The sequence below is a fragment of the Pleurodeles waltl genome, chromosome 4_1 (genome assembly GCF_031143425.1).
Source record: "Pleurodeles waltl isolate 20211129_DDA chromosome 4_1, aPleWal1.hap1.20221129, whole genome shotgun sequence".
NCBI classification, from domain to species: Eukaryota; Metazoa; Chordata; class Amphibia; order Caudata; family Salamandridae; genus Pleurodeles; species Pleurodeles waltl.
The window spans coordinates 96,547,182-96,691,360 of NC_090442.1; the positions used below are offsets into that span (position 1 = coordinate 96,547,182).

The following is a 144,179-nucleotide window of genomic DNA, read 5'->3' on the forward strand; positions in this document are numbered from 1 at the left end:
AGCGATTGACCAGGCACCACATATGTGCTAGGAATGTAAAATATCATGATAACTGTTCAACTGTTAGACTGTGAGGTGTATGATGTTTTCTGAGCGACAACAATGTAATAAAAACATATTTAAAAATAAAAACAAATAGATTAGAATGCCTTCAAGTGTTCAGGATTCCTGTAAAAACCAGAGTAGGGAGAGCAAATCTCTTAAAGGATATGATGGTAACCCTATCGCATTGGTCCACAAGTGATATTTTGGGGGTTTTCTTAGGGATATGCGCCACTCACATCATGATGACACACCATGTTCTATATATTAAATAGAGACATGATGGTGTACCGTGAGATGATGGCAAAGTGGGACATCCCTAAGAAATGTCTGGCTTATCCCGAAGTATTAATGACACATTCTTGTCGTTCCTGGGGTCTTGCTGGCTACTCATGACATAGGGATGGCTCATTATTTACATATGTCTGGATATTCGTGCCATCTGGCAGGCTCCCTGTGAACTACGCACTTGTCAGTGTAATATGGGTTCCCATTATTGGATACATTCTGGCTGTCCTTGCCAATAAGGTGGCCCGTTCCTGCCAAATTGTGGAACCTCCTGAGATGATTTTGCCTGTCACAGGCCCATAGTGGTTACTGTTTCAATATTGTAGCCATTTTTGTATGAGTCTCGCTATATCCCGTTTTGATCATAAACTAACATGAAATTCAGACTCTGTCCACATCTGACAGTATTGTATATGTGAACATTACAACCTTATGTTTGGCGGTCAAATATTGAAAATAGGGTACTTTGGGACAAAAAAAGAATGTTCATGGAAATGGCAAGTTTCTCTCATTTGAACTAATTTATTCAGAATTGCACTGAGCTGTTTAACAGTGAATGTAACTGTGGTATTGTCAGATCTCGCAACCTGATGTTTCCAACAAAAAATCTGTCCTACTGAAATATAATTAAAGGTGATATTTGAGAGAAGTCGGGAGACATATTTTGATTTTCATCGTCCTTAGAGCTAAAGGGCACTTCCCCTCACTGTTGTTAATTCGTGGTGCAGTAAAATTCAGTCAGCGTACGAAATAACATGATGCTGAGTTTTCCATTAGTCTTGCAACCCTATCATGAGGCACCTGGGGAGCCCACCTTGTGTTGCACTCTTACCCACCAAGATTTGAGATATTTAGTTTTCTACTAAATAGTTTGTCCGTTTGTCCTTTTATTAAACAGATGACAACATTCTCTAGTATTCCTACCTTTTAAATCAAGCATCGTTGCCTCATGCCTGCTCACTGGACCAGGACAGAGGGAAGTCAGATACCTCTTTGTACAGGTACAATCTGCAACAACCTCGTCTGGGAAATATATAGACAAACATGAGCCTAGCTCCTTTTGATTGAGATTTAAGCAGCCATAACTCTAAAGCAATCGTCATAAATACGTAACATTGGAGAGATGGATTAACAAACCTGACTGTGCCGAGCCCGAGCAATGATGTCTATAACTAGCAAAATCAAGGATGATTGGCCATTTCAGCCAGGGAATGAGAATACCTGTAGTGCTGACAAACGCATCCAGTGATGTCACCTGCTGGCCAGTTTCCCTCATGCTGGTGATGCTCAATGTACCTGGGATTCCACAATGTTGCCCAGGTCTCTCATTCTTATGCTGCTTCTCTCTCTCCCCTTTTTTAACTGATTGGCCTGGGGTTCATCAGCACAAACTAATTAGAAAGAGGCATAACCGTTTTATTTATTTATGTTCTAATTTTTCGCAAAGTGTTCAACTCATAGGTCACTGACACCAGCTGATTTACTCTCTTTATTTCTTAAATACAAGGTGAAGATAGAATGTCAGAGTGTTGCTCCTGAGGTGCTGGTTTCATATCAATGAGGTTTTGTGTTGACCCAGATACATTGATATCTTCTAGATAAAGGAGATCTTTATAAACGTATCCCAGGAGGTCAGAGCAGTATGTAAGAGACAGTGTCCCCTCCATAAATCCATAAATTGACTTAAGGTATGGAAAACTGCATACGCTGTGATAAAACTTTGATGAAGGCATCTGGGTTTAGGGCCTGCGCTTTCAAAGTTGTATTTTTTACTCAAATTCATCTCGTTTTATGTATAAAATGTGAAGCAGTAGAAAATGTAGTTATCAGAAGAAAAGCAGCGTTCAAATACAAGTTTTGTGAAGCAGAATTTCCATGTGGAATTGGAATTTTGTTCCAAACAATTATAAATGCGCTAGTGGTACGGCAGTCACGTTCTCCACTCATAGAAACTAAGGAGCTGATACTTACCACTACCGTCCAGAAAAACAGGCAGGTAAAATTGCTTTGGGAAAGGGCTGCATGCAACCCAGTTCCATTCACTAACCGGTTGCACACTCCTAGGTCAAGGTGCCGGGAAAAACCTTGTGTTCCCGGTTCAAGGCTCATCTCATCTTCCCTCCCTAGCCCCACCCCCTTATTCCCAGTGCTTAATTTGTGCTTTTTGTTTCCGGTGCGGAGCACCGGCACTTGTTTCTGAGGGCCGGCGCTTAGCTTTCTGGCTCAAGCATTTCCTGCGAGCAAAAGGCACATATAGGAAAGACGGAAGAAGGGAAAAACAGAAAAGCGTCAGAAAGGGGAAAAGCAGGAAGCTGCAAGAGTTAGCTGAAGGGGAGGGGTGTGGCTGTAAATGGATTAAAGTGACCCGAGGTGGCTTCAGGATTACGCTGCCTCAGTACTATGTGCTCGCACTTTTAATTGCAACAGCCGCTTGTTTAAGTGGGGAGCTTTAAGCACCAGCACCTTTTTATTTACAAATTAAGCACTGCCTATTCCCCAGTACTGCATTCTGCATAGATTTGTTCTCTGCTCAGAGAAGGACAACCGGTATCTCCACCCAGAATTACTCATATACAGTAATTGGAGCCTTTGTTGTTCTAGCCTATATTTTACAATGGCTTTTTGCAGTGTAGAACTGACAAAAATGTAAACTTTCGTCCATTTTCCAGGGTGAAATATTTATAAAAATGAAAATTGCATGTATCATACTCCAAAGATGCGTTTTTATTGGCTAAGCGCCAATAGTATCAAACATATCTTGGAATGCAAAGGAAAATTATTTCCAAGGTCAGAGCGGAAAGAAATGTTGAAACTTTATGAACTACGAATATGTTGAATATCGAGACCTTAGCATAACTATGGAGGCGGCAAAAAAAATACCACCATCGTCATGCTTGATGAAGCAGAAAATGAAGGTTTTGATTTATTAACGCATAAACGTAGTGCTGACATAATCGTGTGTGACATTAACCGAATTAATAAAGATTGTACGGGGACAAAATGTGCCCTCAGAGTAGTTGGCCATCATTTATATGCGTGCTTTATATAACGTGGTGTATTAGAATTGCACTAATCCGACATAATCATAAACGTGTGCTACGATTTGCTTATTTGAAATGCCTTAGCTTGGCATTACTTTAGCGGAGGCTTTGGCCTAGTTGCCTGGTCTCACGGTTTAAATGTTCATATTTTTTCCACTGTGCTATTAAACGTGTATTTCTGCTTGAAGCTGTACTTTTCCACAGAGACTGCTCACATGCTTATCTTAAAGTTGGTGCCAGCATGGCATATTTTCTCTTAAATTCAAGGTCGGCTTGCAGGTGCGGACAATGGAGGCTCTGAGAGTAAGCTAATGGAGAAACAATGTTGCAACTTGCGTACCCATCTCCAAGGATAATGTATGCTCAAGTAAAAGCTTGAGAACTGACGTTTTTGATTGGTCAATTTGAAGCTAACCTATGAACCCACCAATGGAGACCCTACAGGACTTGAACTGTTGTCTATAAAAATCAGGTGCACGAGAGAGAAGCTCTCTATCTTCGAACATCCGACCATTTTGACTTCGTAGCTAGTATGACCCATTTTGCTGCGACGCCATTTTGAGAGACTTTGATACTTTCTCTACTCGAGAGAAAGAGACTTTAATGATTCTTGCCCTAGAGACTTTAACTTTGATTTGCCCCTTTGCATGAAGTAGTAGCCTTACTTTGCCGCCGTGAGGCAATTGCCCCGTTCACCTTTGCCCCTTTTGTCCCGGTCCTATGCTGATCGAGAAACGATACCTGTGAGACGAAGACTTCATTGATTGCTGGTTGGAAATTGGTAATTATGAAAGGAAATTGTAAAATTGCATTGTGTTTCTTTTAGGTAACTAACTGCTGATTTTGATAAGGACCCTAGCTAGGAGTTTTCTAAATTGATGTTGCCAAATTGTTTTTGCATGAAGTCCCACATGCCGATGCTAATTTGAGGTTAGGTGAGGATTCCATATGTCGCACGATGTAGTTTGAGATCTTGTTATGCTGACTAAATGTACTCAATTAGCCCATTACAGATTATCGTATTAGTGCTTTGCATTGCCACTATCGAATGCCTTGTGATTCAAATGCTACATAGATTACACCTGTTCCGACGATATGGACAGCTATTAATGTTCATTTATGTTTATCATTTGGTGTTGAGACACATCTATATCGTGCTAGCTTTGTTAATATAGGGAAATAAACTCATTAATTTTGCAATAAACTGGTGTGGTCATTCCTGGCTGAAAGGTCAGGGTTCGCCGAAATGTATTCTGGATTAATTGTTAAGTGTTATGTTGTTCAAGGTGTTGCTTATGTACGTTATTGATTAACGATATAAGGTGAGTGATCGATTAAGAGTACAGAGAGTTCCCACTTAGTCAAAAGATTCATCGACCTAAAGAGCGTCCGAACGCAGGTAAATCGTTACCACGTTCCGCTCTATCAGTAGATGGTAGCAGAGGACGGTTACGTCTTTTGGGACCCTGTACCATTAGAGTACATGGTGTTGGATTAACGGTTACGCATTTGAGGCCTCATTCGGAAAGTTTAATTAGATTTTCTTGGATGAAAATAATTGACAAGATGATGATGGGCTAGGTCCACCGCGACTTTCCCGGGATCTCGGAGCTTGCGAATGGAGAGAGAGGAGATGTGGAAAAAGCGTTGGCGGTACTAGTGATGGTATGAGTGAAGTTAGGGTTTTGCGCTTGCACAGCTTATTGCCGCAGGGTGTGTGAAAAGGTTGCGAGGATTTTCATTTAAGGATAGCGGAGGTGCGACTCCGAGTGTAGAAGTAGAGAAGTCGTCGAACTTCATAGAGACATCGGAGGTGCGGCTCCGAGTATGAGAGTAGGGAAGTCGTCGAACTTCATGTGCGTCTGGCGCTTTGTGCATAAAAAGGTCCACGTGGTTGTTGTTGTTGAGACGGGCCCTGCGAGGTCAAGAGACTCCAGAGTATGTTGATCCATGTTGTGGTCTGGGCGGTTTAGTAGGTTGATCGGGCGTGGTCAACGAGTGGGTACGTGTGTTAGGGAGTGAAAGAAACTTCGACTTCGGGCTTTGACAAGATTCTAAGTGCACTAGAACAGATCATTGACAAGTTGAGAGTAGGTCTGCGGGTCAGATTTGCTTGCGAATGTGGGGACTGAGAAAGACCGAATAGCGGCCGAGGCTGGTGAAAGAGATCGAATAGTGGCCGAGGTTAGTGAAAAGTCCCTAAGGTCCTGAAGCGATTACGTTACCCTTCCTGTAGTAAACCGACAGATCTGTTTTAGTTTTGGTAGCTCGCGATACATGCAAAAAGTTGTTACGAGAGGAGCTGAGTGAAGGGGGACTAGCCGTGAGGCTTTGTCAGCCACAGTGTGTGAGTGTGACGTCACTAAGAGCCGCGCTGGGATAGGTTGGTTGGAGAGAAGGGTCGCGCACGGATTGGACGCAGTCCGTGGGACTCGATTGGAAGGGGAAAGGCAGGTGAAGAGTATTCCGGGAATTAAAGTCATCTATTGATTACAAATTTTGTGGAATAACAGTGACCTATTGATTATAAACTTGGTGAATTAAAAGACGAGAAAATGAAATTCCTTAAAGCATTCAGGAGCGCGATGAAGGGAGAGTCATACATTAAAGCGAGCGTAGGAGAGGAAACGCCGCCCGAGGGTACACCAGCTTACATTGTAATGGAGGAAAAAGGGGTAGCTCCATGCCTTTGGCTAAAGCAATGGCACAAGTGGACAGAGAAACATGGGAGCGTAGCATTCCCGATACATGGGACATTCAATATAAGGGTCCTAGAGAATTTGAGATTCACGATGTATGACATGAAGGTACCTCCAAGGCCAGCACAGTTTGAGGCTCTAGCAATATGGGAACTCATGGCTAGACAGCAACAGAAGAACAAGTTTGAAACAAGGATGAGGAAGGTAGAAAAGACACTAGCGGATGCTAGGTGGGATAATGCGCAGAAGGTGTGGAGGTCAGATGTATTGCAGGGAATAAAATTGTTCCCCGCAATTACTAAAGATGAAGAGGAGACAGGTAAGAAAGCTACCTGTAAGACAGACAGGAAATGTTCCAAGGATAGAGAGAACGAGGAAAAGTTGAGAAGAGAAGAGGAGTTAGAGGACGAGGAGTTGATAATGCAATTGCTGAACGACCGTCCACCGCCTTATGCAGAGAATGGACAAGGTCCAAGTACCAGTTCTGCCCCTCCAGCATCGGTACAGAACAGTGAAACGCAGAATCCAGAAGCACCATCGGGATCTAAGGATCCGAGTTTACTGCTCACCCCGCAGATACCGCAGGTTAGGAGAATGTATCCAGATGTGCCCGTGTTGAAACCAGCAGAACATTATCAGCCGCAGATGTCAGGGTACTACAGCAGTGATTATAGTGGAGGAATGATTCTAGATCCAACCGTAAGGGGCGTACAGAATGGTTACAACCCAACAATGGCACAAGCTGAATCAACTCAGTTTATGATGCCTCAAAAGCAGATACAGGGAGGAAATGTTCATGCTCAAATGACGGGGAGTCAGATGGGCATGCCGGCAATGATGACCCATAATATGGGGATGAACATGCCTCAGAATATGGGAAATGGACAGAATCCCGATGCAATATCACTGCCCATTACTGTAGGTCCAGTGGTACCTTTGTATAGTCAGCCTAACTTAGGTATGAGCAGTCAGGGACAAATGCTGCAGAATGGGACAGAAAGAAGGTGCATAGAAAACACTCCAGGGATAACCCCGATAGTGGCTCAGCCAACTGGGTCTGGGTCCTTGATGGAGTTTAGTCCCGTATGCGCTCAATCAACACTGGTGAGGTCGAGCCCCCCACTAATAATACCATTAACATCAAACACTGAAAAGTTGCCGCAACCATCGATGGCCGTCGATGTGAATGCTACACTGATGGGGGTAAATGCGCAACAGCTGACACAGTGGTTCAACAGTTTAAATTCCACACAAAGTTCAGACAGTGGGAAAGGAGACGATTACTTGAGCAGGATGAGGCTGAACATGGAAGCACAAGAATTGGTGGAAGGGAATATGGGTGTGAACAGGTTAGAATCCTACACGGAAGAGGAATTGAGGTATCTATGTCCAAAGATCACGAAAGAGGTAAACAAGGTACATAAAAGTTTGCAGGAAGTAGCAGACAGGAACGGGATTGACATAGGCAAGACGAAACACTTGAGCAGGAGCTATAGGTTGGATTTTGGGACCACAGATTTTGAACACATGAGATCAGCAGGCATGAAGGCACACCTTAGAGAATTGTTGCAAAGTGCCCAAGTGTGGAGGTGCTTAGACAAGTGGGAAAGCAGATGGGTAAAGAGGAAGGATAAGAGGAGGGACAGTGCCACAGAGCACAATGAGAAAGGACCGCAGAGTAGTGATACAGTAACTATGTTACCAATGAGGGAGACAGCAGGGGGAAAATTAGTACATGTACCATGGCACAGGAGTGATATTCAGTCTTTTACGAATGATTTTCCCAAACTGAGGGAAAAGCCGATCGAATGGTATCAACAGACTGATAGGTTTGTGAAGCTTGCAAAATGTCTCTGGGAAGACCTGAACACTTTATTCGAGATTGTGGTTCCGGCAGATTTGTGGGAGGATTGCAAAAGAGCTGTAGGTTGGCCGACAAGCGAACCAGAGAGAGACAGAGAGACGGGTGCACCATCACCTATGGTGATGTGTCTGTACTATAAGGTGGTTGAGCATTTGAAGACAAAGGTTGCCGCGAAAAATGTGGATTGGCAGAAAATTGATCGAACTGCCCAAGAGGCTAAAGAATCGATTCATAGTTACTATGAGAGGTTGTTGAAGGCGTTCAAGAATTACAGTGGCACGGAAGCAATCGAGGCGAAAGATATGCTTCATTTTGTGTTCAGATTTGTGGAAGGGCTGAAACCAGAGATAAGTCAGATGATAAAATCGCATTTGATCTGCTGGCAGTCGAAACCGATTGATGAAGTCTTGACTTATGCGAAATACTGTAGCGACGAAATTGAGGTGAAACAGAAATGGCTGAAAGAGAAGGTGATGATGATGCAGCTTAAGGCGGCTCAGACAGGCTTGCAAGGTCTGCAGGGACTGCAAGGGTTGCCAGGGATGCAAGGGTTCCAACAGCAGGTACCTCAACAGCAGCCGCAGTTGCAGGGAAACATGGTGTTTCAGCAACAGCAGCCGCAGTTGCAAGGAAACATGGCGTTTCAGCCACAGGGCAGAGGCAGAGGTAGAGGAGGTTTTGTGAATAATGGTCCGGATTTGAACACTGTTGTGACGGGTGTTCAGGCAATGAAGAAGGTGATGCCGTGTCATGCGTGCGGAAACGTAGGTCATTGGAAACGCGAGTGCCCGATGGTGGTGCAGGAAGGTGCAGGTGCAGGTGTAGGTGTTGGTCAGCAAAACAATGATGTCAATGCATTTCAGACAATGAGAGGACCGAAAATGAGAGGTCTAAACCCAAATTTTCAGACCATAAATCAATTGCAGGGATTACAACCTATGCAGCCGCAGCAGATGCAGATGCCCCGTGTGCAGATGACGCAAATGCAGCCGATGCAACAGCAGTTACCGTTGGTACCTAATCAGCAAATGCAAATACCTTTGGCACCAATGAGTCAGCAGCAAATGATGGTTCCTCCACAGGTAACGGGTCAGGTAATGAGCACAAACGGCACAGTACAACAGTTCCCATTACACAGTGAGAGTGGAATAAACAATGTATGGGAGAGTGAAAGCTCAGAAGAGGAAGGAGATTGTGTGCTTGCGGCATCCCTAGAAGTTGATCAAAAGGGTCCGTACGTAGAAGGAAGAGTAATGGGTCATCGTGTTTCATTCTTGGTTGACACGGGAGCCACACGTTCAACTGTTAAGAGCAGTGAAGTACCAAATTTGCCACTCTCAGGGAGGACAGTTCAAGTGGTGGGAGTAGCAAACAGGCATCTGACGAACCCAATAACAGATCCGATACCAGTCAGCATCGGTAACTATCAAGGGGTGCATCAGTTTGTGGTATGTGACTCAAGCCCGATAGCACTGTTAGGAAGAGACCTATTGTGCAAATTGGGTTGTTCGATAATGTGTTCGAACGAGGGAATAACAATACAGACGAGCAGTGATGGGGAAGAAGAGGACAGTGTAGAGAGTGATGAGATAGAAACAGTTGACGAAGAGTATCCTCTGATTTGTCTTTTACCAATGATAACTGAAGAAGATATCCCAGCAGAACTACGGGAAACAGTCGGAAAGAAAGCGTGGGACATGACAGGGAAAGAGGTGGGATTGATGAAAGGAGTAGAACCAGTAAAAGTGATGGTAAAGCCCAATGCGATCTTTCCCCAGACTCCACAATACCTCATGCCACAAGATACCCTCATGAAAGTTGCCCAACTTATTGACGAATTCGTGAAGCAGGGAGTACTGAAAGAAGTATTAAGCAGCCCATGTAATTCACCGATAATGGGACTAATAAAGCCAAGTGGGAAAGTCCGACTTGTACAGGATTTGAGGAAAATAAATGACATCATAATCAAGTGCTGCCCTGTCGTACCGAATCCGGCTGTGATAATGTTTCAGATCCCTTGCGAAGCTGAGTGGTTCTCAGTCATCGATTTGTCACAAGCATTCTTTTCTGTGCCTCTTCATGAGGACAGCCAATTCCTCTTTTGTTTCAAATTCCTAGACAGAGTATACAGTTGGTGTCGAATTCCTCAAGGGTTCTCTGAGTCACCGTCCATATTCAATCAGGTTCTAAAGAAAGACTTGGAAGAGTTAGAATTGCCATTCGAGTCAACCCTAGTACAGTACATTGATGACTTACTGGTTGCATCAAAGACAGAAAGTGGCTGCACAGCCGACACCATTGCTCTGTTGAATCATTTGGGAGAGAATGGACACAAGGTGTCTCCTTCCAAACTGCAGTTCTGTCAGAAGAAAGTGAAATACTTGGGTCACCAAATAGAAAAAGGGTCACGGAAAATAATGAAGGAAAGAATTACAAGTGTACTTCAAATGAGTCCACCAAAGACAAGGAAGGAGGTGAGGAAGTTTTTGGGAATGGTGGGATACTGTCGCCAGTGGATTCCCAACTTCTCGTCTCTAGCGAAGCCTTTGCTGAAATTGACCCAGAAGGATGCCTTGGATCAGATCGAACTGAAAGGGGATGAGATGGATGCTTTTGTTGAATTAAAGGAGTGCATGTGTAGGGCTCCAGCTTTAGGTATGCCTGATTACACGAAGCCTTTCACATTGTTTTGTCATGAACGTGATGCATGTTCTTTGTCTGTCTTGACTCAAGCCCATGGTGGCGTAAACAGACCAGTAGCGTATTTTTCAGCTACTCTGGATCCGGTTGCAGCAGCACCCCCAGGGTGTTTGCGCGCCGTAGCAGCAGTTGGCATCAGCCTCACTCAGAGTGAAGGAATAGTGATGGGACACCCAGTAACAGTCATGGTCCCTCACTCAGTTGAGATACTTTTGACCCGCTCCCGAACGCAGCACATGACTGGAGCAAGACTCACAAGATATGAAACGACTATTCTGGGCTCACCGAATGTGCAGCTGAAAAGGTGCACCACGTTGAATCCAGCTACCTTGCTTCCTGGAGAAAATGCTGAAATTGAGAACGCTGAAGACGTCGAGCATGACTGCCTTCAGGTGACTGAATTTTGCACAAAACCCCGACCGGATATCAAGGATACAAAACTTGATGAAAATGACCAAATTCTTTTTGTTGATGGTTCATGTCTAAGAGATGGGGTGGGAATTTTGAAAGCAGGATATGCTGTATGTACTGTGACAGGGGTCTTGGAAGCGGGATGGCTCCAAGGAGTCTGTTCTGCACAAGTAGCAGAACTTGTAGCCCTTACTAGAGCATGTCAATTGTCTGCATTGATGAAAGTCACCATTTACACTGATAGCCAATACGGGTTTGGGATTGTGCATGACTTTGGACAACTATGGTCACAGAGAGGTTTCCTGACTTCTTCAGGATCCCCAGTGAAAAATGGGGAGAGAATAAGGGAGTTGTTACATGCCATTCAAGTGCCAGCTGAAGTTGCAGTGGTAAAGTGCAGTGCTCACACGAAGGGTCAGGACTATGTGTCTCTGGGAAACGCCTATGCAGATCAAGTCGCAAGATTTTGTGCCTTGAACTGTATATTGTTAAGGGATGATTGGAATACAATAAGTGAACAAGAACTCGAACCAGCTGAAGCATTTGCCTTGAAGGTCGTAGATACAATAGAAGAACTAAAAGCACTACAAAGTAATGTCAGGGAGGATGAAAGAGATTCCTGGATTAAATCACAATGTATAAAGAGACAAGACGAGCTATGGGTTTCACATGAGGGAAAATTTGTTCTGCCAAATAGTCTCTTATCACAGCTTGCGCGGTTCTATCATGGGCAAGCTCACCTAGGGAGAGATGCCATGATAAGATTGTTCAAAACTGATTGGTTTAACCCCAGATTTCGTCAAGCTGCAGAAGCAGTTTGCCATCGATGTGTCACTTGCCAACAGATGAACCCAGGAAAGGGGACGGTTGTGAACGCGAGTCACATTGGTAGGGCAAGCGGTCCTTTTAGTCGTATGCAGATGGACTTCATTGAGATGCCTGTGCATGGAGGTTTAAGATATGTGTTGGTGATTGTGTGCATTTTTAGTCATTGGATTGAGGCATACCCCACACGTAGAAACGACAGCCTTACAGTTGCCAAGCTATTATTGAGGGAGTTAATACCACGTTTCGGATTCCCGATCTCTTTAGAATCAGATAGGGGAAGTCACTTCAACAACGAGGTGATGAAGTTACTTTGCGAAGCACTGAACATTGAGCAAAAGCTACACTGTAGCTATCGCCCTGAAGCATCAGGACTGGTGGAGCAGATGAATGGTACGCTGAAATCGAGAATGGCAAAAATATGTGCATCAACAAATTTGAAATGGCCTGACGCATTGCCCTTAGTGCTAATGTCAATGAGAAACACTCCGGATAGAAAAACTGGATTGTCTCCACACGAAATTCTCATGGGCAGGGCTATGAGACTTCCTGCAGTTCCCGCAAACATGCTTTTGAATATTACAGATGATATGGTGTTAGACTACTGCAAAGGTCTGGCTGACGTGGTTCGCTCTTTCTCTCACCAGGTGGAAGCGACCACCTTGCCACCGATCCAAGGTCCAGGACACGCCCTGAAAGCAGGTGACTGGGTCGTGATAAAGAAGCACGTGAGGAAGTCGTGTCTGGAACCCCGTTGGAAAGGCCCTTTCCAAGTGATCCTGACAACAACTACTGCTGTGAAGTGCGCGGGGGTTCCCAACTGGATTCACGCCAGTCATACAAAGAAGGTGTTGTGTCCCACAGATGAGGAAGTTGAGGCGCTGAAACTACCAGTGCCTGATAAAACGGTGCCGAGTGCTGAGACAGAACAAAAGCGAACTGAAAGCGGACAAGCAACAGCAGAAGAAAAGGAGATATTATTGGAGAACGAAGAGTCTGACTCACTTGGGGAAGACCAAGGAGAAAGTTCAGACAGCGACGACGAAGCTGCAGGTGACAAAGAGCCTGAAGCAGCTGAGGGTAGCAAAAAGCCTGAAGCAGCTGAAGGTGACAAGGAGCCTGAAGCAGCTGAAAGTGATACAGAGCCTGAAGAAAGTAACGGTGACGAAGGGCTCGAAGAAAGTGAGAAAGCAGGAGAGCCTGAGCAAAAGGGGGCTTTCCCAGAAATAGATGATACAGAAAAGGAAAAAGAAAACGTGACCGACTTCCCTGAAGGTGGGGACAAAGAAGAGCAGAACGAAAAAGCTCCAACCTCTACACAAAAGAACGCAGGTCCATCAAATGGACACGGTGCAAAAAGAAGATTAAGTATCTCACCGATAAAAGAAAAGGGTAAAGAAGGTTTGAACGAAGGAGGAAGGCCGAAGGTGAAAGAGAAAAGAAAGGAAGTGACTGTCGTGGAACAATCGTCGAATGAAGAAAAGGACTTGGCGAAGGAGGAGAGTGCCAGCGAAGCAGAATCAAAAAGAGAAGCAAAATTGAAAAGGAAAAGGATACCAAACAGGAGGTATTCCGGTCCTGAATGGGCATATGCAGTAAATGATGATTGGACTGATGAGTTTGTATCTCTAAGCATCGAGAACGAGGAAGAAGAAGAGATACCAATAGAAAAGAAAAGTTTCATAGACTCTGTTGATTGAAAAGGTAGTAAATGACATTGCTTGCTGCAATCTAACGTGAGACAAACAACCAGTTGAGACATTGCTAAACCGAATTGAGACAAATGCTGCTAACCGATAAGTGACTGGCCTTTTGAAGAAGACGGTGTGAACATTGTGCTCGTTCAGCTTTGTAACTGAATTGCTAAGTAGTTTCATTTATAAGTGCTTCTAGCTCTCTGATTCTATACAGATCATGCCTAGGTACGCTATGCAGAATAATAGAAAGAAATATTGTAAATACGTGTGTATAGGCTTGGTACTAACATGTGTACTAATAATAATGGCAATTGTGTTTGGAATGCATGGAAAGGGTGAGAATAAGACTATTGCTGCTTCTACTATTGTTCCTGTTACTGTCACTGAACTAACACCATTGAAAAGACTAGCAATGGATGAGAGGCTCTTGCATGATAAGAAAGAGCTTTCGTATAACGTTTTCTATCGCTTACTAACAGAGTATGTTGAGACTATGGATGCGAAAGATTGTTATGTGTGTACCCAGATACCGACATCAGTAAAGGAAGGGGTGACTTATCACCACATGCCTCTTACATATGGGATTACATGTAGTATAGTAATGTCTAGGTTTTATGGTCAATCTAATATACAGTATTTTTTCTCAAATTATGATGTTACCTTTGCTTATGTTCCTATAATAGCGCAGCTAAGCGAGACTGCAAAATATTGGGATTATAAAATTATGAGGGATTTTTCGAGCCAATGCAACCTTTTGAAACGGCTCATGCTCATAGGGAGAACCTTACTTGCTCAGTCTCCACTGTAGAAATAAGCTTTTTAGATCGCACAGATGATAGAAGGGCTCAAATGAAGGCGAAATTAGAAAAAGAACTGCATAAGAGGACTTCAGTAGATAATTATGATTTTGCTGCTATAAAGACACAAGGGAAAATTGCTTTAGATGCTTGGCATGTAGGGAAATTTTGTATATATCGAGGTGAATCTTACTATGACAATATTTTTGTAGGAGCGAGTGAATGCAAACATACGTTTATTTTTAAGGCCAAATGGACATTCATGATGGACGGACTTGACCCTGTCATTCCAGGGGTGTATTACATTTGTGGGCATAATGCCTATTATCGTCTTCCAAAGGGATGGTGGGGAAGATGTTATCTGGGTATAGTGTTTCCAAAGGTTTATCAGCTGGATGACATATCGATGATTGAAAAGACACCTGAATCCCATCGTATCCAGAAAAGAGAGACCGCAGCTACTGTGGTAGGTGATATATTTGGAGCCATGATTCCTTCATTAGGGGTTGTGCTGAATTCCATCAAAATAAGAAAGTTGTCTACTATAGTGGATAACATGTTGACAAAGTTTTCAGGTGCTATAATACTGATGGATGCTGAACTTGCAGCGGAAAGAGCTATGACTCTTCAAAATAGGCTTGCTTTAGACATTCTTTTAGCAAAGGATGGAGGCGTTTGCAAAATGATTGGTGCACGTCACTGCTGCACCTATATACCTGATAATAGTGTGAAGATTAAAACTATGCTTGCTAATCTAACAAAAGAAAGTGCAGATTTGAAAGAACTGAAAGAACCAGGAGTGTGGGAAAAGGTTGGAAAGGGACTTGCTTCAGTGGGACATTGGATTGGGGGAATTTGGAATGGAATATTATTGAAAATAATAGAAGGAATATTAATAGTAATAATTTGTATATTTGGAATTTGGGGAATAAAAAGGGGAATAATAATGATTATGGAAAGAATTAAAAGAAGAAAGGAGGAGAAAATAATGAAAAGAATGGCAGAAGAATACAAAGCGCAAACTAGGGGAACTAAAAGGAAAAGGGAGCTGACAGAATTTTAATGGGATAAAATTTGTGGGCTAAATTTGTGTGAGGACAAGTAGTCATCAGAGGAGGGATTGATGAAGCAGAAAATGAAGGTTTTGATTTATTAACGCATAAACGTAGTGCTGACATAATCGTGTGTGACATTAACCGAATTAATAAAGATTGTACGGGGACAAAATGTGCCCTCAGAGTAGTTTGCCATCATTTATATGCGTGCTTTATATAACGTGGTGTATTAGAATTGCACTAATCCGACATAATCATAAACGTGTGCTACGATTTGCTTATTTGAAATGCCTTAGCTTGGCATTACTTTAGCGGAGGCTTTGGCCTAGTTGCCTGGTCTCACGGTTTAAATGTTCGTATTTTTTCCACTGTGCTATTAAACGTGTATTTCTGCTTGAAGCTGTACTTTTCCACAGAGACTGCTCACATGCTTATCTTAAAGTTGGTGCCAGCATGGCATATTTTCTCTTAAATTCAAGGTCGGCTTGCAGGTGCGGACAATGGAGGCTCTGAGAGTAAGCTAATGGAGAAACAATGTTGCAACTTGCGTACCCATCTCCAAGGATAATGTATGCTCAAGTAAAAGCTTGAGAACTGACGTTTTTGATTGGTCAATTTGAAGCTAACCTATGAACCCACCAATGGAGACCCTACAGGACTTGAACTGTTGTCTATAAAAATCAGGTGCACGAGAGAGAAGCTCTCTATCTTCGAACATCCCGCCATTTTGACTTCGTAGCTAGTATGACCCATTTTGCTGCGACGCCATTTTGAGAGACTTTGATACTTTCTCTACTCGAGAGAAAGAGACTTTAATGATTCTTGCCCTAGAGACTTTAACTTTGATTTGCCCCTTTGCATGAAGTAGTAGCCTTACTTTGCCGCCGTGAGGCAATTGCCCCGTTCACCTTTGCCCCTTTTGTCCCGGTCCTATGCTGATCGAGAAACGATACCTGTGAGACGAAGACTTCATTGATTGCTGGTTGGAAATTGGTAATTATGAAAGGAAATTGTAAAATTGCATTGTGTTTCTTTTAGGTAACCAACTGCTGATTTTGATAAGGACCCTAGCTAGGAGTTTTCTAAATTGATGTTGCCAAATTGTTTTTGCATGAAGTCCCACATGCCGATGCTAATTTGAGGTTAGGTGAGGATTCCATATGTCGCACGATGTAGTTTGAGATCTTGTTATGCTGACTAAATGTACGCAATTAGCCCATTACAGATTATCGTATTAGTGCTTTGCATTGCCACTATCGAATGCCTTGTGATTCAAATGCTACATAGATTACACCTGTTCCGACGATATGGACAGCTATTAATGTTCATTTATGTTTATCATTTGGTGTTGAGACACATCTATATCGTGCTAGCTTTGTTAATATAGGGAAATAAACTCATTAATTTTGCAATAAACTGGTGTGGTCATTCCTGGCTGAAAGGTCAGGGTTCGCCAAAATGTATTCTGGATTAATTGTTAAGTGTTATGTTGTTCAAGGTGTTGCTTATGTACGTTATTGATTAACGATATAAGGTGAGTGATCGATTAAGAGTACAGAGAGTTCCCACTTAGTCAAAAGATTCATCGACCTAAAGAGCGTCCGAACGCAGGTAAATCGTTACCACGTTCCGCTCTATCATGCTCATTGTGTTACTAATCGCTCTCGTGATAAAATACATCACTGTGCATTTTTTCATCATCTCACAAACACAACATTATTGTATTGTGTAATTTTCATCAGGTTTGCAAAGTACATGAGGAAACTTACTGGTGCGGCACACAGAGGAAATTCCGTTTTCTCCCGCTGACTGTTAGAGCCTCTGCTCTTTGGACGTTTATACTTTGGATAAAACCCCGAGGATCAGTCCTCATAGCCACTGGAGGATTTAAAGAGCTCTGATGTACTGGGAGTTGGCGTTTGTAATGATTCCCCAGGTGATCTCTGGCTCACAATTGAACAAACATTTGCATGGATGCCAATGAGCATCCAGGAAAAGGTTGTTTGTAGGGATACGAGATTTGGATTTTTTGAAAAAGTGCATTCAGATAACTCTATCCTACCCCTGCCTTTCAGTATCCCCAAATTCTATGAGTAAAGTGTTACATTTGCCTTACAATAGTCACAGAAACGACAGGCGTGCCTTGATTGTGGTTAGATCGATTACTTGCTATGTAAGTGGCAACTTTTCTAACTGCACCCATCACCTTACAAGCTGTGATATACATTTCTCACCCACGCTTAAATTTTGACAGGTGAAACATATAAAACATATGATATGTGGATGTTACAGAGCAAAAATAATCGCACGAATATACAGCTAATAATTTATTGCAAAAAAATTCTATGAAGATTAATGTATGCAAATTACTAAAACAGCAACTGAAATACTTAGACATGTGCAGGGAAATTGTTGCTATTGTGTAATCATGAATTCTAGCTGACCAAAAAAATAAAACTGACAACGAATGTCTCTTTTCTGCTTGTGATTGTTCATTTCAGGGAAACAGATTTTAGAAGAGGTGAAAAGCTAATTCTGCCTTTCTTTGGGCAAACAAAAGTTGTAATTCTGCTCAGTGACACAGGCTTAAGACAACCATTTGGATCTAACAGCTGACTTTGTAGTCTCTGAACTCAACTTTAATAGGTTATGACAGGGGAACAGATTCACTTCTCATCCTCCATTCCTCCCCTCACATTTCTCCGTGTATACCTTGTTCTAATTAATTTTCTATACTTGCTTGGTTTAAGTGTGTATGATTACCTTGACTCTCACTGATATACTGGACTTCTGACCTCCAAGCAGGGCTTGAACAGGTCCTTTCTGAATTGTCACGATCTATATTGTCCTAAAATAAAATGTCAATAAAGGCTTTAAAAAACATGACAGGGCAGTTAGTCTGCCTTTTTCTTACTAAAACTAATGCCAGAACTCCACTGCCATAAGAAAATCAGAGACATTATTTTGCACAAATATTGCTGACTTCCACATAATACATATATAAATATGGCTGATGATGGCTGAAACAATAAACTGCAGCTTATTTGGAATTTGAACCTTGTTTGTTATTCATGGCAGCCTTATGATGGTCCCCTCCTCAAACGCATTGCCATTGGCCTCCACTTTTTGATGAACTTTGTTTTTGTTTGTTTTTAGGATACTGTGTGCTTTACCACTGCTAGCTCGTTTGTGCTCTCTCTTGTCAACATTGTAAAACTGGCTTCTACTGGCTATTCATACTTACTTTACTTAAACGTCGCTTGCAGGGTACTGTAGCACATACCCTGGGCTTGTACATAAAATGCTACTATTGGACCTGCAGGGCTTCTTGTGCAAGCTACTTACGTAGCATCTTAAAACACATCTCAGACCTGCAATTGCAGCCTGAAACTGATGTCAAGCCTTAAACTCCCCTTTCATTTCATATGTGTTACAATGAATCCTCCTCCTCGGACACCGCCTTCATCCTTATCCAGCAGAATTTTACCTTTTCAGAACATTTTCTTCAAAATATCCTTTAAGTCTGAAGTAAGTGCTGATTGGGCCCAATCTATTCTTTGTATCTGACCTGAGCGTCAACAAACGTAACCAATTTTTTTAGACTTTTTTTGTGTTGGTGGATTTGTAAAGCACGCTTATGGAGGGGGTGAGCTTGCCTGGCCTTAAGATAGCCATCTATAACACAAGCTCTTTTGGCCTTTTCAGCTATCCTTAACTGTCTTTAAAAATCCTCCTCCATCGCAACATAAAATGCATCATAGGACAGCGCCCTATCTTCCCTATGCATTAGCACATATGCTATGCCCATGATCCCCAAGAAGAGACACCCCAATGAGACTGTTGTGTCCCATTGCGGCCTTTCCTGTGTCTGCATTGTGCAGATCCTGAGGCCTACTCTGGCTGTGGCTTGACCTGCGGCGGTCTGTCGGTGTCAGAGGGAGCCCACACTGCTTTGTGGTGAGCTATGTGTGGGCGTGTCACCCCCGGCCAGCTGATGATATCCAAAGGCTGGAAGACTGGGGGTCTGGCTTTAATGACTGGGGTCAACGGACTTCAGTGGCTGTTCCAGGACTGCTGAGGCATGTGCTTTGGTCTGCGGTCTCCTTATGGAGAGTGGTGAGCTGGAGCTTGTGGGATGGGGGTGTTAGAAATGGGGTCTTTAGTTGGCAGTCAGGTTACACCCCTGTCCAAGCAAGGACCCTAACTCTAGTCAGGGCCAAGGAGAATAACACTCAATTAACCTACAAAATGACACAACACAGGTTTAAAAAAATAGTACTTATTTTATGTGAATAAACAAGAACAAATACGATAAAAATCCACAATATACAGTTAAAAATACAAATTTAGCATTTAAAAGTATAAAAACAGTTCTTTGAGGCACAAATACTGCAACTTGGTATTATTTGGCGTCATGACGGAGTAGTTTCCTACAATGCGATGCCAATGGGGCCATTTACGGAGCTATTGGACTCCCCCAGTGAAGTCGCACAGCATCGTCTGGCTTCATTAGACTGTTTTTTCTCCAGGACTTCACTTCCAGGGTCCAGGAACTGGAATGGCACCCTCTGACAAGCTAGAGTCCACAGCAAGTAGACTCCAGTCTGGTTTGTGAAGCCTTTGCTGTCCCTGAGGCTTCAAAACAGGAGGCAAACTCTACTCCAAGCCCTTGGGGTTACTTCTCAAACAGGAATGCAACAAAGTCCAGTCTCTGTCCCCTTGCACAAGCAGAAGCAGCAACTGCAGGATAGCCCAACACAGCACAGTCACAAGCCAGGGCAGCACCTCTCCTCAGCTCTTCTCCAAGCAGAGGTTCCTCTTGATTTCTTGCAGTAATCTAAATTCTGGGGTTTTGGGTCCAATACTTATATCACTTTCTGCCTTTGAAATTGGCAAACTTCAAAGTAAAGTCTCAAGTGTTTCTAAGATCCTTTCTCGTCCAGGCCAGGCCCCAGCCACACACCAGGGGATTGGGCCCTGCATTGTGTGAGGGCAGGCACAGCCCATTCCGGTGTGTGTGACCACTCTTCCCTTCCCTTCCAGCACAGATGGCTCATCAGGATATGCGGGATACACTCCAGCCCCCTTTATGTCACTGTCTAGAGAGAGGTGCAAACAGGCCAACTGTCAAACTGATCCAGACAGGGAATCCATAAACAGGCAGAGTCACAGAATGGTTTAAGCAAGAACATGCCTACCTTCTAAAAGTGGCACTTTCAAACACATAATCCAAAAAACAATTTCACTAAAAGATGTATTTTTAAATTGTGAGCTCAGAGATCCTAAACTCTATATTTCCCTCTGCTCTCAAAGGGAATCTGCACTTTAATAGCATTTAACGGTAGTCCCCATGTTAACCAATGAGAGAGATAGGCCTTGCAACAGTGAAAACCGAATTTGGCAGTATTTCCCTGTCAGGACATATAAAACACATTAGTACAAGTTCTACCTTGAACAAACACTGCATCCTGCCCATGGGGCTACCCAGGGTCTACTTTAGGGGTGCTTTACATGTCTAAAAAGGGAAGGTTTAGGCCTGGCATGTGGGCACACTTGCCAAGTCGGTTTGGCAGTTTAAAACTGCACAAACAGACACTGCAGTGGCAGGTCTCAGACATGGTTACAGGGCTACTTATGTGGGTAGAACGACCTGTGCGACAGGCCCACTAGTAGCATTGGATTTACAGGCCCTGGGCACCTCCAGTGCACTATAGTAGGGACTTACTAGTAAATCAAATATACCAATCACGGAAAAGCCAATCACCAATACAATTTTACATAGGGAACACTTACACTTTATCACTGGTCAAGAGTGGTAAAGTGTTCAGATTAAACAAAATAGCAAAGAGAGAGTCCAGCACGCAGAAACAACCTGGGAAGCAGAGCCAAACAGTCAGGAGAGCACCACGCCAAGGATGTAAAGTCTAACAGGTGGCTGCAAAAGGACTTGGCTGACGAGCAGTGATTTGAGTTGAGCTCCACCTGTACCTGGAGAGTTAAGCAGCTGAGGGCATCTCGGATTCACTGCTTGCCCTTCACCTCACTGTGGGCGTTCACTAGGGAGCGGTGCTTCAGCTGGGTGAGACTTATAAAAGGGCCTACTGATATATTTGCTGTGGAGGAGCTGGCATCACCACGCATAAAGGAAAGTGTATTTAACTATTATTTCCCTGAAGGGAGACACTGACTGTGATTTAGGCCTGAACTGGCATGTGCGGCGCCCTGCTGATGTTATTGTCTTTGGGTCCTTGCTTACCTTCACATGTCGCTGAGACTGTGCTTCTTTTGCTCCCCTGCCAAGAGGCCTACAACATAGAGTTGAAGTTACTATTTGTGGATGATGACTTTAGACTGACGCAGCACCCTAATGATTCCCCTGGAGGCATCTGAGACTGGTGTGTCTCATAGTAACCTTGCCCACCTAACCTGTTGTCATGGTCCCATCCTTTGCTTCTTTCTCAATTTTGACTATAGTTGTGGATTGTGTTGCAATATCCGTAATGGGGAAAATGGACAAGAATCAATCCAAACTGCAATTTGAACTACATAAAACACAACATCTCCTGTAACAGACCAAAAGCACTTCGGAACCTGAAATGAACTGTATCAAATCTTGACAACGGTGCAACTCAGCCTCACCAAAATCTATGGGAAGATTGATGCTCAATCCTATAGAATGGACATGATGCCAGAACACATAGAAAAAGCATGTGGAATGCCTTGATACAGTGGAGAGAGGTGTATCAGATGTCAAGGATGTCAGTGGGGACCCAGAAACAGTTGGAGAAGACAATATTGATGCTGCAGGCAAAAGGTGAGGAGTTGGAGTGCTGCACCTGGTGGAATAATCCACCAATTGTGGGCCTGGCAGAATATACAGATGTTGGCAATATGGAGTATTTTGTGGAACACCTCCTTATACAACTTTTAGGGCGTGAAAACCTCTCTGATAAATTTGTGGTAGAGCGGGCTCACCTCTGTTTGGCACTATGTCCCATACCAGAAGCCTTTGCTCAACCCATTATTGTGAGACTGCTAAATGACAGAGACCGCGACACCACATTATGCTGATACAGGGAAATGCAGTCTCTGAGATACGAAGGTATGGAACTCTCCATTTTTCCAGGTTTCACACCACCTATGCAGGAGGCAAGCAGACAGTTTCCACCAGAGAAACAAACACTGCAGGAACTCAAACTCGAGTATGAATTGCTCCAACCAGAACGTCTACGCATTACTGTTGATGCAACATCTACAATTTTTAATTTAATGGCCCCAAGAGTTTACAAGTTTACAGTTTACAGTTTACAGTTTATATGTCAGAAGCTTTCCAGTGCTGGTTGTGGGTCATCCCAACAGGCCAATGATGATCGAGCAGCCTCCCACAAACTTGATGAACACGATTAGTGGTAATGTGCCTTTTTGCTTCCACCATACCTATCTGATGATGCGTTTCTCTGTTTCAGGATATATGTTAGATAGGCCCATTTTGCAACAACTATTTTAAATTGTGTTTGCGTAGTATGGAAGTGCACTGGTTCTTCTCTCTGTGTATTGTTTGGAGTGTACGAATATATCAACTAGGGCATTCCCCGGTAGACCTAAGGGAAATCTCTATTTTTCCAGATACTATTTGGTGTAGGGGTGCTTGTCACATGCTGTGATATTTATGTCAGGCTGTGATGTCCTGCCGCATAATCTTCCTGATTTGCTGCAAGTTTGGAGCAATTTTTCTCCTGAAAAAGCCTCCTGCAACTTTATGTGTGTACCACATTGTTGTTTTCTGGGTATAATGGCATGGGATTTTGGAGGATCAGGGTGTTTTATTTGCAGCTACACCAGATTGATGAGGCTATTTTGTAGGAGACTAATTTGGCTCCCAAAACTGGATTTCTTACTTTGCGGTGTATGCCTGGGGAACGCTGTGCTCAAGGATTCATTACTCATGTGCGGGGGCCCTAATTTGGGCTTACTGTGGGTTAGGGATAACATTGCAAGAAGTGTGTTTGGACCGTGGTGGTCACTTTGTAGTAGCATGTTGTCACAAAGACAATTTTGGTGTACTCCTGGTGGGGGTTTACGGACCCAACTTGGATGATCCACAGTTCTATTATTCACTGAATGCTAAAGTAGCTACCTATCGTAACATACCACAGATATGCTGTGTAGATTTTAACTGTGTTCATACCCCTGAACTGGACCCCTCTCTGGGGCCCCCACCATGGCCCTCTGCTGCAGCTCGTGCTACAGAAATAAATGGTGTCTGAGAATAGTGGCCTTAGTAGAAGTATGATGTTATTGCTCACCACAGGGCAGGGAATATACTCACTACTCTACTGTTCATGAAATACATACACGCATAGACTATTGGCTTGTTTCACATAGTCTGTTATCCAGGGTGCATCAATGTGAGTATCTACCTTGCACATATTCAGATCATTCTCCAGTACCAGTGGATTTGGACTTGGTGTGGCCATGTATGCATGCGTTCTCCTGGCGCTTCCCCCAATATTCTTTACTTGATGCAGCTTTTTGTGAAGAACTGGCACAATAGTTGACTATTTTCACACCATCTTAGGCTCAGTTGCAAAATTCACCACTAATTGGGAGGCCTTCAAGGTTTATATTCATGGGGCCACTATTTCAAAGTATGCAGGGGTGCCCCTCTCTATTCAATGCCATCTGCGAAGTTTAGAAACCAAATTGGCAGATCAGGGGTATACCCATGAGGAAACGGCAGAGCAGAAGTTATTGGGGCATATCAGAACTAAACTGGAGCAATGAGTTGGCACATACTGAGGTAGCACATTTAGGCAAACATGCTACTGTCAGAGTTTATGGGAGGATGAACAGCCGAGCGCCATTTTGCCAGATCTGGCCAGGCATAGCCGTGAATATAGTGAGGTGCTGTCTTCAATGGATGAATGGTGGGCACTAGTACATGGGGTCACAGCAGTGGCAGAAAGATATCATAACTATTATACTGACTTGTACACATCCTCTGTGACATATGACGAGCAGGTTACTGATGATTATCTTGCTCACATTGCCATAAAGTGGTTAATGGACTGTCATAGGGAGAGGCTTATGGCTCTGCTTTTTTTGAGGGGATTGTCCATGACGGTTCCATGCCCCCAATTATGTGCTAAGCGTTACTGATTATTATGCGGAAACCAGGCAAACCAGCCGATTAATGCTCATCCTACCAATCGTTATCACTCCTTAATACAGAGACACAAAACTATTTGCTAGTAGGCTGGCCCCTTTGCTTCTCAGTATAGTAAGTCCAGGGCAGTCTGGTTTTAAACCTGTTGATCTATTATTAATAATCTTCTGACCCTCTACAGAGCTATTTTTTGCATTGATCCTGATGTACCCATGGTGGCCATTTTTGGGGGCAGAGAACTCTTTTGATTCAGTTGAATAGAATTTATGTTATCCTTTTTGCGTCATGTGGAAGTGGGGGATGTCTTCTCGAGACTTGTTTGTGTACTATACAAGGATTAATGGCATGCGTGCAAATTAATGGTCTGCTGTCTGATCCAATAGTCATTACCAAGGGAACACAGCAGGGCTGTGCCCTGTCATCCCTCCTGTATTCCCTGGTTGTGGAACACTTAAACTGTGTACTGCTGAAATATAATGCTCATTGTGGCATTCGCTTTCCACATTACAACCTAATAATTTTAGCACATGCTGATGACACACTGTTGTATGTTTGGGACCTGGAACAGAATTCATCTCCAGTTCTTAGAGAAGTAGTACGCTTTGTTGGTCTTTCCAGTCTGCACATACATTTTTATAAATCTCTTATTTTTCCACTTACTGAGGCCACGGTATCCATATCATCAGTTCCACTTTAATGGACAACTGAGTTGGTGAGATACTTGGGTATTCAAATTCATACTGACACAGAGGTGGTGATGCAAGAAAACTATGGGAAGGCTGTACAATGCCTTGCTGATGTGGTGGGCTGCTAGATCCACCTTCCATTGTCTCTTATTGGCCGCATATCCATTATGAAAATGGTGGTGTTTCCTCATTTTTTGTTCTTCTTCATGAAAATTCCTCTGTTGCTACCACTTTTTTTTACCTGATAAGCCAATGCATCATTTCTATTTAATGGACCCGATGGGTAGTGCAAGGTATCTTTTGAAGAAATCTGGAGATATGTAACAGGTGACCATGCTTTATTCTCCAAGGTTACCTTTGGAATGGTGTGGTTGGTTTCCACCAGGGTGAGAACGTGTGGTGATAGAAGTGCTGCATGAACTTGGTATACAACACATGGATGAATTCTTTTCAAATAAGGTGCTTTGCGACTGGCAGCAGGTCAAGACGCAGACAAGTGAGCCTAATTTGTTTGCACAATTTCATTACATCAGGGCACATCATGCACTGGGGACCTTGTTAGATGGTTATCTGGCTGAACTTACTGAGGTTCCTCCTCTTACTGTTGCAATCATCAACTGACCGGCAGGCACTATCAGTGTTATATTCTTACACACAAAAGGTCAGGAAGCCTAGTATTTCCAAAGCTTGCTGTGAGTGGCGAAAAGATGTGGGCATGGACATAACCAAGAAGCAATGGACTTACCATGTTTATTATCCTTTCCTTGCAAAAGGGGCGGGGCTTTAGGGTCACGAGCAGTGCGGGAGTGCACAGTGCACTCCCCTCAGAGAGCATGTGCGTTTGGCCGGCCCGTCTTAGGTCGGCCAAACACACATGCACAATAGGCTGTCTCCAGCCGGGAAACCGTGTTGCCAGGCTGGAGAGAGCTTGCACAGGTTCCCAATCCGCCTGAGAGAGCTCTGGTTGGGTGCTCCCAGCCAATCCTGATGCTGCTCTGAGCAATGTCAGGATTGACGCAGGGCACAGGGAGAGGAGCGTCGCAGCGCAACAGATTAGGTAAGTGTTTTTATTTTTTTATTGATTTTATTAATCCCTCTCCTCCTGAGTACCCCCCCGCACACCCCCCCACCACTGTTACACCCTCGACTTGGACTTACTGCTATTCTGTGATCCATTCTATTTTTCTGAATGGCCGCCATCGGATGGAACACTTTAAATATCTTAATAGGGTATATTACATCCTGGTTCATTTATTTAGATATGGCTTGAGGGATGACTCTCACAGCTCGCTGCACTCAGTGTGGCACAGAAGATGCTGGGTTTGCACACATAGGGGGTCATTATGACATTGGCAGTATTCATTGAATACTGCCGATGCCAGGGGCGCCAGGAGACCACCAGTGCTGGCAGTCTTCCGCCCACCATATTAGAGACACTGCAGGATTTCCGCCACAATCAGGGCGGAGATCCAACAGTGGCCATGATAGCGGACAGTGGTGCCCTGGCGGTTCTACCACCAGTACCGTCCCACCAGTAGAACACCACCAGCTGTATTAAGGCCATTAGTGCAGCCTGGCGGTGTCATGCTGGTGGGGCGCTGCTGGTAGTAGCAGCACCACTTTCCGTTCCCTGTCAGACGACCTCCTCACTGGAAAAGGTAAGTCGGGCGTCCGACAGGGGAGGGGAGTGGTAGGGTGAGGGTGTTCTGTGTTAGTGTGTGGTATCTCCCTATGTGTATGCATGTGTGTGTGCGTGTGTGAATGTGAATGTTATGGTGCCTGCGTGGTAGTATGCGTGTGTGTGTATGCATGTATGAATATTAAAGTAAATGCATGTCTGCATGTCTGTGTAAATGGATGACTGAGTGCGTGTTTGCATGTCTATGTGTATGCTTGCCTAAATGCATCTAAGTATGTATGGGTGAATGCGTGTATGAATGAGTGTGAGTGGTTGCATGTATGGATGGGTGTGAGTGGTTGGGGCAATGGATGAGCATGAGGGTTTGCAGGTATGGATGAGTGTGAGTGGTTGCATGTATGGAAGTGTAGGTGAATAGGAATATGCATGGTGCTTATGGGTGTCTGTGTGCGTGTATGCGGGGAGGGGATAATGTGAGTGTGTGCGGCTGTGTACGTGTATGGCTGTGGGGGTGTGGGCAGTTCTGTGGTGGGTGCATGTCTACGGGTGCGCCTATCCATCAGAGGGGTTGGGGGGTGAGTGTGCATCAGAGGGCGTGGGGGTGAGTGTGTGCATCAGAGGGGATGGGTGTTTGTGTTTGGATCGAGGGTGGGGGGCGAGTTTGGATGGCGGCAAGGGGGTTAGGTGCTTGCTGGGGGGGGGGCGAGCTGTCACCGGTACTGCCATGGTTTTTGTGGTGTTGCTACCGTCGCTACGATGGTGGTAGGTTAGCTCATAATGCCGCTGACAGTCTGCGGTTCATACAGCTATGGCGTTATGTGTGGTGAGGTGGCTGGTTGGCAGCATTATGCCACCACATTAACCCTAGCAGTCAAAATACTGCCAGGGCCAAAATGAGGACCATAGTGTGGTGCAGCACTTTGGTTGTCAGTATTTAAAATCCTGGGATAAATTACAGGAAAAGTAGTAGCCTGCGCACCTCTGCTGACACTGCTGGATTATGATCAGGGTGCACTGCGTATTGGCTGGCGGCTTATAGAGAGTAGCCTTTTGTTGGCCCACCATAGAATTGTGATGCAATAGATGAAGGGGCCACTAGCAACAGTGGCAGAATGGTACACTAATATGGCATTTTTCGGTATACAATCTGATGCATACCATGGTCTTATACTGCCCTACGGTTGCCTTAGAGATATAAGCGGTCAACACCGGGAGTACTTGACTTGCAGGAATAATTATGCTGACGGTTTAGTAGATGCTGTGTATGTATTTTGGCATGGCAGTCACACTAAAGTCCCCTGGTAGGCGAAGGTAGGCTTAGATTGTGAGATAGCAGTGGTGCTGGTTGGTCCATGGATTTTTCTATGTTATATGCTCTTTCTGTTGCTAGTAGACCATCACTGGTATCTCAGTCCAATATATTTACATCTTCAAATGTGGCTATCAGTATTCCATATATTTGTATTTTGATACGTTTTTTTGCCATCAGAACATTCCACTTTGCATTTTTTTCCATACCCACTGTACATCAATTATATTACCATGCCTATTATATGCATTCAGTCTGTGCTGTAAAAGTACTCTTTCTGATGCTGCATTTTTACTTTACATAAAATGAAAATAAAGTAAAAAAAAGCACACTTATAAGCCTACTGTTATTTAGGTCAAATCAAAATATGCTTTATTCGACAGAAGTTTGTCATAAAAACATATATACAGAAAACAAAAACAATACATTAGTCACAACCCAAACATATAAATAAAACATTAGAAACGGATGGTTTTTAGACAAAATAAAACTAAAAAATACAAGGTTTTGTAATAAAAAAAAATAAAAAAAATATACAAAAAATATTAAAATGTAATATATATATATATATATATATATACAGAGAGAGTGAGAGAGAGAGATAGATATACAATAACTAAAAATTGAAGGCATAAATCAGTAAAAATAATTACGATCGCCCAGCAGGTTGCAGATTGCAATAGTTATGAAATTCACTTCTCAGTCACTAGCAAAATGTATTACTTTTCTGTGTCTGAGGATATCACTTAGGAATTTTGATATGATTTTACAGATGTACATGGTTGGCAGAGACTGTAGGAACACATAAGCTGGTCAACATTGTATCAAGTTCATAGATCTCAGCAATGGCAGCAATAAGATATATCTTGGCGAATTATACAGTGAACAGAATAACATTTTGTGGAAAAAACTTTGCTCAGTTGCCATGTCACATGGGCATTTGGCTATAGGCCTCGACCAGTCGTTTGTGGTCGGAAAGCTCACTAAGTGATGGAAAAGATCTAGCCTAAACCTGGTCAAAGTACATCTGTGCTGTTCATTGCTCACCTCCTTTAGAAATAGTTGCATCCCAGGTGAGGTTAAGATCAGCTGGTTTTTAAGAACACTTGGCTTAAGCAATTCAGCAGCTGGACTTAGTTCCTCTAAATGTGACAAGCAATCTTTCTTTAGGTTTTTTCTTGTGACAGCTCGTAGTGTTTTTGGTTTATAGTAGTAGTCCGGGTGTCCTAGATCACTCATAATTTTTTTTACGTAGCCCAACCATTTTACTTTTCCTACATTAGAGGACCTAAGACAATCCCGTACAATCTCTTGGTTCAGCTTTGCATACTCAGAAGTCCATATCTTATGCCATAAAAAGATCAGTTGAGTTTTAACTAGGTTTAAAATTATCGGAACCCCTAATTCCGAATGGCATACGTGCGATGGACTACTCTGTGGGAGAGAAAGAAGATACTTCAGGAAGACATTCTCTATCAACTGTAGGGAGACATTGTTTACATGCCCCCAAAGGCATGTCCCATACATGGCTGTTGACATACATTTGGCCTTATATACTGTTAGTATCCCCCTAGGGGGTTGCCAACCTTGCAAGCAAACTTACATAGGGCTGCAATAGTTTTCTGGAAGTGTAACCCTCTAGTTCTAATTGCCATTTGCCATGTGCCTTTGACATCAAACATGACCCCCAGGTAGAAAAAGGATGTGACGTAATCTATTCTAGTGTCTTTTATATTGAGACTGGGAGTTTTTGGTAACACTTTCCCACTCCCCATATCAAATGTCTTACTTTTGGTAACTAATAGCCCCAGTTCCTCCATATAGGACACAAAACATGTAAGTAACTTTTGCAGTGCAAGGGGGGTTCGGGCCATTAGGACCGCATCATCAGCGTAAAAAGGGACAGGGACGGGACGGGAACCTATTTGGGGCAGGTTGTTACAATTGGCAGATAATACGTTACCCAGACTATTAATGTATAGGGAGAAGAAAAAGGGTGCCAGAACACAACCCTGCCTTACACCCCTCTCTATTCCAAATGTCTGGGTACATTCGCCCTTGAGTACGTATCACACTCTGGCGCAGCAACCATGATATGTTTCCATGAGAAAATATATGCTGGAGAAGATGTGTGGGCTGAAGCAATTCTTAGTTGAATAGCCCGGTCTTTAGTTTCTTGTGGAAATCAAGTAGGGATGGGGAGGTCCTCATGTGATGTGGAAGATCATTCAAAGATTTGACAGTGATGTAGGAAAAAGAGTGTTGTGATAAAGTCATCCTTTTTGGCCTGATCACCCCCACTGTATGAGTAATACTGGTGGTTACTGACTGAATGTGCCTTTAGCTCTGCTAACCAGACCCAGGTCCAGTGCTCTGTGTAAAAGGAATATGCAAATTAGGCATAATTATAATTGGCTATGACAGCTTACCTATAAGTCCTTAGTATATAATTAGAAAGGGGGATATGAGGCCCAGTGGATTTAATGCACTCTAGCGTTTACTGTTGTAGTGCTAGTTGTCATTTTAATGGCAGCCCAGCTTTGCAGGCTGATTTTAAAAGTAAATTATATGCAAATTTGAATTTGGAATTAAAAGTACTTTGAAAAAATCAAAATACCTTATTTTTACATATAAATCACCCGTAAGTTCTTCCAACAGTCCCACAGGGGTAGGGTGCCTGGTAACTATAAGCAGGGATGTGATAAAAAATGTTTTATAGACCCTAGTGAGGGAGCACTTGCCAATTTTGTTTTTCCCCATTGTAGAACAGTAGCTCCATAGGCTAACATTGGAAAACTTTATTAAAGTATAACTTTCAGTGGAAATGGCCTGCAATTTCCATTCTTGAACTCAAAATGATAGTCAGTTTAGATCCAACAATTTGTTGCTGTTGGATTTATTATACTTATCCCAGAAAAGAAATCCAGCTATCCAGCTGCTCTTCTCTGATTAGCCAGCCTCTGCTAGGCTGAGCCAAGCTGTCTTAATGAAGTGTGAATTGGCCTGCATTGAGACAATGGGACATCTGGTGAGGGAAGATCTGTAAGCTACAGAGCAAAAGGCAGGAAGGGGTTTGGGTATCCAAACTGGTCTTCAAAGGGAAGATGACAATTAAGACAGGACACAGGCTCACCCCCTCTTCCTGCCACCTCAGCCAGATGGGAGCCACCATAATGAGATTATCAGAAGGACTGGAGGGGAAGTGTTTAGGGAAATAAGCCACACCAATGGGATGGCTTAGCCAGATCCTAACTCCAAAGATGAATTTCCTCCATCTTAGATTTTGAAAGACTTGTGCTTCCTGGGATTGTTTTTTTCTACACTTCACAGGAAGTGGTCACCCCAGAGAACCCTGCACCCCATTGATCAGTGGTGCACCCCTGCTTGCCAGCCCAGAAAAACTGTATAAAAATGAGAGAGCTGCCCAGCAACTCAGAACACTGCCTAAACTACAATGAGAAGAAGGACTGCCCTGTTGCACCCCAAAGGACTATACTTTTAATGATTGCACCTACTGCAAACTGAGGAACTACAGCTCTAAGGACTTTGCCTGGCTTCAAGAGAGGGCAGGAGTGGACTCTCTGACAGCAACAGTTAAAAAGAGATTCACCTGCAACATCATCACCAAGGAGAAGCCAGCTGACCACCTTCAGTTGGGCTTTCAGTATTTGTGAGGTGCATTCTGGGAAACGAAGTCCCAGTGCCTCAAGGACCATGTCAGAGTTTCTATATCGTTAGACAGGTGTTGTGGATCACTGGAGACCCAAAGGAGGACTTCTGGAAGGAGATCTAGACGTTTGGAGAAGACTAGAGAATGTTTGGAATGTTGAATTGCGACCCAGATAGAATTTTCAGGTTTGTCCTGTTGAAGCTCTAAAGATTTTCCCCATCAACAAGACTTCCAGGAGTTGTCCAGGAAGTTGCGTTGAGCCAAGCTGACAATGTCTGATCAAAGTCCAGGCTGACGAAGAGTCTCTCCTAATCCACAAAATTGACTATGTCCAAAGGTAAAATTTTGACTGAGCCTTCCCCCTCAGTGTATCAAAGCAGGCTTCCATCGTAGTTAGCCTCATATTGTGGCTTGGTCCCATTCAAGCACAACCAGATGTCCCCAGTTGGCACTATTAGTTTTTAAGTTTTTTATTTTATTGTTTATAAAAACTCACATCTCCGCTTCCCTACATTGGATTTTAATAATTTTGATGTCACTGTAAAGATACAATTATTTCCTATTTTTATAAATTAGTGTTGGACTGGTATTGTGTGTTTTGTCTTACTTATCTCATATATTGGTGCTTTTAAATGCTTTACATACCTGTCTTCTAAGTGAAGCCTGCCTGCTCGATGTGAGCTACAATGGGTTGAGCAAGGGATTAATTTACTGAAACCTTGACTGAACCTTACATTGTGATTGTGGCCGTATTACTAGTGGTAGGTCCTTACTTATCACTTCTCATAAACCACTTTCCAATATTTGGTGTTCAGAGGTGAGGATATGTACTTGTTTTTAACCACACCATACATTAGTTAAGTTATGATCTTTAAAAAGCCTCTAAATTGACTTAGAATAAAAAATTGTTTTTGAATTTTTTAAATTTTAACACATTTTTTTTATGTTGTCTTTTTTGTATTTTTAAAAATTGTTTTGTGCTCAATTGGTGCCAATGTTTTTTTAGTGACCCATAACTAGGGACACCATGAAGCTGGATCTGGCTAACCTGTCTAAACTCACAATAGGTCAGCTTAGGGTACAGTGTAAGCCCTGGGGGCTACCTCCTGCTCATAGGATTAGGAAAGAAGAACTAAATATTCCGCTAAAGCCTGGGCACAGACAGCTCCAGAGATTAAACGGAAGGGAGAGGATGACCCCTCCCGTTACCTCCATCAGGAGGAGGAGGAGGATGACAACATGTCCATTACTTCCAGCACTAGGTTTGTACTTACAGCTAGGGGAGGGAAGGGAGGTTCCCCCACCAAGGCACCAGAACTGTCCCTTGAAGAGATTATGCTTTAGGCTCAGTTAGAAGCCCTAACTATAGAGAAGGAAAAGCTAGAACTAGAGAAGAAGAATTGGACAAGGGAGGAAGAGAGTTTAAATGGTGGTAGCAAAAAAGACGAAGCTACTGAGGTGCCCAGGGGTGGAGAGCATGATCCCACGCTTTCTAAAGCAATTGTTCCCATGTATGTAGAGGGGGATGACATTGATAAATGACTGACTGTATTTGAAAGGGCTCTTAAGATGAGAAGGGTCCACTCTTAGTATCGGGGTTCGCTCCTATGGGAATTGATACCAATAGCTGGAAGGGATATGATCCTGACCCTGGAATGTGATGAAGCAGCACCCTAGTCCCACATGAGAACATGCCTGGTCAGAAAGTATGGTCTTACCCCAGACAGCACAGGGTGAAGTTCAGGGATACCCATAAGGTCAACACACAATCCTGGGTCAACTTTGTAGATATCTCAGTGAAGGCACTAGAGGGCTGGATTAAGGGTAACCAAGTGAGTACTTATGAGGGGCTGAAAATGAGAGCGCATCCTGACTCATTGTGTACAAGAGAAGCTATACCAGTATCTAGTGGACTCAAAGTTGTCTGTTCCCAGGGAACTTTGGGAGACAGCTGATGATTGTGTGACAGCCTGGGTTTCTAATCAACACCAGGGAGGTCTTCAAAAGAAAGGAGGACAGGTTCCCTCCCAGGGGATAGCCCAGGGAAAATACAATAAAGCAAAACCTGCAAAGGAGGGAGGGACCCCGAGACAATCTACTTTGAAGGGGAAAGTGTAAAAGGGAAAGACCTTTGATCCTATGAAGGCTAGGAAGTTCCTTGAGCTTTTGAAAGCAGAGAAGTATTATGACTGTCATCATTCTGGACACAAGAAAAGAGATGATGTCTGCTTAAAGACGCCCCCCACTGGTGGGTAGTCCAGAGGGATTGCAAGTGAAGGTGTAGGGGTGGAGATTGTCCTAGAGATGGGAAAGGGATTAACAGAGGCAACCTTAGTGTCCCTGGCCAGAGTGGAAATTGCAACCCTAGTGCCTTGTCTCCAAGCATGCAGATGTACAGGTAGAGGCCCAAAATCAGTGGAACTGAGGTTGAGGCTCTGAGTGATGCAGCAGCCAGTGTGACCATAGTCACAGAGCAACTGGTTTCTCCAGAGAAGATCACACCTGGTATGTATCACCGGGTACCCTATGCAGACAGCAGAGCTGAACTCCATCCTATAGCAATGGTGAGTTTGGATTGGGGAGGTGCCCTGAGAAGGTAATTGTGTCTTGTGCACTCCCAGTGGAGTGCGCACCAGGAAATTATCTTCAAATATCTGACTGTTCAGCCGTGGAGAGAATGACCCATGCAAGGATGCTGGATCTCCCTGAGTGGGTATGTGCTGTGCCCATGTCACAGGCTGCTTAGCAGGGAAATGCTGGACACTTGGGCCCGGATTTAAGAGGGCCCAGCGCCATTCCAACGCCACATTAGTGTCATTGTTTTACGCTAATATGGTATTGGAAGGCCAAAAATGTGGCAACATATTTGCAAAGTGGCACATTGCATGCATTGTGCCACTTTGTAACCTCTTGAGCCACATTATGCCTGCTAGTCCTGCAAAGCTCCAAACAAGCATAACAAATTATTACGCTAGTTCCCTAACTACCACCATAATGTGCCATATTTTAAATACGGCGGCCCACATGCTGGTGTTAGGGGAGTGCTAATGGGAACAAGAAAAGAGGCACTGACGAGGTGCAGCGCCACTTTTCATAAATCTGCCCCTTGGAATCTGGAATAATGGACAAGCATCCAATGACAAAAGAAAGGGCACTGGGTCTGGTGAGCCAGCCCAGAGAACCCCAGAGGTGCAGGAGGAATCTAACCCTGATGAGGAGGATCTGACCTCTGAGTGTGGGATTCTACCCTGCAAGATCTGTTCAACTTGGCAGGATTGACAGGAGCTCGTGGACCCACCAGAAAGGAGTTTTGCCAGGGACAAGAGAGTGTTCCATTCTTTAGGACCTGAGGCAGACTGCCTCTAGGCAGAGAAGGGTGATGTTACTTGGATGAGGGAGTCCTATACACTGAGGCCATCAACCTAATAAAGGAAACCACCAGGAGTTTAAGAAGTATAGATAATTTCTCCTCACATTGAGCCACATAATCCCCTTGACAGGTCATTTGGTTCAAAATAAGACTTGGAACCAGTTGTTTAACCATTTCTATTGGCCCAAAATATCTGCCAAAGTGAAGGAGTTCTGTGGCTTCTGTGCAACCTGTCAGGACAGTGGCAAGCCAGGAAGCAAACCATAGACTCCCTTGTTAATACTGCCATTGGTTGGGACTCTCTTTGAGAGGGTGGAGGTCCCCTACCCCCACCAACTGCATCAGGGAACAGATATGTCTTGATGGTAGAGGGCATGCCAAAAGTCCTGAAGTAATTCCCCTCAAGACAGTCACTGCTCCTTTAGTGGCTAGGGCCCTACTTGGTGTGTTCACCAGAGTGAGTTTCTCAAAGGAGGTGGTGTCAGATAGAGGCACAAATTCAAGTCCAGCTTTCTGAAGATGATGCAGGAGGAGTGTAGTGTTACCTACTAGTGCACCACCCCATATCATCCCCAGGGTAATGGTCTAGGGTAAAGGTTCAATAACACCCTGAAGGGCATGATTGGGAGTTTATCTGACAAAGTCAGGATGAGATGGAATGTTCTCCTCCTATGCCTGTTGTTTGCATACAAGGAGGCCCCACAAAAGGGGTTGTCTTTAGCTCCTTTAAATAATTTTTTGGGCAACCAGTAAGAGGCCCATTGAGCCTGATAAAAGAGTCTTGGGCAAAGCTTTTCAAGGAATACAAGGACAGTGTGCTGGACTATGTACTAGGCCTGAGATCTCACATGGCATAGTACATGTTCAAATCAAGCAGCAACTTGGATACCAGCCAAGAACTCATGAAGCTCTGGTATGACCAGAAGTCTACTATACCTGAGTACAAACCAGAACAACTGGGGTGGGTGTTGAAACCTGTGGCTTCCAGGGCCCCCCGGGACAAGTGGACTGGGCCCCATCCGTTCCTAGAGATGAAAGGTAAGGTTACCTACTGTTAATACCCCCAGGAACCCTTACGGGGTCCTGTATGTCAATAGGTTGAAACCTCACCAAGACAGGGCAGATAGGACCTGATGATGGTCACTGATGAAGGAGGAGAGGAGAAAACCAAGCCACTGCCAGACTTCCTCTCCAACAATGTGCAAGATGAGTCAGTGAAGGGAGTTGTACTCTCTATGAAGTTGATAGCCCAGCAGCACAAAGACAGCAGGCATTTGCTGGAGCATTCTGCTGGTCCATTCTCCTTGACTCCAGGTATTATAGGCTGGTGCATACATGACATTGGCACTAGTGACAGCCTACATCCCACAAACAAGTTGTACAGGTTATATGTCCAGGTTAGAGCCACCATCAAATGTGAAAGAGCTAAGGTGCTGGAATCAAAGGTAATTAAGCCCTGGGAGTCCATGGGACAGCCCAGTGGTGCTGGTACCCAAACCTAATCCAATGGGAGATAGAAGGAGTTATGGTTCAGTGTGGTATACCAAGGATTGAATGCAATCACTAAGACAGATGCTCACCCTATACCTAGAGCTCATCGACAGGTTAGGGGCTGCAAAGTACCTGAGTGCATTTGACTTGACCTCAGGGTGCTGGCAGATTTCCCTCAGTGAGCAAAGGATAGGTCAGCATTGTCCACACCAGAGTAGCACTACAGTTCAAAGTAATGCCATTTGATTTAAAGAATGCCCTTGCCACCTTCTAATAGTTAGTGAACAGGGTCCTGTCTGGGTTGGAATAGTTCACTGCAACTTATCTGGACGATATAGCTGTGTACAGTTCTACCTGGGAGGATCACCTGACCCACCTGTAAGAGGTGCTTCAGGCCCTGCAACAGGCAGGCCTGACTATTAAGGCCAGCAAATGCCAAATAGGACACAGTTCAGTGGTATACTTGGGCTACCTTGTAAGTGGAGACCATGTACAACCCCTCCGACTTAAAATCCTGACTATTCTAGATTGGGAGGTTACTAAAACCCAGACACTTTGAGAACTTTTGGAAAAAACCTCATTAAGGTGACCCACTTGGCAACGAGAGTCAAGCCACCAACGTCCAACTGTGACCCAGCCTTAATTTCAGGTTCGTCCTACTGTAGTTCTGGAGCTTTTCTCCATAGACAAGACTTCCAGGAGTTGATCGGGAGCTTGTGCAGAGCCAAGCCGATGACGTTGCATTAAAGCCCATCCTGAAGAGAAGCCTCATGCAGCGATGAGAGACAAAGCTCCAGAAAAATTACAAAGTCCCAGAGTAAAACTTTGACTGAGGCCTCCTGCTCAGTGTATCCGAGAAGGGCTTCATTGTGGTCAGTCTCAAATTGTGACTTGGCCTCAGTCAACAACAACCAGATATACCCGATTGCCACTTTTGGTTTTTAAGCACTAGAAAGCACATATATGTTTTATTATTAAAAAAATCATATCTACGGCTGCATATATTGGATTTTATTTGTTTTGGTGTCATTTTAAAGATAACATGATTTCCTGTTTTTATACTTAGTGTTGGATTTTTATTGCGCATTGTGTCCTATTTTATGTATTGGTGTTTTTAAATGATTTAAACACTTGTCTTCTAAGTTATGCCTGCCTGCTCGATGCCAGCTACACAAGATTGATCAAGGGATTTATTTACTGAGACTTTGACTAGCCTTTGACTGGACTTACCCTTGAAAAAGGGTCAGAGCTCGAAATGCCTTGGGTAAGTATTTCCACAATTAACCAGAATGAATTGTGTATTCCAGCGTGCTGTTGTAATAGGCCTGGATGGACATTTCCTCTGCGTTAAAATGTTGGAAATCACATTGTGAACTTTGAAAACTTTGATGATAAAATTGATTACTGGGACGAAAGTTGGATTCAGAACCTGATTTCTCTGACATGAGTTTTTGTGGCTGTGGGGCTTGATGCTGGGCACAATGGCACATCAGCTTGTTTTTTATGTTATCAGGTGTCATTGGGACAGAGCACTGTTAAAACCTTGCATGTCAAATCTTTGTCTGGAGCACGTTAAAAAATTATGGACTTTGAAGTATAAAGAGGAGCGCACTCTACATTTGTATTATAGTAAAATAAACATTTTGCAAAGTCTAAACCTTTCTTGTAATACTCATGTCACCCCTAATGTAAGAGTCATAGGGCAGAGTGCATGGTATTTGGTAGATCCGGCATCCTTGGCATGGACTCCCCTAACTTTTTGCCTCTGCTTCCCAGGGTGTTTCTGTGTGCTGGACTCTGTTTTTGCTGTTTTTGTTACTCTGGGCACTTTACCAATGCTGGTCAGTGCTAAAGTGCAAGTGATCCCTGTGTAAATTGTAGGTGTAATTGGCTTTTTCATGATTGGCATATTTGATTTACAACTCCATAGTAAAGTGCACTACAGGTGCCCAGGGCCTGTAAATCAAATGCTACTAGAGGGCCTGCAAGCACTGGCTGCGCCACTCATAAGAGTAGCTCCGTAAACATGGCTCAGGCCTGCCACTGCAGTGTCTGCGTGTGCAGTTTTAAATGCTAATTCGACTTCACAAGTGTAGCCACTTGTCAGGCCTAAACCTTCCCTTTTTATACATGTATGGCACACCTAAGTTAGGCTGTAAATAGACCCGTGGGCAGGGTGCAGTGTATGTCTAAAGCATGACATATACTGGTGTGTTTTATATGTCCTGACAGTGAAATACTGCCAAATTTGTTGTTCACTGTTGCAAGGCCTATCTCTCTCATAGGTTAACATGGGGCTGTTTTTAAATATCATCAACGTGTAGGTTCCCTTTGAGAGCAGATAGAATTTTGGAGTTTGGGGTCTCTGAACTCACAATTTAAAAATACATTTTTTAGTTATGTTGGTTTTAATATTGTCATTTTGTAAATGCCACTTTTAGAAAGTGAGCATTTTCTTGCTTAAACCATTCTGTGACTCTGCTTGTTGGTGTATTCCCTGTCTGGGGCAGACTGGCAGTTGGGCTGTTTGTGAATCCTCTCTAAACAGTGGCAGAAAGGGAGCTGGAATGTAGCCTGCATATCCTGATGACCCATCTGGTCTGAGGGTAAGGGAGGGGTGGTCACTTATACCTGAATGAGCTCTGTCTGCCCTCACACAATGCAGTCTCTAGCCCCCCTTGTGTGTGTGTCTGTTGTCTGGCAATACTGTTTCCCCTGTGGCCTGGCAACATTGTTTCCCTGACTCCTTCCAGCAATTGCAACATTTCTAAGGGCTGTGCATCCTCTGCGCTCAGCAAGAGTTCAGCTCCACCAAAGAAGCAAAAGGAATCTCCCTTGGAGTGAAGGAGTCACTCCCCTGCATCTGCAGGCTTCTAAGGCAATGAAGACCAGTTGCTGGGATAATCTGCCATCCAGAACCAGGAAGAATCTCAACAACAGGTTGTTATTATGAGTGGTTCTCTTGGTCCTCTCTACCAACCGTCCAACTTGGGAGATGGTGATCCCATGCCTCTCCTTGCAGGATGGCACCCCTGTACACTGCGACTCTTGCAGCAACCAAGGCTTGTTATCTCCTGCTCCAAGGGATCTTCAGGCTACAAGTAGGCCTGGCCTCCAGTACGTCATACTTGCAAGGACAGCCTCACTTTCGCTGCTCCAGCCTTTTGGGACTTCTCTGTCTGTCTGTTTGGACGTCACCACAACTTACTGTGCCTGCTGCCAGTGGGTTGTCTATGGGGGCTGCAACTGCTTCTGCTGACTCTCCCAACTGCTGAGGGTCAGCCAGGACTCCCCATAAAGGGTTGAGTCCCCTGGGGCTTACTGGTGCTCTTCTTCACTGCAAATCTTTCTTTGCTCCAACTTGCATATGCCAAGGCTTGTTGGTGGTCCTCCTGACCACTGACCACTGAGCATCTGGTACCCGGTGACCAACGTGGAACATCACCTGCATGGCTTTAAGGACTTTTTTGCTGCTCCTGGGCTCCATACCTAATCTTCACCTTCCCTCGTCGACCTGGATCTCTATCCACAGAAGGTTGGGTAGTGGCGCCTGCCCCTCCTGGATACTAATGTGTGGACTGAATTCTGCCCCCTTGATTTGCAGGTCCTCTTCTGCCAGAATCCACTGTTGAGTTCCATCAGACTGGTCCTGGTCTTGCAATCTTCCATTTTCAAGTTCACTGTTAGCCTTTGGGAAGACCAGGTAACTTACCTCTGCTCTCCTCGTTGCTGGGGCTCATCTAGGTACTCACCTTTTGGGGTCCCTAGGTCTCCCAGCTCCATCCTATTTCATATCCTTGGTGGGGGTCCTCCCTTTGCATTCCACTATTTTAGAATATGGTTTGCACCCCCTGTAGGGCCCTAGCTATAGGCACCACAAATTCTTGCCAGTGCTTCTTGTTCTATATGCTAATTCCTAATAATTACTGTGTGTATATATATATATATATATATATATATATGTATATTCTTCACACCAAGTTGACACTCAAGTCAGGGATGCGTCACTCACAGGATTGAATCAGAATTCTTTTATTCCATAACAGGACCCCAAACAAACTGACACCAACGCGTTTCGACCTTCCCGGTCTTGATCACGGTGATTAACCAATTCATTACAAGTACTATTTATACTATTCCTCTAAGCCATGCCCTTATGTGGCATTCTGCGATATGTAGTCTTTATAATGTATACTATTTCTAATCACACCACCATGCCCTTTTTGGACATCCCACTGTGTACTCTAATACCAAAGAAAAGACTGAAAAATAATGACAATTAACCAACCTAGTTAAACAACAATGAAGCATATCAAGAGAAATAAGTTAAATTGCTTCAATCAAAAATAATTGGGAGGTGTATCCCCACAATCAAATGAGAGAATATAAGTTGTAAATTTGAATAATGGTAACAGATATTGCGGAGTTGGAAATACAAACACTGCAAATAGTGCAACATATTAACAAAGTTTAATGATAAGTAGAGTAGCTGGGGTTATGTTTGTTGTTTAGTGTTTCATTATCCTTTATTTGCACTAGATTGGTTAATTGTCATTATTTTTCAGTCTTTTCTGTGGTATTAGAAGTACACAGTGGGATGTCCAAAAAGGGCATGGTGGTGTCATTAGAAATAGTGTACATTATAAAGACTACATATCCCAGAATGCCACAAAAGGCCATGGCTCAGAGGAATAGTATAAATAGTACTTGTAATAGATTGGTTAATCACCGTGATCAAGACCGGGAAGGTCGAAACGCGTTGGTGTCAGTTTGTTTGGGGTCCTGTTATGGAATAAAAGAATTCTGATTCAATCCTGTGAGTGCCGCATCCCTGACTTAAGTGTCAACTTGGTGTGAAGAATATTGATGGGAGTAGGTCCCTCCCTGTTGCAGGCACCGACATGAGATGAGCGCGCCTCTTTGGATCTGTTATATATATATATATATAGTGTACTAGCCCCCAGTTTTGTAACACTGTGTGACTGTGTGGTTCCTTTCAGGTGTGATACGTTGCTGTGTGACTGCTGTGGTATTGCAAGTGCTCTACACTACTACGAGACAAGTCTTGGGTGCACACCACAGCAACCACTAGAGAGTCCTGGCTTCCTAGACACTGTCTCACTCACTAGTCGGGGTTGTCTGGACCTGGTATAAGGTGCAAACACCACAGGCGTCCAGCACACACCAGGCCAGCTTCCTACACACAGGGCCTTCCATCACACAATTCCACAGCTCTTGATCAGTTTTTTCACCAGATCCGACACAGCATGGTGTAGACTAATACGGGGCCTTGCATCACAGCCTTCATAGTTCCTGACGGGCAGCTTGATGGACCTGATGCAGCATAATGCACAATGATACAAGAACCACACATAGCAGTATCATGCAGTACAACACAACTCCTGATCTACAGCTCAACTAACTTGATGCAGCACTGTGCAGGTTAACTAGAGGTTTATTTAGAGTGTTTATTATTTGAGAGGGTTTCTCAGTCTTCTCACCTAATACCCACATTCTTACAATTAATACTTAATAAAAGTGAAATATAAAATTTGCTCAAACTAATGTGATTATTTGTCATTAAATGTATTGTTACATTATATTTTAAATTAAAAAAATAGGTTAGTAAATATTTTAATAATATTAGTAAATATGTACGATTACTGTGTGTTTATATTTTTTCGAATTAATTTAAATCAATGTATATGTTTAACTATCTTAAATAATCTAATTTAGTTTAACATTATTTTCTACAGGGTTTCTGTTAATTCGCTACTCTATTATTATCTTAGGGATGGTGTTGCAGTACCAGTGGTTGATCCTGTGTAATGCTCAACTTACTTCATAAGTGTATGTTACAAGTGAAAGTTACCACAAAAGTGTCAGTTACATAGAAAGTGCCTACTAAAAAGAAGTAATCTTACTCAGAGGTGTAAACCTATTCAGAAGTATAACTTACTTTGAGAATGAGGCCCTCAATGTTTAAGTATAACACAGAAATGGGGTTTTATGACACATATCCCTGCCACCATACCAAGCAAAGATTTTAGGGAAACAAATCAACCAAAGCTTCACTGACCACCTCAGTAACCACCAGAGCCACAATGAAACACAGTTTGGGTTCAGGCTCAAAAACAGTGCAAAAACATCATTAATCTGTATAAAGGAGACATGCCAGTCTTCCTTTTTCTGGACCTCTTTGAAGGACTTGGCATGGTCTAATACCCCATTCTCATCGGGCGCCTTCAATTATTTGGCATCAAGAACATCACCTTGCAGCATCTGCTACTTCCTAATGCGCAGGACACAAACTGTCCTCATAATCCTGCACATTCATCTCCAGAGGGCCTCAATGTTCATGGTTAAGCCCTAGCCTCTTCAATTTATACATGATCGGATTACCCAATGTCATCCACAAACGTGACATCAAAAAGCTCTCAGAATCCAAAAACATGCAACTCATACTCTCCTTCTCAGACAAGCTGCCCAATGCAAGAAACAAATTTACCACCTGTATGGCTGAAGCTGCTAACTGAAGGAAAGCCAAATGTCTCAAGCTCAAGCCCAACAAGAGAAAAGTAGTGATCTTCATCAAGAACACCTTACCATATGACTCCAACTTGTAGGTAGCCCAACTCGGTCCCACACCCAGGTTGACCTCCGGGAATATTGACATAATCATTGACAGCAAACTAGACACGACCTCACAAGTTAGCACTGTCACTGAAATCATAATCCGTACCATGAAGATGGTGAGGAAGATCTTCAAATGGCTCCCAAGCAACATTAGAAAAGCAGGTCACCATCAAGTTGGACTATGGGAACACACGCTACGCCAAGATCAACAAGCAACTCAAGAGAAGACTGCAAACCATGCAGAACTCAGCAGCCAGACTCATCCTCAACCTCCTAGAAAGAAATCACATCACACCACACCTCAGGGAGCTCCACTGTCTGCAAATATATAAACACACCCATTTAAAACTCCTTGCTTACAAATTCAAGTCACTATACAATGTAGGTGTCATCTACCTGAACAGTTTCATCTACTCGCATGAAACACCCAAACTAGGAGGACAGACATCCTCTTGCATTGCTCTTAAAGCATGTAATGACCTCGCAAACTGCATCAGAGCCTTCTACTCCCTTCTTGAATTCCACAAGGAGATGAAGACCTGGCATTTCAATAAACAAACCCTACAGAGGCAGGGTTAGGTACACACACTTGCTCAGCACAAGATACCCTTGTGGTTGATAGTGCACTTCACAAATACACATAACATAACAAAACATACCACACCATAACATGCTCTACAAGGGTGGTGAGCTGGAGATGGGGTCCTGGTCTACTTTTATAAAAAACCTTTGCATCCTGGAAAATGTCTTCTTCACTGGCTTTCTCTCATCTTGCCATTTCTTTCATATGTCTTACATTGTGTGGACCTTTTGCACAATGAATTATATGAGTTAGTGACATCCTGCCGCATGGCTGCCATTTTCAGTCTACTGAAGGTGTATGGAGGTAATCCATATACTTGCTTTGGGCACCGGATGCATTTGTCTACTTACTGTCTGAATAGGTGTTTGATTTAGTTGTGGTGTAGACAACATCTTTTCACTTCACCTCTAGATATTTGCCCAGTGGTAGAGACTTCCACACGGATGCCAGTTATCTCTCCAAACAGGCACATAGTAGAAATACCTATGTGGAGATACTGGTAGTAAATCTAAGGTCATTAATCCAAATAAGGACCCTATCCTCTCTTTTGATGTATGCTTAAAGGTTTACATCTTGATGAAAATCTACACAAGGAAAGGGTGAATTCCATAAAGGACCTAGGTGTAAATTTCCTCTTAAGGAAATTTACACATTCAAGCTTACCTTTTGTCCCTCTTCAGTCTTTTGCATTATGCAATTTCCATTAGACTGATACATAGTCCAATTTACCACCTCCATTGTTGAAGTATAATAGAACAATATAATTGAAAACAGCCTAAAGTAATGAAAAGACTCAAACCACACTGGCCAAATGTTATGGTATAATTAGTGACACTTTCTAAAGTCCCATTTAGAGCCAATGTGGCCACTCAACCCTAAAGCAAACAATTATTCCAAGTGAAGAAACTAAAAAAAACCACACACCAACAATGGTCCGATAATATAGCAAAAATAAACATTTTGGCCCACTTTAGCACCATTTTGTACGCTAAAGCAGTGCTAACTTAACACCATATCTTTATTTTGGTATCTGATTTAGCGTCATTTTTTGGAAGCACCAACCCAACTTGTGTTGTTTTGTGACAATGATATGCAAGGTAGGCATTTCCTTCCCAAAAAATGACACTAGCCCCCCCAGTGCCATATTTACCTCCTAATGCAGAAATGACGCACACTTAGGAAGTGGGTCCAAAAAATGTTGATAAGGCCGATTGGTGTCAAGATTTAACGCTTGGTCAGACCAGGCGTTAAAGTGATGGTAGGCCCATTTCTATGGGAAATACCATAGAGTCCACCATGGTGTTACCATATTGGGCACATAGATGCCGGCCCCAACAACTCAGCATCATCACCACCCACACCGCAGGGACACTGCAAGTGGAGGGAACCCATCCAAGGTAAGTATACGTGCCTATCTGTTGTGTGCCACTGGGTGCCTCTTACATGGGGCCCATGGCTGGGGCTGGCTCTGTTGGGGTTGTCCTGGGGACACTGGTCCCCTGTGGTGGGCATTGGGGTTATGGTAATGTCTCCTGTACATACTTAGACAGGTGTCATTTTTTGGCTGTTTGTGCGGCCAAAAGATGATGCTAGGCTGACTAGCAGCAGATGTTTGCTGTTAATTAGTCTAGTATCATTTTTGGCCCGCTAGCGCCATTTTTCTCCCACGATCTCTCACTAGCTAGTGCCATTTTCCATGACGCTAACCATTCCTTAAGTGCCATTGTGCATCATTTTTTAAATATGGCGCTAGGTAATGACAGTACCTCAGATTAAATTTCTTCTTGACACACAGCTGCGCTAGCGCATTTGTGCACCATTTTCCATAAACATGGTCCTAAATGATCTTGCAGCCATCAAAAGCATACCCACTAGTTAGCAATATATACTTCCACAAAAGGGCCCTCTGCCACTGCTGGTAAAGAAGCATTTACTGCTGAAAAACATGGACCATCAAAGCAAATGTGAATACAATGCCAAACAAAAATGATCTTAAACTCATCTGTTTATTCTTATATTTAGTTTTTGAAAAAAAAGCTTTTTCACTTTTGCAAGACATTATGACACAAATTAAACTCTGGGTACTTTGCAGGATTAGTGTCAACATTTTTGGTGGTGTTAAGGGGCGCTAGAAATGTGGCTCTGCACTAGGTGCCACACCACTTTTCATAGCTATGCCCCTTAGTGCTTAATTACAACTTAAGAAAGCCAAAAAAAGGGATGGGGTTATTCTATAAGGATGATTGGTCAGTAGCTTAGAAACTGGAGTAGTACTTCTTAGGAGCAAAAAGTAACATTTGCAGTTTTAGATCAGAGTTTACACTGCCCCTCCTAAAGTGTAAAAGGTGGAAAAACTGCAGCAGAACATTCACATATCCTGCAGCTCTTGGTGCCACTTTAAAAACCAGACATTTTCTGTATTTTTTCTGCCACTACTATAATAAAACCTTACATTTTCCAACTCTTGGAATTAGCTTCCACCTGTTGCTTTTCAGCCTGGAACGAGGGCCCTCCAGCCAGCACTTTTCTTTCTTGAGACACTTTGACCATATGTAAGAAAAACTTAGTGCCGCCTTTGCGTCATATTTTTGGATGCAAAAGCCGTGCTAACCTAGTGTAATATTTGCATTTTGTCACTAGACCCATCTAGCGACAAAATCTTAGAGTTAGTGCCATTTTTTGGGAGCACCAACCCACCTTGCGTCATTTAGCAAGGTAGGCATTTCCTTTAAAAAACTGTGCTAGCCCTCCAGCGCCATATTTTCTGCCCGATGCAAAAACGACGCACATTAAGGAACAGGTCCCAAAAAACGAAGCAAAATCTTATTAGGGTTAAAGGTTAATGCTTGATCAGACCAGGCATTAAAATGAGGCTCATGCACTACTTCATAAGGAAAACACACAGAAGTAGCATTGGCAATCCCCTGGACAACATGGATATTTTAATGCTCCAGCTTGGCACACTCTGTAGGTGACAGTGACAACAACATGTCCTACCAGCGCCCCCCTAGCAACCTCATGCACCACCACAGCAGCCACAAAGGCCGGGCAGAAGGCAGGAGAGGATATTTCGACAATGCACAACCATCCTTGCACTCAGGGATCAAGATGTCATCAGAACCTATCGTCTGAAAAGGGATTCCAGTGTACGCCTGCTGCACCCCATTATGCCAGACATCCCTGCAAGGGTAGAAACTCCAACAACTATTCCACCCAGGACATATCTCCTGGCTGTCCTCCATATGTTGATATGAGGTTATTCCAGTGAACTAGTGCAGACGTGGGTGGTATCTCCCAGCCTTCCTTCTCAGCCTTCCTTCCAAATGTTCTGGTTCCAGTCATCTGCCTCACACCCCACCACATCTTCTTCCTCAGCACCAAGCAACGGCAGCAGGAGATCAAACAAGGTTTCTATCAAAATGCTGGGTTCCCACATTTGCTGGATGCAATGGACTGCACCCGTGTCCAACCTGTGCCACCTGCTGCAACAGAACACATCTACAGAATCCGCAAATATATCCATTCTATAAATGTGCAGGCTATTGTGGACCACAGTGGGCTCTTCACAATCATTCTAGTCAAATATCCTGGCAGCATCCATGATGCCTACATATTCCACCACCAATGAGCAGTTCCAGGATGGGCAATACGGCAATAGTCTACTCGTAGTAGGTAAGACACCATACCAATCATTACACAGACAGCACACCAACCTTGTAGGACAAACAATACATACACCACACTAAAAACACATGGACTGGGAAACACAGATGTACAGTCAACCACACATATGCCACATGCAACACTATACTGCATTCATTGCACATCACTGTAGGAGGCTGGCCTGGCTTATAGTGGGTACCTGATGGTTCTTACACCTTGTGCCAGGTCCAGTTATCCCTTATTAGTAGGTTAATAGTGTTCTAGCAGCTTAGGCTGATAGAGGTAGCCATAGCAGAGCAGCTTAGGCTGAACTAGGAGACATGCAAAGCTCCCACTATACCACTCATATCATATAGCACTATGTCATAAGAATCACAATACTCAGAGTTACTTAAAACAAAGGTACTTTATTTTAGTCACAATGTGTCAGAAATATTTCAGAGGATATACGCCCTTAGGAGGTAAGTAAAATACACAAAATATACACACAAACCAAAATCAGGTAAGTAAACAGTTATAAAGGTAGTACAAACACTGTAGAATACAATAGGATGCAATAGGCCTAGGGGCAACATAAACCATATACTCTAAAAGTGGAATGCGAACAACGAATGGACCCCAGGCCTAGCCACTGGGATTGTTCATTTCTTTAAGGCTGTCGGGTCTGGTTTCGTGTCCATCTTCCAGAATGTCTTCGGTGTCATCCCGTCAGCCATCCATTCTCTCTTTTCAAGTGTGTTTGGTGGCTTTCCAATTATTTTGGCTTTAATTGGCAGACTACTACTGCTATTTCTTCTGATTCGCAGTGGTTGTTTCTTTCCAGCAACACAGAGCAATGGAGCCGCTCCCGCCAATTCCACTGTGCCGTGAGCGCATGGTTCGGAGCTTCGGTGCACCTTTGCTGGTGGAACTGGAGCTTGACTGGTCGTTGTCATTTCGGCCACTTCTCTGGTGTGTACAACCAGTCTTCCGCTGCATATGGTGTCTCTTTGAACATCTACCTATGGTCTGTTTTGCTGTTGCACCGACATCTCCTGTAGACCACAAACTGCTGATGTCCCCGATGAGGGTTCATACACGGTCATGCCCCTTGAGACTGAGGTTGCTTCGCGAGGCCACCTATGAGCCTTCCGTTATAAGATCTACCATGGATGAGGACACTGCAACGAGTAACGATACACCAGGAAATACGGCTCACTTCTGCTCTGTGGATCCGTTTGTCTGCCCAGCACTAGACTTAACTTCGGATGATGTTGACTCATTTTTGAGGTCCTTGACTGGTGACTTCGATGACATTCTTCAAGATCATGCGTATAACACATAATTTGATGAACTGACTTGCCATTCCCGATTCCAAATTATGCAATTAAATAGACATTTGCTGTTGCACGCTGTACTTGTCATAGTTGATATTAACATCTCAATATGTATTTTTAGACAGATTTGTTTTAACATATTTTTAACACATGCAAATGTTTTTTTGCCTTGTTTTAGCATTTAGCTTTTTAGTTCAGGAGCAATTTTTTTAGCTTTTTGGGTTCCTGTACCTTCATCATGCCTGTTACGGCAATGGGGGGGTGTGGTGAATCCTAGTTCGTTTTAATGGGATAGCAGGAGTTAGCTTAGCCACTGGCTTGTAGACTTGTGCCCCTGTCACCTAGTGACTTTTAACCTACTTAGCTTGCTCTGTCTGTAAACAGATGAGTTTAAGCCCATTTAATTATTTATTTCTTCTAAGATGGCTGCCTTGTTTATAGTTAGTATCAATACGAGAGGGACTGGGAGGTTAATGGTCCAGTGTACTTTCTCCCTGTGCATGAACCTATAATAGAAATGAGTACACTGTTCCAGAGAAAATTGTCAACGAGGACGAAAAGTAGACTGAAAAAAGGTATTGTAGGAGTGCCCTCAAGCATCACAGTAGGATGCTAGGCATCATCATCGGGCTAACTCCTCGTCAGACCGGCACTGCAACGTCTGACGGGCCACCACGCAAGAGGTGGTGGCACTTCAACCGAAAAGTTGTATCGCAGATCAAGTTGAGTCTGCAGTACGTGCTGACAGAGGAGAAAAGGAGAGTGAGGGGTATATAAAATTGGCTCTGAACACCTAATGCCTCAATTTAATGTTTAAAGTAAGGGTCAGGCCAAGATTAAAAATAAATGCAGGAGTATTAAGGGAAATAATGTTTCCTATACTCCTAAAAAAAGGGAAAGGAGGAAAAAGTGTTCACTCCTAACACTGGGTCAACATGTTTCGCTCCTACACGGTCAGAAATTGATCCACCATCGTTGATACCAATGCTGCAGTCGTCTTGACGCTGACCCAGTCTTCGTGTCCCTACGGAGTCTGAGATAGAGACCTCATTCCAAGGTAACGAGGGTTGGGGGCTCCTCTCATGGATACGGCTTTGGCAGATTAGGTTTAGCAAACCCAGCTCTCCTTTAGGTAGGAGGTTAGGCCTATTCACATAAGGGTAATAGGGCATATTCCATCTTATATATCTTTTTCATGTATTGCAAAATGGTGGGGGTCTTCATAACAATGACTCTCTTCTTCACAATACTGTTACTTGCTATATTCATTATCCTAATCATTGCAGTCCATGCAACGTATCGCAAATTGCAGTTATGTTAAATAACAATCTATTATAACTTTACTGCATCTGTGTCATTGCCTGTGTTTGTATGAGACATAATATATCTGTGAGAAAAGGGTAATCTCAGTTTAACCACGACATACCCTGAGATATCTTACTTTGAGTCCATGCGTAAGCGACAGCCATAAATCACCTTTTACTATTGTGTTTCTGGTGAGGTACTGCTAGTGAGCCGGTAAGGTTGGGACAACAGTTGCGACTTGTTGTAGGAAAGACTCAGTCGCCTACAAACAAAAGTACTGTTATCCTTAAACCAGCAGTCTTGCTCAGAGCAAGAGTCCAAACTACGACAGTAGTGTGTAGAGGTTTGCTGGGAGTGTAAGAAAACACTAAGGCCCGTATTTATACTTTTTTTGCGCCGCATTTGCGTCGTTTTTTGACGCAAAAACGGCGCAAACTTGCAAAATACCATTGTATTTTGTAGGTTTGCGCCGTTTTGCGTCAAAAAGCGGCGCAAATGTGGCGCTAAAATAAAGTATAAATACGGCCCTAAGGGTGTCCAAGATACCCCACCCCAAAACCATGAAAAGTAGGAGCAAAGTTACCCTACTTCCCCAGAAACACACTAAAGTCGTGATAGGAGATTCTGCAAAGACAACAACTGACTGCAAAGCACTGAATACGGATTCCTGGACCTGAGGACCTGTATAGGAAGGGAAACAAGTCCAAGAGTCACAAAAGTGTCCAGGGGGGGCAGGAGCCCAGTAAAACCCAGATGAAGGTGCTAACTGGCTGCCTCTGGGTGGAAGAAGCCGAAGATTCTGCAACAACAGAAGATGCCAGGAACTTCTCCTTTGCACAGAAGATGTCCCACGGCGTGCTGGACGATACAGAGTTGTTCCACGCAGAAAGACCTCAAACAAGCCTTGCTAGCTGCAAAGGTCGCGGTTGAAGAAAATGTGTGGTGCCTGGGCCCAGGAAAGACCAGAAGGTCGCCCTTTGGAGGAGGAGACGCTCAGCAGTACAAAGAGCCCATGCAGAAGCAGGCAACACCCGCAGGAGCACTTCAACAGGCGTTCAAGAAATCTGAGCACGGCGGTTGTCTCAACACTACAAAGGAGGGTCCCACGAAGTTGGTGGTCAACTCAGTTACTTGAGCAATAGAAGACGAAGGCTAGGGACCTGGGCTGTCCCATGCACAAAGAAGTCCTTGCAAAAGTGCACAGAAGCCCTAGAAGCTGCAGATCACGCAGTACACAGAATTACTGTATGGCGTGGGGAGGCAAAGACTTACCTCCACTAAATTTGGACAGAAGGACCACTGGACTGTCGGGGTCACTTGGATACAGCTCCTGTGTTCCAGGGACCACACTCGTTAAGATGGGAGGGGACCCAGTGGACCGGTGATGCAGAAGTTTGGTGCCTGCGTTAGCAGGGGGAAGATTCCGTCGACCCACGGGAGATTTCTTCTTGGCTTCCAGTGCAGGGTGAAGGCAGACAGCCCTCATCACATGCTCCACCAGGAAACAGTCAAGAAAGCCGGCAGGATTAGGCACTACAATGTTGCTGGTAGTCGTCTTGCTACTTTGTTGCAGTTTTGCAGGTGTCCTGGAGCAGTAAGCGGTCGATGCTTGGCAGAAGTTGAAGCGAGAGATGGAGAGGAACTCTGGTGAGCTCTTTCATTCGTTATCTGATGAGAATCCCACAGGAGAGACCCTAAATAGCCCTCAGAGGAGTATTGGCCACCTAACCAGGTAAGCACCTATCAGGAGGGGTCTCTGATGTCACCTGCTGGCACTGGCCACTCAGAGGCCTCCACTGTGCCCTCACACCTCTGCATTCAAGATGGCAGAGGTCTGGGACACACTGGAGTAGCTCTGGGAACCACCACCGGGGTGGTGATGGACAGGGGAGTCGTCACTCCCCTTTCCTTTGTACAGTTTCGCACTAGAGCATGGGCTGGGGGATCCCTGAACCGGTGTAGACTGGTTTATGCAAGGAGGGCATCATTTGTGCCCTTCAAAGCATTTCCAGAGGCTGGGGGAGGCTACTCCTCCCCAGCCCTTAACACCTATTTCCAAAGGGAGAGGGTGTAACACCCTCTCTCATAGGAAATCCTTTGTTCTGCCTTCCTGGGACTGGGCTTCCCAGACCCCAGGAGGGCAGAAGCCTGTCTGTGAGTTGGCAGCATGGGTAGCTGCCGTGAAAACCCCAGAGAGCTAGTTTGGCAGTACCTGGGGTCCATGCTTGAGCCCCGAGGATGCATGGGATTGGAACTCCAATACCAGATTTGGCATGGGGGACAATTCCATGATCTTAGACATGTTACATGGCCATATTCAGAGTTACCATTGTGAAGGTACATGTTGGTATTGACCTATATGTAGTGCACACGTGTAATGGTGTCCCCCGCACTCACAAAGTCCGGGGAAATTGCCCTGAACTATGTGGGGGCTCCTTGGCTAGTGCCAGGGTGCCCTCACACTTAGTAACTTTGCACCTAATCTTCACCAAGTGAGGGTTAGACATATAGGTGACTTATAAGTTACTTAAGTGCAGTGTGAATTTGCTGTGAAATAACGTGGATGTTATTTCACTCAGGCTGCATTGGCAGTCCTGTGTAAGAATTGTCTGAGCTCCCAACAGGTGGCAAAATAAATGCTGCAGTCCCCACGGATCTCCTGGAATCCCAATACCCTGGGTACCTAAGTACCATATACTAGGGAATTATAAGGGTGTTCCAATGTGCCAATCAGAATTGGTAAAAATGGTCACTAGCCTGCAGTGACAATTTTAAAAGCAGAGGAAGAATAAGTACTGAGATTCTGGTTAGCAGAGTCTCAATGACACAATAAGGCACCACACAGGGAACACATTTAGGCCACAAACTATGAGCACTGGGGTTCTGGCTAGCAGGATCCCAGTGAGACAGGCAAAAACAAACTGTCACACAAGTAAAAATGTGGGTAACATGCCAGACAAGATGGTACTTTCCTACAATCACACATACATACACCCATATGTACATGATACAGGCACAACCTGACTCACACACCATGTGAAGGACAGGTGGAGCTATGTCTCCTTTGCATACAGAAGCTGGGCCCAAACCACTTCAAGTGTCCACTGGATGAGAACTAAATACAGATCCCACCGACATAATACCTAACAAGGAATAGCTCAGCTATGTGAATGGCATTGGCCATGTCAATGTAAAGAAAGTTACATGTAGGCACAGCCTCACATTTGCTATGGTGTAGGAGCTTCAGGTGGCACCAATATCAAATGCCATTCAAGTGTTGCAATCACCAACTACATATCATCTAGACATACCAGACATACCCATTGTGTCCACCTTCACCTGTCTCATGCATTGTGCCTCACGCATAGGAATACAACATCACCAGCCATGGAAGACCACATGCAGGGATAAATATCTCACAGCACACCTACAATCATACCTGGTAAATCCCTAACTCCCCAACATGATACCAGGGTACCAACAGGGCACTGTGGCAGCTGGACTACTGACAATGTAATGGGAGAGGCCATAGATGCATGTGAATGAGGAGACATGGGACTTAGCAGGACTGGTCGTGTGCTGCAGGGCATTGTAGAAAAACACATCATTCCCTCTCCTGTCACACATGTGTCTGAAAATGTCTTTAAACATACCATACAATGTGCCACACTGTGCCCATGGTCCGCATGCAAATACGTATGCCAGCCAGCAATTGACAAGAACAAAACTTTCCGAAAGGGAGCTTTTTTAAGGAAAAAGGGGTGGGAATCAATGCTACACACAGGGTACAACACCTGTGTCATTTCACACAACACACAAAATAGGTTCAGAGTCTCAGATCATCACTCTTCGTCAGGTCTAAAGTGAAGGGACTGAGGGCCACATGTCAGGAAAGTGACCCAGCATTAACAGCAGCACCACTGTAGTTGTGCCCCTTTGCCACATCCTACTGCTTCCATGTGGGCCCCATCTAAAATAAATGGTCCAGAGTAGGTGGACTAGTGTCAAGATAATGGATGCCATACTTGGACTCTGTTGGAGTACTGACAACATACCCGACCATTTCATGAACGGTACGTAGGGACCCATTTAAAACTCTGGTGTGCCCACTCCTAACGTCGGTTCTGTGAAGGTGTTGAAAGTATCTGTGATAGATTATGTCTTGATACCTATGGGAATCCTCTGCACCAATTTAGCTAGTCCTCCTATTGTGTGAATCTTACCCTTGTGCACATGATTGCTGGCATGGGCATAATCTGCGACAAAGGGTTGCTAATTGTCACACTGCATTCATCGTGCCACATGGTAACATGGAGGACTGAGTTTGGCCTTTAAAGGCTAGCATGGTGTCAATACAAATGACATGTTTGTGGTCCAAGGAGATAGTCAGTTCCACTAATAATAGGACACAGCCTCAAATATGGACAACACAACACATATTTGGCATGGTCAAGCTGTCACTCCAGATTTCGTTTGACAATCACCAGGTCCCTGAGAAACAACCCATGATAGTAATGTCCAACACCATACACCAATGCAACCATTCAATAAAACAGGGCCACACACAATACCAGATGCAAGTCTGAGTCACCACTCCACCTAAAACTAACATCTGCCATGGCACTTACGAAACCACAAATATGCATGAAAGACACATGTTCTCACAATACTTTGCAGCTGACCAAGGGTACAGCATCCAACCCTGGGTGATGACCCCTTTTGGCAACCTGACAATGGAGGAAGAGCGGGCATGCAATGAAGGCCACAGAAGGACACAAAGGACCTCATTACAACCTTGGCGGTAAAGGCCGCTGACCGCTGTGCTGATGGCCGCCAATATACTGTTGCCGTGGCAGAAATCCGCTACAGGTATTATGACCTACACTTAGAAATCCTCCACTATACAGACACCCACACAAGTCCGCCACACCAAAGGTCAGTGATAAACTGGTAATAGCAAAACCCACACCGTTACGCCAACAGGAATAAGCCCACACTATCACGACCCACAAATCAACGCGGCGGTCATTCAACCACTGTAATCCATTGGCGGTACACACCTCCGTACTCAAAATAGACACACACTTACAAAACACAACAACATTGGACAAATCAAAATACACACACCTGATACACATACACACACCACAACCACACACTCACAACACAATAAAACACACATACACAACCCCTTACAATTACATTTTTGGATGAAGCAGAGAGACAGAAAAGCAAAGACAACACCAGCATCCAGAGGCACATAACACCATCACTCATACACCTTTCACGCACATCAAAGAACACACCCCAACACATCACACCACACATCACATCAACCATCACCTCACACATCACTCACACCACATCATGGCACCTCAAAGACACTCCAGGTTTTCTGAGGAGGGCCTCAGGGTCATGGTGGAGGAAATCATCCAGGTAGAGCCACAGCTATTCGGATCACAGGTGCAGCAGACCTCCATTGCTAGGAAGATGGAACTATGGCGGAGAATTGTCGACATGGTCAATGCAGTGGGACAGCATCCAAGAACACGGGATGACATCAGGAAGAGGTGGAGCGACCTACGGGGGAAGGTACGTTCCGAGGTATACAGATACCAGGTAGCCATACAGAGGACTGGCGGTGGACCTCCACCTCCTCCCCCACAACTAACAACATGGGAGGAGCAAGTCTGGACTCCAGTAAGTCATATCTTTAGTATTACACCCTCCCACCCTACCTGCATGCCATCACAAACTTCTCCCCCTACCCTCACACCCATCACCCGAACACCTCACAGATACCTCACTATCACAACCCACACATCCCAATACCAAGCCCTGCATGTGACAACAATGCATGGACACCCATCACAGACCTGCATGGACAACGATCACCAAAGCATGTCCAGTAGAGAGACTCAGCCAGGGCACACAATCACCACACAAGGGCCAAGGTGATAATGCAAGCACAGGAGTAGAGGGAAACTCACCCATTGCACAAGATGGCACACACAGATACAACAACTATGCATTTACACCCCAACATGACTTACCCAACGTCACTGGACAGGAGGTGCCAGCCATATCCAGTCCCCCCACAGAAGAGGCCCTCAGTGACGACACTAGCTCTGCACGCCTGGATAAAGATGACCAGCCCGGCCCATCAGGGACCTCTGGACAGTCGGTTCCTCTGCAAAAGTCCCAACCACCACTGAACCTTCACCCTCAGGAAACACCACCACAGCACCCACCCAGCGGGCCCATGCCGCTGTCTCCAGGACACGTTAATCAGCAGTGTGTCCACCACTACAGGGACCCCAGGCAGACCCACTAACCCAGGACGATCAGGGACCTGGGGTCAGTGGCAGTGGGCACATGGTTCAGGGGACAGAGGCACAGGACAACAGGGAAGCTGGGAGGACTGCTGTGCGACAGGGGGAGGACAGGCCCAGGGACCCACTCTCCACGAGGCACTCTACAACATCATGGGAGCATACTACCATTCCCAGGAGACCATGGGCACGGTACTGGCCAAGTTTCAGGAGACCCAACGGCTGCAGGAGGAACAGTACCTGGGGATCAGGGAGAACTTGAAGTCCATTAACACCACCCTGGTCACCATTGCAGGGGTGCTGGCAGACATGGACAACACCATGAGGGAGACAGTGGCATACCACCGGGCCACTGACACCAGCCTGAATAATGAACAGCCCTCCATATCCGCCGGCGCTAGTGGACAGGAGGTCCCGCCACAGGACCAACAGGACACCAGCACCCCACCCACTGCACCCCGCAAAGAGTCTCTGCGATCCAGGCACAAGACAGAGAACATAGCCAAGACCCCCGCCAGGAAATAAGACTCTCCTGATTGTCACCCTTCTGTCCCACTATGTCACCCTGACCACCTTGAACTGCCATTGCTCCCCATCCCATGCCCCATTGGACAATGTGCCTGTGATCCAAAGAGACTGGACTCTACCATGGATATTCCTCCACCATCACACCAGACAATTGCACAGCCCACGCCACTTATTAGCACTTAAATAAACACCCTTGAATCACAAAACAATCTGGAGTCAGTCTGTACTTTCACAAATGTGTTATTACAACCTCTTTGACAAATAACATAGTAAATGTTCATTTGCACATACCAAAGTATGACAGTTGTTGGGCAGTAGTGAACATAGCAGAAGGCAGAATGTGGTACCCAGATCTGTGAAAAGGAAAGCCAAAGTGAACTGTCAGGGTCCTAGCACAGAGGTCATAAGGCATACTTATACAATGTCCCACAGTAATCTGATATGAGATGAGCAGTGCCAGTCTCTTACCTGTGTGTCACTGGAAGTACTGCATGATGATGTTGTTTCGGTTGTCAATATCTTCTTCTTCTGCCTCCTCTTCCTCACTGTCCACAGGCTCCACAGCTGCCACAAGACCAACATCAGGCCCATCCTCCTGCAGAAAAGGCACCTGGCGGCGCAAAGTAAGGTTGTGCAATATACAGCATGCCACTATGATCTGGCACACCTTCTTCAGTGAGTAGTGTAGGGAGCCACCTGTTTGATGGAGGTACCTGAATCTGGCCTTCAGGAGGCCGAAAGTCCACTCTATAGTCCTCCTAGTTCACCCATGTGCCTCATTGTAGCGTTCCTCTGCCCTTGTCCTGACATTCCTCACTGGGGTCAGTAGCCATGACAGGTTGGGATAACCAGAGTCACCTGCAAATGTCGAGGGATATCTGTGAGACATACACCAACCCTTAGGGACTATCCCATACCCAGACACCGATTCATACTGTGTGGGGACCTTGGGCTCACCTAATAGCCACACATGATGCCTCTGGAGTTGCCCCATCACATAAGGGATGCTGCTATTCCTCAAAATGTAAGCGTCATGCACAGAGCCAGGATACTTGGCATTCACTTGAGCGATGTACTGGTCTGCCAAACACACAATCTGCACATTCATAGAATGGTAGCTTTTACGATTTCTGTACACCTGTTCATTCCTGCGGGGGGGGCAAATGCCACATGTGTACCATCAATGGCACCAATGAAGTTGGAGATATGTCCCAGGGCATAGAAGTGAGCTTTCACTGTGGGCAAATCCTCCACATGGAGGAAAACGATGTAGCTGCACATCTGTTTCAGCAGGACAGATAACACTCTGGAAAACATTTTAGAGAACATTGGCTGTGACATTCCTGATGCCATGGCCACTGTTGTTTGAAAGGAACCACTGGCCAGGAAATGGAGCACTGACAGGACCTGCACTAGAGGGGGGATACCTGTGGGCTGATGGATAGCTGACATCAGGTCTGGCTCCAATTGGGCACACAGTTCTTGGATTGTGGCACGATCAAGTCTGCAGGTGATAATGATGTGTCTGTCTTCCATTGTCGACAGGTCCACGAGGTGTCTGTACACCGGAGGATGACGCCATCTCATCATCTGCTCCGGCAGATGGGCCCTATGGAGGAGAATGGTGAGCAGAGGGTCATGTGCCACATAGGTTTGACAAGGGTGTTTTGAACTAATGTGATTTAATCGGTGTGTGGAGCTGTCTGTCCGTATTCCTGCCCAAATGTGCTGTGATACAGTTAGGTGCCCTGCCATGTGCCCATCTGAAATGGTGGCTGCCTGACCTGTATGGAGGGACTATGGGAAATGGGGTAACTGCGCTGGTGCTGTGCAGCATCGCGGTAGGCGGGGGAGTAAGTTCCATTCTTACTTTACCTTTCCTCTAGGTCAGCGCCCACCAGAAGAAAGGTATTTGGCATGCCATCGCCAAGTAAGTGCTGACCCTGGGGGTCTATCATAGACAGAGCACCCACTGCCGCAAGAGATGGGAGGACCTGCGCCGCTGGAGCAAGAAGACAGAGGACGCCAAGCTGGGGATGGCCTCCCAACGTGGAAGGGGTCCCCGTCGCACCGTGACCCCCCTGATGTTCCGGATCCTGGCGGTGGAATATCTGGAGTTGGATGGGCGCTTTAGGGCAACACAGCAGCCACAAGGGGGTGAGTACAGTCTCATTCAACTGACTCTGCACTCTTTACGAGGTGTCTGGGTGGGAGATGTGGGCTGTGGGTTCCCCTAGGCCAAGGTGAACTTGGTAGGGTAGGTCCCTAGTTAGGCAGGCTCTGTGGCACTCCAACCCCAATAGTGGAAGTGGCCATCTACAACTAGTCAGCCTCCTGTGGGTTCCAGGTGTGCAACAAATGGGGTTAGGCATAGCCCCGCCATGGGCAGGTGATTTTCCTAAAAACTGTTAGTGCATGGGCTAGTGCATAGGATTACTCCCTGTGTGTTGTGTCTGCCAACAATAGTAGTGTTGCTGGCATTGACCATGTGTCTCCTCTGTCTTTCCCCCCCTTTTGGTTTTGTCAACCTGTCCTTGTGTGCATTAGCATCATCTGTCATCTGGCGGAGGAGCAGTGGCACCGGAGCAGGAGGGAGCTGCAACCCACATGGCCCAGGAGTCTGAATGCACCAGTGGAACTGAGGGCGAAGGGATCTCCACGACGGGGACAGGAAGGGACACCAGCGACAATGACTCCTCCTCTGATGGAAGCTCCCTTGCAGTGGCGGGCACCTCTGTGCCCACCGCAACAACAGGTCCAGCCACCACCCTCCCTACCAGAACCACCCTCCCAAAAGCCCCTCATTGTGTTTCCCGTGCCCACTCACCCAGGAGGGTGGGCATCTCCTTCGCTCCTGGCACCTCAGGCCTTGCCCCAGTCAGCCCTGCTGCCATCAGTGAGGAGGCTATTGACCTCCTGAGATCCCTCACTGTTCGGCAGTCAACCATTTTGAATGCCATCCAGGGTGTTGAGAGGCATTTGCAGCAAACAAATGCATACCGGGAGGGCATTCATTCTGGCGTGGCGGCCCAACAGAGAGCATTTCAGGCTCTGGCCTCAGCACTGGTGGCAGACATTTTCCCTTTGTCCAGCCTCCCCTCTCCAACCTCCACTACCCCTACCCAACCCCCTCTCCCAAGCACACCATCAAACCAGCATGTACACACATCAACACACAGGCTCAGGCAAACATAAGTACCACACATCCCACAGGCACTCACACAAGCACCATACCCATGCAGACACACCAACATCCACTGCCTCCACTGTGTCCCCCTCCTCCACGTCCTCCACCTCCCTCCCAGTCTCATCTCCACTCACACCTACATGCACTACATCCTCATCCACTACCTCCATCACCAGCACACCCATCACCACACACTGCTCACGTGCAATCACCACCCCCACTAACATTCACACATCACCTGTGTCCTCTCCCAGTGTGTCTGTAAGCCCTCCTGCCAAAGTACACCAACACCGGCACACACCCACTCAACAGCCATCCACCTCACAACAGCCTCTAACCCATGCACCTTCACCCAAACTCAGCAGACGTACACCTCCGACAACCACTACCTCTTCCTCCACTCCCAAACCCCCTCCATCTTCCCGTCCCAGTTTTGTCTAAGAAACTTTTCCTGGCTACCATTGACCTCTTCCCTACACCTCCCCCCATCCTTCCCATAGGGCCAGGTTGCCTAGAGCCCTTACCCACATCTCAGCCACCAAATCCTCATTCAGTGTGGTCCCTGCAAGTCCGGGAACATTGAAGGGGGCACCCATCAGGGCTGCCAGTGTGCCACCTAGTGAAGCCAAGGACCACCCTATTCCACCACCTGCCAAGGTAAAGAAGGGGACAGCATGCAGAAGAGAAAAGCTGCACCACCCATCCAGCAAGGCCTCATCCAGAATCAAAGAGGACAGTGCCAAGGTCCCAGCAGTGATTCCAAGGTGGGGAAGGGACACAAGAGCAAAGGGAAGTCACCTCAGGCACAGAGCCTCCGGGTGAGGGACTGGTGTCCCCCCTATCGCAAGACAGCCCAGTAACCTGTACCGCGGTATCACCGCTGCAACAACCTCCACCTGCACCGCCATCTGCACTGCCACCTGCACAGCAGCTGCCTCAACTAGAGTAACCAGCATCATCCCCAGTGGGCAGCCTTTCGAGGCTGTAGGAGACAGCCTGGTGTCTCCCTCCACAACTGCACCACCAGCAGCATCTCTGCCGCAGACACCGCCGCAGCCACTGCCAGCTGCCCCGCGACGTGCCCAGCCAGTGCCACTACTGCAGATATCAGCAGCATCCCCAGTGGGCATCCGTCCGAGGCTGCAGGAGATGTCCTGGACCCAGCACACAATACTTGAGGCACCACCACCAGCACTGGCACTACCAGCAGTTTTCATCCTCAGTCGTCGCAAGGAAGAGTGTGGCTCTACCTCCATGGAGTATCATGCTACCTGTTACCGGTAAATCTTGTGGCTCAGACACCCGTGTGAGGGAATAGGAACTGCCACACCCCTGGTGCAGCATCACTTGGCACCAAGGCCCCTCAAGAACCAGTGGAGAAAAGCATCCACTCACCCAATCCCCCTCCAGAACGAGTGGAGAACAGCATCCACTCATGAGACTGTGGCTTTGCACTCCCCAGGACCAAGAAATGGGCATCCCACCCACTTGAGAGACTGTGGCTTTGCACTCCCCAGGATCAAGCAGTGGGCAACCCACCCACTTGAGAGACTGTGGCTTTGCACTCCCCAGGACCAAGCAGTGGGCAGTGAACCCACTTGAGAGACTGTGGCTTTGCACTCCCCAGGACCAAGCAGTGGGCAGTGAACCCACTTAAGAGACTGTGGTTTTGCACTCCCCAGGACCAAGCAGTGGGCAGTGAACCCACTTGAGAGACTGTGGCTTTGCATTCCCCAGGACCAAGCAGTGGGCAGTGAACACACTTGAGTGACTTGAGAGACTGTGGCTTTGCACTCCCCAGGACCAGACAGTGGGCATGGAGCACCCTCTAGGAGCAGTGGCGTCGTCCCATAATCCGGCTGAGGTCCCCCCCCTCCTTCCCCCTGAGGTGCCTATTTTTTTTCAACCTGATGCCCATTCAGTGTTCTCTCCGTTTTGAGGCAGGTGTCATGTGTGGGCTTCGCCCATGCTTTTTGGGACCACTGGTCCACAGACATTTAATGGGACAGTGTACAGACTTGTGTACTTGCTGTAAATATTTGTATAAACTGATGATTTAAAGTTATCTTGGGCTATCTGATTGTTCGATTATTATACTTGTTGAACTCATTTCATTTGGTCCTTGCGTTCTTCCAGGGGGTGACGGGGGTATCTGTGATGTTATTGGATTTGTATATGTGTGTATGTTGTTGTGGGTGGGGGGTGGGGGTGTTGCGTGTTGCGTGTGTGTGTCACTCTCTATTTCCTCCCCCTCCCCTGTGTACTAGATGCAGTACTCACCGTCGTCGTCACCGCCGTCTTTGATGTTCCTGGTAGATGAGGAGGTAAACCAACATGGGCAGGACCTGTAACTCGGGCTCCATGGCGTCCTGGTTCCTCGTTGGCTGTCGAGAGGTGAGTGGTTTCCCTTATGTGTACTGTTTCTGCCATGCTTTTGATGGCGTTGGTACTGCCCCGGAAAAGCTGGCGGATTGGTACCTTGTAATTGTGTGGGCGGTACATTGTCTTCCGCCTGTCTGTTGGTGGTTACCGCCGCAGTGTTTGTTTCTACCGCCTTGGCGGTTGGAGTGTTAAAGTGACTGTCTGTGTTGGCGGTTTCCGCCATGTTCGTGATTCCATTTTTTGTACCGCGGGCCTGTTGGCGGTATTACCGCCGCTTTGTCACCGACCGCCAGGGTTGTAATGAGGGCCAAAATGTGGTAGAGAGGACATTTGGGCTCCTGGTTCAGGTGCCAGGCCCTGACAGGAGGAAGCCTGTTGTATGCACCACTCCTTGTATGCAAGTTGATCGTTGTTAGAAATGGGGTCTTTGGTTGGCAGTCAGGGTACCCCCTCCTAAAGCAAGGACCCTCACTCTAGTCAGGGTGAAGGAGAATCACCATCAGTTAAACACTGCTCACCTCCTTGGTAGCTTGTCACGAGATTTAGAAGCAATGTGTAAAGTATTTGTACCAACACACACAGTAATACAGTGAAAATACTACGAAATGACACAACACTGGTTTAGAAAAGTAGGTAATATTTATCTAAACAAAACAAGACCAAATAGAAATCCACAATATACAGTTAAAAATATGAAATTATTACTTAAAAGCATGAAAACAGTGCCTTGAGGCACAAAGACTGCAAGTTGGTAATATGCTACATCATGACCGAGTCATTTCCTGCAATGTGACACCCAGGTACAGTACCTTAAGAACAAGTAGAAAGTAGGCCAGTGCATGAAATCAGGAAGAGCGGCGTCGCTAGGTCCGATGCAGCATCGGGTCTGGTGCCACGGGGCAGACGTACAGCAGCGTCGTGCAGCGGCGTCAGGTCCTCACTGCAGGGAGGTGGAGGTGAAGCGGCATCAGGTGCGAAGTTGGTCCCTTTGTTCAGGCAGATGTGAAGTCTGGCGGAGACATGATGCTGTGGGGTGTCTTCACTGGGTCACAATGACGTCACAGGGCTGCAGGTAGTGTGATGGTGTCAGGCTGTCACGGACGATGGATTTACAATACTCCGGTGTCAGCGAACTCGGGTGGGATCAGCAGTTGTAGTGTTGTGGGGCCTACAGGGTCGTCAGACTTCTACGATGTCCAAAGCCTCTGGGCCGGCGGCGTTGTGGTTTCGGGGTAGCGGCGTCAGCTCACAGGGTTGTTGGATTTATCGCACTCAGCGAGGTCCACAGCGTAGGGGCAAGCAGCGTCGCGGTTCCAGGCAGCTGCTTCATTTGTGAGGTCGCACTGCATCGTCCAACATCATTAGACTGGTTTTTGGTCCTGGAATTCTCTACCAGGGGGCCAGGAACTGGCCCTCATTTCAACCCTGGCGGTTGGTGATAAAGCGGCGGTATCACTGCCAACAGGCCGGCGGTAAAAAAAATTAAATCATGACCACGGCGGAAACCGCCTAACACAGACAGCCACTTTAACACTCTGACAGCCCCGGCGGTAGCAACATTCATTGTGGCGTTAACCACCAACAGCCAGGGGGAAGACAATGTACCGCCTACTGCATTACAACACATATATCTGCCACCTTTTCCAGGATAGTACCAACGCCATCAAAAGCACGATGGAAACAGTACTCTGAAGGGAAATGACTCACCTCTCGACACTCAAGGAAGAACCATGACGCCATGTAGCCCGAGCTGCACTTCTTCCCAATGCTGGTGTACCTTCTCATACACCAGGAACACGAACGCTTGCGAAGACGATCACAGTGATTACTGCACCTAGCACACAAGGGGGGAGGAAAAAGAGAGTGACACACACACGCAACATGCAACACCCCCACCCACGCGCCCACCCCCAAACACCATACACACAAGCAGATGCAACAACATTACATTTACACCCCAGTAACCCTCAGGAATAATGCAAGGACAAAATGTATGGAATAAAATTTGTGTAAAAGTACAGTTTTAGAAAAATACGTACTAAAATCAATAAACAGTATGTACAATATTTACAATATATACAAAAGGAGGGACAATGCCCACTCCAAAATGTCTGTGACCCACTGGGCCAAAACACATAGGCCAAGGCCACACTTGACTCCAGCCTCAATACGGAGAGAACATTGCAGGGGCATCAGGTCAAAAACACACAGGCACCTCAGGGGGATGGGGAATAGGGGGGCACCTCAGCCGGAAGATGGTACAATGCCACTGCTCCTCGGGGGGCTACATGCCCACTGCTTGGTCCTGGGGAGTGCAAAGCCACAGTCTCTCCCTCTAGTGGGTGGGTTGCCCACTGCTTTGTCCTGGTCAGTGCAAAGCCAGTCCCTCTAGTGGGTGGGTTGCCACTGCTTGGTCCTGAGGAGTGCAAAGCCAAAGTATCTATAGTGGGTGGGTTGCCCACTGCTTGGTCCAGGGGAGTGCAAAGCCACAGTCTCTCTAGTGGATGTTTTCTTCCACTGGTTCTGGAGGGGGCCTGGTGCCCAGTGTTCTTCATCCTGCCAAGGAGGGGCTGAGTGGATGTCTTCTTACCCTGGTTCTCGAGGGGGCCTGGTGTCCAGTGTGCTTCATCCTGCCAAGGAGGGACTGAGTGAATGCCTTCTTGCACTGGTTCTGGAGGGGGCCTGGTGCCCAGTGTGCTTCATCCTGCCAAGGAGGGGCTGAGTGGATGACTTCTTCCACTGGTTCTGGAGGGGGCCTGGTGCCCAGTGTGATTCATCCAGGATGGGGCAAGCTCACAGTCTGACACCTGTGTGTCACACGACAGGTGTTGCAGGGGCCAGGACGCACTGCAGCCCATGTAGTAACCACTACACACTGCACGCCGGCAGTGACGGCTGCTCAGTGGATGCCAGTTGACCTGCAGCTGGCGGTGCTGGCAGTGGTGGTGGTAGCCTCCAGGCATTCACCTGCAGCCTTGGATGGCTGCCCACTGGGGTTGCTGATGCTGGCAGTGGTTCTGGTGGCCGCAGTGCAGGTAGCAGTGCTGGCCGTGGCGCAGGTGGCGGTGCTAACCGTGGTGCAGGTGGCGGTGCTGGCAGTGGTGGTGGTTGCCTCCAGCCCTTCACCTGCCGCCTCGGATGGGTGCCCACTGGGGCTGCTGCTGCTGGCAGTGGTGCTGGTGGCAGTGGTGTAGGTGGCGGTGCTGGCCGTGGTACAGGTTGTAGTGTTGGCAGTGGTGGTGGTTGCCTCCAGGACTTCACCTGCAGCCTCAGACAGCTGCCCACTGGGGCTGCTGGCAGTGGTGCTGGTGGCAGCGGTGCAGGTGGCAGTGCTGGCTGTGGTGCAGGTGGCGGTGCTGGCAGTGGTGGTGGCTGCCTCCAGGCCTTCACCTGCAGCCTCGGATAGCTGAAGTGCCATGGCTGGTGTTGTGTGCCCGTTACTGCCCTTGGCAGATGGTGGTGCCTTCTTGCTTCTGCCAGCTGGTGTCTTTTTCTTGCCCTTGCTGGCTGGTGGTGCCTCCTTCCCCTTGCTGGCTGCTGTCCCCTTCTTGCCCTTGCTAGGTGGCGGACCCTTCTTGTCCTTGGCAGGTGGTGCTGAGACACTGGCAGGGATGACGGGTGCCCCCTTGGAGCCTCTCACACCTGCAGTAGCTGCAGAAACCCCAGTGGCCGAGGACTGGGTGGCTGAGGTGCTGGGATGGGTTCTGGGCACCCTTGCCTGAAGTGAAGGACGGGGGAGGGGTAGGGAATAGATCAAGGGTGGTGAGGAAAATCTTCTTAGGGACACTGGGGCAGGAAGAGGGTGAAGATTTGGGAGTGGAGGAAGAGGGAGTGGTTGTAGGAAGTGTCAGTCCGCTATGTTTTGGTGCAGGTGCATGGGCTGGATGCTGTTGTGAGGTGGATGGCTGTTGGGTGTCTTTGTGATTGCGTTTGTGTACTTTGGGAGGAGGGGTCAGAGACACAGTGGGAGAGGACACAGGGGACGTGTGCATGGATGGGGGGGTGGTGACTGCCAGTAAGGGGCGTGTAGTGATAGGCGTGCTGGTGGTGGAGGTAGTGGATGAGGATGTAGAGCATGCAAGTGTGAGTGGAGACGCTACTGGGAGGGAGGTGGACGAGGAGGAGGAGGGGGACACAGTGGAGACAGTGGATGTTGGTGTTTCTGCATCTGGATGGTGCTTGTGTGAGTGCCTGTGGGATGAAGTGTGGTGCTTGTGTTTGCCTGAGCCACTTCTGTGTGTTGATTTGGGTGGTTGCTGGTCTGAAGGTGTGCTTGGGATAGACCGGGGTTGAGGGGATTGGGACTGGGTAGAGGAAATGGAGGGGGAGGCTGGAGACAGAGACAATGTCTACCATCAATGCGTTGGCCAGAACCTGGAATGCTCTCTGTTGGGCCGCCACGCCAGAGTGAATGCCCTCCAGGTATGCATTTGTTTGTTGCAAATGACCTGCTAAACCCTGGATGGCATTCAGTATGGTTGACTGCCCAACAGAGAGGGATCTCGGGAGGTCAATAGCCTCCTCACTGAGGGCAGCAGGGCTGACGGGGGCAGGGCCTGAGGTGCCTGGGGTGAAGGAGATGCCCACCCTCCTGGATGAGCGGGCACAGGAAACACGCTGAGGGGCTGCTAGGAGGGTGATGCTGGTACGGGGGTGGAGGCTGTACTTGTAGTTGGGGTGGGCACAGAGGTGTCTGCCACCACCAGGGAGCTGCCATCATAGGAGGTGTCACTGTCTATAGTGTCCCCTCCTGTTTCCACTGTGGTGCTCCCTTCGCCCTCCATCCCACTGGTGCCCTCACCGTCGGCGGATTCACCCTCCAGGCCCATGTGGGATGCAGCTCCCTCCGTGCCGGTACCTCTGCTCCTCCACCAGATGATGCTAATGCACACAAGGATAGGGTGACAAAACAAAAAGGGGGGAGAGACAGAGGATACAATTGGTCAATGCCAACAACAACACCTCTCCTGTTGAAGGTCAGGTAGCAATTGAGTGCACAAATAGAAAATGGCGGTCACGTCCACGGCGGTGCATACCGTCACCACCGGCGTACATTGCCATTGGCTCCTAGAACCCATAGGGCCCAATAATAACGAATGTGGTGTTGCGCGGCGGTCATCTATCACCGAATGTAACGGCGCACAACGCCAGCCGAATTACCTCATTTCCACTTCTCTCTCCTCACAGGTCAGGCAGCTGCCATTTCAGGGGGGCACAGGCCATGGCACCTAAATGCATCACAGCAGACATTGGCACATCAACTGACTTACGAGTACACATACTGTTTCTGTAAAGCAAAAATTGCATATGAATTTTGACATATGTGTGAATATGACATTCTGCTCACCGTTTTTCACCTTAGAGTTCAACCGCTGAGGATGAATAGGAGATGAAGACATCCCCCTGTGTACAGACCTGTGGTGGACCTGGTGACAATGGAGGACAGGCACATTATCCTGACCTATGGACTTGATAGGGCCACAATCCAAGAACTGTGTGCCCATTTTGAGTCAGACCCGATTTCAGCTATCCGCCACCCCACAGGTATCCCCCCTGTAGTGCAGGTCCTGTCAGTGCTCTATTTCCTGCCAAGTGGTTCCTTCCAACCGACAGTGGCCATGGCATCAGGTATGTCACAGCCTACATTCTCAAATGTGCTGACCAGAGTGTTGTCTGCCCTGCTGAAACACATGCGCAGCTACATCGTATTCCCCCAGGTGGAGGATTTGGCCACAGTGAAGGCTGACTTTTATGCACTGGGACATATCCCCAACATCATTGGTGTCATTGATGGTCCACATATTGCATTTGTCCCCTCCGGAGAAATGAACAAGTGTTCAGAAGTAGGAAAAGCTTTCACTCATTTAATGTGCAGATGGTGTATTTGGCGGACCAGTACATCTCCCAAGTCAATGACAAGTATCCTGGCTCTGTGCATAATGCCTTTATCTTGAGGAACAGCAGCATCCCATATGTGATGTCTCAACTCCAGAGGCACCGGGTGTGGCTAATATGTGAGCCCATGGTCCCCACCCAGTTGATGCAGGTATATGGGTGTGAGGCACATGGGCGAACAAGGAGGATCATTGAGAGAACCTTTGGCCTCCTGAAGGCCAGATTCCGGTGCCTCCATCTGACAGGTGGATCCCTGTACTACTCTCCCAAGAAGGTATGCCAGATCATCGTTGCATGTTGTATATTGCACAACCTAGCCTTGAGACTCCAGGTGCCTTTTCTGCAGGAGGATGAGCCTGAGGATGGTCGTGTGACAGCGGTGGAGCCTGTGGACTATGACAAAGAGGAGGCACAGGAAGAAGATTTGGACAACAGAACTACACTAATTCAACAGTACTTCCAGTGACACACAGGTAAGACACTGTAACTTCACCTTCCATTGCAGGTATGAGTATGACAATGAACATGGCAGCCTGATTTCCTTATTTCTATGGCCACTTACTGTAACCTTTGGCATCTCTATTTTCAGATCTCTGTGACCCACTCTGGCTCCTGGTGTGTTTACTGCTGCCCACTACAGGTCCTATCTATGTAAGTATTACAGTACATTTAAATTGCAATGTTTACAATTTGTGAATTTAATACATTTGACAATCAATTGCCAGACTCCATATTTGATTTTGTTCCAAGGGTGTATATTTCTGTGATAATACAGTAATTGTAGGGGGAATTGCAATGCGCTGAGTTGCTGATGGAGGAACGTCCAGAGTAGAGTCCAGTCTATTTGTAGCACAGGTGCATTGTCCAAGGGGACATAGGAAGGAGAGCAATGGCAGTTCAAGGTGGACAGGGTGACAGAGTGGGACAGAAGGGTGACAATCAGGAGAGTCTTATTTCTGGGTAGAGTTCTTGGCAATTTTCTCTGGCTTCTGCCTGGATCGCAGGGACCGTTTGTGGGGTGGTTCACCTTCTGCAGGGGCTGGAATGCTGGTGGCCTGTTGTTCCTGTGGCGGGCCTTCTGTCCACTAGTGTCGGCGGAGGTGGAGGGCTGTTATTCAGTTTGGCTAGTGTCAGGGGCCTGTTGGTGTGCCACTGCCTCCCTCATTGTTTTGGCCATGTCATCCAGCATCCCTGCACTGATGACCGGGGTGATATGGATGTCCTTCAGGTCCTCCCTGAACCCTTAGGTACTGTCCCTCCTACAGTATCTGGCCCATGGTCTCCTGGGAATGGTGATAATCTCCCAGGATGTTGGTGAGTGCCTCGTGGAGAGTCAGTTCCCTCGGCCTGTCCTCCCCCTGTCACACAGCAGTCCTCCCAGCTTCCTATTATAAAGTCCACCACACGCAGTACTTATCTTTCAACTCCAGACTTTATTTTCATCTCCACTGTTCAGCCTTCATATAGTTTTCCTCATCCCCTTTTCTTCAGCTCCTCAGCTTCCTCCAGCTTACCTCCAGCCCTCTCTTCATCTAACATTCTATCTTAGACCTCCCATCTCAACAGTCCGAGTGTTCCATGTTTCCACTTCCCACGGGGGAGAAGAACAAACCATTCTTAGACCTGTGTTATAACTAATACATATTACTACTATTATGACTATAACTATTAAATAATATAACACAATTAATAGACCTACTACAGTAAATATTATACTATACTACTAGTAATTATTATACAGAGCTAATACACAAAACTACCTTATTACAACACTTCCCTCTTGTTCGGTGCCTCTGTCCCCTGAACCTTGTGCCCACTGCCACTGACACCAGGTCCCTGATTGTCCTGTGTTTTTGGGGTTGCCTGTGGTCCCTGTAGTGGTGGACACACTGCTAATTGACGTGTCCTGGGGACAGAAGGATGGGCCTGATAGGTGGGTGCTGTGGTGGTGTTTCCTGAGGGGGGAGGCTCTTTTGTGGGTTGGGACTGTGCCTGGGTAACGAACTGTCCAGAGGTCCCTGATGGGCCAGGATGGTTATCGTGATACAGGCGTGCAGAGCTGCTGTCATCACTGTGGGCCTCTTCGGGGGGGACTGGATGTTGCTGTCACCTCCTCTCCGGTGACGTTGAGTTGGGGTCCAGTGGGGATGTAAATGCAGGGTTATTATGTCTGTGTGTGCCATCTTGCGTATGGATATGTTTCCCTCTATGGTGTTATTAGCAAGGCAACTTTGGCTTGTGTGAGTTGTGCTTGGTTTGGGTAAGTGATTGTCACTAGTGTGCATGCTGTGGTGATGGGTGTCCATGCAGGCCTGTGATGGGGGTCCATGCATTGGTGTTGCATGCAGGGCTTGGTATTGGGATGTCTGGGTTGTGATGGTGGGGTATATGTGAGGTGGTGGGGTGATGGGGTGAGGGTGAGGGTTGTTGTTTGTGATGGCATGCAGGTAGGGTGGGGGCTAAAGTAGTTAAGATTTGACTTACCAGAGTCCAGTCCTCCTGCTACTCCTGCCAGGCCGTCAGGATGCATGATCACCAAGACTTGCCCCTCCCATGTTGTTAGTTGTGGGGGAGTAGATGGGGGTCCACCACCAGTCCTCTGTACTGCTATCTAGTGCCTTGCTACCATCGAATGTACCTTCCCCCACAGATCGTTCCACCTCTTCCTGATGTCATCCCTTGTTCTTGGGTGCTGTCCCACAGCGTTGACCCTGTCCACGACTCTCCACCATAGCTCCATCTTGCTTGCAATGGATGTCTGCTGCACCTGTGATCCGAATAGCTGTGGCTCTACCCGGATGATTTACTCCACCATGACCCTTAACTCCTCCTCTGAGAACCTGGGGTGTCTTTGTGGTGCCATGGGTGTAGTGTGAGTGGTATGTGTGTGGGTGTGTGGGGTGATGTGTGTGGGTGTGTGCTGTGAGGTGCATGGATGGTGTATGAGTGCTAGTGTGTTGTGGCTCAGATTCAGTGGGTGCTCCTGGCTTGTCTTTCTCTCACTTGCCAACATCTTTGGGTCGTAAAGGGTTGTGGGTAGTGTGTGTGTGTGTGGGTAGTGTGTGTGTGTGTTTTATATTGGTGTGGGTGTGTGGGAGTGGTGTGTGTATGTGTGTCAGGTATGTGTATTTTGAATTGTCCAATGTGGTGTTGTTTTGTTATTGTGTGTGTATTTTGAGCGCAGTGATTCTTGGGTCACGATGTTGTGGGCATATTTCTGTTGGCGTAAGGGTGTGGGTTTTGGTACCGCCATTTTATCACTGATCTTTGGGCTGGCAGACTTGTGTGTGTGTCTGTATAGTGGCTGATTTCTATGTGTGGGTCATAATACAGGTAGCGGTATACCGCCGCAGTCACGGTATGTTGGCGGCAGTCAGCATGGCGGTAAGTGGCACTTACCTACAAAGTTGTAATGAGGGCCTCTGTTGTTTGTAAGATCCTGTCTTGCCCAGGCCAGGCCCCAGAAACACACCAGGAGGTTGGAGACTCCATTGTGTGAAGGCAGGCACATCCCTTTCTGGTATTAGTGACCACTCCTCCCCTCCCTCCTAGCACAGATGGCTCATCAGGATATTCAGGCCACACCCCAGCTCCCTTTGTGACACTGTTAAGAGGAGAGGTGCATACCCCAAAAACGCAGAGTCATAGAATGACTTAAGTAAGAAAATGCCTACTTTCTAAAGTGTTATTTTCAAACACACAATCTAAAAACCAACTTCACTAAAAGATGTAGGGCAGACAGAGCTCATTCAGGTATAAGTGACCACCCCTCCCTTCCCCTCCAGACCAGATGGTTCTTCAGGATATGCAGGCTACATTCCAGCTCCCTTTCTGCCACTGTTTAGAGAGGATTTACAAACAGCCCAACTGCCAGTCTGTCCCAGACAGGGAATACACCAACAAGCAGAGTCACAGAATGGTTTAAGCAAGAAAATGCTCACTTTCTAAAAGTGGCATTTTCAAAATGACAATATTAAAACCAACTTCACTAAAAAATGTATTTTAAAATTGTGAGTTCAGAGACTCCAAACTCCACATGTCTTTCTGCTCTAAAAGGGAATCTGCACTTTATTCATATTTAAAAGCAGCCCCTGTGTTAACCTTTGAGGGAGATAGTCCTAGCAACAGTGAAAACTACATTTGGCAGCATTTCACTGTCAGGAGATGTAAAACACTTACGTACATGTCCCACCTTTAAAATACACTGCACCCTGCCCATGGGGCTGCCTTGCGCCTACCTTAGGGGTGCCTTACTTGTATAAAAAGGAAAGGTTTAGGCCTGGCAAGTGAGTACACTTGCCAAGTCGAATTGGCAGTTTAAAACTGCACACACAGACACTGCAGTGGCAGACCTGAGCCATGTTTACAGGGCTACTAATGTGGGTGGCACAACCAGTGCTGTAGGCCCACTAGTAGCATTTGATTTACAGGCCCGGGGCACCTCTAACGCACTGTACTAGGGAATTACTAGTAAATCAAATATGCCAATCATGGAAAGCCAATTATACATATATTTTACATAGGAACACTTACACTTTAGCACTGAATAGCAGTGGTAAAGAGCCCAGAGTAACAAAAACAGCAAAAACTGAGTCCAGCACACATCAACAACCTGGGAAACAGAGGCAAAACGTTAGGGGAGACCACGCCAAGGATGCCAAGTTTAACAATTGTTTTATGTGCAATCTTGCATGGATTATGTATTCAGACTAATGTAGCCTGGGATGAACTGGTAGATGTGCACAATGAGGAGGAGGATGAAAATGCTGCAGCACAGGTGGAGGGGGAACAACAAAACACTGCTGCAGGAGTTTACAGGAAACAACAAACTATACTGAACTTCTACAATGAAACACTGTATAACAAAAATCACCCTGTGAATATCACCATCACATCACTTTGCACCAGAATGTCCATGGTGTAGTCTTCTCTGCTACATATATCCCATTGGAAAGTTGATCATACCTCAGAGAGCAGAAAAAACTATGGTTTTAAAGAAGGTTGGATTTGGGTTGTGATTTAAGAGGGTTTAGTGCCTCCATGCCACACATCAGCATCACATTACTCATGCTCATGTGGCTCTCAAAGGCTTTGATCCAACCACCAGAAATACTATGTGGCATAGTGTATGCATTGCGCCAATTCTGACCCCTTGCACCACATCATGCCTGTGCCAGGCAACATGTATGCAAGGGGGGCGTACATACGGTAGGGGCTGTTTCAAAATGGTGTACTTGAAACTAAGGAACTGTGGGGCATATTTATACTCCTTTTGCGCCGAATTCGCGTCGTTTTTTTCGACGCAAATTCGTCGCAAAACTAACTCCATATTTATACTTTGGCGTTAGACGCGTCTAGCGCCAAAGTTCATGGAGTTAGCGTCATTTTTTTGCATGAACACCTTCCTTGCGTTAATGAGATGCAAGGTAGGCGTTCCCGTCTAAAAAAATGACTCCGATGCACATGCGTCGTATTTATACTCCCGGGCAAAAATGACGCCCGGGAGTGGGCGGGGCAAAAAAACCCGCATTTGCGCCAGATTTTAACGCCTGGGTCAGGGCAGGCATTAAGGGACCTGTGGGCTCAGAATGAGCCCAGAGGTGCCCTCCCCTGCCCCCAGGGACACCCCCTGCCACCCTTGCCCACCCCAGGAGGACACCCAAGGACGCAGGGACCCACCCCAGGGACATTAAGGTAAGTTCAGGTAAGTATTTTTTTAAAATATTTTTTGTGGCATAGGGGGGCCTGATTTGTGCCCCCCTACATGCCACTATGCCCAATGACCATGCCCAAGGGACATAAGTCCCCTGGGCATGGCCAATGGGCAAGGGGGCATGACTCCTGTCTTTGCTAAGACAGGAGTCATTTCAATGGGGGATGGGCGTCGTAAAAAAATGGCGCAAATCGGGTTAAGGCGATTTTTTTGCCTCAGCTTGACTTGCCCCATTTTTGGATGCCCAAACGCCATTTTCCCCTACGCCGGCGCTGCCTGGTGTACGTCGTTTTTTTTCACGCACACCAGGCAGCGCCTATCGGCTAACGCCATTCAATAAATACGGTGCCCGCATGGTGCTTCAGAATGGCGTTAGCCGGCTGTAATTTTTTTTACGCAAAACTGCGTTAGTGCAGTTTTGCGTCAAAAAGTATAAACATGGCCCTAAGGATCTCAGGCAGGTAGCTCCAAGGCCAAAACTGAGCAGGTGTGACATGGGGTAACACCATTCATATCAATGGACCATCATGTACTGATAAGGGTTAGGGCCAAAGGTTTGACCCTAACCCTGCACTATTTATCAGGGGCATTACGTACCGAGAGTGCTATTGGCCCCAACCGTGCCACATCATGTGCTATCTCTCAAATATAACACACACATGTTGGGTGTGGGGTGTGCTAATGGTCGCAAGACAAGTGGAGCAGCAATGGGTGCTGATCTACTCTCCACACATATGCCCCATTTCCAGTGCATTAGAGGCACCCAGGCCCTTCACTTTCAGACATCATGGTGAAACAAAAATGAGTGGGGACTACGGCCATCTCCGCTCCTCACAAAGTTACCTCGTTAGATCGAATGTTGCAGACAGTGGTGGGGGTTCTTTCAATGGAGATAGAACTGCCAAATAGAAGATTATCTTTGGGTTCTACCTCTCTCTCTCACCTTTACCATCTAACAAAATTTATGCCAGCTTTTCGTCCACCATTGCTTATTGGACCTTTAGACCCTAGGATAAGGAGTGCATTATACCTCATTGCTCATCATCTGTTGTTCTTCTCCTGGAGCTGCCCAATGTGGAGCATTGTCTGTCTCTGACTGCTTCCAAGGGGACTGGAAGGGTGACTCAGAAGAAACTCATTGAGACTGTTAATTTAATCATGCATATTCTAACTCAGCTCCCTCACTCTGTATCCAGCCCCCCCCATTTTCCTGATAGGAGAGGGCAGTACTCGCTCCCCTCTGTGGATGGCCCCTATGGTGGCTGACCTAGCCTTTCAAGTCAAGGATATTATAAAAGCAGCAATTCTGGAGCATCTTTCAGCAGTGGAACTTAGTGTCAAAGAGGTTTGTAACATTGTGCTCCAGTCTTGCAGACCGCTGTCACCACTGGTAGTATGGGTGTTTCCTCGAGCCAATCCACTACATCTTTGATTGGTACATGGTCTGAAACACCTGCTGTCAGCATTCCCTATCCCAGTGTCCCTGACTGCAGTAGCATTGATTCAGTATCATCAGGAAAACCCCAGTCATGTGGACTCTTGACTGACACATACTCTCAAGGGGGAGTTTTGCATGGGAAAGAAGGCATCGCTGGTTCCTCTGGGTCTTATAGCCCATCTAGCAGTAGGAACTCCCCTCTGATCAATCTACCTCGTATATCCTGCCCTTGTGTGCGATTCTGACTGGTGTCCCTCAGCTGTGTGAGGAACAGAGAGAATCTCATGATGAGCTATTGAACAAAACTTTAGACTGGCCTACACGGAAAAGGATATTATTCTTGCCTTTGCCAATACCATTTTATTTACTTGTAGGGTGGGTTGGATTGAGTCGGGCCAGTGGATCAGCAATGGAACTGTGTTATAATCAATGTTAGAAACCCTCATTTGGTACACAGGTTTTCTTTGATACAGTGTGTTACAAGGAAGGTGGGTTGGGCATTGCTTTCATGACTCTCAGCTACTTTTACAAACCCAGCCATATCACTATGCATGACCATTCTCAGGGGAAGCACAGATTATGTTCCCTTTTGGGCTATAGTTCTAGTACCTAAGGGCTTGCGGCACAATAGAGTGATTTTCAATGTTCCCGTTCTTGATCAATTTGTCCCCCATGATGAAGAAGAATGATTGTAGACACTGGCTGTTGACTGCCTTACCTTGTCAACAGTTTCTAGTAAAGGGTGTCCTTTGGTTAGACATTGGCAGGAGTCTGGTGGAGGGCAAATTTTTCAACTTCCCAGAGAAGGGCCACAAGGCAACCACCACGGCTTTTAATGATCCATTAGACCGTCCGCACCCTCTTTTGGAGGAGGATAGATTCAAACCCAGTTCTCTTAGTTGTGGGACTTTAGTTTCCATACGGTTGTTTGAACATCTATCCAAGTAACCCGTAAAGGCCAGGCCCTGTGCAGCCGTAGTGAGGGAGATAACACAGTTATTTACGTACATAAGCCCTCATTCCAACCCGGGCAGTCAGTGATAAAGTGGCAGAAATACCGCCAACAGTCTGGCGGTAACTACCGCCAAACTATGACCATGGCGGAAAGATCTCAGATAGACAGCCACTTTACCACACCGACTGCCAGGGCAGAAACAACAGCCACCACGGCGGAAGTCAATGTTCTGCTCACAGTATTATGACCCTTGAAACCACCACCTACTCCTGGGCGGTACCAACAGCAAAAGCCTGGTGGAAACTGAGCTCAGAAGAGAAAGGACTCACCTTTGGAGACACAGGGAAAAACCACGCCGCCATGGGGCCCGAGCTGCAAATCTTTCCCTGATATTTTACATCCTGTTCCACCACGAACACCAACGACGGTGAAGACGACCACGGTGAGTACACCTGCCTAGCACACAGGGGAGGGGGGAGGAAAAAGAGAGTGAGAGAATTACACACACACACACACACACACAACTCACACCTCCACCTCCACCCCCAACACCATACACACAATCAGATGCCGTATTAAAACAGATTGACCCCGTACCCCTCAGGAATAAAGCAAGGACAACACAAATAGATGCAAGTGAGTGTAATAATGCAAATACAGTAAAAATACGAACAACTGTGTCATAATCAATGTTAGAAACCCTCATTTGGTACACAGGTTTTCTTTGATACAGTGTGTTACACGGAAGGTGGGTTGGGCATTGCTTTCATGACTCTCACCTACTTTTACAAACCCAGCCATATCATCAGGCATGACCATTCTCAGGGGAAGCACAGATTATGTTCCCTTTTGGGCTATAGTTCTGGTATCTAAGGGCTTGCGGCACAATAGAGTAGTTTTCAATGTTCCCGTTCTTGACCAATTTGTCCCCCATGATGAAGAAGAATGACTTGTAGACACTGGTGCTGTTGACTGTCTTACCCTGTCTACAGTTTCTAGCAAAGTGTGTCCTTTGGTTAGACATTGGCAGGAGGCTGGTGGAAGGCAAATTTTTAAACTTCCCAGAGAAGGGCCACTAGGTAACCAACACAGCTTCTAATGATCCGTTACACTGTCCACACCCTCTTTTGGAGGAGGATAGATTCAAACTCAGTTCTCTTAGTTGTGGGACTTTGGTTTCCACACGGTTGGTTGAACATCTATCCAAGTCCCCCGTTAAGCCCAGGCCCTGTGCAGCCGTAGAGAGGGAGAGCGTCTTGGTGAGGCATTGTCCCAAGAATTGGATCTATGAAATGCCACAATTGTTAAACCAAGGAAAGGGAACCGTGATGTGGCAGGAGCCATCCGACTCCTACCTCCTCCTATTGAGATCCTCTTGTAGAAAGGATGACCTCTTAACTAGATTGTGCTGATTGGGGTCTTGTCTTAGATCTGATTCTTTCAAGAGACATGGTTAACAACACACTCCCACCATTCAGAATGTGCAAATTTTAGCAAGGAAGTAAGTAAAATGAGAAAGGGTAAACCATATGGAGGACCTACTATTAGGGTCACTGTTTCTCTTGGGTGCACTGTCAAGGAGATCACAATTGCCTCAGATGATATTTTACGTGTTTAACATTTTCCCAAAACACAGTTATTTACGTATATTGGCCCTCATTCCAACCCGGGCAGTCAGTGATAAAGTGGCAGAAATACCGCCAACAGGCTGGCGGTAACTACCGTCAAACTATGACCATGGTGGAAAGATCTCAGATAGATAGCCACTTTACCACACCGACTGCCAGGGCAGAAACAACAGCCATCACGGCGGAAGTCAATGTTCCACCCACAATATTATGACCCTTGAAACCACCACCTATTCCTGGGCAGTACCAACGACAGCAAAAGCCTGGTGGAAACTGAGCTCAGAAGGGAAAGGACTCACCTTTAGAGACACAGGGAAAAACCACGCCACCATGGAGCCCAAGCTGCAAATCTTCCCTATGATATTTTACATCCTGCTCCACCACAAACACCAACGACGGTGAAGACGACCACGGTGAGTACACCTGCCTAGCACACAGGGGAGAGGAAAAAGTGAGTGAGAGAGTGACACAAACACTCCTAACACACACCTCCACCCCAAACACCAAACAGACAATCAGATGCACTAATAAAACATATTGACCCTGTACCCTTCAGGAATAAAGCAAGAACAACACAAATAGATGAAAGTGAGTGTAATAATGTAAATACAGTAAAAATACGAACATTCAATCTAAGAGTATATACATATGTATAGTTCAAGGGACAATGCCTAGTCCTCAATGTGCATGGGCCACAGAGCCACATGACAAAGTCCAAGGCCCTACTTGTCTCCTGCACCAACACGGAGAGAACACTGTAGGGGCATTAGTTAAAAAATAGGCAGGCCCCTCAGGGGGACAGGGAATGGGTGCACCTCAACCGGGCAGATGGAACAAATCCACTGGTTCTGGAGGGGCAACATGCCCTGTGCTTGGACCTGGGGAGTGCAAGGCCCAGTCTCTCAAGTGGGTGACTTGCTCACTGGCTCTGGAGGGGGCAACATGCCCTGTTCTTGGTCCTGGGTAGTGCAAGGCCACAGTCTCCCAAGTGGGTTACTTGCTCAGTTGCTCTAGAGAGGGCATTGTTCCCTGTGGTCTTGATCCTGAGGAGGCTGGGGTGAGTTGGTGTCATACCCACTGGTTCTGGAGGGGGCATTGTGCCCTGTGCTCTTGATCTTGGGGAGGCTAGGGTAGGTGGGTGTCTTACCCACTGGTTCTGGAGGGGGCATTGTGCCCTGTGCTCTAGATCCTGGGGAGGCTGGGGTTGGTGGGTGTCTTTCCCACTGGTTCTAGAGCGGGCATCGTGCCCTGTGCTCTTGATCCTGGGGAGGCTGGGGTAGCTGGGTATCTTACCCACTGGTTGTGGAGTGGGCATTGTGCCTGTGCTCTTTATCCTGGGGAGGCTGTGGTGAGTGGGTGTCTTACCCACTGGTTCTGGAGGGGGCATTGTGCCCTGTGCTCTTGATATTGGGGAGGCTGGGGTAGGTTGGTGTCTTACCCACTGTTTCTGGAGGGGGCATTGTGTCCTGTGCTCTTGATACTGGGGTGGCTGGGGTGAGTGGGTGTCATACCCACTGGTTCTGAAGGGGTCATTGTGCCCTGTGCTTTTGATCCTGGGGAGGCTGGGGTGAGTGGGTGTCTTACCCACTGGTTCTGGAGGGGGCAACATGCCCTGTGCTTCTGATCCTGGGGAGTGCAAGGACACAGTCTCTCAGGTGGGTGTCATACCCCCAGATTGTGCAGGGGGCAGGCTGCACAACAGCCCATGGAGGCAGGTCTACAGACTGTCCACCGGCAGTGACAGTTGCTCAGGAGTGGTAGTGGTGCTGCTGCTGGTGGGGGGAGGCTCCAGCCCACCCCCTGCAGCCTCAGACAGCTGCCCACTGCTGGTGGTGGTGCTGCTGCTGGTGGATGTGGGGGGAAGCTCCTGCCCATCCCCTGCAGCCTCAGACGGCTGCCAACTGCTTCTGCTGGTGGTTTTGGGGGGAAGCTCCTGCCCATCCCCTGCAGCCTCGGATGACTTCCCACTGCTGGTGGTGGTGCTGCTGGTGGTGGTTGCGTGGGGGAGGCTCCTGACCATCCCCTGCAGCCTCAGACGGCTGCCCACTGCTGGTGGTGGTGGTGCTGCTGCTGGTGGTTGTGGGGGGAAGCTCCTGCCCATCCCCTGCAGCCTCAGATGGCTGCCAACTGCTTCTGCTGGTGGTTTTGGGGGAAGCTCCTGCCCATCCCCTGCAGCCTCGGATGACTTCCCACTGCTGGTGGTGGTGCTGCTGGTGGTGGTTGTGAGGGGGAGGCTCCTGACCATCCCCTGCAGCCTCGGACGGCTGATGGTGGTGGTGGTGCTGCTGCTTATGGTGTTTGTAGCGGGAAGCTCCTGCCCATCCCCTGCAGCCTCAGATGGCTGCACAACCATGGTTGTTGTTGGGGTATCTGACTAAGTCCCAGCACCAGGCCCCTTGTCCTTCCTGCCTGCTGGTGCAGGTCCCTTGCCCTTCCTATCAGCAGCTGGGGATGGCTCCTTGCTCTTCTTGCAGCACTTGGGGCAGGATCCTTGGCCTTCCTGGGAGCAGCTGGGGATGGCACCTTGCCCTTCAGGGCAATAGCTGGGTAGGGCTCCTTGCCCTTCCGGGCAGCACTTGGGGCAGGCATCCTTTCCTTGAGGTTGCCTGGTGCCCTGGATCCTTTTACCACCACAAGTGGGTGTGAACACTACTGGGCCCATGGACTGGGTGGCTGAGGTGCCTGCCTGGGTTTTGGCCACCCTGGCCAGAAGTGAAGGATGGGGGATAGGGAAGAGGTCAATGGTGGAAAGGAAAAGCTTCTAAGGGACATTGGGACGGGAAGAGGGAGAAGGTTTGGGAGTGGAGGAAGAGGGAGTGGTTGTGGGAGGTGTGTGTCTGCTGTGTTTGGGTGCAGGTGCATGGGCTGGATGCTATCGTGAGGTGGATGGCTGTTGGGTGTCTGAGTGCTTGCGTTTGTGTACTTTGGGAGGAGGGGGCACGGACACAGTGGGAGAGGCAGAGGGGATGTGTGCATGGATGTAGGGGTGGTGACTGCCGGTGAGGGGCGTGTAGTGATAGGCGTGATGATGATGAAGGCAGTGGGTGTGGACGTAGTGCATGAGGTGTGAATGGAAATGCTACTGGGAGGGAGGTGGATTACGAAGAGGATGGGGACACAGTGGAGGCAGTGGATGTTGATATGTCTGCATCTGGATGGTGTTTGTGAGAGTGCCTTCGTTTGTGTACCTTAGAGTGGGACAGGCACAGTGGGAGTGGACACAAGGGATGTGTGCATGGCTGTTGTAGTGGTGTCTACCAGTGAGGTGTGTGTTCTGCTATGTGTGGTGGAGATGCTAGTAGTGGATAAAGATGTAGTGCATGCAGGTGTGAGTTTAGACGCAACTGGGAGGGAGGTGGAGAAAGAAGAGGAGGAGGAGGGGGCCACAATGGAGGCAGAGGATGTTGGTATGTCTGCATCTGGATGGTATTTGTGTGAGTGCCTGTGGGTGAAGTGTGGTGCTTGTGTTTGCCTGTGCCACTCTTGTGTGTTGTCCTGTGTGCATGCTCGTCTACCTGTGTGCTTGAGATAGGTTTGGTATGAGGGGAATGGGATAGTGAAGAGGAAGTTGGAGGGAGGAGGGTAGAAACAGGGGCAATGGCTGCCATCAGAGAGGAGGCTGGAGCCTGGATTGATCTCTGTTGGGCCGCCAAGCCAGTGTGAATGCCCTCCAGAAATGCATTTGTCTTTGCATTGGGGCTGCCAGCCCCTGGATGGCATTCACAAAGGTTGACTGGCCAACATAGATGTATCTCAGGAGGTCAATAGCCTCCTCACTCAGGGCAGAATGGCTCACAGGGGCAGGGCCTGAGGTGCCTGGGACAAAGGAGATACCCACTCCTGGGTGTGCAGGCACGGACAACTCAATGAGGGGCTCCTGGGAGGGCAGTGCTGGTACGGGAGTGGCAGCTGTACCTGTAGCTCGGGTGATCACAGAAGTGTCTGCCACTACCAGGAAACTTCCATCGGAGGAGGTATCTGTATCCGAACTGTCCCCTCCAGTTTCCGCTGTGGTCTTCCCCTCGCCCTCCGTCCCACTGGTGCCCTCAGCGTTGGTGGACTCTGCCTCCTGGGTCCTGTGGGATGCAGCTCCCTCAGTCGCGGTGCCTCTGCGCCTCCGCCAGTTGATGCTAATGCACATGAGGACAGGATGACAAAACAAAAAGGGGGGGAGACAAAGGATACACCTGATCAATGGTGGCACCAACACCACTGTTGGCATACATACCACCCTTACACACAGGCCTACGCACTATGCAATTCACTACCAGTAACAATGCTAGCCACTAGGGCATGGGGAGGGACACATACCACCAATAGCATATCTGGGACCCACACAGCCCTGCCCAGTAGAGGATGCATTCAAGCTAGGTAGGAGGAATATCACATCAGAACCCTGCTCAACATGGGACCGGCTCTGTAATGTCAGGCCTGGCCTAGGGACACCCACAGACACACATCCACCACCTGGATACCACCCTACCATGCGCAAGTTGTAATGAGGGGCACTGTACTCACCCCCTTGTGGCTTCTGTCATGCCCTCAAGTGCCCATCCAGCTAAGGATAGGCCACTGCCAGCATGCGGGCCATAGGGGGGTGAGGGTTTGACGGGCACCCCTTTCTCATTGGGAGGACATCCCCAGCTGGGCCTCCTCTGTCTTCCGTACCCAGCATCTCAGGTCCTCCTACCGTTTCCAACAGTGGGTGCTCTGTCTGCTGTTGACCCCAAGGGTCTGCATGTGCTTGGCGATGGCACGCCATATTCCTTTCTTTTGATGGGTGCTGAGCTGAAGAGAAATACACGTTGGGAAAGCTATTAGTCAGACCATCCTGCCTGTTACCCTTATGGCCCACCATACCCCTTCACACCGCCATTTGCACACACAGGGCACAGAACAAAAGCTGCATGCCGCCCAGGGGACATTCACCAACCCCCCACACAAGCCCTTCACAGACACCTGTGTGTGCATTCATGCCCCATGCATCGTGCTCACAATGTACTCACCTGTTGGTCTGGAGGCCCATACAGCAGTCCGTCCTGGTGTAGGATCGCATCCACCAGTCTCTCCAACTCCTCCGAGGTGAAGGCAGGGGCCCTTTCCACAGTCACATGTGCCATGGTAGGTTCCAGACACAGGTCAAAGCAGCACATGCAGTGTAGGCCTTCTCCTGTTGAAGGTCAGGTAGCAAGTGAGAGAACAGACGGCGCAGCGGTGCATACCGTCACCGCTGGCGTAATCAATCAATCAATCATAGTATTTATAAAGCGCGCTATGTACCCGTTAGGGTTTCGAGGCGCTGAGGAGGGGTGGGGGGTGGAGAGGCTGTTTAGCGGTCGAAGAGCCAGGTCTTGAGGAGCCTTCTGAATGTGAGGAGGTCCTGGGTCTGGCGTAGCGGAGTGGGGAGAGAGTTCCAGGTTTTGGCGGCGAGGAAAGAGAAGGATCTGCCGCCGGAGGTCTTGCGCTGGATTCGGGGTACGATGGCTAGGGCGAGGTTGGCGGATCAGAGTTGGCGTGTTGGGGTGTAGAAGTTGAGTCTGGTGTTGAGGTAGGAGGGTCCGGTGTTGTGAAGCGCCTTGTGAGCGTGGGTAAGGAGTTTAAAAGTGATCCTCTTGTCTACTGGGAGCCAGTGGAGTTCCCTCAGGTGTGGGGAGATGTGGCATCGGCGGGGTATGTCGAGGATCAGTCGGGCGGAGGCATTTTGGATCCGTTGGAGTCGTTTGATGTCTTTGGTAGGGATGCCTGTGTAGAGTGCGTTGCCGTAGTCAAGTCTGCTGCTGACGAGGGCCTGGGTCACCGTCTTTCTGGTTTCTGTTGGAATCCACTTGAAGATTCTGCGGAGCATACGAAGGGTGTTGAAGCAGGAGGAGGAGACGGCGCTGACCTGTTTGGACATGGTGAGGGCGGAGTCCAGGATGAAGCCGAGGTTGGTTGGCAGGGGTGGGCGGGGGACCAAGGGCGGAGGGCCACCAAGAGTCGTTCCAAGCCGAGGGAGTGCGCCCGAGGATGAGGACTTCCGTCTTGTCGGAGTTGAGCTTCAGGCGGCTGATGTTCATCCAGTTGGCGATGGATTTAAGTCCCTCGTGGAGGTTGGTTTTGGCGGTGAGCGGGTCATTGGTCAGGGAGAGGACGAGCTGGGTGTCGTCGGCGTAGGAGATGATGTTGAGATGATGTTGGCGGGCCAGTTTGGCGAGGGGGGCCATGTAGACGTTGAACAACGTAGGGCTGAGGGAGGATCCTTGGGGGACGCCGCAGATGAGGTTGGAGGCTTTGGAGCGGAACGGGGAGAGGCGGACTCTCTGAGTTCTGTCGGAGAGGAAGGATGAGATCCAGTGGAGGGCTTTGTCTTGGATCCCAGCTTCCTGGAGGCGGATCAGTAGGGTGCGGTGGCAGACTGTGTCAAAGGCGGCGGATAGGTCGAGGAGGATGAGGGCTGAGGTTTCGCCCTTGTCCATTTGAAGTCTGATGTCATCTGTGGCGGCGAGGAGAGCAGTCTCAGTGCTGTGGTTTCGTCTGAATCCGGATTGTGAGGGGTCCAGGATTGAGTTGTCTTCGAGGAAGTGGGTGAGCTGAGAGTTGGCGATCTTCTCGATGACTTTGGCTGGAAAAGGGAGGAGAGAGATCGGTCGGAAGTTTTTGAGGTCGTTGGGGTCAGCCTTGGGTTTCTTGAGAAGGGGTTGGATTTCTGCGTGTTTCCAGCTGTCCGGGAAGGTGGCGGAGGAGAAGGAGAGGTTGATGATCTTGCGGAGTTCGGGGGCGATGGTGGCGTTTGCCGAGTTGAAAACATGATGAGGGCAGGGGTCCGTAGGGGAGCCTGAGTGGATGGTGTTCATGGTTGTTATGGTTTCTGCATCGTCCACGTGGGTCCAGGCGGTGAGGCGGCAGTCGTGGGAGGAGACGCCGGGGGTGGGGTCTGGCGGTGGGCTGGAGTTGAAGCTGTCGTGGATGGTAACGATTTTCTGGTGGAAGAAAGTGGAGAGGTCGTCGCAGAGTTTCTGGGAGGGCGGGATGTCGTTGGAGTTGGCTTTAGGATTTGAGAGTTCCTTCACGATCCCGAAGAGTTCTTTGCAGTCGTGGGCGTTGTTGTTGATGCGTTCGGTGAAATGGGTGCGCTTGGCGACGCGGATCCGTTGGTGGTGTTCACGGTTGGCGTTTTTGAGGGTGGCGAGGTTGTCGGGTGTGCGATCTTGGATCCATTTCTTTTTGAGCTTCTGGCAGATGCTTTTGGAGGTTGTAAGGTCTCTGTGAACCAGGCTGGTTTTTTCTTTCCTTGGATGGCGGTGTGTTTCTTTAGGGGGGCGAGGGTGTTAGCGCAGTCGAGGATCCATTGATGGAGGTTGATGGTGGCTGTGTTCGGGTCGGTTGCGTCGGGTGGAGGGTTGGCGTACATCACCATTGGCCACTATACCCCATAGGGGCCAATAGTATCCAATGAGGAGTTGTACAGCGGTTCTCGACCACCTCCCACAACAGCGCACAACATCAGAGGAATTACCTCACTTCCACCTGTCCCACCACACAGGACAGGTGGATGCCATTTCAGGATTTGGGGCAGGCCCTGGATTATAACTGCATCACAGTTCACAATTGGACATACAGGACAAATGCCACTTATACATTTTAAATTAACATCATGCATTGTACTGTTGTGACTACAAGGTTCAGTTTGTGACCGGCTCCTCTCACTTTTGTCCCTTAAACTGCAACCACTGCGGATGAATAGGAGATGGAGACATATCCCCATGTACAGACCCCTGATTGACTTGGCAACAATGCAGGACAGGCACATTATCCTTACCTACAGACTTGACAGGGCCACAATCACTGAGCTCTGTGCCCAACTGGAGCCTCATCTGATATCTGATATCCATCACCCCACTGGGATCCCCTGTCTTGTGCAAGTTCTATCAGTGCTCCATTTCCTGGCAACTGGTTCATTCCAAATGACAGTGGGCTTGGCAGCAGGAATGTCACAGCCAATGTTCTCAATAGTGCTGACCAGAGTGTTATCTGCCCTGATTAAACACATGTGCAGCTACATTGTATTCCCCCAGGTGGAGGATTTGGCCACAGTGAAGGCTGTCTTCTATGCAATGGGACATACCCCCAACATAATTGGGCCAACTGATGGAAGACATATTGCATTTGTCCCCTCCCCCCCGGCAAAATGAACAGGTATTCAGAAATCAAAAGAGTTTTCATTCCATGAATGTCCAGATGGTGTGCCTGGCGGACCAGTACATCTCTCATGTCTATTCTAAGTATCCTGGTTCTGTGCATGATGCCTTTATCCTGAGGAATAGCAGCATCCCAAATGTGATGGCCCAACTACAGAGGCACAGGGTGTGGCTAATAGGTGAGCACTGGTTCCAACTCAGTGGATGTTGGTGTATGGGTATGGTGTAGGCCATATGGGATGGTATGTGGCTAAATGTTGTCCCTCCATATTTGCATTTGACTCAGGTTACTGCAACCTATCATGGCTACTGACACCTGTGAGGAATCCCAGGACAAGGGCAGAAGAACATTACAATGAGGCACATGGGCGTACAAGAAGGATAATAGAACATATCTTTGGCCTCCTGAAGGCCAGGTTTTGGTGCCTCAATCTAACAGGTGGATCTTTGTGCTACTCACCTAAGAAGGTCTGCCAGATAATCGTGGCATGCTGTATGTTTCACAACCTTGCCTTGAGACACCATGGCCCATATTTATACTTTTTGACGCACACCAGCACTGGCGCTGGTTTGCGTAAAAAATATTACCACCATGAGGGCGCCTTATTTGAGGAATTACGTTAGCCGGCGTAGGGGAAAATTGGAATTGTGTGTCAAAAAATCATGCCTCAAACTGGACTTGCACCATTTTCTGACGCACAACCCCCATTGAAATGACTCCTGACTTAACAAAGACAGGAGTCATGCCCCCTTGCCCAATGGCCATGCCCAGGGGACTTCTGTCCCCTGGGCATGGTCATTGGGCACAGTGGCATGTAGGGGGGCCAAATTAGGCCCCCCTAAGCCAAATAAATAAATAAAAACTTACCTCTACTTACCTGTACTTACCTGGGATGGGTCCCGCCATCCATGGGTGTCTCCAGGGGTGGGCGAGGGTGGCAGGGGATGTCCCTGGGGGCAGGGAAGGGCACCTCTGGACTCCTTCTATGGTCAGAGACCATCGAAGTGAGCCCACAGGTCCCATAACCCCTGCCCTGACCCAGGTGTTAAAAAACGGCACACACCAGGCTGTGCACCGTTTTTTTAATGCTCATCCCCTCCTGTGCGTAAAAATGACACTGGAGTATAAATAAGGCGCACAGGCCTTAAAGTAATTTTTTGGGCGGGAACGCCTACCTTGCATGTCATTAACGCAAGGCAGTTTCTCGCATCCCAAAAATGACACACATGGAGGAATTTTGAAGTCCGCGGACGTCAAAGTTTAAATATGGGGCACGGTTTGCGCTGAATATGCTTCAAAATGTTTGACGCACAGTCGTCGCAAACAGAGTATAAATATGCCCCCATGTGCCTTTTCTGCAGGAGGAGGAGCCTGGAGATGGCTGAGTGTCAGCAGTGGGCCCTGTGGAGAGTGAGGATGAGGAAGCAGAGGATGAAGATGAGGACAACAGAACTGCAGTGATCAGACAATACTTCCAATGACACACAGGTAGGACAGTGTTACTTCATCTTTCATTGACATTTTCTTGTTTATCTTTATCACTGGCATGCTGTTATTTCCCACTTCTATGTCCACTCACTGTAACCTTTGGTAACTAATTTTGCAGATGTTGGTGCCCCACTATCGCTCCTGGTATAATCACTGCAGCCAACTACAGGTCTTCCAATGTGAACATTACTGTACATTTGAAATGCAATGTTTGAACCTGGATAAACAAATACATACTTAAATCATTTGGCATACTCCATACTTGTATTTTTTTAAAGTTTGCTTATTTAAGTGCTAAGAAGTAGAGGGGCAATTGCATTGGGCTAGTGTGATGATGGAGAAAAGTCCCGGGTATAGTTCCAGTCTATTGGTAGCACTGGTGAATTGTCAAAGGGGACATAGGAAGGGGAGCAATGGCAAGTCAAGGTGGGCAGAGTGACAGAGTGGGACACAAGGGTGACAATTAGGAGAGTCTCATTTCCTGGTAGGGGTCTCGGCAATAGTCTCTGGCTTCTGCGTGGGGTGGTTCTCTTTCTGCAGGGGGAAAGGTGCTGGTGGCCTGTTGGTCCTGTGGTGGGGCCTCCTGTCCACTAGCGGCAGCGGAGGTGGAAGGTAGTTCAGATGTCTGGCTAGTGGCAGGGGCCGGCTAATGTGAGGCTGCCTTTCTCATAATGTTGGCCATGTCTGCCAGCACCCCTGCAATTAAAACCAGGGTGCTGTTAATAGCCTGTAAGTCCTCCCTGATCCCTGGTACTGTCTCTTGTGAAGCAGCCTGTTCTCCTGCACGTTTTCCAGGATCTGGCCCAGCGTATCCTGGAATGTTGGTATGCTCCCAGGATCTTGGTGAGTGCCTCCTGGAGAGTCGGTTCCCTGGACCTTTCCTCCCCCTGGGGCACAGCACTCCTCCCAGTTTCTGTGTTGTCCTGTGCCTCTGTCCCCTGAACTCTGTGCCCACTGCCAATGACCCAGGGTCCCTGATTGTCTTGGGGGCGAGGTGTGCCCTGGGGTCCCTGTGGTGGTGGACACACTGCTGATAGACGTGTCCTGGGGACAGAGGTATGGGTACGCTGGGTGGGTGCTGTGAAGGTGTTTCCTCTCTCTGGTGGTGTGTGACTGTGGCTGGGTTACCGACTGTCTAGAGGTCCCTGATGGGCCAGGTTGGTCATCCAGATCCAGGAGTCCAGAGTTGCTGTCATCACTGTGGGCCTCTTCTGTAGGAGGTGTTGTTTTCTATGTCTGTGTGTATTTTGAGTGCAGCGGTATGTACCACCAACGGTTTACCATCATTGAATGTCCGCTGTGATGATTCGTGGGCCATAATGTAATGGGTGTAGTTCAGTTGGCGTAATGGTTTTTGGTTTTTATATCGCCAGTTTATAACTGAACTTTGGTGTGGCAGACGTGTCTGTGGCTGAATAGTGACAGATTGGTGTGTGTGTGTGTCATAATATGGTGAGCGGATATCCTCTGCGGCAGCAGTAGGTTGGCAGCAGTCAACGTGGCGGTAAGCAGTATTTTCCACCAATGTTATAATGAGGGCCATAATTTTTATTTGAGACCCGTGCGGATTAAATTGGAATCACCCACTGTTGAGTTACTGTCTTCACACCTAGAGTCTTTGTCAGACAGTACTTTTAAAATTGTGGGCGGGGACTTTAACCTCCACTTTAAGTCCTTGGACAGTACCATCACTGATCTATCTCAGGAGGAAAACAGAGTATGGTCCATTCACGATTTAGAAACTTTCTCCATCAGAAAATGGTCCTCAATGGCCCTACCACTAAATGCAGTAGTCCTTAAACAGCATATTCATGCTTGCAGTGGTAGAACCCCCTCAGACAGGGAAGGGAAGCACACTGCCTTATAGATTAATCTTGGTAGATGCTAGGTTGTGCGCTTTTCTTAATAACATGATAGTTAAACCTAGATATCATAATGCTCATAATGACCTAGTTCTTACAGTGGGTCTGCCTGACCATGGGGGATCCAATAGTCTCCATGGCCCTTTTGACAGTAGGCTCATAATATCTATCAACCGATGTAGAGTCAAGTGGCTCACTATGACGATCCAGGGGATCCCTGGGGATTCTTCTTTGTGTGGACCTTTGATTGGACCAGGGCACATCCCTCTTAAAAACTAGGAACATTTACAAGTCAGTGTGTGAGGACCTTAAGAAATATTTTTATGTGGATTTTAGGCCGCAGCAGGTAGAAGAAGCCACTCATCCTGGTTCAATTAAATCTGAAGAATTGCTAAGGGTGCTTTAATTACTTTATTACTTCTACTAAGCAACAGGAGACAGGGATGATTCCTCTTAGGATGGTGGCCTATAAAAAAGCACTCCTTAAAGCAAAAACAGAATAGGACCAAGGGAGGTGAGATTGTTTGTTTGGTAGCTGCTAAGGAGAGACACCAGCGTACTTTCTGGAACATGGTAGCCACAGGGAATGATGAGGGCTTCAGCCCAATTGAGACGAATATTGCCGCAGCTGACTGGCTTGCTCACTTTCAAGGTCTGTATACTCAGTTGGAAGGTTAGAGTTTTTCCACTGCAGTTGAAAGGGGTCCCTTGCGCTCAGATTTAGTGATGAGTTTAGTTGTGTGGAGTACTCTACCACCACAATATAGGAAGTGTGTTTAGCGATCATGACGATTGTTACCAATAAATCACCTGTGATGGACAAGATCCCTTGTGATCTGTTCCTTGCTGCACGAGATGTTTGTGTGTGTACTTCACTTTAGTTTTAAATGTAATAATGATTTGGACACCCATAGCACCTGGGTTGGACAAGATCCCTTGTGATCTGTTCCTTGCTGAGATAGATTTTTGGGGTGTGTACTTCACTTTAGTTTTTAATGTAATAATGAGTGGGACACCCATCCCCTGCTCTTGGGTGGGGCTGAAATCATATCAATCTATAAGAACAGCTCTCCTCACCCATGTGGCAGTTATAGATCCATTAGGCTCATAGACAGCTCCCAAAAGCTATTAGGTAGAATCATCTTAGACAGACTCCAGGAATGAATGGAGGCTAAAGACATTTTCTATCCTCTACCAGTGGCCTTCAGTGCATGCTCCCCCACTATTGACTAGGTGTTTAGGCTCTAGTTGCTTTATTGGAAAACAGTGGTTCTGGAGGGTGGGCACTTGTATGTGGTGTTTGTAGACCTATGCTCCACCTTTGATCTGGTCCACAGGCCCATGTTGTGGCAAGTGTTAGCTGATAGGGGGATCCCGAATTGCTTGCTTAGCATAATTTTCAGGCTTCACGAGCAAAGCAAAAGTTTGTACAAGTTAGGTGTGGTCAGCTGGGTGAAGTGACCAAGGTGGTCATTCTAACCCTGGCGGTAAAAACCGCCAGGGTGAATGACCGCGGTAGCACCGCCAACAGGCTGGCGGTGCACCGCTGGGCATTCTGACCGCGGCGGTTCAGCCGCGGCCAGAAACGGAAAGTCGGCGGTGTACCTCCGACTTTCCGCTGCCCTTGAGAATCCTCCATGGCGGCGGAGCGCGCTCCGCCGCCATGGGGATTCTGACACCCCCTACCGCCATCCTGTTCCTGGCGGGTCTCCCGCCAGGAACGGGATGGCGGTAGGGGATGCCGTGGGGCCCCTGGGGGCCCCTGCAGTGCCCATGCCAATGGCATGGGCACTGCAGGGGCCCCCGTAAGCGGGCCCCAAAAGGAATTTCAGTGTCTGCTTTGCAGACACTGAAATTCGCGACAGGTGCTACTGCACCCGTCGCACTCCAGGAACTCCTCCGGCTCCATTCGGAGCCGGCTTCATTGTTGCTGGGTCTTTCCCGCTGTGCTGGCGGGCGGCCTTTTGGCGGTCGCCCGCCAGCACAGCGGGAAAGCCAGAATGGCCGCCGCGGTCTTGTGACCGCGGTGCGGTCATTTGGCGGTAACCGCATGGCTGGCGGCGACCGCCGCCCGCCGCGGTTAGAATCAGGGCCCAAATCTTTTAATGCAAACTGAAACCTTGAATGTCAATGATTTGATTGCCCATATAATTCTTTGTGTGGGTGGTGTCCCTAGGTCAGCTAAAAGGAAGGTTCCTGCTGACCAAATGCTCCTATGAGCATCTGTTACTCATAGCAACTCGCTAGCAGCTAATTTCCAGGACAAGATTAAGAAGATTTATGCTGATTTCTCGTTGTCTTCCCCCCAGAAGTCATCTGATGAGCTGGCAGAGAATCCCCTACCGGCCGGACCCTCACTAACTGCGTTCTTACCGCTCACAAATGGGCAAACCCTTAAATTACTCAGTGCTATTAAATCTGGCTCCCCTCTGGACCCTGCCCCCGTCCATTCTTATAAAAGCCGCAGATGTCGTCATTTCCCCTTTGACTAGAATTCTTAATGCTTCCCTTACCTTGGGCTTCTTCCCCCAATCGCTCAAACACGCCATTGTATAACCTATTCTTAAAAAGCCTAAACTTGACCCCTCGGTCCTGGATAATTACAGACCCATTGCTCTTCTCCCCATTCTAGCTAAGATACTCGAGAAGCATATAAATCTACAACTGATGAACTATTTGGAAAGTAATATGCTCCTTCACCCCACCCAAATGGGCTTTAGAGCACAACATAGTACTGAGTCTGCGCTCCTGACGGTGACCGAATCTGCCCGTCATTTATTAGACAAGGGAGGACATGTAGCCATTATTCTCCTGGATCTTAGCGCAGCTTTTGATATGGTTTACCACTCTCTTCTTTGCTGATGATACCCAATTAGTAGTTTCTCTCTCCGGCACTGCGAAGTCTTCCTCTGTCAATTTATCTGGCTGCATGAGGGATATAGGCGACTGGATGATTCAATCCAAACTCAAATTCAATGACGGCAAATCTGAAGTACTCATTTTAGCCAATGGTTCTCCTGCCTCCCCTTTACCATGTCACTCAGAGGCCTTTACCAGTCTCCCGCCCCCTAAAGGACAGGTAAAAGCCTAGGTTTTATTTTGGACTCCCGTCTTACGATGGAATTACAAGCTAAGAATATTTCTTTGGTTTGTTTCGGCCTTATCAGATCACTTAGGAAGATTCTCAATCTTCTTCCTGCCTTGTCCAGAAGGATTCTGGTCCAGGCACTGATTCTTTCCCGCCTGGTCTATGGGAATTCTCTCTAACTCAGCTCCCCGGAATACGTGATAAGGAAGCTGCAGATTGTTCAGAACGCAGCAGCTAGGCTCCTTACGAACTGCCCTAGATATCTATCTGCCAAGCTGGCTCTTGTGGCTCTCCATTGGCTGCCGGTCAAACAGCGTATACATTTTAAATCCATATGCATCACTCACAGAGCCTTACACAACAAAGGACCTTTTTTACTTAGGAAACACATTTCTATTCCCGCCCCTCGGAGACACCTCAGATCCTCTTTAGCCCGGCAGATTCATATACCCCGCGTCCATAGATCATGGGGTGGAAACTCCTTCATTATCAAGGCTGCCCATCTTTGGAATGCCTTACCCCCTGAGCTTCGCCATGAACCTTCTGCATCTCTTTTTAGGAAGAAATTGAAAACCATCCTTTTTAGTCATTAGTATGCCTTTTCATGTTTCATGGATCTTTCTGTACCTTTAGCGCTGGGATGCCCTAGGGTAGCTACGCACTTTATAAAAATGTATAAACTAAACTAAACTATTGTCCAAGTCTCCCATGGAGCTTCAGAAAATTCTGAACAACTTTAAATGCTTTTACAGACATAGGGGTTTTGAACTTAACATGTCCAAAACAAATTATGTGGTTTTTGAATCCCTGTCCAGCCACTAGACTTAATTCTACCCTGATGAAGACCCCCCTTGAATGGGTGCACACTTTGGAGTATTTAAGGATCACCCTCACCAAGCATGGGAATGGGCTAAATTGGATCATCTTATTGGTGGGGTTGCTACAAGCTCATTGGGGTTCTCACTCTAGAACAGTTTATCATGTGATTCAAATATACAATTTCCAGGCTTGAACTGCGAATCTTGATGGAGCAGAGTTTTGGGGGCACAAGGGTGAAAATGCCCTGGTGATTTCTGAGAATTGTTTTCTGACGGCAGTTGTTCAGTCTTCTGCTCAGCACCCCTTTGCTACCACTTAGGTTCGATGTGGACCTAGGACCCATCTCTCTGGGGTTTGGGGTCAGACCAATCTTATACTGGAGAATAATCTGGGACATGCCAGATGTACAACCCTACAATGAAGGTCTGGAGGAAATCCTTACAGTTCTGGGGACGAGAAAGCTTCCATGGATTACATTTGTAAGAGAGACTCTAGGGATGATGGGGAATGGAATTTTGTGGGAGGACCCTGTGGGTTTTTCAATTCATTCCCAAAGCAGGCCTCAAGAGTAACTTCAACCAGTATAAACTGAATTCACTCTTACATAGATCTTCTCTTTGTTCTCTGATGGATGGAGTTCTCCTGATGAAGGATGTGTTTACGGCAGAGCAGTATGTTGACAAGATACAACCTATGTTAGCCAGGAGGCTTTTCATTCAATTCATATTTGGGTCGCTGCCAATGCACCCACTCACCATCACTTGGTTCTGCTCTGAGAAAGCAACTGAGCGTGATTGCCCATCTTTTCGTTTCTCCCTTGAAGCAGTGGTCCATCTTCTATTATTTTGTGCTATGTATTTGAAGCCTATGTTCAAATGGCTAATCTCAGTATTCTACAACCCAGGCACTAAACAGCTTAAGGAAGCAGTTAGGATCTTGCAGACTGATACCCCCAACCTATAGCATTTGCTATCTTTAGGTTTTTACATTGTATGTGGCCTATCAGGCAGAAACTCATTCTGCCCATATCTAACCCTAGGGCAACAGAGGCAGAACTAATCAATTGTTAATCCACTGTTTACCTGGCACAATGCCACTATATATTTCTCTCTTCTACCCATCTTTTGTACTTTATGCCTGTGGGGATGAATTGGCATATTGCTTTATTTTGTACTGTAACTGATTCTTGTGCCACCCTTAATTGCTCACAATTTGGCTGTGATTTTGTAGCAATGCTTTTTGGAATGTTTCTACTTGGTTTTATTCATTCAATCAATCAATCAATCAATCATAGTATTTATAAAGCGCGCTATGTACCCGTTAGGGTTTCGAGGCGCTGAGGTGGGGGGGGGTGGAGAGGCTGTTTAGCGGTCGAAGAGTCAGGTCTTGAGGAGCCTTCTGAATGTGACAGGAGAAAGGTCCTTTAGTGAGCTTCGGGGATGCCCGGAAGCATTCAGTGGAGGGCCCGGGGTTGAGGGCGCGGAGCTCTTCGGCCGAGAAGTGGGCGCGGGAGGCGCGAGGACCAGGGGGGGTGGCGCTGGGCGCGGTCCAGGCGCGGACGCGCAGCGCCAGCCATTAAGAAGGGAGGGGGGAGGGAGGAGCAGCTGGGAGGCGGGAGGCGGGAGGGAGCGGCAAATGGGGGCGCGAGGGGGGCGGGGCCGCAGGGAAGCAGCGGCTGGGGTCGAGGAGCGCACAAGGGGCGAAAGGCACAGAAATCGGGCAAAAACAGTCACAAATGCAGGAAAAAACACAATATGGACACAATACTGGCACTAAATACGATCGGGGAGACAGCAATCAGGGGGGCACAATGGGGCAAAAAGCGCCGGCGGCGAGGCGCAGAAAAGCGGAAAAAAGCTGAAAAACAAACTTACGGGACGGCGGAAGCGGCACTCGGGTCAAGTGAGCCCACTAGCCACCAGGGATGAGGCGCAGGAGGATGCCTGCGGGTGGAGGAGGGCCTCGAACACGCAGACGGCAGCGTGGTCGTGGGGCAGAGGCAGAAGGCAGCAGGTTGGTGCTGCGGTCGTGAGGGGCGAGTTCAGGACCTGAACCAGGTCCGAACTCGCTCACTGGCGACGCGCAGCGCCAGCCATTAAGAAGGGAGGGGGGAGGGAGGAGCAGCTGGGAGGCGGGAGGCGGGAGGGAGCGGCAAATGGGGGCGCGAGGGGGGCGGGGCCGCAGGGAAGCAGCGGCTGGGGTCGAGGAGCGCACAAGGGGCGAAAGGCACAGAAATCGGGCAAAAACAGTCACAAATGCAGGAAAAAACACAATATGGACACAATACTGGCACTAAATACGATCGGGGAGACAGCAATCAGGGGGGCACAATGGGGCAAAAAGCGCCGGCGGCGAGGCGCAGAAAAGCGGAAAAAAGCTGAAAAACAAACTTACGGGACGGCGGAAGCGGCACTCGGGTCAAGTGAGCCCACTAGCCACCAGGGATGAGGCGCAGGAGGATGCCTGCGGGTGGAGGAGGGCCTCGAACACGCAGACGGCAGCGTGGTCGTGGGGCAGAGGCAGAAGGCAGCAGGTTGGTGCTGCGGTCGTGAGGGGCGAGTTCAGGACCTGAACCAGGTCATTAATTGTTTTATTCAATTTCATAGTTTTTTTTAAGTGTGGTTTTATTATGTCTCATGTGGTATATCTATGCACTGTTGTACTATTTTTATCTGCTCTTTTATGGCATTTTGCTGAAATAATGCTTGTGACTGACTGACTGTTTACTACCATGGCTATATGTTTGCCAGCTGACCCACAGTTGTTCTAGAGGCATCGAAGATAGGAGTAAGAGCTCTTAATTCTAGAGCTGCAAGTTTGTTATCAAGAGTAAAACCTCAGTGAGGTTTTGGTGCTCCACCTTACTCTTGGCACAGAAAGTATGTGAATGCTTTTCACTGGAGGATTTGAAATGCGAGCATTGAGACAAATTATACTGGTTTTGTTATATATGTGGAAAAATGAATATCATAATCATTTCTCAGGGCACATATGTCAAGTGGGGTGGGTTCATGGTTCATGACAGCTTCTAGAAAAAGTATGCATGGGTTTGATTTGTTGTTTGGTACATGTGGTGGACTATTGTGTTACTGGTTGAGGGTCTTTCTGGTGGACATAAGGTAAATATGAGGTCATTGGGCTATGGATTTTCCTCTGAGGAGGATATTAAGGATTTACCCGATCAGAGGTAGTGATCTTGTTTGCAAATCAAAATTATTTAGATGTTGATGTTTGAGAGGTTTCAGATTATGTTATTTTGAAAGAGTGAATGCTGGTTTTATAAAGGGTATTAATACTGTAGATTTGAATGAGATTTACTGCAGTGACGGAAGCAGTAAGAATGCACATTCTGTGCATATTTATAGCTATAATGCATGAAATAAGACTTTTAACCCGATTACAACCTTGGCATATGGGATACTCTGTGGAACTTGTAAAACGGCGGGCGTGATATCTGTCACATTTGAGACGGAGTATTCAATCCACCAAGGTCATAATCAGGCCCATAATATTTTTCAATTTAGTATTTTTATTAAAAGAAATGGAGGTGTAGAAGAGAACAAGTGCATTAATATTGTTAGCAATATATTATACAACGGAGAGGAAAACCTCTACTATTTTCAACATATGCCAAGCTAAACAATTGGCAATTATGAGAAACATTTTGAAAAGGAGTTAAAAAGAGAGGAAAAGAAAGATAATTAAAAGAAGAGGAAGACAGAAAAAAAGAGAGAAGGTTTATTTGATAAAAGCAGAAATGAAAAAATCTTCCTGAAACAGTATAAGAAAATAATACATAATGCAAGAGTGTAGGTGTTGGACCTGGCCCTTTTTGCAGGGTCATTCCCAAACTTGTTGCCTCCTTCCTCCTATTTTTCCTGACCTGTTTTTGTTGGCTTTTGAACTCTGAGCACTCTACCACTGTTAACCAGTGCTAAAGTGCATATGCTCTCTGTGTAAATTGTACTATTAATTGGTTTATCCATCGTTGGCATATTTGATTTACTGGTAAGTCCCTAGTAAAGTGACTACAGGTGCCCAGGGCCTGTAAATCAAATGCTACTAGTGGGCCTGCAGCGCTGGTTGTGCCATCCACATGAGTAGCCCTGTAATCATGTCTCAGACCTGCAACTGCAGTGTATGTGTGCGCAGTTTTAGACTGTAAATTCGATTTGACAAGTGTACCCACTTGCCAGGCCTAACCCTTCCCCTTCCTTCACACATAACACACCCCTAAGGTAGGCCATAGGTAGCCCCATGGGCAGGGTGCAGTGTATGTTAAAGGTGGAACATGTACTTACTTGTTTAACATGTACTGACAGTGAAATACTGCCAAATTTGTTTTTCACTGTTGCAAGGCCTATCTCTCTCATAAGTTAAACTGGGGGCTGCCTTTAAACCTGATTAAAGTGTAGATTCCCGTTGGGAGCAGATAGACATGTGGAGTGTAGGTGTTGGACCTGGCCCTTTTTGCAGGGTCATCCCCAAACTTGTTGCCTCCTTCCTCCTATTTTTCCTGACCTGTTTTTGTTGGCTTTTGAACTCTGAGCACTCTACCACTGTTAGCCAGTGCTAAAGTGCATATGCTCGCTGTGTAAATTGTACTACTAATTGGTTTATCCATGATTGGCATATTTGATTTACTAGTAAGTCCCTAGTAAAGTGCACTAGAGGTGCCCAGGGCCTGTAAATCAAATGCTACTAGGGGCCTGCAGCACTGGTTGTGCCATCCACATGAGTAGCCCTGTAATCATGTCTCAGACCTGCAACTGCAGTGTATGTGTGTGCAGTTTTAAACTGTAAATTCAACTTGACAAGTGTACCCACTTGCCAGGCCTAACCCTTCCCCTTCCCTACACATAACACACCCCTAAGGTAGGCCCTAGGTAGCCCCATGGGCAGGGTGCAGTGTATGTTAAAGGTGGGACATGTACTTACTTGTTTTACATGTACTGACAGCAAAATACTGCCAAATTAGTTTTTCACTGTTGCAAGGCCTATCTCTCTCATAGGTTAAACTGGGGCTGCCTTTAAACCTGATTAAAGTGTAGATTCCCGTTGGGGGCAGATAGACATGTGGAGTTTGGGACCTCTGAACTCACAATTTAAAAATACATCTTTTAGTAAAGTTGGTTTTAAGATTGTGGGGGTGATTCCAACCCTGGCGGTCGGTGATAAACCGGCGGCCAATCCGCCAACAGGCAGGCGGTAAAAAAAAATGAATTCTGACCCTGGCGGGAACCGCCAACACAGCCCGCCACTTTAACACTCCGACCGCCACGGCGGGACAGACAAACAGCGCGGCGGTCACCGCCAACAGGCAGGCGGCAGACAATGTACCACCCACCCTATCACAACTCACCAATCCGCCACCTTTTCCGGGGCGGGAGCCCCGCCGATAAAAACACGGCGGAAACAGACTACGAACGGGAAAACACTTACCTCTACACACTCCACGAGGACGGAGGACAGCATGGAACAAGAATTAAACATCCTACCAGCTATTGTCTACCTGCTCATCTACCACGAGTACGAACGCCGGCGCAGACGACAGCGGTGAGTACTGCACCTACGACACAGGGGAGGGGGGAGGAGGAAAGGTTACGGGCACACACATACGCGACACACCCACCCCCCCCCAACTATCTACACACCAATGCAGAGCAACAACTCAGAGTGACACCCCCCCAAACCCCCTGGAAAAATGCAAAGACATAATTAAAATGATAATTAAAATTTATGTATAAAATAGGTTCATTGAAGTCATGGAAAAATATCTATATGAAATATAAAAAAAAAAAGAATGAACAGTGCGAAATCTATATACATAGGCAATAAGTCCTGCCATTTTGTTAAAGTTCCACAGTCCGTGGGCCAATGTCCACAAACACATGGGCAAAGCCCACACAGGAGACCAGATACCGTTGGAGAGAACACTGCTGGGGCATCAGATGAAAAAACTACAGGCACCTCAGGGGGAAGGGAAGGGGGGGCACCTCAGCCACAGGAGTCCACGACGCCAGATCCACGAGGGGCCTCCATGCCCACTGTACCATCCTGGGGAGTGCAAAGCCACAGTCTCTCAAGTCTCTACAGTGGGAGGGTTGCCCACTGTGCCATCCTGGGGAGTGCAAAGCCACAGTCTCTCAAGTCTCTACAGTGGGTGGGTTGCCCACTGTGCCATCCTGGGGAGTGCAAAGCCACAGTCCATCAGATGGATAACCGACTCCTCTGGTATTGGAGGAGGCAGGGTGCCCAGAGTGCAGCGTGAACACCAGCTCGACACAGAACCGGCACTGTCAATGGGCCAGCGGTGCTTGAGACGGCGGGGCCCAGCGGAGCGGTGCTTGACAGGAAGGGCCCAGTGGAGCGTTGCTTGAGACGGCGGGGCCCAGCGGAGCGGTGCTTGACAGGAAGGGCCCAGCGGAGCGGTGCTTGACAGGAAGGGCCCAGCGGAGCGGTGCTTGAGACGGCGGGGCCCAGCGGAGCGTTGCTTGACAGGAAGGGCCCAGGGGACCGGTGCTTGACAGGAAGGGCCCAGCAGAGCGGTGCTTGAGACGGCGGGGCCCAGCGGAGCGGTGCTTGAGACGGCGGGGCCCAGCGGAGCGGTGCTTGACAGGAAGGGCCCAGCGGAGCGGTGCTTGACAGGAAGGGCCCAGCAGAGCGGTGCTTGAGACGGCGGGGCCCAGCGGAGCGGTGCTTGAGACGGCGGGGCCCAGCGGAGCGGTGCTTGACAGGAAGGGCCCAGCGGAATGGTGCTTGACAGGAAGGGCCCAGCGGAACGGTGCTTGAGACGGTGGGGCCCAGCGGAGCGGTGCTTGAGACGGCGGGGCCCAGCGGAGCGGTGCTTGAGATGGCGGGACCCAGCGGAGCGGTGCTTGACAGGAAGGGCCCAGCGGAGCGGTGCTCTTCACGGCAGGGTCCTGTTCAGCGGTGCTCTTCACGGCGGGCCCCTGTTCAGCGGTGCTCTTCACGGCGGGCCCTGTTCAGCGGTGCTCTTCACGGCGGGACCCTGTTCAGCGGTGCCTGTCTTGGCGGGGCCCTGTTCAGCGGTGCTCTTCACGGCAGGGCCCTGTTCAGCGGTGCCTGTCTTGGCGGGGCCCTGTTCAGCGGTGCTCTTCACGGCGGGGCCCTGTTCAGCGGTGTTCTTCACGGCGGGGCCCTGTTCAGCAGTGCTCTTCACGGCGGGACCCTGTTCAGCAGTGCCTGTCTTGGCGGGGCCCTGTTCAGCGGTGCTCTTCACGGCGGGGCCCTGTTCAGTGCTGCTCTTCACGGCGGGGCCCTGTTCAGCGGTGCTCTTCACGGCGGGCCCTGTTCAGCGGTGCTCTTCACGGCGGGACCCTGTTCAGCGGTGCCTGTCTTGGCGGGGCTCTGTTCAGCGGTGCTTGTCCTGTCTTTCAAGGGAGCCAGACCTGGCCAGGACTCCCCGCTTAGTCGCCCTCCGACCGTGCGGTTGCTGGCCCCTCCTGTGATGGAGTCCTGGGCCCGTGGGTGTCCTCCGTCACACCCCGTATGGGGCTGGTGGGGCCCTCCTGGTCCGCGCGCCTGCTGGCTGACTTCTCCACCCTGCTGCCCTTGCCCTCCTTCGATGAAGCTCTCTGGCCCTTGCCTCCCCTTGATGTTGTGGCAGGTGACGGGCCACGACTACGCTCCTTGGTGGCAGCCGTCTCAGCCTTCTCGCGCCGGCCCTTTGTTTTTCGGGTTCTCTTCCCAGGGGGTGGTCTGGCTGTCCCCTTGCTGCTGCCCGATGTATCTGCACTAGGAAAAGGTGGACTCCAATACCCATGCACAATGGTCGCCCTCGATGTAGGGCTGGTGGTGGCTGAGGTGCTCTTAGGACTCTTAGCAGATGGAGGGGGTGGGTCAGTGGTTGGAAAGAGGTCAAGGTTGGAAAGGAAAATCAATTTGGAAAGACAGGGACGGGTAGGTGTAGTGGTTATGGGAGTGGAGGAAGAGGATGTGGTTGTAGGAGAGTCAGGTGTGCTGTCTTTGGGTGCAGGTGCTTGTGACGTAGGCTGTCGTGAGGTGGATGGCTGTGGGGTGGGTGGCTGCCTGCGTTTGTGTGGTTTGGAAGAGGGGGTGACAGACACACTGGGAGAGGACACAGGGGACGTGTAAATGGCAGTGGGGGTGGTGACTGCACATGTGCGGACTGTACTGGAGGGTGTGCTGGTGATGGAAGTACTGGCTGATGGTGGTGTGCATGCAGGTGTGAGTGGAGACGTCACAGGGAGGGAGGAGGGAGACGAGGAGGAGGGGGACACAGAGGTGGTAGTGACTGTTGCCATGTCTGCATCTGGATGTTGCTTGGGTGAATGCTTGTGGGATCTGTGGTGCTTATGTCTGGATGAGCTGCCCTTGGGTGTTGAGGTGTGTGCAGGCTGGTCAGATGGTGTGGATGGGATAGGCTGAGGAACAGGAGACTGGGACTGGGTTGAGGCAGTTAGAAGAGGGAGGCTGGAAACAGGGACAATGGCTGCCGTCGGTGCTGAGGCCAGAGCATTGAACGATCGTTGATGGGCAGCCTGACCCGAATGAATGCCCTCCAGGTATGCATTGCTCCGATGCACCTCCCTTTCTACACCCTGGATGGCATTCAAAAGGGTAGACTGCCCAACAATGAGTGTCCTGGGGAGGTCAATGACCTCCTCACTGAGGGCAGCAGGGGTAACTGGGGCAGGGCCTGAGGTGCCTGGGGCGAAGGAGATGCCCGCCTTCCTGGGCGAGCGGGCACGGAGCGAAGGCTGAGGGGCTGCTGGGAGGGCAGGGCTGGTGCGCTGGGTGGCAGCTGTACCTGTTGTGGTGGTGGGCACGGATGTTGCCGCCACTGCAAGGGAGCTCCCTTCCGAGGACGTGTCGGTGTCGCTGACGTCTCCACGGGTCCCCGTTGTGGAGCTCCCCTCGCCCTCCGTATCACTGGTGAACTCGGTGCCTGTAGCATGGCCCTCCGGGGCCATGTGAGTTGCAGCTCCCTCTTGCTCCAATGCCAATTCTCCTCCACCTGATGATGCTAATGCACACATGCACAGGAAGATAAAGAAAATGGGTGGGGGGAGAAATAAAGACAGGTTGAGTGCATGCATTGGCAACACCGTTGTCGGAGACGACAGACACAGAAGCCCCCTGCACTACGCCGCGCAATCGGGGTACACCACTCAGTACTTGTGACTAGGCCTACAGGTCTATGGACAACAAATGCACACATGGGTGATGCAGGACCATGGATAACTGTACTTGGCACCCTACAGAGGTGGGGGGCGGGGGCACAGGGCCATGCCTAAAGGAGGGGACTAGCCTACAGAAAGCGCCCTGGCCTAAAGTCACCCACAGCCCTCCTCCCCAACCCAGACACCTCCACTGCGCGCAAAGATAGCAGATGTGCTGATACTCACCCCCTTGTGTCTGATGTGATGTCCTCACGCGCCCATCCAAATCGGGGTAGGCCACCGCCAGGATCCGGGACATCAGGGGGGTCAAGGTACGACTGGCACCCCTCCTACGTTGGGAGGCCATCCCCAGCAGAGACTCGGCGGTCTTCCTGGTCCCGCGGCGGATGTCCTCCCACCTCTTTCGGCAGTGGGTGCCCCGTCTGTTGTGGACCCCCAGGGCCCGGACGTCCTTGGCGATGGCACGCCAAATCTCGATCTTTTGATGGGCGCTGACCTATTTGACATGTACAGGGTGGGAAAGGAAATATCATCACTTTTCTGCATGGTAGATGTGAGTGGCCCCCCCTCCCCAAACTTGCCATGTGGCACATGCTCTCATCTGTCGTGCGTTGCACTCCTCATTCGCTCACCTCCCCACCATCTTACATACACCCCACTCAACACAGGCATAGCCCATTCAACGTGCACCCAGTGTACTTACCTGTTGGTCTGGAGGACCGTAGAGTAGCGCATACTGGGGGAGGACCCCATCAACAAGTTTCTCCAACTCTTCTGAAGTGAAGGCAGGGGCCCTTTCCCCAGTCGCAGCAGCCATAGTATCTCCCAGACCGAGGTCACAGCAGCACTTGCAGTATAGGTCCTCTCCTGTGGAGGATCAGGTCTCGAGTGATTAAGCAGCTAGAAAATGGCGGTCACACCCGTGGCGGTGCGTACCGCGACCGCCGGCGCACATCGTCATTGGCTCCTGATACCCATAGGGTTCAATGTTAACCAATGCGGCTTCGCACTGCGGTCTTCGACCGCCTACCGCCACGGTGTGCCACGCCAGCGCATTGACCTCACATCCCATTGTCACACTTCACAGGTCAGGCAGCCGCCATTTCAAAGGCCCACATGGCTTAATTTCTACTGCGTCACACAGGCCTAGGCCGTGCATTGCCACTCATACACGCCTTTCACTGCATTGCGATTCATTTACTGTGCAAGCTGTGTGAACGAACCTGTGGCTTGCTTCACTCTGTACTCCATGTTGTCCTTCCTAGGCACCGTCCGCTGGGACTTGCGAGGAGAAGGATGAATCCTCCCGTGTACCGACCGCTGGTGGACCTGTCGACAATGGAAGAACGACATATTATACTTCGATACAGACTTGACAGAGCCACTATTCATGAACTGTGTGCCCAGCTGGAGCCAGACCTGATGTCCCCAATCCGCCAACCCACAGGGATTCCCCCTCTGGTGCAGGTTCTGTCAGTACTCCATTTCTTGGCAAGTGGGTCTTTTCAGACAACAGTGGCCATGTCATCAGGGATGTCTCAGCCTATGTTTTCTAAGGTTTTGTCCAGAGTGTTGTCTGCCCTGATGAAATACATGCGGAGCTACATTGTTTTCCCTGAGGAGGATGATTTGGCTACAGTGAAGGGTGATTTCTATGCCCTTGGACATATCCCAAACATCATTGGTGCCATTGATGGGACCCATGTGGCTTTGGTACCCCCCAAAGGCAGTGAGCAGGTGTACAGAAACAGAAAAAGTTATCATTCAATGAATGTCCAGGTGGTCTGTTTGGCAGACCAGTACATCTCCCATGTAAATGCCAAGTTCCCTGGGTCAGTGCATTACTTGTATGTTATGCAAAATAGCAGCATCCCCTATGTGATGAAACAGCTACAGAGACACCTTGTGTGGTTATTAGGTGACTCTGGTTACCCCAACCTCTCCTGGCTATTGACCCCAGTGAGGAATCCCCGGACCAGGGCAGAGGAACGGTACAATGAGGCCCATGGGCGAACTAGGAGGATAATAGAAAGGACCTTCGGGGTCCTGAAGGCCAGGTTTAGGTGCCTGCATATGACAGGTGGATCCCTAATGTACTCACCAAAGAAGGTGTGCCATATCATCGTGGCCTGCTGTATGCTTCACAATCTTGCATTGCGACGCCAGGTGCCTTTCCTGCAGGAGGATGGTCCAGATGGTGGTGTTGTAGCAGCTGTGGAGCCTGTGGAGAGTGAAGAGGAGGAAGACGACGGGGACGTATTTTCAGTAGCACACAGGTAAGATTCACCCACGCCATTTTACATTTACTTCAGGCCTCCGGCGTCTCTACTTTCTGTGTTTCCCCCATTTCCTTTTAACTGAATTGTGACTTTCCCTTCACTTTTCAGAGCTGTTTGACCAACTGCGTGACTTCTGCTTTGTTTGCCCATGGACTACAGCTTGTTGTCATTGGTATGTTGTCATCACAATGGAAGAGAACATAATTGCACCGTTATGTGTGATACATAATAGTAAAATACAAGCAGACTCCTGTTATTGTAAGTGCAATAAGTGATTTATTTTAAGTGCTACATATAGGTACATGATAGTAAAACGGTGATGGGTGGGGGTGGAGTAATGTCCATGGCAGAGTCCAGTTCTCATTTTCACAGGTGCATTGTCCATATGCCTGTGGAAGGATGGAGCAGGGGCAGTTCAAGGTTGGACAGGGTGACAATGTGGGACAGTGGGATGACATCAGGGGGTATCTTATGCTGGCGGGGGTCTTGCAATCCTACTCTGTCTTCTTGTGTGATCTCAGGTTCCGCTTGCGGGGTGGTTGTTCTTCAGCAGGAGGTGGGGTTCTGGTGGCCTGTTGTTGTGTGGGGGCCTCCTGTCCACTAGCGCCGGCGGAGGTGGTAGGCTGTTCGTGGTCCAGGCTAGTGACAGGGGCCCCTTGGGGTGCCACATGGTCCCGCAATGTGGTGACTATCTGGTTAAGGGACAGGACGATGGTCCCCATTGCGGAACCGATGTTCCTCAGTTCCTCTCTGAACCCCATGTACCGTTCCTCCTGCTGTGCCTGGATCTCCTGGAACCTGGCCAGTACCGTCGCCATCGTCTCCTGGGAGTGGTGGTATGCTCCCATGATGGTGTTGAGGGCCTCTTGGAGAGTGGGTTCCCTGGGCCTGTTCCCCCGCCTGTCGCACAGCAGCCCTCCCAGTTCCCCTGTTTCCCTGGGCCTCTGTCCCCTGGTCCACTGCCCCAAGGTCCCTGTTGTTGTTGGGGTGGTGGGTCAACCTGGGTGCCCTGTAGTGGCGGACACACCGCTGATTGATGTGTCCTGGAGACAGAGGCATGGGCCCGCTGGGTGGGAGCTGTGCTGGTGTTCCCAGAGGGGGTTAGGTCTGGTGTAGCCTGTGGCTGTGTGTGGGGAACCGACTGTCCAGAGGTCCCCGATGGTCCGGGCTGGTCATCTGGGTCCAGGTCGACAGAGCTGCTGTCATCGCTGGGGGCCTCTTCTGGGGGTGGGATGGACATCTCTGTACCCTCCGGGGCGGTGTGGTGGCGTTCGGGTCCTGCAGGGGTATAAGGGTATGGTTATTGCTTCTGTGTGTGGCGTTTCGTGTGATGGATGGGTGTCCGTGTACCCAAGTGCAGGCATTCCCGTGTGGGGGCTTTTGTGAGGGTGGCTTGTGGGGGTGATGTGTGTGTGCAGTGGGCATGCTTTGGTGATGGGTGTCCATGCTTTGTGGTCGCATGCAGGTCTAGGTGTTGGGATGGGTGGGTTGTGATGGTGGTACATTTGGAAGGAGTTGGTGTGATGGGGGTGGGGGTATGTGCTGACATGCAGATGGGGTGGGGGTAGGAAGTAGTAGTTAAGATTTGCCTTACCAGAGTCCATTCCTCCGCTTACTCCTGCGAGGCCCTCAGGATGCAGGATGTGCAAGACTTCCTCCTCCCATGCTGTGAATTCTGGGGGAGTAGGTGGGGGTCCGCCGCCAGTCTTCTGCACCGCAATGTTGTGCCTTGATACCATGGAACGCACCTTCCCCCGTAGGTCGTTCCATCTCTTCCTGATGTCCTCCCGATTGCGTGGATGCTTTCCCACCGCGTTGACCCTGTCGACTATCCTTTGCCATAGCTCCATCTTCCTAGCAATTGTGGTGTGCTGCACCTGTGCCCCGAATAGCTGGGGCTCTACACAAACTATTTCCTCCACCATGACCCTGAGTTCTGCGTCAGAGAACCTGGGGTGTCTTTGGGGTGCCATGGGGTGGTGTGGATGAGGTGTGGGATGTTGTATGTGTTGTGGAGTGTGATGTGTGTGGTGGTGTATGGTGTTTTGTGCGTGGTAATTGTGTGGGTGATGTTGTGATTTGCCTCTGTGTGATGGTCTACTCTAAGCAGTGCTGTCTCTCTCTGTCCTTGATTCGCAATTGTGGTAATAAGGGTTTGTGGGTTATGTGGGTGTGTGTTTTATTTTGTATTGGGTGTATGGGAGTGGTGTGTATATGTGTCTCAGGTGTGTGTATTTCAAATTGTCCAATGTGGTTGTGTTTTGTAAGGGTGTGTGTATTTCGACCGCGGCGGTGTGTACCGCCAATGGAATACCGCGGTTGAAAGACCGCCGCGTGGATTCGTGGGTCGTAATGGCATGGACGTATTTCTGTTGGCGTGGCGGTGGAGGTTTGGTCATCGCCATTTTTTCGCTGCCCTTTGGTGTGGCGGACTTTTGTGGATGTCGGGTTTTTGGCGGTTTGCCAGTTGCGTGTCAGAATGACCGTGGCGGTTTACCGCGGCCGCAGCGGTGTTATGGCGGTCTTCTGATCGGCGGTAAGCGCCTTTTACCGCCGAGGTCAGAATGACCCCCTGTGTGTTTGAAAATGCCACTTTTAGAAAGTGGGCATTTTATTGCTTAAACTATTTTGTGACTCTGCCTCTTTGTGGATTCCCTGTCTGGGTTAATTTGACAGTTAGGCTGTTTGCACCTCTCTCCAGACAGTGACATAAAGGGGGCTGGGTTGTAGCCTGCATATTCTGATGAGCCATTCTGTGCTAGGAGGGAGAGGAGGAGTGGTCACTTGTACCTGTAAGAGCTGTGCCTGCCCTCACACAATGCAGTCTCCAACCCCCTGGTGTGTGTCTGGGGCCTGGCCTGGGCAAGGCAGGATCTTGAAGACAACAGAGACTTTTCTTTGAAGTAGGCCTACTTCAAATGCATAAAGGAATATAACGAGAGGACCCATAACCCCTGAAAAGTAGATTACTTTAAGGATTCAAGGGAAACCTCTGCCTGAAAAAGAGCTGAGGAGAAGTGGTGCACTGGCCTGCAACTGTGCTGTTTTGGGCTGTTCTGCAGTTGCTGCTTCTACCTGTGCAAGAGGACAGAGACTGGACTTTGTTGCATTCCTGCTTGAGAAGTAACTCCAAGGGCTTGGAGTGGAGTTTGCCTCCTGTTTTGAAGCCTCGGGGACAGCAAAGGCTTCACCAACCAGGCATGAGTCTACTTGCTGTGAACACTAGCTTGCGAGAGTGTGCCATTCCAGCATCTGGACCCCTGGAACTGATTTGCTGGAGAAAAAACAGTCTAATGATGTTGGACGACGCTGTGCAACTTCGCAAAAGACGCCGCTACCCAGAACCATGATGTTGCATGCCCTGAGGCCATGGACGCCACTGATTGTGATGACTCCGATGACCCTGTGAGCTGACGCCGCTACCCTGGAGCCGCGACGCCACCTGCCCTGAGGCTGTGGACCTCATAGAAGTCTGACAACACTGTAGGCCTCGCATTGGTACAGCCACTGTTCCCGCCCGACTTCACTGACACCGGAGTGTCGTAAGTCCAAGTCTGTGATGACCTGAAGCGATCGCAGTGCCTGTAGCCCCATTACATCATCGCGACCCCGTCAGGCCGCCCCACAGCATCATGACTCCGCTGGATTTAGCATCTGCCAGACCGAAGGGACCGATTTAGTATCTGATGCCGCTAAACCTCCACCTCCCTGTCGTGAGGACCCGATGCTGCTGCGCAATGCTGCTGTCCTTCTGCCTCGTGGCACCGGAACCATTGCCGCATTTAACCCATAGACGCCACTCATCCCGACTCCGTGCACCGGCCTGTTTTCTACTTGTTTCTTAAGGTACTGTACCTGGGGTCGAGTGACTCCGTAAACTGTGCTATTGGCGTCACATTGTATGAAATGATTCCATCACAATGTTGCATAATACCAACTTCCAGTATTTGTGCCTCAAGGCACTGCTTTCATGCTTTTAAGTGCTAAATTTGTATTTTTAACTGTATATCGTGGATTTTTATCGTATTTGGTCTTGTTTTTTTTAGATAAATATTTACTATTTTTCTAAACCTGTGTTGTGTCATTTTGTAGTGGTTCACTGTATTACTGTGTGTGTTGGTACAAAAACTTCATACATTGCTTCTGAAGTTAAGCCTGCCTGCTCGTGCCAAGCTACCAAGGGAGCGAGCGGGGGTTAACTGAGGGTGATTCTCTATCACCCTGAATAGAGTGAGGGTCCTTGCTTGGACAGGGGGTAACCTTTGCAAAGGTGGTGCAAGACAGGGGTTATGCTTGGCCCTTCAAAGCAAGTTTGTGAAGGAGGGCAGTTGGTGAAGGTAAGTGTGCAGGTGTGGAGAGCAGCAGACTCCAGGCCGGTGGGCTGTGTGAGCACAAGACGCCTGAAACAGCAGATTTCACTGCCTATGGCATACCAGTCTGGCCTGCGTGGGCCCAATCTCAGAATCGCTAAGCAGGGTCGGCCGACCAGGATAGTCGTGGCTGGAATGCCCTCTGCCCCCACTGGATCAGTGCACCATTTATACAATAAACCATAATGTGCTGGAAGTAAGGTTCCGTTGCAATGTTATGTCTAGGTAGTAAAAGCTGTCTCCTGAGCGGGCAACACATCCAGCATATTGTGTACAGAGTTCTTTAGTCTTGGATAAAAATACTGATTATGTTGTGCAAAGACTAACTAAACAAACAGCTTCTAAAAACAAAGCTAAAATAGGGGTAACCAACCTGGGTTCTAGGGGACCTCACAGCAAGATGTTAAAATCAAAGGTAGCCAAGACATGTTCTTCTATAGCTCTGAAATGGCAGATGCATTGATACTCAAGAGCACTGAAAGCACTCCATGCAAAAAAAGGACTCTCCCACATGAAGTATTGATTGGAAGAATGATGAGCATTCCCTGGGTTCCAGCATCTGAACTTGTGAATATCACAGATAGCCTAGTTCTCAAGTATTGTGAATGATTTGTTGAAATTGTGCCACCTCCCCAGGTTGATACTGTAACTCTAGCTGTGAGGGCTTCCACCCTCTGTGACCTGAGTCCTGGACAACAGATTCACATAAGAAGACATGTTCACAAATTATGCCTGGAAAATGCTGGAGAGGGCCATACTAGGTCATCTTGTTAAGCAACATCACTGTGAAATATGTAGCTTTCCTAACTGCTTAATTGCTTGTCACATGAAGAGAGCAAGACCAGAAGAGGAAGAAGGGGATCCAAAATCCATTGATTCCTAGAGTCCAACCCAGTTGGAAGTTTCTGAAGCATCAGAAGAAGACGATGAGCAGCAAAATAAGAATCCTTGGCTCCACATGTCCGACCAAGTATATTGTGAGGAAGCACAGCCCTGAGCAACAAGGGCAAACTGAGAATATAGGTTGAGAAACAGGATACATCAGGGATCCAGAATCAACTGAAGAGCGGGACCAGAACATGCCAAAGAGTGCAATTAGAGAGAAGGAAACAGAGTTGAAGAGACCTCATAAGATGCCTCAGTGTCCAACAACTAGCTGTCTTCTGAGCCAGAGATAACTAGTACCACCGATGGGAGAGTGTACCACAAAGAAAAATGGCCAAAAACTGAAAACAGAAGAAAAATTGTGCTGTCCAAGGTGAGGAGGGCTGAAGTCTAAGGGATATTGGTAATGACAATTTAGGGCAAACAGGGACCAAAAGACCAACAAGGGAGAGGAAACTAAATCAGAAGTACACTGGTCCTGATTGGACTGATTTTTGTGAAGAATGATAACAAATCAAATAACTGCATGACTGACACTGACAAACCTTCATTAGCAGCAAATACAGCAAGTGCTTTAATGGTTATTAACAAGGTGCAGCTTGCAATGACATTCATGATAATTCAAGACAGGCTTGCTTTAGAAATGCTTCTTGCAAAGGAGGACGTTTGTAAAGTAATACACGCTTGAGAGCCCTGTGCTTACATCCTCAGAGTAGAAAACCAGATTAACATCTATATCACCAACATTAGTAATATCATGATTGAACTGACTGAATTAGATGAAGCAGGTGCCTGGGAAGAAATAGGGTCCATGTTCGGTTTTTATATTTGCTAAAATAGGCAAATGGTTAGCTAGAGGAATACAGTTTTTGACCTCTCAGTTGGTAATACATATGTACTTTTTTCCTAAAATGCTATGGGAAAATGTAATTAGATAGAGCCTTGAATTATGGGAAGAAGAACGCATCAGCAAGAAGAAACTTTTGTTTAATATCCTACAAAGAGTGTGATTTTATGATGTTAAGAGAAGCCCTTTCCCCCACTCTTAGAAGGCAACTCACTGCCCTTGAGCTCTGATTTCAGAATTGGGCGAAGCACATTGACTGTATTTCATTTGATTAACTGAAATTTGTGCTGTTGTAACCAAGTCCATCAGGGAGCACAGACATCCATATAGGCACTATACCGTTCCTAGACCAAGAAGAACAGTATGCACAGGGTATAAAGATTTGTGTGGGTTTGCATGTTGAAAATATAGGCCCATATTTATACTTTTTGACGCTAAACTGCGCTAACGCAGTTTAGCGTCAAAAAATTTAGCGCCGTCTAACGCCATTCTGAAGCGCCATGCGGGCGTCGTATTTATGGAATGGCGTTAGCCGGCGCTAGCAGACCGGCTCTACCTGGTGTGCGTGGAAAAAAACCACGTAGACCAGGCAGCGCCGGCGTAGGGGGAAAATGGCGTTAGGGCGTCTTAAAATGGGGCAAGTCAGGTTGAGGCAAAAAAATCGCCTCAACCCGATTTGCGCCATTTTTTTCGACGCCCAGACGCCATTTAAATGACTCCTGTCTTAGTAAAGACAGGAGTCATGCCCCCTTGCCCAATGGCCATGCCCAGGGGACTTATGTCCCCTGGGCATGGTCATTGGGCATAGTGGCATGTAGGGGGGCACAAATAAGGCCCCCCATGTCACCAAAAAAAATTAAAAATATAAAAAATTATACTTACCTGAACTTACCTGAATGTCCCTGGGGTGGGTCCCTCCATCCTTGGGTGTCCTCCTGGGGTGGGCAGGGGTAGCAGGGGGGGTCCCTGGGGGCAGGGGAGGGCACCTGTGGGCTCATTTTGAGCCCACAGGCCCCTTAACGCCTACCCTGACCCAGGCGTTAAATAGTGGCGCAAATGCGGGGTTTTTTGACCCGCCAACTCCCGGGCGTGATTTTTGCCCGGGAGTATAAATACGACGCATTTGCGTCGCCGTCATTTTTTTAGACGGGAACGCCTTCCTTGCATCTCATTAACGCAAGGAAGGCGTTCACGCAAAAAAATGACGCTATTTGCCCATACTTTGGAGCTAGACGCGTCTAACGCCAAAGTATAAATATGGCGTTAGTTTTGCACCGAATTTGCGTCGAAAAAAACGACGCTAATTCGGCGCAAACGGAGTATAAATACGGGCCATAATCTACACCCAAATGCATATTCTTACTATACCATAAGCTCAGCTCTTCCTTAATGCTCTTTAACACTATTTAACTGATGGTCCTAGCTCTTTTGATACATTCACCTGCAGTTGGAGACTAATTCATCCCACTTCCAAGTGATCTCAACTGCAATGTTTTAGTAGTGTTCTCAACCCTTCATTCTCAACTTGTGCTGCATTTTGTCTGCTCTATTTTACCATTTCTGAGCACTAATGTTCTTACTAATACAACTACTTAACTGCTTAACCAGCTTCAAAACAAATGATATAGTTGATAAATCTTGAGGAATGTTTTTCTATGCATCATGTTGACTAATTGAAGTTTACATGTTCCCTCTGAATCCCAATGTGTCTTCCACCTAGCAATTACTCCGTCCTCTCTGAGTTGTTTGAACTGCCATTCAATAGCCTCTCCTTTTATCCACATCTTCAAAATTCACTCAACCCTCACTCCTCAATATGGGTAAAGATGGCTCTCCACATCTACCAAATCATCTTTGCAATCTAACCTCTAAAAATATGCAACACAAATCAAGCACAAACATGTCAAATGCTTATTACTGACTAATGCTGACAATCCTCAGGGAGTATTAAAACAGACCTTATCTTTTCTCTCAAACTCAATCACAGATGACAATGGGCCAGATTTAAACTTTGACAGTTGAGTCAGAGAACCCTGATCACCAAACCCTTGGCTAAAATGCCTCATTTAGACATTGGAAGACCTTAATTATTTTGTAGACAGAGCCTCTATTGGCTCCATTGAAGACTTCTTCCTCTGATGGCTGAACAGAGTCTAATTATTATTTTTCCTGTCATCACTTTTAGGAAAAACCTGGCAGAGCGAGACACGAAAAAACAATAATGACGTTCACACCCTTGGATGAAGCTCCCAGGGTGTTGGTGTTGTTAGTTTTTTTTGTCTTTGAAAAACTATCACCCACTTTCAGAATTTATTTTTGGAAACCAAAAAATTTCAATAGTTTGGTGTACTGATGTCAAAACCAACAGCATCCACACACTAAACCTTTAATACACTGAAAGGGACCTCTGCGATTGTGTCGCCTTTCAGCGTACTGGCCACAGGGTTGATGGCCATTCCTAAATGTTGTGGGCAATGTCCCCTAATGATGGTGGAGGACACTACTCCTTGTGCCAAAATGTAAATAAGGCCCATTCTTCTTAAAGAGTAATCTCAACAGCAATCATAACCCCCAAAGCGAAAAACCTACTGCTGTGCCTAAGCTCGCCTTTTACAATCGTCATCTTCATAAATGGCAAAACATGATCTAAGGCTTTGAAGAAAACCTTAGATACTTCCAAGCCTCCCTACAGCCTCCAGACTTCTTTTCACCACCCCCAACAAAATTCTAGCCAAAAACAAAGCTTTTTAGGAACATGAAAAAAAAGAGGCCAAACGGACTAAACAGCATTTCTCTAAGAGCAACACAGAGAATCTACATCAAATGTGGTATGCTTTTAATTTTTTTCCCTGCCTCTAAGCCCCCTCACAGCATTCATTTAAATATATATTTATGTGCACATTATCATCTACAAATTCATTATTTTATTTATTATTTAATTATAAGTATTACTATTGTAATGGTGCTTTTTTTAGGCTGACATGTTATGTTTTCCCGCACTATGATTTTTAGAGGGAAACACAAAAGGTTTAGGCAAATGTGCAATATAACGCACAGACTTCTTTTCACATGTTATATCACAAGTCACAAGGCTTATTTTTCTTACAATAATGTTGATAAAAACACATCTGCATAGGCCTTTTGCTAAGAGCGTGGATTAAGACATTCAGAGGAGCCATCAAATTCATAACGACTCTGTGTGAATGTCACACATTTGCACTCTCTGATACTAGGGGGCATATTTATACTCTGTTTGCGCCGAATGTGCATCAAAAAGTTTGACGCACATTCGGCGCAAACCTTGCCCCATATTTAAACTTTGACGCCCGACCCCGCGGGTGTTAAAATTTCACCATTAGCGTAATTTTTTGGAAGCGGGAAACTGCCTTGCGGTAATGATATGCAAGGTAGGCGTTCCCTTCCAAAAAATAACTTTAAGGCCTGTGCGCCTTATTTACACCCCAGCATCATTTTGACGCATAGAAGGTGGTGGGCCTTAAACAATGGCTCACAGCCTGACGTGCGCTGTTTTTTAACACCTGGGTCAGGGCAGACGTTAAGGGACCAGTGGGCTCGGAAGGAGTTCAGAGGTGCCCTCCCCTGCCCCCAGGGACACCCCCTGCCACCCCCACCCACCCCTGGAGGACACCCATGGATGGGGGGACCCATCCCAGGTAACTGCAGGTAAGTTAAGGTAAGTATATTTTTCTGTTTTTTTTAAAGTGGCATGGGGGGCCTAATTTGGGCCCCCCCCCCCACATGCCACTGTGCCCAACGTCCATGCCCAGAGGACAGAAGTCCCCTGGGCATGGCCATTGGGCAAGGGGGCATGATTCCTGTCTTTGCTAAGACAGGAGTCATTGCAATGGGGCTTGTGCATCAAAATATGGTGCAAGTCCGGTTTGAGGTCTGATTTTTGCCTCAGACCTGACTTGCATCATTTTTTTACGCACAACCCCCATTTTCCCCTATGCCGGCTAACGTCATTCCTAAATAAGGCGCCCACATGGTGCGTTGGAATGGCGTTAGCCGGCGGTAACATTTTTGATGCACAACTGCGTTGGCGCAGTTGTGCGTCAAAAAGTATAAATAAGGCCCTAGGTATCTGTTTCTCCAATGAAAATAGCACAACATTGACAGAGACTGGACTACTTTCTTATGACTTCTGGTGCTAAGATAAATCTTATCCAGATCTAGAAAAAAGAGATTCCATCATTATTCTGATCCATAGATTGTTACCCGGTAAGTTGCCAATTTCAATTATTTTTACATGCATTGCATTTATTATCTTCAACATAATCTTTAAAACTGCAATCACACATTTTTGCATAATCTGCTCCTGAACCAGGTTTTCAAATGTAATAAATATCTTAAACATTTAGGGCCTTATTTATACTTTTTGGTGCAAAATTGCACTAAGGCAGTTTTGCCCCAAAATGTTTTGCATCGGCTTGCACCATTTTTTAGCACCAGCTGGGCACCATATATATGGAATGGTGCAAGCCGGTGCAAAGGGTAGGCTAGCTTAAAAAAAAATTACGTTAGGCAGTTTTGAGTCAAAATAAATGATTCTGACCAGATTAGCATCATTTTGTGATGCTAAGGGGCATATTTATACTCTGTTTGCACTAAAGTACCTTCATTTTTTTTTACTCTAATTCAGTGCAAAACTAACTCCATATTTATACTTTGGTGCTAGACCCGTCTAGTGCCAAATTTATGGAGTTAAAGTCATTTTTTGGAAGTGGAAACCTAGCTTGCCTTAATGAGATGCAAGGAAGGCGTTACCGTGCAAAAAAATGACTCTATGGTCTTAACACCATATTTATACTCCCATGTAAAAATGGTGCAAGGGAGGGAGGAGGGGTCAAAAAATGGGGCAAAGCTTGCTTTGCCCCATTTTTTTAAGACCTGGGTCAGGGCAGGCTTAGGGGCTTGTCCTCCACCCCACTAGAGGGACTGCGAGGATGGGGGACCCCATCCCAGGTAAGTACAGGTAAGTGCATTTTATTTTTGAAAGTGCCATAGGGGGGCCTGAAATGGGCCCCCATACATGGCACAGGGTGCAATGGCCATGCCCAGGGGACCCCTGTCCTCTGTGCTGGCCATTGTGGTGGTGGGCATGACTCCTGCCTTTTCTGAGGCAGGAGTCATGTGGCATGGTAGGATTAGCACCATAAAATGACGCTAATTTGGTTAGAGTCATTTTTTTTTTACTCTAACCTGCCTAAAGCCATTTTTTGGTGCTAAACCCTCTTCTTCTATACTGCCAGCCCCCCGACTAAAGTCATTTTTAAAAACTCTCGCCTACCCTTTGCACCGGCTTGCATGATTCCATAAATATGGTGCCCGGTTGGTGCACAGAAATGGTGCAAGCGGGTGCTAAACTTTTTGGTGCAAAACTGAGTTAGTGCAGTTTTGCAGCAAAAAGTATAAATAAGGGCCAATATTTTGTAAGTTTGCGCCACTTTTGCGTCACAAAATGACGTTAATGCAGTGCAAAAAAAGTTTAAATCAGGGCCTTGGTGCTAGATGGGTCTAGCACCAAAGTATAAATATGGAGTTAGATTTGCACCGAATTAGAGTTAAAAAAAATGACGCTAATTCGGTGCAAACAGAGTATAAATATGCTGCAGAGTATAAATATGCCCCTAAATATGGTGTTAAGGTCATAGAGTCATTTTTTGCACGGGAACGCCTACCTTGCATCTCATTAAGGCAAAGTAGGTCTCCACTTCCCAAAAATGACTTTTTTTTGCGTCACAAAATGACGTTAATGCGGTGCAAAAAAAGTTTAAATCAGGGCCTTGGTGCTAGATGGGTCTAGCACCAAAGTATAAATATGGGGTTAGATTTGCACTGAATTAGAGTAAAAAAAAATGACACTAATTCGGTGCAAACAGAGTATAAATATGCTGCAGAGTATAAATATACCCCTAAATATGGCGTTAAGGCCATAGAGTCATTTTTTGCACGGGAACGCCTACCTTGCATCTCATTAAGGCAAAGTAGGTCTCCACTTCCCAAAAAATGACTTTAACTCCATAAATTTGGTGCTAGGGGGGTCTAGCACCAAAGTATAAATATGGAGTTAGTTTTGCACGAATTAGAGTAAAAAAAAAATGACACTAATTCGGTGCAAACAGAGTATAAATATGCCCCATAGTGTGGATTCCTGTGTGCATCCATCTTTTGGGAAACCATTGTTTGGTAACCCATAAACAAACGCTTCCCTAACTGTGTGTCTGGTAGGATTGTTCATTACTCAATACTTATTATCTCCATGTAAAATGTAGGAGACATGTAGGTCAGAGATACTCTGGGCCATATTTATACTTTTTGACGCAAAACTGCGCTAACGCAGTTTTGCGTCAAAAAAATTTGCGCCGTCTAACGCCATTTTGAAGTGCCGTGTGGGCGTCAAATTTATACTTTGACGTACGGTGGCGCAACCAACAGGTGGGAGTCATTATTTCGTGACGCACACAGCGTCGATCTGTGGTAAAGGAAACCAACGTAAAGGCGACGCACATCACTGTGGGTCGATTTACGACAGCGCAATTGTGAAAACGCTGTTTTTTTTCACGCTATTGCATTACATTTTTGCGCGAAAACTGCCCTTTCAGCAGAGGAGAGCCAAAATGGATCCCAGATGCCCCAACAGACCCCAGGAGGATGAGAGCAGACCAGGAACAAGCCAGGAGGATCCATACAGGAACCAGGACATTTTTAAAAAGAAAAGAAAGTGTCGCTTCAGTGAAGAGGAGCAGGAAATCCTGGTGAAAGAGGTGATGGAACACCAGCACCAACTTTTCATCTCCTCAAAATTGCCACTCAGTAGGAGAGAGGCCATATGGAAACAAATAGTGGACAAGATCAACAGTGTGGATGAAGAACGCCGCACAGTCACTGAGTGTAAGAAACGCTGGCATGACTGCAAACGTAGGACAAAAGAGAAAATGGCCAGGAACAGGAAGGCAGCAATGCAGACTGGAGGGGGGAGTCCAGCACAACAGGAGGCCCTGGACCACATGGAGGAGATGGTCGCAGCCGTCATCCCGGAGGAGATCGTCACAGGGATTCAAGGACTGGACAGCGCAGACTACCACGACACAACGCACATGCAGGGTAAGTCGCATGGGGAATTATAATGCAATAATGTTGACTGTAAGCAGGGGGGGGGGATACCTACTACACATTGCATGTAAGTCAGCACATATATGAAGTGGCATGGGTAAAGGGGCATGGCAGGGGGGCATGCACAGCACTGACCGAAGCTGGGGCACGACAAAATACAGCAACAACAACAGTCCCATGGGGACATCCTGTAATGACAACAATAGAGCCAAGGGAAAGCAGCGACAGGTGGGAAGGCCACTACCTCAAATCAACATCCAGGCACTTGTATTGCAAAATCTATTCTACATCAACTAGGTCCCTATCAGTAATGCAGTAGCCAAAACAACAACTGCAATGTAACTGCCACAACAGTTGACAATAACAACTCTCATCTCTGTGCAGCTATAGTACCAAATGGCAGGAACCTCCCCCTGGAACATACATACCTAAATTAGGGGGTGAGGATGACATCCGCAACTACTCATAGAAATAAGACAAAGGCACCAGTACACTCAAATGCCGAATGTCCATACCTGACACATACATAAGCCTAAGTAAACAGCAATAGGAGCCACACAGCACTAACGACACACACATGCTGCATACGTCACGGTCCCTCACGTGCCTGCTTAACAAGGCTACATCACTAATGTCATACTGCTCAGACGACAACATTGAGGAGGGGACACAGGCAACTGGTCACTGAAACACACCTGCAAAGTCTGACAAACAAATAGGACATTCATACGATAAACAGGCCAATCCAGTAAGACACACATGACCCAACATCATCTTCAAACATCAACAATGTTTACATCCATACCACATCCTAACATTGACATGCATAGGTAATGCCATGTAACATGTACAGTTCATGCAATGTGAATAAAAAGTGTATGGGGCAGGGCCTGAGAGGCAAGTGTGCTGGCAGGGCAGTCACAACACCCACAGTCAGTCAAAGTGTATTGTGGCAAGTGTAACGTATACTTTGCGCATTAGCCTCAGGCTGGAGGCCTTTGTGCATCTTACCCTGAATGTACTTATACTCATTTGCTCACATGTAAGAGCCTCAGAGCACTTTGCACTAAATGATTCTCATTGCCCTTCCTATCAGTTAATGTAGCAAATAGCCAGTCCTAAGGTGTTGTCAATTAGTCAAATCACACTGTTTTGCCTACTTCTGCACTGGAGTTTGCCAGAACACATTCACTCTGTGCCCCAGTCAAGGATACAGTCTGGTACGTTGCTGATAGATGTGGTAGGGGTTAAGGTTTGGCATTCCTGCGTAGGGAAACCTTGTCATCACGATGACATATGACTTATAAAATCACTTCCTTGTCCCAAGATATGCAAGAGGGAGTTTCCAAACAGAGACACACAACTAGATGCTGCCTGCCTTGCTGCTGATGCACAACCAGATCACAGCCCATTCCTCTGATCATAGGGATGATGTCTCCCCTGTGATTCAGACAGGCAAGCTCCAAACTTAACATGCTGTGCCATACATAGAACAAGCAGAGGGAGAGTAGAAACTGTTAGGCACCATGATAGCTGTGTACTAATGTATTACTCTCCTGTGGACTATTTCAATGTGTATTGTTTGGGTTATTGTTGGTCACACCTACATTTCAAGAAGTCAGTTGTACAATGAAACCTCATATTAAACAAATACTGTCTTTGTCATTTGTGTATGGGAACATACCGGAAAAGACATAATTGTGTAGGATCTGAGTGACCACGACTTCCCTGAGAAGTTCCAAAGATGTCATGCGCTCGGATGTCTAAACATTCCTTTGATGTGGGAGACCAGAGGCACTGATAGTTAGTCGGAGCAAAATGAAATATCAGGGTGACAGAGTTATTTACAAGTGGGTCAGACTTAGTCCCCCACACCATTAGCTATCCTGCTGCCTAGAAAGCTAAGAATCACATGTAGGATAATGAGAGCCCACCCAACAAAATGTCCCTCCATAACAATAGTTAAACACCGAGGGAGGAGTAGGACCAAAACACGCATATTCCGAAATAATTACAAAGCAAGACCTAGAGGCGATCTGGCAGACATGTCTGATAGCTCCATATCATACATGTGACACACAGGTGGGCCATAGGCCTACAACAATGCCCTATGACGGACAGCAGATACCAAGACAAACACAGAGCACAAAGTTAAGGCATCCAAAGGCTTGTATCTTAGTGCAAAATTGTCACAACACAGACACACTAATTGTACCCTGTTTCAATGCAGAGGAACACAGATCTCCTGCCGATATGCCTGTCCATGAGTTCCCTGATGACATGGATGACGAGCCCATAAACCTCCCACAAGAGACCATTCAAATGGTCCTTGAAAGCCTCCAAACCCCACCTTCAGTCACAAGGAGGAGCACAGAAGAAGCAGCCACCACAGGAGAACCACCCGCCACCCCAATTGTAAGACCTGCCAGCTCCAACACAGCTGAGGACTCTGACGACACTGGCACCAGCTTTGAAAGAACTGTCGTTGGGGTCCAGCGGGAGCTGGCCAAGGAGGTGCTGGTGGGGATGCAAACTATGGCAGCCAGCCTTGAGGGGGTGCGTTCGTGCATGTTGTCAACTGCTGATCAGGCAGCTGCAATGCAAGCCCGAACATCGCTCTTGGAGTAACTTTTAAAAACACAGAAGGAAATCTGCACAGCTGTCATCCAGTTGACACAACAACTCCAACTGCAAGCCAGTCAACGTGTGCACGAATGCAACATAGAACCCCTCAGGGCCGACCTGGCTGCCTACCATAGTGATGTGGCTGCCATTCTGAAAAACCAGCAGGCCCTCCTTGCTGCAGTACTGCCCTTCATAACTCGACAGGGAGCAGCCCCCGGGATTCTGCCTCCATGTCTTCTAACACTGAGGTGTGTGTTGCCCCTTCACAACCAACAACAACAAGGACACACCAGGCAACACACACATCAGAAGAAGAAGACATGGAACAGATAACATTCACAAGCAAGAGTACCCGGAAGCCCTAGTCCCTGCACCATGGCCTACTCTGACCAAGGTCCTACGTTTTGACAAATGCCAGTCTCACTACAACTACACTCAATGACTGTTTGGCAATCCACTGTATGACTTGTCCCCATTGCCAGTGAATGTCTCTCTCCTACTATTTGGCAATTCCTGTTCCTCTGCACCGTCTGTGACATCACCCTAGCATGTCAGGAGCATCATCCACACCCCGTCTGTAGGATCACCATGTAAGAATGCACCAGAACGGACTCAGCTAACATTGTGAATGGACATTTAGCACTACACCACCTAAAAATAAATATCACTTTCACACCTATTGTGTCTCTGTGTTATTTCACACTTCAACTGTGCAGTACATAACTCCAAAGTGGCTGTGTGGCAACCATGTAGATTCTCTATACTACTGTCCTGATTTCATGTATACTGAAACATCTGTGCAGTGGCCAGGATTGCATCATAGCCTTACTATACTGAGGAAAATAACTGATGAAGGGACTAAGCACACACAATCATGCTGTGTTGGACAGAATGATGCACCATCTATAGCTATTCTAGACAACTAATGGTGGCTGAGAAATGTAGGCACCATGCAATACTAAAATAAGAAATAATGCTGTAAAATGTAAGGAATAATGAACAAATTACACTGCATCAATCACCCTTACGGAGTATACTTCCATGAAGGAAAGTCATGCTGAATCAGTACACACATGATGTAGGTCAGCAATGACAGCAACAAGACAAGAGTGTGAACAATTCCTCATCTACAAAGATCTCCCTGAACTTCACACTGCTGTCCGACCTATCTATTTACCCACAATAACAAGTCTGGAAGCACTCTTTGTGAAGTAGGATACATGCCAACCCAAAACCTTGATGATCAATGCACACTACCAATGGTGGGTCTCCCACATGGTGGATACTTACCAAGTTAGCACACGGGTAGCTGGCATGTTAAACCTCAATAGCCTGGGGATAGCGAGCATAGGACACAAATGTCATACTAAAACATTCTGCTACACTGATGTCAAGGCCATGATAATGTAGCACCTAACGCATCATGTAAAGGGTTAACAAAATTTTTATTTCAAAGAAGTAATAAAAGAGGCAACTAAGGGAAAGGTAAACCTACACTAATCTAACCTGACTGCTACTAACCCACAACTGTCCCTAACTAACCTAAGCTAAACTTACTCTACACATGTAACGAAACGATCTAAACATCAACCCCCCACCCACCATTATGAGACAAGACACATGCAGGACTACACTGACTAACCTACACACATACTATACTATCCTAAACAAACATATATTTTTTTGGTAATTTAAAAAAAAAAAAAAAAAATTTTTTAAACAGGAATCCCAACATTGCCACCCACCAACCCACCCACACAAAAATATAAGATAGAAAGAATAAGGACCCCCCACCCTCTTCCCTAACACTAACTAAGCTAATTACCTATACTTATCCTATAACTAACCCCCAAAACCCAACTAACAGTATAAAATAGGAAAGAGGTGAGAGGGGAGGGGTAAAAGTTCAGGAGGGCAAAAGTACTACAGATTTGCCCTCCGTAGTGTGCGCCTGATGGAGTGCACCTTCTTTTTCACATCATTCATGTCCTCCCTCAGGTTGTCCACCTTTTTCATCAACTTGTCCAATTTTCGGGACAATGCCAGGAAGGCAGCTGGGTCGACAGGAGGGTCTGTGCTGGTTTGCGTGCCGGTGGAGGTGGATGTTGTGGCACGAGTTGTGTGGCCACGGGACAGTCCTGCTACCACCACACGGCTGGGTCCAGGTCTGGAGGAAGATGCTTGGTCCGTTGCTGGGTCCACTTGGGCAGACCTGGTGGATGTGGTGTCGGTGGTTGTTGGTGGCACTGTAGGGGGAGCCTGTGGTGTGGCCCACCACGCCCTGGAGGCCCGATCTGAATGGTACTTGCGGGCCATCCTCCGATACCCACACTGCACCTGCAGGATGTGCCTGTATCTCATCGCACGGCGCTCAAAATGGTTGCGATCTGCGGCACTCAGGTTTGCAGCTGTGAAGAGAAAAGGCAAATATTTAGCTTTGGATTTGCATTGGGTGGAATACCACAATGGGTCAGTTGTCGATTACTAGAAGTGTTTTGGTTGCAGCAATTGTCACAACATAGTTCACGGAAAGGCTCAGAGGAAGTACATGTGAAACATGCATACATAAGGGCATATCACACCTAGCATATCCATGTCTCTACATGATGGATGACATCACCCTAAACTAATCATCCAAATCATACCTAAGCCATTTGACATCATGGCAGCACCTCTTCCGCATACTGACTTCACTACATATGTAATTCTATGTGATAACAATCATACTCCTCACTCAATGGCATTTGGAATTAGTTGTGTGCTAAGATTGAACCCATGGGCCAGAATCAAATGTCAACACTAGGGGCCAGATGTAGGAATTTGAAAAATGCAACTAGCAATTTGCAATGCAGAACGGTGTCTCTGACACCGTCTGCGAGTCGCTATGGGGTCGCTAAGACCCACCTCATCAACATCAATGATGTGGGTTCCAAGTTGCGCCACCTTAGCGACTATGGGCACTCACGGGGATGGAGGCCTGCTGGGAACAGCAGACCTCCATGGACGTGACTGCTTTTAAATAAAGCAGGTTATTTTTCCCCAAGTGTAGGCCGTTTACCTGAAAGGAAAATGAGCTGCAATTAGTAAAAAAACACAACAACTTCAATCTTGGATTATTTCACGGTACTTAGTGGTCCCTTAGACCACTGGCTGTTTTGTACAGGATCATTTCGGTCCACTCACAAAGGTGAAGGGTTACAATGGGGACCCCTTCCAGTTAGCAAGTGGGTTACCATCCACTTCAAGTGGATGATAACTGCGACTCACTTTGCAACCACGTACTAGGTTGCTAATGGGATTGCCTACCACTGTGAGTTGCAAGTAGGTCTGGAAAACCCCTTTATATTTTGCATTTTGAAAAGCATTTTGCTAATATGTTCATGACCACCAAATACATTTCGGAATAGGAAACAGACGTTTGCAACTCACAAGCAGAAATTTATGCCATTTGCAACGTGTACACAGTTTGCTACATCTGGCCCTAGGTACTAACTCAAGTCACAAAAGGTGTCAAGTACGCGTAACATACTGGTTGCTACAGTCCTAGGTACCCTGTTTCACAGTAACATCCCAGTCTTTGTGGGTGGTGTGGGAAGAACAACCAACAATCCCATGTTCAATGCACACCCAGGAGTGTATAGAAAGTTCTACAAGTATGTGCCTTCACACACAACACCTATGAAGGGCTAGCAACACGTTGTAGTCAGCCAAACATTGTCACATCCCAGGTCCACACATGTCAAAATGATATGACTTAGGCCAACATGACATACTATCAGTGAGGCATGTTTTACAACACACACAGAGGAGGTAGAACACCCATTCTCATGATTCGACAGAACACCTAGGCCATTGCACTCAAGTCACACACACTTCTAGTTCACCTTGTGGAAGTACATGCCCCCGGAAGATCCGACCTACAGTGTACACAGTCCATACCTCAACTAGGAAGAAGCACTTGTCATCAAAGCCATGTGCCTAAGCTATCTGGGAGACTGTCAGTCTGATATGCAGACTCAGTTCATGGCAAGTCCCTGACCAAGTCTAACATTGACCAGTGTATTACAAATGAGTCATCCCATTCCCCATTGCCGCCCAACTGGAATGACCTACAGCCCCTCAATCTGAGAGATGGCTAGGTATTGCTTTACAGAAACCTAAGTCCTATTTGATATCACACTAAAACAACAATGCCAATGAACGGCCAGCGCATCAAATCAAGAATTCTCTTGAACACACAGTAATCCATCATGCTTCATTACCAAACAATGAAAATAGCACTCAGGCGACACTCACTGTAGGTATCGGGGTCGTCAAAATGTGCCACCTCTCCCACGGTGTACGGGGCTGGTCCACCTGTAAAGCATGAAAGGAAGAATATACTCAGACTGGGTGAACTGACAAATAATTTCAGTTACAATGACACTGTGTGAATATGACATGGTAATGATACAGTTTCCCACATGCTCATACTGCATGGATGACTTTGTATTCAACATTATCATTGGATGAGTCTCCTGCTACAGTGACACACCCTACTACACACATGCAGTGGCCAGGACAGTCATGTGTCGTCCAAGTTAAGCCTCCATTAGTATGCCCCAACAATAATGTTATCCATACATCTCAGCATGTGCATCCCACAGAGACATTCCAAAACTGGTTCCATGAGGACTGCATGACCACTCACAATCAAACAGGCTAGGTGGACATGTTCAACACACAGCAACCACACACACATGTGACATATGTGTGTACAACATAACTAACTTCATGTGACGTGAAGGCAACACACATGTATAGCATCATCATGTGTTTCTAATTTTCTGTCTAGCTATGGCGTCTACATATGTAGGTATGTTGTTTCTACATGACTTACTCACTGGCCATTATGACCAGTAGAGTACAAATAGAGCCGTTCACGTGTTGCTTGTCTGACACAAATGCAACACTACATTACATACAGCTACAGGCAACTGGTATGTGTTGCAAAAATGAGCCATCGGACTGGTAGCATTGGTCTTCATACACATTCTGCAACAAATACACATTAGGACACATATGTATACCTTTGTAGCGCATCATTTGCATCATTTTGTGACGCAGAGAGGGGGCTAATTAGCAAAATACAGATAGAATTTGCAATTTTCTGCTGTTATTGCGTGAAAATGTGTTGCACATATGTTTATAAACATGGGCCTAGGATTCCCTAGCATTACACACAGTCAGCTACTTATTTAGCAGATTGGCTAACAATCATCACATGTTCCCACACAGATTTCCATTATTCCCATGTAATTGATTTGTACTCACCAACATGGCCACCAATCCTGAGTCCCAGGTGGTCCAGCAGGTCCTGTTCCCTGGTGATCAGATCTGCCCAGCGGTGCTTCAATTGATGGACATTTCGCATGCTCCTGTAGACCCGGACCAGGTGATGGCGCACCTTCTCCCACCGGATTTTCCTAGCCTCCGAGTGATACCCCTGTATCACACGGCCCCCAGCCTCCAGCCTCCAGCATCAGTGGGAGGAAATGGCTAACTAGCCATATGAATCCCCCCAATTCATCTTCACCCATCCTGGACAGGCGAGGCCTACCTGACATATTGACAGCTAGAAAAATGGACAAATGAAATAAGAAAGTAAAAGTGGGAAATGGGGAAAGGTAGAGGTGTGAAAGAAAATGAAAAAGGAGAAAAATAGCCCAACTAACCCCCCAAACTATGCTACCCACAACAGACTCCCACAGACAATACAAACAATCACAGGAATAGACAAAACAAGACTAAACAGACTGAGAGAATGTTATACAACAAGAATAGATTGACAAAAAGACAAAATACAAGGGACACAGGACACTAAAGCAGTAAAACACAGGACAACACCTTTCACACAACCACACAGTCTAGATAAATCTGAGACTGCAAAGTGAAAGTGAAAGTTAACTCCCAGTACAGATTTTGTAAACAGGATATCCTATTACATCACTTCCTGCATAAAATGGCCACCGTTTTAATTTTCCCGTTATGCGTCATATTTTCACGCATACACAATTGTGCGTCATTTTTTTTTGCGCATTACATTGCACATGATGCCGAGTCAAAAAATATGATATGAATATTAATAATTTTTAATGTACAGGAGATGACCAACATATTGTCCATGTAGCGTCAATTTTACCACGCATACATCATGGGCGTCATTTTTTTCCACGTACAGTAGTGCACATGATGCTGAGTCAAAAAATATGATATGAATATTAATAATTTTTAATGTACAGGAGATGACCAACATATTGTCCATGTAGCATCAATTTTACCACGCATACATCATGGGCGTAATTTTTTTCCACGTACAGTAGTGCACATGATGCTGAGTCAAAAAATATGATATGAATATTAATAATTTTTAATGTACAGGAGATGACCAACATATTGTCCATGTAGCGTCAATTTTACCACGCATACATCATGGGCGTCATTTTTTTCCACGTACAGTAGTGCAGATGATGCTGAGTCAAAAAATATGATATCAATATTAATAATTTTTAATGTACAGGAGATGACCAACATATTGTCCATGTAGCGTCAATTTTACCACGCATACATCATGGGCGTCATTTTTTTCCACGTACAGTAGTGCACATGATGCTGAGTCAAAAAATGTATGATGTAAATGATACTTTGATGGCTAAATATGTGACACTTTTGGATACATTTCTATTTGACTCTGCATTCTGTGCACTCATGTACGTGAAGAAATTATGACGCCCATGCTGTATGCGTAGAATTTGGAGCAAATTTTTCCTTATGTCTTCATTTTTTTACCTTTGGAAAGGTGATTTGTCATGGTCAAACGGTGCTATGTGATACACATTTGTGTTTGGATATGCCACATGTCCGTTGTTGTATGTATAGAGGGCATTCACACTGTAATGTTTTGGATACGTTAACTAATGTATTGACCATATTTGTCAACATATTTGGGGTAATTGCTGATGGCTATTTAGAAATGATGGATGGGATACCATGATGTATTCCTTCTCCAAAATGTGTCCACAATTATGATGCTGATACTTTTATCTGTAGTCCTAACAGGGAGTGCAAGAGTCACTTATAGTTTTTATGGGGCTAACCATGTCCCATTATGATTTTGTGTTTCAGATTTGTGTTGGACTTATGACATGTAGCCCACACATGTGCCTTATGCATGTGTTTAGTTCACAAGTACAAGATTCTTGTATGTTTTGGGGGCGGTAGAGGTGGACTTAGGCCCCCAGCACCCTAGGATTTGACCATCCAGAATAGCTACTGTATCCATGGAGTATATTTATTATATCATGGCAAACCTGCAGCAGCAGGCTAATGTAAGTCCATATGGTATGAATGACTGTTGACCATTCATTCATCTCATTAGCCCATTTGACGTTTGCAGTAATGATGAATTGGAGCAAACTTGCATACCATTTTCCAATGACTATGTTTGCAAGACTCTCAGCGTTCCCGATGTGATAATGAGAATAATTTTGTTGTTGTCTGTGTCCCTTTCTGCATAAACTGGTTTAGTGGCATGTTACATTCTTCCTGCTAGGTTCAAACTGGGACACAACTGTGATGGTCTACTTTCAAATATTAGGTTGATTGTATGACATATGTGTACATGTGTGTTGGAATGTGGATCCACTATCACCTGTCTGGGTGTATGTTGTCACTGTGACTTCAAGGTCTCCTCCTGAGTTAGTGGCAGCTGATGTTGTTCCAATTGTGTATTGCTCATATCACACACTTGAGAGAAGCCATTGATGACATGGTCACGTACACATGGATGGTCCCACCCTGTCTCTGAACACGTGTGATGTGACTTTCAAATGATCTCATATTTTGGGCTGGATGAGAGACTGTTTCAGTTGTTTGGATCCGGCATGTGTAATTGCCACATTTGTACTCCTGTTGGGCTCTGTGTATGGTAATGTATCATGTCACATCCTACCCTCTGTGCATACATTTGTGATGTTTTTTTTTGGTGTGATGAATGTTATAGCATTCTTGCTCAATGAGATGACATTCTTCTTCAGCAATTTCAAACTAAAGGTGGTCAGAAATGCAGAGGCCAAAGCATGATGTGGAGTTTCTTATCTGTGTTTATTTACAAGTGTGGAATACAAGTTATTATAATAAATTAAGAAAAAAAAATATTTACAAGCTGTTGGCGCCTACGCACTCCTGCTGCCGTGTTAGGTTGTTCCCCCTCCTGTTGCAGGCCAGCATCCTCCTCTTCGTCATCCTCAGGCATGTCTGGGTCCAGGTCAAGAAGGGGAATATTCCTTTTTACACAAATATTGTGTAATATGGCACAAGTGAGTATGATCTTACAGACCATCTCTGGGGAATAGAGTAGGCTACCACCAGTTATGTCAAGGCAGCGGAACCTTGACTTTAGGATCCCAAAGGTCCGCTCCACAATGCTGAGTGTCCTCTTGTGGGCGTCATTGTATGCCCGCTCAACAGCAGTATTTGGGTTCCCATATGGTGTCATTATCCAAGGCTGGATGCCATACCCCTGATCAGCTGAAAGAGAAACACAGAATGGTATCAATTAGATGTAGGAGGCACTGTTGTACGTATCTTTGATGGCAGTAGTTGTGTTGTGTTGTCTGTGACTCTTTTGTGTACTAATGTGACAACCTATGGTTGTTGGTGAAAACTTTTGCATTGTTTTTTTTCCTTGGCTGAGCAAGTGTTTGTTGGCTAACTGTTTGTCAGCAGGATGTATTGGTTTCTCCAGTACAGTGTGCCCTCCCTTGCATTGTGACTTGTGATACAGGTGTCCGTGTGTCCTCACTGGGGGTGTGATGATAGTTCCATGCAGAGTTGAAACATGAAATTGTATTAGAAACGTTCATATGAACATACCCAGGCCATCCCATACCTTTAAACTTATGCATTGTATTAGTGTACAGGTTATTGTGAGCCTTCCAATTTGCAAGGTGACATTTAGGCAACCACAGTCATTAATGTCTTCACACTAAGCTGTAGAGTAAATTCCAATGTGTGACAGGTTCAATGGTGACTTCAGAAACATGGCTAGTGATGTGAGTACCTCAGTGTGTTCCTGGCTAGGTGTTGCTATTGTGGTGTATGTGTTGTTTATCCTAGAGGGTTTCTGAGCAGTGTGTATATGAGTTTGTTTTTTGTACTTACCAACAAGTAGTCCATTGCCATACCGTCCATCCTGGAAGTGTTGGTTGATGGTGCAGTGACGGAAGATGAATGCGTCATGTACACTCCCAGGATATTTAGCCACAATGTTGCTGATCAGTCCTTGGTGATCGACTATGGCCTGCACGTTGATTGAATGTGTGTGCTTCCTGTTGCAGTAGAGGTGTTCACTCGCAGCAGGTGGCACAAGGCGTACGTGTGTGCAGTCGATTGCACCAAGGACGTGCGGGAAGCCACTGATGGCGTAGAACCCCTGTTTAGTTTCCTGCTGCTTCTGCAGTGTGTTAGGGAAGCAGATGTGGCGGGGTGTCAGTTGAATGATGGCATCCAGTACTTTAGGCAGGAATGCGGAGAAAGATGGTTGTGATATTCCACCAACCAGGGCACCAGTTGTCTGAAACGAGCCACTTGCCAGCAGGTGAAGTACGGCAAGCAGCTTTGTTTCTGTTGGGATAGTGCGTGGAGTCACTAAAGTGGGGGCCAACTGCTGTTCAATATTTGTCAGCAGCTGCTGAATGGCCTGCCAGTTCAACCGGTACCTCTGGATGATGTTTCGTTCCCTGAGGCCATGCAGGGTTGTTCTTGGGCGGAATATCCTCTCCTGCCTTCTGCGCTGTCTTTGGGGTCCCTGCTGTTGTTGTTGTAGCTGCTGTTGTTGCTGCAGGGCTCTGCGTCTCCGTGCACGCTGAAGAAAAAGCACCTCCATGTCTCCCTGTTGCTGCTCTGCTGCTCTGCTGCTCTGTTGTTTGTTCTGTGTGTTCTGATTAAGTACAGGTGTGTTTGCCCCATTTTAACGCCTGCCCTGACCCAGGCGTTAAAATTTCACGATATTCGTGCTTTGTGTCATTTATTTGTGCCGCCTGCCGCGCGGGAGTCATTTTTGCCCGGAAGCATAAATACGACGCACCGCTGTGTGTGTCGGTTTTTGGACGGGAACGCCTACCCTGCATGTCATTAACGCAGGGCGTGGTGCCGCTTCCAAAAACTGGCACACATAGCGCCATTTTCCTTGTGCGCCGGCTCGGGCGTCAGGGTTTAAATATGGGGCAACGTTTGCGCTGAAAGTGCGTCAAAATTTTTGACGCACATTCGGCGCAAATGGAGTATAAATATGCCCTTCTGTCTTTCCAGTTGAAACTGGTGGATTGTCAAAGCCCAAGGAAAACCTGTGGGGCTATATTTTCACCTCACGTTTACTAACCAGTGGCAAAGTTCCTGTGTTCCTCCTTCTGAATACTCTTAATTGGCATTTGTAAATGCCCTACAAATCCCTTGTATATGACAACCACAGTGTAACCAGATCACATCTGGGCCTGTCAGTTAACTATCACCAATGAGCTGCAGAACTCATTGTTCCACCCACTTCAGTGAAATTGCAACCATAACTGCAGACGTGCCACCAGTAGCCTGGCTGTAGTTTAAACTGCCAACTCGACTTGTCCAAATGAACCCTTTTTCGGGCCCACACTTCCTTTTAAATATTAATATGTCATCCCGAACATATGCCATGTTGCCCATATAGGAGGGTGCATGGTATTTAGAAGTAAGACATGTAGAAGTTTAATATTCCACCTATTCTTTTTTTTTTATAATGATCTTTATTTGTTTTTTACAAAAACAGTAAACACAGATTGTAAAACAGGTCACCTCCTGTACCCCCAAGCGAGTTTCAGTATAGCGCCATACATCAAAGGTAGTTAACATGGACACATTTGGAATTACCGGTATCATCTGCCATAATTTGTCGCCCCACAACAGGTCGTTCACGGCCCTAGTGCCGACCTCGCACCCCAGGTGGTTTCCCACCCTCCCCACAATCTCTTATACTTGGTTGGGCAGCCTCTAGCTTCATATAGGAGTTTCTCTCACTGCGCACACCAGTCCATTCCACGGTGCAACTTGGCCAGCGTCGGCGCCGCCTTCACTTTCCAATCAGCCACAACGTCTCTTTTGGCCACTAGACATACCACACCCAGGAAGATCCGAACAGCTCTTTTTGACCGCACCCCCTCCAGGACCCCCAATAAGAGCGGCAACGGGGCCGCGACCACCTCCTCCTGCAGGTCCCCAGAAATCTCCGTCACCACCCTTCTCCAGTAAGAAACGATGAATGGACAGGGCCACACCATATGATTGAAATTGGCATCTGGGCAGGAACAACGTGGACAATGAGCATGGGGTCTGAGACCCGCCCTGTGTAGTCTGACGGGTGTGAGGTAGGCTGTGTCAATAGTATGTCTGCAACACCCGAAAGCGGGTGGCCATGGTCAGGGCCCTAGGGGCCATCAATGCCTCCCTCCAATCCTCATCATCCATTGGGACCAGCCACTCCTCCCACCTCTGACAGAGTTTGTCCAGAGGTTGAGCCGTGTTAATAACTAGGGAGCTGTAAATCCAAGACACCCCCCGACCCAGGCCCCCCATCAGCACCTTTGCCTCCATGAGACTGGACTCAGGAAGGCTCTCCCCCGCCCAGATGTGTACGTGTAGCGCATGTTGGAGTTGCAAGTATCTATGGAACTGAGTCTTATTAAGTGAAAAGTGTTGTTGAAGCTCTTCAAAGGAGCGTATGTGCGACCCCTCCGAAGCAGATTCTCATAAGGTCCCATCTGTGAAATCCCTCCAAGACTGAAATCTCTGCCAACCACCCCCGTGCCACAGTGGAGTCTGCTGGGTGAGACGGCCCTACTACCCTGACCTCTTCTGGGCCTCACGCCAGCGCATTAAGACCACCCTTGTCACATCCGGAATTGCACGTGATGGGGCAGCCATAGAGCGCCTCCAGCACCGCAGGATAACCCATCGTCTGGAACTCCAGTTGGTATGCCGGGTCCGACCAGCTCCCTCCCATCCAGTCGTTTATCACCAGCAGGTGCATTGCAAGGTAATAAAAGTAGATGTTAGACATCCCCAGTCCTCCCTCACAGAAATCCCTCTGGCAGGTGCCAAGACCCAGCCTGCGTCGAGTACCACACCACAGAAACTGACGCGCTACCGCTTCCATGTCTCTGAACCATTTCCGAGGTATTGGGTAGAGGAAGTTCTGTAACAGATAAAGACATTAAGAGACATTAAGCGCCCAGGCCAAGTCTGGCAGCAAGGCCACTTGGACACCCAGATATTTGAAACTGTTGCGCCTGATAGGGATGTCCCGCTGCCAGTCCACACAATCTCTGGATGGGTGTAGAGGCACCAGCAGGGACTTGCTGGGATTGAGAGTCAAACCGGAGGCCTCTGAGACCAGGCCCAGGATCTGCAGTGTCCAGGGTCCACTAAGCGCGGGTTAGCCAGAAAAAGCAGCACGTCGTCCACGTAGAGAGCCACCTGGTCCTCTAGCCCTGTGGGCCAAGTCCATCCCTCTATCAGGGGATCTTCTCTGAGTATCTTTGCCAGGGGCTCAATCGCCAACGCGAAGAGAAGCGGAAACAAGGGACACCACTGGCGAGTGCCTCGACTTATGGGGAACTGGTCTGAGATTACTCCTTTCACCTGCACTCGAGCAGTTGGGTTGGAATAAAGAAGTTTCACAAGGCCGCGAAACCTGGGCCCGAGCCTATCACTCATTAGTACCTGGTCCAGGTAGGTCCATTCTACAGTATCGAAGGCTTTCTCAAAGTTCAACAGGAGGAGCGCTAACGGGGAGGCCAGAGCATCACAATGGGCCAGTGCTACATGTAAGCGCCTAATGCAGTGCCTCATGCTTCTCGTTGGCATAAAACCGCATTGGTCCAGGTGGATCAGCGAGGGGAGCACCCTGTTTAGTCTGGTTGCTAGAATCGTGGACAATACCTTGATCTCTGTATTGAGAAGGGAGATGGGGGGTATGCGGAGCAATACTGTGACGGGGGTGAGTCTTGAGAATCACTACTATAGTGGCTTGATCGATGCCTGAGGGAAAGCGGCCTGTCACCTCGGCCTCCTCATACATAGCGAGCAAGTGGGGGCCTAGGACATCACCACACTTACTATAGAGTTCAGCCGGGAAGCCGTCCGGTCCCGGCGTCTTACCCTGTGATAGCGTCTCAATCGCCTCCCCAACCTACTCGAGGCTAATGGCCTCATCCAGCCTACCCCTATCTGTCGGTGAAAGCCGAGGGAGGACAACATCCCCCAGCAGAGGGGCCTCCTTTTCTGGTTGCAGGCGTGGCCGTTCTGCATAAAGTTGCGCTTCGTAGGTGGCAAAGCTCTGCGCAATTTCACCGGCGTTTTAGAAAGAGCTTTCAGTTTGTCAATTATCTCAGGGATAACTCTATCTGCCGGCGGCCAGGTCGACAGCCAGTGTAGGAGCTTCCCATTCTTGTCCCCCCAACCGTACACCCGAGCTGCTGAGGCCAGCCAGATGTGCTTTGCTGTCTCAAGAGCAGAGTATCTGATCTCTTCCCTGAGCAAGGTAAGCTGTCTCCATGCAGAAATGGACACGAGACAGCGAGCTCACGCTCGAGTCGTGGTGCCTTGGCCTCTAAGCCTGGGACCCTCTGGTCATGTGCTCGCTCTTAAATGCATAGAAGGTGTCTAGCATGCCCCATGAGGGTGGCCTTGCAAGCTGCCCAAATCGGGCACCGACCCTAAATTGTGCTCGAAGTACTGTGTAAGGTGGTCCTTCACTGCTTGAGTATACTCTCTGTCCTAGAGAAGCCAGGTGTTCAGACGCCACAACGGGCATCGGGAGGGGTCTGTATCTCCCAAACTGACTTATAACGGGGATGGTCTGAAACCCTGTGCGGCAATGTCTCTGCCCAGTGACATTGGCAACGTCTAGTGCCGGCATAAAAATAAGATCAATCCTAGCGTGTGTATGGTGAGCCGCTGAAGTGTGAGTGTACCGCCGGTCCCTGGGGTGCCACACCCGCCACACCTCGCACAGGCCAAGGCTCTGGGCCCAGCTACTCAGCCCCGACGCCTGATAAGCGCGACCTGCGGACACTGGGCCAGAAACATCCAACGCAGGGTCCAGAACAGAGTTGAAGTCTCCACCCAGCAGAGTCAGTCTGGGCGGGAGCCCTTAAACCACGTCGCAAAGAGCTTGCAAAAAGCAATCAAATGCATTGGGAGGGGCGTAGGCGCTTATAATATTAACCGGTTGTGCTCGGAGCGTGCCAGACACCACAACGTAGCACCCATGAGGATCTGACTGGGTAGCAGTTATCACCCCCCTGGATCCCCTGGAGAACCCTGCATGGTAGACTTTGTCGTATCCCCGCCATGCGAGCATGGGGCATTTAGTGCCTAGCAGATGGGTCTCCTGGAGCAGAACCACGGATGGGGCGTATCTACGAAGAGCGTGAAAGACCGCAGATCTCTTGATCTTATCCAGGAGCCCTTTCTCATTCCACAAAAGGACCTGGGTCAACGAGGGCTGTGCGTGGGGTGCACCTGAGAGGTCATGTGTCGCATGCCCGCCAGTGGGCCCAGGGGTGACCACCCGAAGAAAAGGGAATAGGTAAAGTAACGACAATTAAACCATACTGAAACATCACAACGTAACATCCTGATTAACTCCCAACCCCCAACCACCTCCCACCCCATACTTAAACCCCCGAAGCATCTGTCACCCAAAGACCCAACCAGGAACTGAGGACCAAAGGGTCTGTCATTGGTGTGGAGTTGTGGACCCCTCCATTTAGCCGGATTATCTGTAATCTAGCCTCCCCCCACCGGGACCATCTTCGACCAGGGAAAATGCACCCTCGAGTGAGATCGCCGGCTGGAGACTATGCCGCCACTCATCAGTCGAGCGCAGGAGTCTGGCTGAGACGATCTTCCTCCTCTGCTTGCAGAATCTTGGGTTCCAGAGGAGTCCAGGAGGTGTTCTTCAGTCATGCGACCAGGTCCCAGCATCGAATCCCTGCCCACGAGGCTGTCCGGACCACTTCGCTTCCTGCCACGGAATCTGGTGCATCTGCATCCCCCTCACGTGCCCACCAGCCAAAACGCCCTCTTCGGTCAACCAGTCCCAAGCCGCCTCAGGGGACTCAAAGAAGAAGGACTTCCTGTCCATAAGGACCTTCAGATGAGCGGGGAAGAGGAGCATATATGTGAGCTGCATCGCGCTGAGATTTTGCTTAACACTTTCATAGGAGCGGCGCCTGGCGCCTGGCCTGGACCTCACGGGTGTAATCCGGGAACACCAGAATCCTGTGATTTTCCCATCGAAGGTCTGGGCAGAGTCTGGCCTCTTTAAGGATGACATCACGGTCCTTAAAATTTAAGAAGCAGGCGATCATTGGTCTCCATGGTCCACCAGGCCAGGTGCGGGGTGTGAGAGCCCTATGCGCCCGCTTTATTGCAAACCAGGGGGGGAGGCGCTGCTCAGGCATCCAGGATCTAATCCAGTTCTCCAAGAACTCAAGCGCCTGGTTCACCTCCACCCCCTCGGGAAAGCCAACAAAGCGCAGGTTGTTGCGTCTAGAGCGGTTCTCTGCATTTTCATCACAGTGGTGCAACTCGCCCGTGCGGGTCAACAGCTGGGCTACTTTAGTCTTGAGTTCTGCAAGTTCATCCTCCGCCTGGGAGACACGGCCTTCCACCTCCGTGATTCGACCTACTGCAGTCCGGAGGTCTTTCCACAACAAACCCACATCCTCATGCACCTCGCCAATCTTACTTTCCACTGTAAGCTGCGAGGACTGGATGGCTTGGAGGATCGCACTTACGCCCCCACACCCTGGGGGGGTGCTTGTGTGGTGAACTGGTCAATCCATTGTTGTGTCGCCGGGGGCTGCCTGCTGGCTCTGTCCTTCCCCATAGTGTCTCACTGAGCCGGGCCAGCGCCCCACACTTCAACGTTATGGTCTCCTCTCAGGGCAGCCTCAACCACTGCCACCCAGTAGCACGAAGGCAATGGATTCCGGAAGAAAGCAGGCCTCCCGGTAGCCTCACCGTTAGCTAGTCCAGTGCCCTGGGCCCTCGTCCACAGGGGCCGCCACAAGATCTGCCACCCACGCGCTGGGGTCTCCCATCCACCAGCCACGTGCACAGGGCCCCCAGGGAACTTCAGGGCCCTGGGGGGCAGTCTGGTGGGCTCCCGTCTTCTCGACACGTCTGATCCGTGCCTGGGCCCCAGCCCCATACCATCCACCAGGGCGGCCCAGGACCAGCCACCGCCTCCTCTCGCTCCTCCATCACACAGGCCGGGCCCCCTAAAGGCACTTTTGCCCCCGGGCCCACCACCCAGCCCCGTGGGAACCAGCCGTTTGCCCCTGCGCCGCGGCCAACCAGGCCTCAAATCTCCGCTCCTCCGCACTCTCCCACCTACCTCGGAGGTCTTCTGCCTTCGCCCGCCCCTGCTCCGGCTCTGCCGCAGGGGACCGTCACCTCCCTGATCCGCTCAGAAACCGAAGGCGACCGACCGGCCGCCTCCTTGTCACTGCTCACCAGGCCGTGGGCCAGCCCCACTCCTCCCGCGGGGCCTGGCCGGGCCCACCGGGATCACCACTTGTATCGGCGCCGCACAGGCTGAGCACCGCCCGTCGGGCTCCAGAATCGGGCCCCGGTCCACGGGCCGCCTCCACTCTGCTGGTGCACTCTCGGAGGCCGCCGCGTCTCCAACGGCCGAGCCCCGGAACCGTGCGGCACCCAGAGGGCGGCCCCGGCTTCCAGTCTTCTCCACCCAGGCCGCAGCGCCTACCCGGCCTCACGCAGCACCACTGATGCTTCCGCACGGCGCCCGCCCAGCCAGTTTCGCTCCTACCAACTCCCCCCTCAATCGTAGATCGCCGGGGGGCGAGTTTATGGCCAGGATGGTGGAGGCTTCTGCCAGCGGATGACGGAGGGGTCCGGAGCACTCTTGGAGTGCGACCGCCATCTTGACGCCAGAAGCCACCTATTCCACCTGTTCTTACAGTGAAAAAAAATACAATCTATTTTCAATGTAGCAGGATAGCTACTTTGAGAGGGAAACACTGAATTATGACATATTAGTTTATAATGCTAATCACAGATTGACAACTGTTAAAGAAATATTTCAATAAATATGTTTAATAGTTAAAGACCATCCAATGTAATGGTAGTCAAATAAATTAACTATTATGTAAAAAATACTTTAGAAAAGTTAACTTTTGGTTGCCTAAAGTCTATGGAGGCCTTTCTGGAAGTATTTAACTGTCACCTAGCAGTTGAATGGCTACACTTGCTGTGAGGCATGAACTGCTTCCTCTACAGGGACAATGAGCCCTGGGTGTGGGCAGGTGTTTTCCTCCTCTTTACAGGATGGTTCGGTGGATGCAGTATACCCTTGATGACTTCAAAGTTCCTCCCTTGTCACAGGCAAATGTAGGTCACACTCCCACTTTATCCTTCTAGTCATTCGGGTACCAAACCCAGTGAGAAAGAAACTTTCCCCAGAACTGGAGCTGTGAGCATTCTCTTTGATATTAGAGTATTAAATCCTGTTTCAATGCCACATTCTACTTTACAGGTCTGCTGGGGTTTCTTTGGGTGCACTCCAGAGGAATTAAACGAAAAAAGAATACCAAGGCCCGTATTTATACTTTTTTTAGTGCCGCATTTGCGCCGCTTTGTGACGCAAAACGGCGCAAACCTACAAAATACAATGGTATTTTGCAAGTTTGCGCCGCTTTTGCATTAAAAAACGACGCAAATGCGGCACTAAAAAAGTATAAATACGGGCCCAAGAATCTTTGTGTGTATTCACTGTATGGTTTTTGAAAGCACAACTTTGATTTTACCAGACTTCTGTCTCTGAGTTTGTTGGGGGTGCAGGGACTTCCTAAAAATAGATTTTTTAGATTTTTTAGATATGAGAGGACACTAGGATTAACATAACACAGTATCCACACACACCCCATCCCTCAGAATGCACAACAGTGTATGACCTCCTGTGAATTTGAGTTAATTGCTGAGATGCTATAGAATAGCACATTTCTACACATGAACAGCCTCAGTCTCAACGACGCTGACACTGTGATGGTCAACTGCCTTTCCTTCTTTGATAGGAAATTAGGGTGAGTGGGTTTGGAGTATTTTTCCAGGCAATACCTCCAGCCCCTCTTCCTGACACTAAGGGGAATATTTCCAAGAAGTGGAGCAGCGCGGTCAATGCACCAAAATTGGCAATGCTGCACTGCGTCACTTCTAAAACACAGAGATGTGCCATATTTACTAGAGTACTGTGAATCCATGTGTTTACCCCTGCTGTGGTGCTACATTAGCTGCCAAGTGCCAACACAGCCATCCTTGCGCCATCGTGCAAGGATGGCTGCGTTGTGGGGGAGATTGTTTTTGTGCAGGGAGGGACAACTTCCTGGACAAAAACAATCTTCAATGGCGATTTGCTCTTGCTATGTGTGATGCAGAACTCAGCACCCATAGAAAGAGCAAAAAATGAGGAGAAATGAAAGCATTAGATTTTGACTCTGCTTCAGGGTTATGAAATCTAGTAAATCTGAGGGCAACATCAAAATGCAATGGATGTTGCTGTGGAATGCAACACCCATTGCAAGTCCCTTCCACGCAAAGTGCTACGTGTGAAGGGACTTTATTTACAAGGTGGCATTAAGCCACAAAACATAGTTTACCATAGTTTACCATGGCCTTATAAATAAGGCGCAGTGCACAGCACCACCAGAGCATCACACAAAGTGATGCTGTGGCGGCACTAGGGGTTTGTAAATATTTCCCTTGTCTGACTGCTTTTGAGAATGTTGTTTTATTGAGGATGAAAGTGAAATACTATTGCAGGTGGAAGTGTGATACTTTATCTTCTGCAACTTTATTAATACCGCAAGCTTTCTGTACTTTAGTTTGCAAAACTCAAACATTGAAAACAATTTATTTTTTTAATTGCAGGATACAAATCATATTACTAGGACCTGTGTCTCATAAATATTTCACTGAAAAAAAAAATAGTAGGATATCTTTGTTGCTTGAACATGACTGTATTCTACATAGATTTGCAGTGAAATTGCCACCGTTAACATTGTAAATATTTCTGGCATTCTGAGCTGTCAACAAAGACTTGCTATACAACACATTAATGGAATATAAAAGGTACCTTCCATAGCAGCATAGGTTGCAATGTTAGATTACATAAAAGAGAATAAATGTTTGTGTGGGCACTGCAAAGAGTGATTGATTTTTAAGCACACTCCTGACCAGTATTGCTGGATTTAATAGATGTATCATCCCTAATCACTCAATCAAACAAAATGCTAATGTGCCTATTTAAGGGATACACATGAAGCTCTATTGTCACAGTTAAAAATAGCATACATCCAAAGGAGAAAACATTTATTTCACAGCACAAGAAGAGTCAAGGCACATTCTTCAAAACCCTCAGCATCATACAATGCACCTAAATCTAAGGTGGTCCCAAATTTATGCAGCAGGCAACTTCAGCAAAAACCCCAACTGACACCTCACACACTTACCCCCCCTGCAGGAATTGGAACAAGAACACCACGACCAGCTACTCACCAGCCTCAACAACTCACCCATACCAGACATCCACAACACTAATTCAGCTGCCCGAGACTTCATCAACTGGATCTCTGACTGCGCCACACCTTGGCCCCCATCAACAAACCCTATAACAGACGCACATCAATGAAAGCTAATTGGTCCTCCCTCCTAAAGGAGCCCAAACAAAACTTCAGATGCCTAGAAAGAAAATGGCACACCAACAAGACCCCCACCAACCAGAAAGCCTTCAAAAAAGCCATAAACACTCCCCACCAACTCATCAGGACCACCAAGAGAAAAGCCTTCCAGGAACACATCAACAACAACCCACACAACAGCAAAGAATTATTTGCGATCATCAGCAAACTGACCAACCCAAGTGCAAATTCCACAGATATCATCCCCTCACAAGAATGCTGCAATAACCTCTCCATCTACTTCCACCGCAAGATAGCAGATATCTACGACAGGTTCCCGACCCAGGACCTTCCCATGCCCACCACTGGCATATCCACCAATGAATCTCCCACCACCTACTCTGCTGGGCCAACATCGCAGACGAAGAAACCCTCAACATCATGAACTCCATCCCAATCCTGCTCTCCCTCCGATTTGTGCCCCCACCACATCTTCAACAAAGCAATCAGCACCATTGCACCCAAACTCCGGCACATCATCAATTGCTCCTTTGAAACTGCCACCTTCCCAAAAATCTAGAAACATGCCGAAATCAAACCCTTACTGAAGAAACTCACTGCAGACCCGGAAGACCTCAAGAACGTCCGGCCCATCTCTCTGCTCCCCTTCCCAGCTAAGGTCATTGAAAAGGCTGTCATCAGACAACTCACCAGACACATCGAACTCAACATCATCCTGGACCCCTCACAGTCAGGCTTCCGGAGCAACCACAGCACCGAGACCACCCTTCTCCCCGCCACAGACAATACCCACATCCTCTTAGACAGGGGTGAGACCGTGGCTCTCATACTCCTCGACCTGTCCGCTGCCTTCGACACCATCTCCCACTGCATGCTACAGACTCTTCTCCAGGATGCCAACATAAGACAAAGCACTAGAATAGATCACCTCCTTCCTCTCCGACAGGACCCAAACAGTCTGACTCCCCCCTTCTACTCAGAGGCCACCAAGATCATCTGCAGTGTCCCTCAAGGCTCCTCTCTGAGAGCCACTCTCTTCAACCTCTACATGGCCCCCCTAGCCACCATCGCCAGACACCACACACTCAACATCGTCTCATAAGCCGACAACACTCAGCTAATCATCTCCCTCACCAACAACCCACACAAAGCCAACACCAACTTTCACAACGGTATGAGGGCAGTCGACGTCTGGATAAAGGAGAGCTGCCTCAAGCTTAACACTGAAAAAACAGAAGTCCTCGTTTCGTTATCAGCAACAACCCCTCAGTTTGTGACATCTCCTGTTGGCCCACTGCCCTCGAAAGCGTTCCAACCCACACCGACCACGCCCGCAACCTTGGCTTTATCCTGGACTCAGCACTCTCGATGAACCATCAAGTCAGCAGAGTCTCCTCCGCCTGATACAACACCATGCACATGGTCCGGAAGATCTTCAAACAGATCCCAACTGAATCCAAAAGAACAGCGGCCGCCTAGACTACGACAACGCACTCTAAGCTGGAACCATCACCAAGGTACAGAAAAGACTGCAACGCATCCAGAATGCCTCCTCCCATCTCATCATGAACATCCCCAAACACAGTGACACCTCAGATCTACTGAGAGACCTGCACTGGCTCCCAATAGACAAGAGAATCACTTACAAGCTTCTCTCGCACACCTACAAAGCCCTCCACAATGCCGGACCAGAATACCTCAACCAAAGACTCCACTTCTACACACCCACCAGACAGCTCCGCTCCACCGACTTTGCACTCCCTTCCCATCCACCTCAGAAGATCTCCCACCCTATTGCAATTCAGAGAGGATCTCACAACTTGGCTTTTCACCTGACCCCCTCTATTCATCGACGGCCTCCCACTTACTGCCCCTTCCCCCAGCGCCTTGAGACCCTAGCGGGATCATTCATGGTTTACAAGTATTATGATTGATTGATTGAGAATAAAAAGGAAAGATGACTATAAACATCTTTGCCAATGGTGTTGTGAAAGTACAGTCTAATGATAGACATCAATGTCAAAAAGAAAGACATTATGGTGATATTCTCCTACCTGTAGTAATTTACAGGCTTGCAGAGCAACAAACATCCCATTCTACTGATACCTCTTAGATGAGAACCATCTTATTGCTGAAGGAATCACTAAAACATTTACTCACCAAGGAAGCACAAATAGGTCTAACCTGAGGTGGCATGGCGGACAAAAGAATGATGGATTGAAAGGCTATGCAGAGCAATTGCCAGTGGCTAGAAATTATTGCAAGCGTCCTCTCACCATCTTTTGTGGATATGGTGTGGTGTGGGGAAACAGCGACCATCTTCTGCTATACATTTTTTGTGCCCCATGGAGAAGTGATCATGTGTTTGAGATACTTAGTCCCATATTTATACTTTTTTTTAGCACCGCATTTGCATCATTTTTTGACACTAAAGCGGCACAAACTTTCAAAATATAATTGTATTTTGTAAGTTTGCACTGTTTTTGCATCAAAAAGCGGTGCAAATGCAGCGCTAAAAAAGTATAAATATGGGCCTTAATCTTTGGATGTTTCATTTTCAGGAATTAAATGATTTCACACTAATGTAACACCCAAATATTGCAAAGGAATATCAGTTATTACCATTAAACTTAGAACTTTCAAGGGCTTGTTACTTTAACTCTCTTCTGTCTGTTAAATATCTGCTGCACGCTGCAGATACTCTTGCTCAACATAGGAGGAGAGACAGAGTGATGGAGTCCGTGTCATTGGTATTTAAGTTGTATGGGAGCTATAATTTAATTTTTTTGTGGAGGAAATAAAAAGATGACTTTTCACTGCTGGAAACTCTGTTCATGAAAATATCTAAAACATCCTGTCAACAAAGTAGAATAAATTTCATAATCAGATTCTGCACTGATGAGGTTAACATAGTAACACTTACCAGTCTACTTTGTGTATTCTGCAGCATCATAAAACTTAAAATGTAAATGCTAAATCCCATCAGAATGTTTATTAAAGCAAAGGTGTTCTTTGTATTAATGTGCTAAGAGCTTCTTTGACATCCTTATTTCTGAGGCTATAGATCATGGGATTTAACATAGGGATTATAACTGTGTAAAACACAGATGCCACTCTGTCCTGATCCATGGAGTAGATGGAACTGGGTCGTAGGTACATGAAGAGCACTGGAGTGTAGAACATAGTAACACAAACCAAGTGGGAGACACAAGTGGAAAAGGCTCTTTGTCTACCTTCAGAGGACTTTATGTTTATGATTGTCCAGATAATACATGTATATGAAAGGAGAATAACAAAAAGAGATCCAACTTCCACACAACCAGCCAC

At 47.5% G+C, this 144,179-nt stretch overlaps 1 protein-coding gene across 1 annotated transcript in view; it reads right to left on the reverse strand.

The window, feature by feature from the left end:
• Positions 1-143,846: 143,846 nt before the first annotated feature.
• LOC138287039 (olfactory receptor 8D1-like) overlaps positions 143,847-144,179 on the reverse strand; it is a 936-nt gene continuing 603 nt past the window's right edge. The window contains exon 1 of the mRNA XM_069227399.1: positions 143,847-144,179. This exon is cut by the window's right edge and continues 603 nt beyond it. Within this exon, the coding sequence (XP_069083500.1) occupies positions 143,847-144,179 (333 nt within the window).